A 121,412-nucleotide genomic window follows, 5' to 3' on the forward strand; every position below is an offset into this window, starting at 1 on the left:
TTGAATGTCATGGGGTAATGGTTAGATCCTCTCTTGTAGGAGATGAAAATGAAAATGAAATGAAAATCACTTATTGTCACGAGTAGGCTTCAATGAAGTTACTGTGAAAAGCCCCTAGTCGCCACATTCCGGCGCCTGTTCGGGGAGGCTGGTACGTCATTGCCTGGTACTTGTGTGGCGCGAATGTAACTTGCCACTTATCAGCCCAAGCCTGGATATTGTCCTGGTCTTGCTGCATTTGGACATGAACTGCAGTGCAGAGAGCTGATGATGTGGTGTGTAGAATCAGAGGAAGAGAGTTAAACGTTTGGTTAAAGCTGGTGCTGGTGGGCAGGGAGTGGGCCGAGTCGTTCTTTTCTATGTCAGGATCGGCAGCATTCTGGGTTTTGATTTCAGAACTGATTCATTGGTACAAAGACTCTCTAAAATGCAGAAGGAGGCCATTGGGTCCATCACGTCTGCACTGACCCTTCATGAAAACACCGTACCTAGGGTCAATACCCCACTTTATCCCTGTAACCCCACCGAACCTTTGGACACAAGGGACAATTTAACATGGCCAATCCACCTAACCTGCACATCTTTGGACACTAAGGGACAATTTATCTTGTCCAATCCACCTAACCTGCACATCTTTGGACACTAAGGGACAATTTAACATGGTCAATCCACCTAACCTGTACATCTTTGGACATTAAGGGACAATTTAACATGGCCAATCCACCTAACCTGCACATCTTTGGACACTAAGGGACAATTTATCACGGCCAATCCACCTAACCTGTACATCTTTGGACACTAAGGGACAATTTAGCATGGCCAATCCACCTAACCTGCACATCTTTGGACACTAAGGGACAATTTAGCATGGCCAATCCACCTAACCTGCACATCTTTGTACACTAAGGGGCAATTTATCATGGCCAATCCACCTAACCTGCACATCTTTGGACACTAAGGGACAATTTATCTTGTCCAATCCACCTAACCTGCACATCTTTGGACACTAAGGGACAATTTATCATGACCAATCCACCTAACCGGCAGATCTTTGGACAGTGGGATGAAACCGGAGCAGCTGGAGGAAAAGCACGCAGACACGGGGAGAAGGTGCAAACTCTACACAGTTACCTGTAGTCGGAATCAAACCCGGCTCCCTGGCGCTGTGAGACATCACAATCGGGGTACCTGCACCACATGGACTGCAGCAATTCGAGAAGGCATCTTACCACTACCTTCTGAAGGGGCAATTAGGGATGGGCAATAAATACTGGGCCTAGCCAGCGACGCCCACATCCAGTGAAATAATTTTTTATAAGTCTAGACAATTTGGCACTGACGTGGAGGGTTGTTTGCCTTTGTCACATATAGTCTGGGCATTTGATAAGCGATACCCATTCTGCTGTGTAAGCTGGGGGCAAAAAGGAGTTTTCAATGCGACGTGGGTGCGATGGTGCCCAGCACTTCGAGATAACCAGTTAGGTGGTACACCTGGATGGCTCTATCTCATGGCCACCCTGTGGTTTGGAGAATTGCGTCAATCGTTTAGCTCTCCTGAAAGCAGTGCCGTCGCTATATGAAGAACAATTAGCTGTGTGGCACAGCGGATGATAACCCACGGAACCGATGGCACAACTGGTTAAATCGGTTCATGACTTTCCCAGTCAAAGGTTGAGTTGATCTTGGTCAAGGGTTTTCAACGCCAAGATTCATGCCGATATTTTCATTGGTCCTATAATTGCCCCTGGAGAAGGTGGTGGTGAGCTGCCTTCTTGAACCGCAGCATTCCCTGTAGGGTAGGTACACCCACAGTGCTGTTAGGGAGGGAGTTCCAGGATGTTGCCCCAGCGACAGTGAAGGAACGGCCGATATATTTCCCAGTCAGGATGGTGAGTGACTTGGAGGGGAACCTCCAGGTGGTGGGGTTCCCAGGTATCTGCTGCCCTTGTCCTTCTAGATGGTAGAGGTTGTGGGTTTGGAAGGTGCTGCCTAAGGAGTTTGGTGCAGTGGATATGAAATGGTACACACTGCGAGTGAATAGAACTAGAATGAGTCAGTGAGGAGACTGTGGCTTTAGAATGGGTGTCTCGGAGTGTGAGGTGTTAAGCTCTGATAGTAACTCAAAAATAAGAAGTAGGAAGCAAGTCTTGACTTCCTCGACTCCAAGTTTATTGTTTTCAGTAATCATTTCTCCAACAACTCCACAGTGTCACCTGTATCCCGTTTATATATTGGTGCAGTCTATTAAACAATAAGTGTGATCTATTACACAATTAAAACCTGACTTCTGACTTCAGTACGAGGGAACATTAACTCTTTCTAACATGGGGTAAGAATGGGTTCGCCAAGAGAGAGTGAAATTCAAGACTCCTTGGTGTTCTGTGGTCCCGATTCTATAAATGGTTTGGTGATGGTTTTGTTGGTTGGTGTTTGGTGTTAAATTGTAAATCTGTTTCATTGGCTCGCTCACATCCATTGCAATTGAGAGCTTTGCCCTTTGGCAGGGCCTGGAGGTGCTACTGTTTGACCAAGATGTTAATAGGAACTGGTCTTGTCCAACATAAAGATGTTAAAGAAAGGGCAGGATTCTTGATGTTTGTTCGGTTTTTTTTAAAATGGTCTTAACCGACGTGCTTTTGGTCACATTCTAGCCTCGAGTCTTCACAAGAAATGTCAGGAAAAACTCAGGATTTTTATTGTCTGAAAAGGAACTAGGAATGGAATATATTCTCTGACGCTCTGATGGCTGAAACCCTTTTGATTGGCTCTCTGGCTTTGAGAGTCCATCCACTGTCCTTCATCGAAGAGAGAACCTGGTCTCCGAGCTAATTAGGGGAGCGCCACAGTGGAGATTCTAACGAGTGACTGTTCTAGGGGGGTCCTGGAACACTGAAGGAGGCCATTCAGCCCACAGTGTCTGTTCTGGCTCTCTGACAGAACTATCCAATCAGCCCCACTCCCCATATCCCTGTAAAAGCTCTCCCCTTCCAGTGCTTATCCAATTCCCTGTCAAAATGTATCATTCCATGTGCTTCTACCACCCTTTCAAACAATGACTCGCTGTTTTAATGCAAAAAAAAAATCTCCTTATCTCTCCTGCCGGTTCTGTTGCCAATCACCTTAAATCTGTGCCATCTGATTACTGACCCCGCTGCCACACGACTTTCTCCTGAGCACCTCCTGATTTGGAACACCTTGATTTAAATCTCTCCCTCGCCCTTCTCTGCTCCGAGGAGAACAATCCCAGCTTCTCCCAGTCTCTCCGCAAGAACTTCAGTCCCTCAACCCTGGCGCCATTCTAATCAACCTCCCTCGGCGCCCTCTCCAAGGCCGTGACATCCTTCCTCGAGTGTGGTGTCCAGAGTTGGACATCACAGCAGGGATTGTCCGGCTCTGCCACTAGCATCGTCGCCGGCAGGGCAGGAACATTTGAAGAGCTGACAATGTCACTCTTCCACCGCCTCTGCAATAGGCGGCCGCTTTCAAAGGAGAGGGTGGCGTCATGGTAACATGGCTTGATTAGTTACCCAGAAGCCCAAGCTGAGGCTCTGGGGACATGGCTTCAAATCCCACCATGGAAAGTGGTGGAATTAAAATCCAATGAATAAATCTGGAATACAAAGCTACATTGATGGCAACCATGACAACTATCATCGATTGTTGTAAAAAAAACCATCTGGTTCACTAATGTCCTTTAGGGAAGGAAATCTGCCGCCCTTACCCGGTCCGGCTGACATGTGACTTCAGACCCACAGCAATATGGTTGAATCTTAAAATGCCCTCTGAAATGGCCGAGCCAGACACTCAGTTGAAGGGCAATTAGGAATGGGCAACAAATGTTGGCCCACATTACTTGAAAGAATTTGTTTCTTTTAAAGTGTCAAATCCCAGGTCGTGCACAGCTATTGGGCTCTGTGGTGAGCTATTCAGTGATGTTTGGGGCTGGTTTAGCTCACTGAGCTAAATCGCTGGCTTTTAAAGCAGGCCAGCAGCACGGTTCGATTCCCGTACCAGCCTCCCCGGACAGGCGCCGGAATGTGGCAACTAGAGGCTTTTCACAGTAACTTCATTGAAGCCTACTCGTGACAATAAGCGATTTTCATTCTCATTTCATGTTTCTGTTGAAGTTAAATTGTTGGAGAAAAGGGTTATTCAGACATAGTGGGGCCATTGACATTTTGGCTATTTTTCTGCAGCGTGAGACTGCTATGACCCTCTGATCACCTACCTGCCTAATTCTGCAAAGGTCAGTCTTGGCCTTTGAGGGTTGCACTCTAGAATCAGCTCCTGCCTCCTGGCGGTCTCTGGCACCACTATTTGGGCACAGGGATCGTCGCCGACCCAAATAGGGCCTCCATAAGGCATAGGAGCAGATTTGGGCCACTCGGCCCATCGAGTCTGCTCCGCCATTCAATCATGGCTGATATTTTTCTCATCCCTATTCTCCTGCCCTCTCCCCATAATCCCCGATCCCCTTATTAATCAAGAACCTATCTATCTCTGTCTCAAAGACACTCAGTGATTTGGCCTCCACAGCCTTCTGCGGCAAAGAGTTCCACAGATTCACCACCCTCTGGCTGAAGAAATTCCTCCTCATCTCAGTTTTAAAGGATTGTCCCTTTAGTCTGAGATGGTGTCCTCTGGTTCTAGTTTCTCCTACAAGTGGAAACATCCTCTCCACGTCCACTCTATCCAGGCCTCGCAGTATCTTGTAAGTTTCAATAAGATCCCCCCCTCATCCTTCTAAACTCCGAGTACAGACCCAGAGTCCTCAACCGTTCCTCATACAAGTTCCTGATTCCAGGGATCATTCTTGTGAACCTCCTCTGGACCCTTTCCAAGGCCAGCACATCCTTCCTTAGATACGGAGCCCAAAACTGCTCACAATACTCCAAATGGGGTCTGACCAGAGCCTTATACAGCCTCAGAAGTACATCCCTGATCTTGTATTCTCCACATTTTAATGCAGCATTGTTTCCTGGGACACAGTTCATTCCACGGAGCCGCCATGACTGGGTCCCGGCTGAGGGTTTGTCCTCCTGGCCTGACTCAGACATCCCGAGTGCCCCAGTCAAAATCCGAGCACACCCCTGGACAAGCTCTTAAATTAGCTTCTTAACAAATCTTAATTATCCATCAGCGCTAATGGGAGAGCAGGGACCGGGCGGCCTTGGTGTGTGCATCCCACATCAAGTAGCACTTTAATGAATCTCTCCACCAACATTGACAAATTCAACCGATTCACTAATGTCTTTTTGTGAAGGGCACTGCCATCCTTGTCATATGTGTCTCTTGGGTGGCACGGGGTGCACAGTGGTTAGCACTGTTGCTTCACAGTCTCAGGTTCGATTCCCGGCTTGGGTCACTATCTGTGCGGAGTCTGCACGTTCTCCCCGTGTCTGCGTGGGTTTCCTACGGGTGCTCCGGTTTCCTCCCACAAGTCACACTGGGCTAAATCGCTGGCTTTGAAAGCAGACCAAGGCAGGCCAGCAGCACGGTTCAATTCCCGTACCAGCCTCCCCAGACAGGCGCCGGAATGTGGCGACTAGGGGCTTTTCACAGTAACTTCATTGAAGCCTACTCGTGACAAGAAGCGATTTTCATTTTTGTTTAAGTCCCGAAAGACGCGCTTGTTGGATGAATTGGACATTCTGAATTCTCCCTCTGTGACCCGAACAGGCGTCGGAATGTGGGGACTAGGGGCTTTTCACAGTAACTTCATTGCAGTGTTAATGCAAGCCTACTTGTGACAATAAAGATTATTTATTTATTATTTGACCCAGAGCCATGTGGTTGACTCTTAACTGCCCTCAGGAGGGGCCAGTACAATGGGCAATAAATATTGGCTTTTCCAGTGATGCCAACATCAACATGAATACGTTGAGGGCTCTCTGAGCTGGGTGTTTCCCCATGGGAAGAGTGCGCAGATTTCTCGTTCAAATGTCCAAAGTGGTGGGGGTGAGGGTGGAGCCATGCCCGATAGTGGCGGTCTTCGGGGTTTCAGACCAGCCAGATCTATTCCTGGGGAGGAGGGCGGACGCCCTTGCCTTTGCCTCCCTGATCGCCCGCTGTAGAATCCTGTTTGGCTGGCGGTCAGCAGCACTGCCCAGAGCTGCAGACTGGCTGTCCGACCTCTCGGAATCTCTCCAAATGGAGAAAATCAAATTCGCCATCCGAGGGTCAGACGACGGCTTCTACAGAACGTGGGAGCCATTCATGCAACTGTTCCGGGGCCTGTTTGTGGCCAACGTACAAGAGGAAGAATAGTCGGGTGGCCAAGAATCAGGGGAAAATGGACGGGAATCGGGGGAAGGTAGCCGGAGCGGTTAAAGGGGGCGGCCACAGTTGTTATTATGAAGATGCTTACCTGTAAATATACATGTTAATTTTTGCGTGTTTTTTTTTCTTTTTTTTTTCTCTAATAATTTGTAATTTGTTGGATATAAAATATGAAAACTCAATAAAAAACATTTTATAAAAAAAGATTTCTCGCTCAATTGATTGGCAGGCACTCATTGATATCCGCTCGGAAAGATAGGCAGGTGGCACTGAAGGAGCTGCCACTCCTTTGGTGTCCGAGGCTGGTAGCTCAGGGAAAGCACTTTGCCTTGCTTCGTGGTTTCGGTCAAATTGGAAGGGTGGCACAGCCAATCGAAACGTTCGCGCTCACTAATCTGGCTTGACACCTCCTGGGGTGGCATGGCGGAGCTGAGGAAGATCCCATGCAGGAATCTCAGGAGAGAGGCTGCATTTGGCAATACTCTGCCACAGCGCAGTTTGGTTCCAGTATGCCCTGGCACCGTGCCACCCATACCTAACACGTCTGCTGTGCTTTTCAATGATTTATTCATGTAGCTATTTTGCCACAGGCTGTGCAAGTGTCAAGGTTAAACTCAGAGAGGCCGAGCCAACATGTTTGACTGCAATCTTCAGATTGTGCAGTCGCTCAGTCCCTCCCCCGCCCAAAACCCCACCCGGAGTCAGGCCGTTATCTGACTAACTTTGCTGGCAACTTTCACTGTACCTCAGCTGCTATTTTTGTCCAAATAAAATCAAGTTAAATTTAATAGCTAAAGATTTGATTCATCCTGCCCTCCCCACACACTGCCCTCCCCATCTCTCAGATCTCACAGAATGTTTGCTTACATCCATTCTAGGGAACAGGCTGTTTCGGAGAATTCGGAGTTGCAACAGGCTCCTTTCACCATGTCGCTGAAGCAAGAAAAGACGGAGCTACCAGGTAAAAATTATCGTTACATCCTGAATTGATGAGATCCAACAATCTGTACCAAGTGCTCACATCAGTCTTTCTTCCTCCCTCACCAGTCTCTTTCAATTTCTCTCTCTCTGTTGTTTTGTCTCTGCTTCTGTTTCTTGTCCTCTCTGTTTCTCACTGCCTGCTGTCTCTCCTCCTCTATCTCTTTCCATCGCTTCTTCTCTTTGGCTCTGTTTTCTCCTCGCTCTTCCTCCCTCTCACTTCTTCTGTCTTCCACATCGCTGTTGTGGGATTTGAACTCATGTTCTCAGGAGCTTGAATTGAGGGGCTTGCTTTAGCAGTAATGCTATAAATCTAGGTAATACTAACTCTGGGGTGTCTCTTCCTGACTTGATGTTGAGTGATCGCTTAGATTTATTTCCGGGTTGTGTTTTGATTTGGTTGCAGGTTGTGTTTTGATCTGGCTGAGGGTCGTGTTTTGATTTGGCTCCGGGCTGTGTTTTGATCTGGATCCGGGCTGTGTTTTGATCTGGCTCCGGGTCATGTTTTGATCTGGCTCCGGATCGTGTTTTGATCTGGCTCCGGGTCCTGTTTTGATCTGGCTCCGGATCGTGTTTTGATCTGGCTCCGGGTCCTGTTTTGATCTGGCTCCGGATCCTGTTTTGATCTGGCTCCGGGTCCTGTTTTGATCTGGCTCCGGGTCCTGTTTTGATCTGGCTCCGGATCCTGTTTTGATCTGGCTCCGGGTCCTGTTTTGATCTGGCTCCGGGTCCTGTTTTGATCTGGCTCCGGGTCCTGTTTTGATCTGGCTCCGGGTCCTGTTTTGATCTGGCTCCGGGTCCTGTTTTGATCTGGCTCCGGATCCTGTTTTGATCTGGCTCCGGGTCGTGTTTTGATCTGGCTCCGGGTCGTGTTTTGATCTGGCTCCGGGTTGTATTTTGATCTGGCTCCGGGTTGTGTTTTGATTTGGTTGCAGGTTGTGTTTTGATCTGGCTTAGGGTCGTGTTTTGATTTGGCTCCGGGCTGTGTTTTGATCTGGATCCGGGCTGTGTTTTGATCTGGCTCCGGGTCATGTTTTGATCTGGCTCCGGGTCGTGTTTTGATTTGGTTCCGGGTCGTGTTTTGATCTGGCTCCGGGTCGGGTCTTGATCTGGCTCCGGGTTGTGTTTTGATCTGGCTCCGGGTCGTGTTTTGATTTGGCTCCGGGTCGTGTTTTGATCTGGCTCCGGGTCGTGTTTTGATCTGGCTCCGGGTTGTGTTTTGATTTGGCTCCGGGTCGTGTTTTGATCTGGCTCCGGGTTGTGTTTTGATTTGGCTCCGGGTCGTGTTTTGATCTGGCTCCGGGTCGTGTTTTGATTTGGCTCCAGGTTATTTTTTGAACTGGCTCTGGGTTGTGTCTGGATTTGGCTCTGGGTTGTGTCTGGATTTGGCTCTGGGTCGTGTTTTGATCTGGCTCCGGGTTGTGTCTGGATTTGGCTCTGGGTTGTGTCTGGATTTGGCTCTGGGTCGTGTTTTGATCTGGCTCCGGGCCGTGTCTGGATTTGGCTCCGGATTGTGTTTTAACCTGGTTCCGGGTGCTGTCTGGATTTGGCTTCTGGTTGTGTCTTTAAGGTGGTTGATGGGGTGTCAAAGCAGGTTCCTGGATGGTGTCGAGCTTCTTGAATGTTGTTAGAGCTGCACTCATCCAGGCAAGAGGGGAGTCTTCCATTACACTTGTGCCTTGTAGATGGTGGACAGGCTTTGGGAGAGTCAGGAGGTGAGTTACTCTCCGCAGGATTCCCAGCCTCTGACCTGCCCTGGTAGCCACAGTATTAATGTGGCTGGGTCCAGTTCAGTTTCTGATCAATAGTAACCACCAGATGTTGAGTGTGGGGGATTCAGCGATGGTAATGCCATTGAATGTCAAGGGGAGATAGTTAGATTCTCTCATTGGAGATGGTCATTGCCTGGGGCTTGTGTGGCCCGAATGTAACTTGCCACTTGACAGCCCAGCCTGGATATTGTCCAGGTCTTGCTGCATTTGGACATGGGCTGCCTCATTATCTGAGGAGTCGTGAATGGTGCTGAACATTGTGCCGTCATCAGCAAACATCCCCACTTCTGACCTTATGATGGAAGGGAGGTCATTGATGAAGCAGCTGAAGATGGTTGGGCCGAGGACACTACCCTGAGGAACTCCTGCAGTGATGTCCTGGAGCTGAGATGATTGACCTCCAACCACCACAACCACCTTCCTTTGTGCCGGGTATGACTCCAACCAGGGGAGAGTTTTGCCTCAAGTCCATTCTGGAGAAGGTTTATGTGATCTGTGCGACGATTAAACAATCTTTCTGTCCCATAGTTTTATCTATTCTCGTTCTTCTGAAGAGAACAGTGCCAGTAAATGTCCACTGTCGCAAGAGGACACAGCTGGCGAAGTACGATGGTCATGTTGCCAGACAGGCTCGTGGAAATGGCAGAAAATCAACTATATTTTCATGACACACAAAATCAGATGGCCATGAAGAGTTGAAAATAACTTTTCTGACTCACCGATATCTGGGTGTGTTTCTGAGAAGTTCGGAGGACCTGTCTTGGTTTTGTCTGCCATTTAACCTGCAGTTTGTGGTGTGACTGACGACGGTTTGCCAGTTCATCCACATTTACCTCATGTTCATTTTGGACGTTGGAATCTACGATCGATAGTGTTGATTGTTTGCCTCCTCGACTTTTGTGCAGTAACATTTCTTCTCTTTATTTAAAACCACGGAATTCCCTTAGTGATTTTGCATTTTGTCTACTTTAACCAAAAAAAGCTGACTGATCTGGCTGCCGGTCGTGTTTAGATCGTAACAAATTTACGGATCCAATCCAGGACCAAAACCAGTACAGAAGGAGGCCATCTGGCCCACTCCCCCACCCTCTCCCTCAACCCCACCCTCTCCCTCAACCCCACCCTCAACCCCACCCTCTCCCTCAACCCCACCCTCAACCCCACCCTCTCCCTCAACCCCACCCTCTCCCTCAATCCCACCCTCTCCCTCAACCCCACCCGCAACCCCACCCTCTCCCTCAACCCCACCCTCAACCCCACCCTCTCCCTCAACCCCACCCTCAACCCCACCCTCTCCCTCAACCCCACCCTCTCCCTCAACCCCACCCTCTCCCTCAACCCCACCTAACCTGCACATCTTCAGGCACTAAGAGGCAATTTAACATGGCCAGTGCACGTAACCTGTACATCTTTGGACACTAAGGGACAATTTAACATGGCCAGTGCACCTAACCTGCACATCTTTGGACACTAAGGGACAATTTAGCATGGCCAATCCACCTAACCTGTACATCTTTGGACACTAAGGGACAATTTAACACGGCCAATCCACCTAACCTGTACATCTTTGGACACTAAGGGACAATCTAACACGGCCAATCCACCTACCTGTACATCTTTGGACACTAAGGGACAATCTAACACGGCCAATCCACCTACCTGTACATCTTTGGACACTAAGGGACAATTTAACATGGCCAATCCACCTAACCTGCACATCTTTGGACACTAAGGGACAATTTAACATGGCCAATCCACCTAACCTGTACATCTTTGGACACTAGGGGACAATTTAGCATGGCCAATCCTCCTAACCTGTACATCTTTGGACACTAAGGGACAATTTAACATGGCCAATCCACCTAACCTGCACATCTTTGGACACTAAGGGACAATTTAACACGGCCAATCCACCTAACCTGTACATCTTTGGACACTAAGGGGCAATTTAACACGGCCAATCCACCTAACCTGCACATCTTTGGACACTAAGGGGCAATTTAACATGGCCAATCCACCTAATCTGTCTCAACGTACCAAGATGTGATTTGAACTCACATTCTCTAGATTATGTGTCCTAGATTCTGGATTACTGGTCCAGTAACATTGCCACTATATTACTATACTGTTACAATCCCTGGTCAAACTGCACTCGTGTCGCCCCCCCCCACCCCCCAAAAAAAACTGCTTTTGTGTAGCCATGTGATCTAAGATACAGGGTAAAGGCTCCCAATGTCGCGTTGAATTTAATTTAAGGGTGGCACAGTGGTTAGCACTGCTGCCTCACTGCTCCACGACACCCGTACAATTCCAGCTTATGGTGACTGAGTGGAGTTGGCATATTCTCCCCGTGTCTGCGTGGGTTTCCTCCGGGTGCTCCAGTTTCCTCCCACACTCCAAAGATGCGGTTACAGGGTTTCAGGGATAGGGAGTGGGCCTCGGTATGAAGGGTTGATGCAGACTCGATGAGCTGAATGGCCGTGTTCTGCACTCTCGGGATTCTATGAATTCTAGGTGAGGGCTTTCACTGGAAATTTCAGTCTTCTCATTTGTAATTCCTTAGATATCAAAGCAGTCTGCGCCTGTATGCAATGAAACCTGGACAATATCCAGGCTTGGATTGAAAACTGGTGAGTCACATTCACGCCCTGCAAGTGCAAGGAACCATCATCTCCAATGAGGCAGAGTATAGCACTTGCTATTGTCGTCCCCACCACCAACATCTCAGGGGGAGGGGGGTCGACCAGAACATTAACTGGTTAGTGTGGTGTGACTCAGGACCTCCACGCTGGCCTGCCATCGCTGCTGTATTTGCTGCGGAGGAGGATACTGGGCTGAGAAGGTGCACGATTCACTGGCCTCTTTTTTCATCGGCCCTCTTCTTGGTCAGCTTGTCCCTCCCAAATGCCCTTCCAAACAATCATCCTGCAGAGGTCACAAACCGCCAGCAACCGCCTCGCAATTCACATCTCAATGAAGCCAATGAGGTTGTGGGCCAGTGGCCATTTCACCATCCAGAAAGTCTTTGGGTAAACAGCCATCATCCACTTGATGAATGTCCCCAAGCCAACGCTGGTGTCATTGGCTTTGCAATGAGTGCATTCTGATGGAATTAGCTCTCACCCGAACTTGGACCTCACAGCTGCAGCTTTTGTGAAGTGTGCGTTGGTTTCAGCGTCAAGTGACAGATTGCTGGTAATTGTGCAGTCGAGATATGTGAAGCTATCAACAACCTCCAGTGTCACATTGCCAAAGCTGATAGATGGCGTTCCGGCAGCCTCCTGGGCCATGGCATTTCACTTCCTGATGCTGATGGTCAAACCAAACTCTTTCCAGGTGTGAGTGAGTCCGGCGATTTGTCACCGATGGAGTTCTTCAGTGTGGAATGGGAGTGCGGATTTGTTAGTGTGGAGCAACTCTCTGATCAGGACTTGGTGAAGCTTTGTTTCAGATTTCAGGTGAGGCTCAGCATTCTGCCAGCTCCGGCATCTAGGTAGACACCCTCTGTCGATGACCTGGCAGCAACGACAATATTGCCAAAGAGTTTCAGAGCTATAAGACAACCCTGTTTCACCCCACCTGCAGATGTCAAAAGCTTCCGATGTTGCTCCATCATCGCTGACCTAGCCCATCATGTTTTCATGGAAAGAGGAGGTCACATCGAGCAGCTCCAGAGGTTAATCCGTTTTCTCCAGCAGCTTAAACAGCTCACACGCTCAAATACCTTGGAGAGATTGATGGAGGCAATACGCATTGGCCTCCTCAGTTGCAGCATCTGCGAGAGGAATGTTGTGACCAAGGGAAAGCATGTGCTCCCGTTCTGAAGCTACACTTGGATTCATCCAGTTCTTACAAGAGCCACAGGGGCACATACTTTGCCCATGATGCTCAGCAGGGCGATGCCTCGATCGTTGTTGCAATCACTGCGGGCGCCCTTGTTCTTATTACAGTCACAATCTGTGCACCACGCATATCATGGGACACTGCCCTCCCTCCCTCCCTCTCTCCCTCTCTCCAGCCCAGACAGGTGCTGCAGGAGAGCAGGTTCCCCGCGCTGGACGGTTTACTGGGGTAGAGCATCAGAACCTGGAGTTTTGCCCAAGATGCGCGAGTCAACAGCTTTGCAAATTTCTTCCACTGTGGGTTCCATATCCAGCTCTTCCATAACAGATAGGCTTCCTCTAGTGTCTGGAGGTTGGTTTAGCACAGTGGGCTAAACAGCTGGCTTGTAATGCAGAGCAATGCCAGCAGCGTGAGTTCAATTCCCGTACCAGCCTCCCTGAACAGGTGCTGGAATGTGGCGACTAGGGGCTTCTCACGGTCACTTCATTGAAGCCTACTCGTGACAATAAGTGATTATTATTATTATTAGAGTTCCTCAATGACCGTGTTCTCCCTAAATTGCAACTCAAGATAGCATTCCACCCATTACTCAAACTGTTTATTGTTGGTGATGACCTCCCCTGCCTTTGTTATCACTGAACTGGTGTCTTTGCGAATACACCGTTACATTTTTGATCCTTTAATACATGCCCCAAGCAAGGGTTGTAACCCTAGTGCACACCAAAGAATGATCTGTATCACAGTCAGCTCTGTGGTAACTGTTTGTGTTGAGAATGCTGTTAAGGGAGTCCCATCTCGTGATGATAAAGTCCGTTTGGTGCCAATGCCCTGATCATAGATGTCTTCAGGACATCCATGATCACTGTGCCACCCTTAAATTAAATTCAACGCGACATTGGGAGCCTTTACCCTGTATCTTAGATCACATGGCTACACAAAAGCAGTTTTGGGGGGGGGGGGGGGGGGGGGCGACACGAGTGCAGTTTGACCAGGGATTGTAACAGTATAGTAATATAGTGGCAATGTTACTGGACCAGTAATCCAGATATACAGGTTAGGTGGATTGGCCATGTTAAATTGCCCCTTAGTGTCCAAAGATGTGCAGGTTAGGTGGATTGGCCATGTTAAATTGCCCCTTAGTGTCCAAAGATGTGCAGGTTAGGTGGATTGGCCATGCTAAATTGCCCCTTAGTGTCCAAAGATGTGCAGGTTAGGTGGATTGGCCATGTTAAATTGTCCCTTAGTGTCCAAAGATGTGCAGGTTAGGTGGATTGGCCATGCTAAATTGCCCCTTAGTGTCCAAAGATGTGCAGGTTAGGTGGATTGGCCATGTTAAATTGTCCCTTAGTGTCCAAAGATGTACAGGTTAGGTGGATTGGCCATGTTAAATTGTCCCTTAGTGTCCAAAGATGTACAGGTTAGGTGGATTGGCCATGTTAAATTGTCCCTTAGTGTCCAAAGATGTACAGGTTAGGTGGATTGGCCATGATAAATTGTCCCTTAGTGTCCAAAGATGTGCAGGTTAGGTGGATTGGCCATGTTAAATTGTCCCTTAGTGTCCAAAGATGTACAGGTTAGGTGGATTGGCCATGCTAAATTGTCCCTTAGTGTCCCAAGATGTGCAGGTTAGGTGGATTGGCCATGTTAAATTGTCCCTTAGTGTCCAAAGATGTACAGGTTAGGTGGATTGGCCATGCTAAATTGTCCCTTAGTGTCCCAAGATGTGCAGGTTAGGTGGATTGGCCATGTTAAATTGTCCCTTAGTGTCCAAAGATGTACAGGTTAAGTGGATTGGCCATGCTAAATTGTCCCTTAGTGTCCCAAGATGTGCAGGCTAGGTGGATTGGCCATGCTAAATTGTCCCATAGTGTCCAAAGATGTGTAGGTTAGGTGGATTGGCCATGCTAAATTGTCCCTTAGTGTCCAAAGATGTACAGGTTAGGTGGATTGGCCATGTTAAATTGCCCTTAGTGTCCAAAGATGTACAGGTTAGGTGGATTGGCCATGCTAAATTGTCCCTTAGTGTCCAAAGATGTGCAGGTTAGGTGGATTGGCCATGTTAAATTGCCCCTTAGTGTCCAAAGAAATGAAAAAATGAAAATTGCATATTGTCAAGAGTAGGCTTCAATGAAGTTATTGTGAAAAGCCCCTAGTCGCCACATTCCGGCGCCTGTTCGGGAAGGCTGGTACGGGATTCTGTATTATCCAGTAAAATTACTTGAAACAAAATGATGAGTTGTGATCAGCTCATGATTTAACCCCATCCTTTCAACTGTTGTTTACCAGGATCTTGTCCATTCTAAAGCTGGAGTTTAAATAATTATCACTGTTATGTCCAAAAAACAGGTTTAATGGTTAATAATGATTACTGAGTATACTTTCTATAATTAATCTCAATCCTTAATAAACTAATTTATGTAAAACTACTCTCGTGGCATCCTAGCTATTCAGTTTTAAGAGTTCTCATCTCTGGACACCCCCTTCAACACCGTAACGCAAGCTCAGGGGAGACAGAGCAGAAAACAAAACTAACTTCAAGTGGAATTTTCAAGCTTGGATTGACTCCTCGTTAGGCCTAAAGCAGCCTGACCACCACAACCTCATCCTCCACCACCTCTGTTCTCCACGGCCCCTCTCAATCTTGGGCTGTCCGAAAGTCAGGGTCCCCTCTCGACCTCCCTGGTTGAGTGCAGAGGGATGCAAAGCACTATGTTTGGTACGGGCTGGGAACTGCTGGATATCAGTCCGCCCACTTTCAGGACCCAGTCCAGATTTGATCTGAGTTTACTCCCTTAGCCTTTAACTTTCCCAAGATATATACAAGGCAGCGAAGATATTTATCCATAGCTGGAAGGTTACTTCATGAGCGTCAGGGTGTGTGCACACACTAATGAGCGTGAACGCTGTATGTCTGGAGGTCAAACCTCCTCCAGTTTCCACTGAAACTACAGCCTTGAGCTGCAGGGACGCAGTTTCCATGTGTCACCACAAGGAGGCACAACTAAGGACATGCTGATGGAGAGGCTGTGTATTGACACTTACACGTTTAATTGTCTTTTTCACAGCGCTGCTAACAAGCGGTGAAAATGAGAGATGAGAGGCAAAAAAACACGCAAAAGCATGGGAACACTCTTATCATCCCAGATGCCCAGAGGCTGCTTTCCCCTTTGAGGGGGAGAGCTGACTGGTGGTGATTTAACCTGAGGATCACCACACTTCAGGCGAGGGGGAGAGCTGACTGGTGGTGATTTAACCTGAGGATCACCACACTTCAGGCGAGGGTCAAGGTTGAGCCTACATGGATAGCCTCAGCCCGTGTGGGGAATTGAACCCACGCTGTTGGCCTCGCTCCGCATCACAAACCAGCTGTCCATCCAACTGAGCTAAACCAGCCCCCATAGGCCAGCCATCTAAATACTGTGGCTACAAGAGCAGGTCAGAGGCTGGGGTGAGTAACTCACCTCCTGACACCCCCCCCCCCCCCCCCCCCCCCCCCACCACCACCACCACCACCACCACCACACACACAAAGCCTGTCCACCATCTACAAGGCACAAGTCAGGAGTGTGATGGAATACTCCCCACTTGCCTGGATGAGTGCAGCTCCAACAACACTCAAGAAGCTCCACACCATCCAGGACAAAGCAGCCCCGCTTGATTGGCTCCCCATCCACAAACATTCACTCCCTCCACCACCGCTGAACAGTGGCAGCCGTGTGTACCATCCACAAGATGCACTGCAGTAACTCACCAAGGCTCCTTAGGCAGCACCTTCCAAACCCACAACCGCTACCATCTAGAAGGACAAGAGCAGCAGATACCTGGGAACCCCACCACCTGGAGGTTCCCCTCCAAGTCGCTCACCATCCTGACTTGGAAATATATCGGCCGTTCCTTCACTGTCGCTGGGGCAACATCCTGGAACTCCCTCCCTAACAGCACTGTGGGTGTACCTACACCACATGGGCTGCAGCGGCTCAAGAAGGCAGCTCACCATCACCTTCTGATCAACAACCAGGGATGGGCAATAAATGCTGGCCCAGCAATGGCAAGCCAATATTTAAAAAAAGAATGAGAGAAATAAATTGGCTAGCTTGAGCTCCAAGCTTTGATTGCCATTTTGGAGCTGAGTGGACTTTGATCAGGCTGAACACAAGACCAAAGATTAATTGTGTCTGGCCCGTCCACCTCCCATTCATTAAGCCAGAAAATAAATTCACCCGACTAGGGAGGAAACCTGGCAAAAGCCAATCTTGGAACATCTCGATATGCCTGGCTTTTCATGTCTGTTGTTCATTGATTGTTTCCATGTAACTGTTGGGACGATGGCCAAGTTGAAAGATAGCCCTGGGCATGTAAAGGGAGCCTGACCTAATCGCCTCATTACCCTGCCTCTCTGTCCCGCAAGTTTCTAGGTTGCCATCTTTCTTCCCATGTTGATGTTGTGAGGTTTTACTCTTTCCGAGCCTGCCACCATCTTTCCTTCACTCTTTTCCATTTCCCTCTCTCAGTGGTGGAAATTGGGAGGCCCCGGGCCTACTGGGAGTAAGGCCCAGAAAACGGTGAGGATTGACTTCTGAGCAGTTCTTACTGTAGTTATGTCTGTGTTTCCCAAGGGGGCACTAATGTGAGTCAGCTGGTAACACACGCAAAGGGTTAACAGCAGAGGCAGACATAATACGAGGTAAAATTGTCCCTTAGTGTCCAAAGATGTACAGGTTAGGGGGATTGGCCATGTTAAATTGTCCCTTAGTGTCCAAAGATATGCAGGTTAGGTGGATTGGCCATGTTAAATTGTCCCTTAGTGCCCAAAGATGTACAGGTTAGGTGGATTGGCCATGTTAAATTGTCCCTTAGAGTCCAAAGATGTACAGGTTAGGTGGATTGGCCATGCTAAATTGTCCCTTAGTGTCCAAAGATGTGCAGGTTAGGTGGATTGGCCGTGCTAAATTGTCCCTTAGTGTCCAAAGATGTACAGGTTAGGTGGATTGGCCATGTTAAATTGTCCCTTAGTGTCCAAAGATGTGCAGGTTAGGTGGATTGGCCCTGTTAAATTGTCCCTTAGTGTCCAAAGATGTGCAGGTTAGGTGGATTGGCTGTGCTAAACTGTCCCTTAGTGCCCAAAGATGTACAGGTTAGGTGGATTGGCGATGCTAAACTGTCCCTTAGTGCCCAAAGATGTAGAGGTTAGATGGATTGGCCATGATAAATTGCCCCTTAGTGTCCAAAGACGTACAGGTTAGGTGGATTGGCCGTGCTAAATTGTCCCTTAGTGTCCAAAGATGTGCAGGTTAGGTGGATTGGCCATGTTAAATTGTCCCTTAGTGTCCAAAGATGTACAGGTTAGGTGGATTGGCCGTGATAAATTGTCCCTCAGTGTCCAAAGATGTGCAGGTTAGGTGGATTGGCCATGTTAAATTGTCCCTTAGTGTCCAAAGATGTACAGGTTAGGTGGATTGGCCATGATAAATTGTCCCTCAGTGTCCAAAGATGTGCAGGTTAGGTGGATTGGCCATGTTAAATTGTCCCTTAGCGTCTAAAGATGTGCAGGTTAGGTGGATTGGCCATGTTAAATTGCCCCTCAGTGTCCAAAGATGTACAGGTTAGGTGGATTGGCCATGTTAAATTGTCCCTTAGTGTCCAAAGATGTACAGGTTAGGTGGATTGGCCATGTTAAATTGTCCCTTAGTGTCCAAAGATGTACAGGTTAGGTGGATTGGCTATGATAAATTGTCCCTTAGTGTCCAAAGATGTACAGGTTAGGTGGATTGGCTATGATAAATTGTCCCTTAGTGTCCAAAGATGTACAGGCTAGGTGGATTGGCCATGATAAATTGTCCCTTACTGCCCAAAGATGTGCAGGTTAGGTGGATTGGCCATGCTAAATTGTCCCTTAGCGTCCAAAGATGTACAGGTTAAGTGGATTTCTATGCTAAATTGTCCCTCAGTGTCCAAAGATGTGCAAGTTAGGTGGGGTTACAGGGATCGGGCGGGGGAGTGGGCCTAGGTAGGGGGCTCTATCAGAGGGTCGGTACAGACTCAATGGGCCGAATGATCTCTTTCTGCACAGTAGGAATTCTATGGATCTTCTCTGGACAGTTTGGAGGAGTAATGACACTAATATGAGGGAAGAAAAGTCACCAGAGAGGCAGAACGAGAAAGAGGAATGGAAGGAGAGAGTCAGTGGTTGAGGATTGAAAGTGAGAAAGGGTTTACTGCACAGATGATAAACGTTTATTTCTAGCTGCTAGCGGTGTGAAGAATTCCATTGTACATGTGCAGAGTGGGAGGGGGAGAGCGGGAAAGAGTCAAGTCCTGGTGGACTTGGATTTTCCGAAAGATTTAAGATTTGGGAGGACTTTCAGTGATGCAGGAGATGTCAACTTAATCAAGTTAAAAAGGAATCAAAGATGGGTTATCTCTGCCCCATCTCCATGGGAGGGTGGTGTTGAGGAAATGTCTCAAAGTTCTTCACGCAATCATTGGAGGGAGGCCTGAGATTGTCTCATTAAGATGCACAGCACCTCATGGGCTGCTTGTCTGAGGAGATATAATGTGCAACAGGAAAGGTGGGTAATCAAATTGACCATATTTCACTAATTTACCACAGACTGTCTCAAATAAATAACCAAAAGCAGAATTATTGAAGTCAAGGTTTCTTGTCTGAAGACAGTTTGGATCACATGATGAAAACTTCGATTGCCCACCCAGAATGATGTAAAGTTAAAAGCCATTTCTACACAACAGAGAGGGATGATGGTCATTCACACCTACTTGTGGTTAGATTGGTTTCTCTAAAGCTCTCATTGTTAACTTTTGAGCTCAGGCAGTAAGTGTAGGAGCCCACAGGTTGAGTTTGGGGCCAGAAGCCTATTCAAAAGCTCTTTTCATGACTTTTGGGGATCAGAAAGCACATGCACAGAACTTCCCAAAAAATAATTTCCCATGACAGAGCAGAATGTACATGGGACTCGAGAAGATGAAATGGGTGGGTTTACACTAATTATAACATCTATTGTGGGAAGGAAATGTTTGCCATTTGTGTAAGAGATGCAGTTAATACTTTAATTCATTTTGGCAAATATAACAGACGGGGTAAGGCTGTGTATAAATGTAATATAGCGTGTGTTCAAATGGCAAACATAAAATGGGCATTGAGATTGTGGATGTGGAATGGTGACACTGATAGCCAGCGACAAGAGCCGGGATTCTCCCCTACCCGGCGGGGCGGAGGGTCCCGGCGTGTTGGAGTGTTGTGAACCACTCAGGCGTCGGGCCTCCCCAAAGGTGTGGAATTCTCTGCACCTTTAGGGGCTAGGCCCGCGCCGGAGTAGCTCCCGCTCCGCCGACTGGCGCCAACGGCCTTTGGCGCCACGCCAACTGGCGCCAGGGCTGGCCGAAAGGCCTTCGCCGGTCGTCGTGAGTCCGCGCATGCGCCGGAGCGTCAGCGGCCGCTGATGTCACCACAGGCGCATGCGCGATGGAGGGGGTCTCTTCCGCCTCCGCCATGGTGGAGGCCGTGGCAGCGGCGGACGAAAAAGAGTGCCCCCATGGCACAGGCCTGCCCGCCAATCGGTGGGCCCTGATCGCGGGCCAGGCCACCATGGGGGCAGCCCCCGGGGTCCGATCGCCCTGCGCCCCCCCAGGACCCCGGGGCCCGCCCGCGCCGCCTGCTCCCGCCGGTCAGGTAGGTGGTTCAATCCACGCCGATGGGAGAGGCCTGTCAGCAGCGGGACTTCGGCCCATCGCGGGCCGGAGAATAGCCGCGGGGGCCCGCCAACCGGCGCGGCGTAATTCCCGCCCCCGCCGAATCTCAGTTTGCGGAGAATTCAGGACACGGCGGGAGCTGGATTTACGAAGGCCCCGGGCGATTCCCCGACCCTATGGGGAGTCGGAGAATTCCACCCAAGCTCTTTATCCTGCTTTGAGGTTGGGGGTTTGGCTGCTGCAGGTGAGATAACTCATGCAACAGTCTCCTCAGTAAAACAAAGGCAGCACAAGTATTACTCCTCGCTAAATTGAGTGAAGGAATTGCACCCTGAAGTCACTCTTTGGACATCATAATCTAATCGAGCAGAGTCAGTGTGGCTTCAAGAAAGGGAAATTGTGCCTGGCTAATTTATTGGAGTTTTTTGAGGAAGTCTCAATCAGAGTGGATAGAGGGGAACCAGTAGATGTGATGTATTTTGACTTCCAAAAGGCATTCAACAAGGTACCTCGCTGTTGTAATCTGCCCAGATCCTATTCGGTGGGGACAATTGGTTACCCCCGGAATCTTGGGGAATATGACCTCCCCCGATCAGGGGGCGGGGCAATCATTCACCTTTCAGCTGCATAGATAGAGCTGGCCAGTATGATACCGGCTAGAGAGAGAACCAGTTGTGGACTCACTGTGTAAATATTGTTGCAAATAAAAGTTGCTTTCTGTTTGACTCAATAAACCCGTGTTGGACTCTTCGTGGTCCTCACAACGGGTTAAGAGCCCATGGACGTAGTATATTGGAACGGTTAGAGAATTAGCTAATGGGCAGGAACCAGTGAGTGGGGATAAGGGGTTTTCAGGTTGGTGACCTGTAACCAGGGGGTTCCCATGGGGATCAATGCTGGGACCGCAACTGTTCACAATATATATTCATGACTTGGAGGAAGGAAGTGAATGTGCTGTCGCCAAATTTGCAGATGACACAAATAATATGTGAAGAGATATTGTTCGGTTACGTGAGTGGGCAAAAAGGTTGGCAAATGAGTATAATGAGGGAAAATGTGAAGCTGTTCCGTTTGGAAGGGAGAACAAAAGAAGAAAGTATTATTATTTAAATGGAGAAAAACTGCACAAAGCTGCAACACAAAGGGACTTGGGGGTACTTGTGCACGAAACACAGGAAGCTCGCACACAGATCTAGCAGGTAATCAGGAAGGCTAATGGAATGTTGACCCTGATTTCAAGGGGGTGGAGTATAAGAGTCGGGATGTCTTGCAGCAACTGTGCAAGGTACGGGTGAGACCATATCTGGAGCAGTGGGAGCAGTTTTGCTCCCCTTATTTAAAGAAATATAATAATAATAATAATCGATTATTGTCACGAGTAGGCTTCAATGAAGTTACTGTGAAAAGCCCCTAGTCGCCGCATTCCGGCGCCTGTTTGGGGAGGCTGTTACGGGAATTGAACCCGCGCTGCTGGCCTTGTTCTGCATTACAAGCCAGCTGTTTAGCCCACAGGGCTAAACCAGCCCCAATTATATTATTTAATTGAAGGCGGTTCAGAGAAGGTTGACTGGGATGATTCCCGGTACGGAGGGAGTGAGTTCTGAGCAAAGGTTAAACAGACTGGGACGCCACTCATTGCGATTTAGAAGAATGAGAGCTGGTCACATTGAAACATGTCGGATTCTGAAGGGGCTGACTGGGTAAACGCTGAGAGGACGTTTCCCCTCGTGGGAGACTCCAGGACCAGAGAGCACAGTCTCAGAATAAAGAGCCAATTTCAGACTGAGATGAGGAGGAATTGCTTCTCGGAGGGTTGTGAATCTTTGGAACTCCTTGTCACAGAGAGTAGTGGGGACAGAGTCCTTGTGTATATTTAAGGCTGAGCGAGATTCCCGATCAGTAAGCGAATCAAGGGTTACGGGGAAATGGCAGGAAAGTGGGCGTGAGGAATGTCGGATCCGCCATGATCCTGTTAAATGGCAGAGCAGGCTCGAGGGGCTGAACGGCCTCCCGGTCTTCTGCTGTTCCTATTTCTGATGGTCTAATAGAACTAGGCCATTCGGCCCCTCGAGCATGCTCACCCATTCAGGAAGATCATGTCTGATCTGTTTGTGTTGAGTTCCACATTTCCCATCGACCCCCAATAACGCAGATTACCTCACCTCAGAAGAACCTATCTACCTCCACATTACAAATATTCAGTGACCCCCCTACCTCCACCACCTTCCAAAGTCGCACAGCCCTCTGGGAGAAAAGATTTCCCTCACCTCTGCCCTGAAAGGGCGTCTCCTCATTTTAAAACAGTGCCCCCTGGTTCTGGAGTCACAAGAGGAAACATCCTTTCCACATCCTCCTTGTCAACACCATTCAGTATTTAAAATACTTCAATCAAATCACCCCCGCACTCGGTAATCTCTCACTGCAAGGGGAGGTCTGGCCCGCGGAGCTGCACAAAACAGGTTTTCGGCCTTGGCCATGTGTTCCCCATTCAGGCCCCTTATTCAAAGCGAGTCACATTGAATCGCCGTGTGTTTCTCGACACTGTGAGTGCCGTGAAGCACGCGGCTAAACTCACTTACTCAGGGAATCTCGCGCCCTATACTCCATCTGCCAGATTTTTGCCACTCACTCACTCAACCAGTCGATATCCACCTGTCACCTCATAACTTCACAACACACTTTCCTACCTATCTGTGTTGACCTCAAATTTAGCTACCGTGCCTTCGCTCCCGTCATCTCAGTCATTGACGTAAATTGTAAATCTCCCATTGGGAGATTTCGGCCGACGTTCCAAAATTACGTTGAGAAATCAGGACAGTTCCCTGAAAATGTTACCCCCTTAAACATTAACGCCTCACTGTCTGTTTCTTTTCCATTCATTTCAGAAATCTCCGGGCCTGTGCAAGACTATGATATGATGACCTTCAACCAGGAAAAGAAAGATTCAACTGGTAAATATGGTCTTTTTCACTTACTCAAATTGGAGTGGCTGCTGTGAGGCCAGAATCCCTCCATTCTTAACTGATCAAACTGGTGTGAACAGGTGGCTTTACCGCCACATCCCAAATAACCTTTGAACTCAGTGTCTCATTCGGCCATTCCAGAGGGCAATTAAGAGTCACCACATTGCTGTGGGTCTGGAGTCACATGTAGGCCAGACCGGGTAAGGACGGCAGATTTCCTTCCCTAAAGGATATTAGTGACCAGAGGGGTTTTTACAACAATGGTTTCATGGTCATCATTAGACTTTTAATTCTAATCGAATTCAAAATTGACCATCTGCATGGGTGGGATTCGAAGCCAGGTCCCCAGAGCAGGACCCTGGGTCTCTAGATTGCTAGCCCAATGACGATACCACTGCACCACTGCCTCCCTTATTCTTGTTCTCCTGAAGAGAACAATGTTGATAAATGTCCATTGTCACAAGTGTCAAACACAAGGAGAACAAACGGCTTCCCAAGCGAGGCCTCAACTGAGCGTGGACCAGGCGTAACGGCACCTGGGGGGTTTTTCCAGGCCATCGGATCAGTGGATAGGGCAGGGTGGCACCCAGACTCTTCCTCTGGTACCCGGGCACCTTGGCAGGGGAACTTCCAGGGTGCCTGGGTCGCAGTGCCAGGGTGCCATGCCTATGAAAGGGGGGATGAGTGAGGTACGAAGGATGGGGAAGCGACGAGCAGGAAAGAAGGGGCCTCATAAAGGTTGGGGGTGAAAGGTGGGGATAAGGTGGGGTCGTGAATTGGGGCCCTCAGCGACCCCAGAGCGGGGTGTCCTCCCTTGGGGGCAGTGGGGTAATGCCCATGTGTGTGGAGGTGATATTGTCTGTGGGTGAGAGGCGTGGGGGGCCCGCAAGCTTACTTAAAGATCTGGGCACTCTTTGAAACTGGTGCCCAATCTCTGAGGAGCCGGTCTTGCCAGTGAGTTCAACTCCCAGGTGATGAAAACATTTCTAAGTGTGGGTAGCCCGGGGAGTAACCCCACCCCCAAGGCCCCAAAAAATGGCTCCATAGGGAGCGTGTTTAGCCGCGTGGTTCCCAGCGCCCATAGCACCGAGAAACACGTTATCTAACGTCACTCGTGTTAGATAGGGGCCTCAGTAGGGAATGTGCGGCCGAGGCTACACTTCACCCTGATTTGTACACTGAGGTGTTCCGCTCGCCAGAACTACTCAATGTAGCGAGTGATCGCGATGCCATTTTAAATTAGAGCCCCCCCCCGACGTGACCCCCAACTAACTATGAGGGGTCGCCGGGCCCCCTGCAGCCCCCCAACACTTGCACAGGGCGCCCCCGGCCTGATCGCCACCACGTGAAAAATGCCAGCTTGGCACCTTGGCAGTGCTCCTGGCAGCACCACCCGGGCACCTTGGCAATGCCAGGCCTGCACCCAGGTGGCACAGCCAGGCTGACACTGATGAGGTGCCCAGGTGGCACCAGCAGTGGCAGACCGCCACCCTGGCCAAAGGGCATGCAGGTGGGGGCCTCTAATTGCCTTGGAGACCCCCAACGAGGGCCGTTCCGTCTGGTCCCTATTTGTGGTGGCCAGTGCTGAACGGCAATCGCCAAAGGTCTCTGAGGCGAGGGGGTAGATCCCAACACCTCAGGTACATCCGGAATCTGCACATTAAAGTGAAACCAGCTGCCTCGCTCTAATGTGCAGATTTGCCAAAACGTACATTGCAACGTCTTGCGAGATTGCGTTAGATCTCGCGTTGCGAGCCGGGTAGATCCCAGGAATGGGGTCTCCCGCTCAACCTTTGCCCATATCCCGTATATAAAGTTCTTGCTGCCTCTGTGGATGAGGGCAAAAACTGCAGTGGATGGATAAATGGCCAGAGCACCATTATCCAGGAATCCATCAAAGGCGGGGAGTGAAAAGAAATGTGGGAATGATTGGGGATCTTTCCCCACAGGATGTTGGCATCACTGGCTAGGCTCGTCTCTAATTGCCCCTTGAGAAGCTGGTTGTGAGCTGCCTTCTTGAACCGCTGCAGTCCCTGAGGTGTAGGTACACCCACAGTGCTGTTAGGGAGGGAGTTCCTGGATTTGTACCCAGCAACAGTGAAGGAACGGCCGATATATTTCCAAGTCAGGATGGTCGGTGACTTGGAGGGGAACCTCCAGGTGGTGGGGTTCCCAGGTATCTGCTGCCCTTGTCCTTCTAGATGGTAGTGGTCGTGGGTTTGGAAGGTGCTGCCTAAGGAACCTTGGTGAGTTCCTGCGGTGCATCTTGTACATGGCGCACATGGCAGACAACGAGGGAGTGAATATGTAATCTTCACCAAGATCAGCAGAGTCAGCACACACCAGATCAAACACTTTTGACCAACAATCAGACTGGAACATACTGTAACCATTACTCTATGATCCAAACATCTATCCCTCCCCCTCCCTCCGTAACTTGCTGAGTGACAGACTCAACGCAAAATGATTTCCAAATATCTGTGACTTACAGTCGAAAAAGACCTGCTCTAAAGAAAGTTTGGAAGTTCCCAGTGCTTGGTGGGGTCTGTTTCCAATAATTCATTGTTGAGGTAACTGAGGATTTTTAACTCTTGTGCATAACCAGGGGCTGGTTTAGCTCACTCAGCTAAATCGCTGGCTTTTAAAGCAGACCAAGCAGGCCAGCAGCACGGTTCGATTCCCGTACCAGCCTCCCCGGACAGGCGCCGGAATGTGGCGACTAGGGGCTTTTCACAGTAACTTCATTGAAGCCTACTCGTGACAATAAGTGATTTTCATTTCATAAGGTCAGCATTGGGCACAAGCTATTTGTGTCTCCCTTTCTGGGTGTGTATAGGGAAAAAAAAACCTTAGTCTGTGCCAGCAAATGGCGTTCTCCACCATTTGTCAGCCAGGCAATGGGCGAGAGGCCACTACCAAAGGACAGGAGTGAAGTTATCAAGCGTTTGTAAATTTGAAAAGAAACCTGAGCCCTTGACCCTCTGTCCCTGACAAATAGCCCACAGGAGACACACACAGGAAGAATTTGCACTCTTCCTGGGAAGCTGTGCATCCCTGTGGAATGCAAACCCCAGTCAGAGTTAATGCCTTTCATGGGTGGATAAAATGGAAGATAAAATACATGTGTGTTATGCATGACTCTGTTATGCATGACACATGTGTCAGCACTGCTGCCTCACGGCGCCGAGGTCCCAGATTTGATCCCGGCTCTGGGTCACTGTCCGTGTGGAGTTTGCACATTCACCCCGTGTTTGCCTGTGTGTAAGACTGTTTGTGTGTGAGTGTGTGGTTGAATGCGTGTAAGACTGTTTGTGTGTGAGTGTGTGGTTCAATGCGTGTAAGACTGTTTGTGTGTGAGTGTGTGGTTGAATGCGTGTAAGACTGTTTGTGTGTGAGTGTGTGGTTGAATGCGTGTAAGACTGTTTGTGTGTGAGTGTGTGGTTCAATGCGTGTAAGACTGTTTGTGTGTGAGTGTGTGGTTGAATGCGTGTAAGACTGTTTGTGTGTGAGTGTGTGGTTGAATGCGTGTAAGACTGTTTGTGTGTGAGTGTGTGGTTGAATGCGTGTAAGACTGTGTGTGTGTGTGTGGCTGAATGTGTGGGTGTGTGTAAGACTGTATGTGTATGTGTAAGACTGTGTGTAAGACTGTCTGTGTGTGAGTGTATGGATATGTGTGTGTAAGACTGTGTGTGAGTATGGATGTGTGTGTGTAAGACTGTCTGTGTGAGTGTGTGGCTGAATGTGTGTGGGTATGTGGGTGTGTAAGACTGCGTGCAGGTGAGTGTGTGGTTGAATGTCTGAGTGTGTGTAAGACTGTGTGTGTGTGGCTAAATGAGTGTGAGTGTGTGTGTGTGTGTAAAACTGTCTGCATCTCTGTGCATGTGGGGTTGAGTGTGTGTGGCTGAATGTGTGTGAGTGGAAGACTGCATGTGTGTGAGTGTGCAGTTGAGTGAGCAGTTGAGTGTGCGTGTATGTGGCTGAATGTGTATGAATGTGTGTGAGTGTGTAAGATTGTTTTTGGGTGAGTCTGTGCGGGAGAGTGGAAGTGAGTCTCTGGGTGAGGCTGTGTCTGTGAATCTCTTTGTCTGACAGTGTGTGTGTGTGTCTGAGAGTGTGTGTGTGAGAGAGAGTGATTGCTTTGTTGTTGAGTTCTGGTGCCAACCATAACCCAATCTACGCAGAGCAGAGATAGCTGTTCTGTTCCTTGTATTGTTCTCCAAGATAGCCAAAGTTGTAGTGTTGACAAAGAACATAAAGCTATATGTTTAAATAAAAACTAGTTTATTTTAAACTACTTAAATTGGTTTGCACACTCTACTGAGTAACAGTTAACAAAATAATAGTATTGAATCTATGATACAGTAATTAATTGTCTCTCTAATATATAACCTACACTCTAACTCAACTTCACACTATCCTTCTACATCAACTTCTCCAACAGCTTCTCCCAGAATGCCTAGAGACAGCCTTTTATAATACAACTCAGTGATCCCATCTAGTGTTGATATATGATGAACATCATCTTATTAACCTTTTACTCTTCTGAGATTAAACATATCATTACACCCCCCTTTTTCTTTTAGATGTTTTGTACAGTACAAAAGGAAAATATGAGTTACATTATTACATGGTACATTGATATGTATACCAAAAGTTAACAAGTGAATTAAAATTCGTTAAACAGTTCATTTGCTTCGCTTTATAACTTCAGTCTGTCGGGTTTCTTTCTGATTCCGGATGATCTCCTCAATCCAGTCAGCGGAGTGGTAGATGTGTTTAACGGCTGTAGTAGTACAAAATAAATGATCAAACTGAAGACTTGGGGATAACGTACGAGCAGATTGAACTTTCAGAAGAGCACGTTGATTTCTTCTAAGAACAGAACCGTCAGTCTCTTGAACAATGTATAAATAAGGTGCTGCTTAACGTATGACCTTAGCTAGATAAGACCATCCTTCAGTGGGAATCTGAATTCTCACTGGATAATCTGGATCAAACGGTTCCATCGGTTTCACATGTTCACTGTAGTATTTCTCCTGAAGATGCTTTTGATGGTGCATTTTCTTTATGACTGGCTGAAGATCTGGATCCGGTAGTCGGAGACTTGAAAGAGTTGTACGCAACGATCTGTTCATTAACAACTGAACAGGAGATAAACCAGTTGAGAGAGGCGGAGCTCTGTAATTCAATAAAGCTAAGAACATATCTGAGTCAGGGTCAAGAGCTCCCTTGAAAAGTTGTTTTACAATGTGAACACCTTTTTCAACCTTGCCATTAGATTGCGGATAAAGAGGACTAGACGTGAAATGAGTGAAATTGTAGCTACGAGCAAATTCTGTCCAATCATTGCTATCAAAGCAAGGTCCATTGTCTGTCATGACTCTGCAAAGTATCTCACCTCGTGCAAATATTTCTTCAGTCGCTTTAATCACGGATCGAAGTAGTATCAGACAATTTCATCACTTCTAGGCAGTTTGAAGAATAGTTGATGATCAAGACATAAGCACGACCATGAAAATGAAAAAGATCAGTACCAACTTTTGACCATGGAGGTCATGAGACGTGAGTTTTTCTTTACTCTGAGTCGATTGATTTCGCTGGCACGTCTCACATTCTAGACCAAAATTGGCTATATCATTATTGATTCCTGGCCAATAAACTCCCTGTCTCACTCGGCATTTGCACTTATCTATTCCAAAATGACCTTCATGAACCTCCTGGAGTATCTTAGTGTCTTCGGAATAACAAGACGATCGAGATGAAGTAGAAAACCAAATACAACAGTGAGGTTAGATTGAATATTTCTGAATTTCAAGCAGTGTCCAATCGGCCAACCATTTTTCTTATGGCTGTTGACTCCTAACATCTCATCTTTTTCTGTCTCCTCTCTGGTCAACTTGAGTTTTTCATCAGAAACAGGAAGAGTTTCAGCTGGACGTTGCTCTTGAGCTTCAATTAGTTGGACTATCTCAGGTTGTTGTTCATCTGTGTCTGTAGCACGAGACAATGCATCGGCAATTGTAAGATCTTTACTGGGAGTGTAGACCAGTTGAAAGTCATCCCTTCTTAGTTTCATGATTATTCATTGCAGTCTTGGAATCATATCATTCAAATCTTCCTGAATGATGTGAACTAATGGTCGGTGATCTGTTTCGACCGTGAACATTCGAAGCCCATAGACGTAGTCATGGAATCTTTGTGAGCAAGCCTAAACAGTCTTTCTCGATTTGAGCGTAATGTTGCTCTGTAGAGGTCATAGATCTCGATGCATATGTAATTGGCGTCCAGAAAATATCATCATTCCTTTGAAGGAGGACTGCCCCAATTCCATTTTGACTCGCATCTGTGGAAATCTTGTGTCCCGACCAGGGTCAAAGAAGGAAAGGACAGGTGCGGTAGTCAATGCTGACTTGAGGTCTAGCCATTCCTTTCTGGTGCTCTGCAGTCCACGAGAATAATGTGTTCTACTTGAGGTTACGCAAGGCTGTTGTTCGTGAAGCTAGAACAAAGAACAAAGAAAAGTACAGCACAGGAACAGGCCCTTCGGCCCTCCAAGCCTGCGCTGATCCAGATCCTTTATCTAAACCTGTCGCCTATTTTCCAAGGATCTACTTCCCTCTGTTCCCGCCCGTTCATATATCTGTCCAGATGTATCTTAAATGATGCTATCGTGCCCACCTCTACCACCTCTGCTGGCAAAGCGTTCCAGGCACCCACCACCCTCTGCGTAAAAAACCTTCCACGCACATCCAAAGATGTGCAGGTTAGGTGGATTGGCCATGATAAATTGCCCTTAGTGTCCAAAATTGCCCTTAGTGTTGGGTGGGGTTACTGGGTTATGGGGATAGGGTGGATGTGTTGACTTTGGGTGGGGTGCTCGTTCCAGGGGCCGGTGCAGACTCGATGGGCCGAATGGCCTCCTTCTGACCTGTAACTTCTATAATCTCCCTTAAACTTTCCCCCTCCCACCTTGAAATCGTGACCCCTTGTAATTGACACCCCGACTCTTGGAAAAAGCTTGTTGCTATCCACCCTGTCCATACCTCTCATAATTTTGTAGACTAGGTCGGGGATAAATTTTCCTCGGAAATTTACTACACCTAGGAATTTCAAAACTGCTTTTTTGTCTTCCAGGACTGTTATCTTCTGAACGGCAGCAATCTTATCATTGTCTGGTTGTACACCATGTTCTGAGATTTGATCACCCAGAGATTTTAACGTTGACATACCAAAGTTGCACTTCGATCGATTTAGCTTCAATCCGAATTTGTGTATTCTCTGCATCACTTGCAGGAGTCGTGCATTGTGTTCTTCACACGTAGATGACCATATTATAATGTCATCAACATACAGTCCATCGATGCCTTCTGTCATCTGTTCCATGGCATGATGGAATATCTCAGATGCTGAGATTATGCCAAATGGCATTCGGTTCAAACAGTAACAACCAAACGGTGTGTTGAATGTACACAGTTTTTTGCTTGTGTCATCCAGTTGCATTTGCCAAAAACCTCCGGAAGCATCTCGTTGAGAAAATATCTTGTGTTATGGGCCAGGGTTTAGAGAACCCCAAAGTGTATCATGGAGTTCACCTGACCCACAACTTTTAATGGATTGTGGTTATGGGGAACACACCGCCCACTCTACAGGTGTGGTACAGCAGAAATGGAAAAGTATTTTTTTAAAGCAAAACAATGTTTATTCTATGAACTCAAGTTAACCTTTTTAAAACATATAGTGAACATCTTAGCAACCATTAATTAAAATACAACCCCCAAAGAATACAACACTAAGTAATCCTTTAAGCTTTCCTTTTAACATCCATACGACTTAAACACCTTTTACCAGAAGCACATCAGGTTAAAGTCACCACTGTTGTTAGTTTTAAATCACCAGGATCTATTTACAGTCTTTAGATTACAGAGAGACTCTAATAGACCTTCTGGCTGTGACTGCAGCTATCCAGCTCTGGAAAAGAAACTAAAACACACCCTGCAGCAAACAGCCTAAAACGAAAGTACAAAGTTGACAGACAGCCCAGCTCCACCCACTCTCTGACATCACTGCAGTAATAAACACCCATTTCTTAAAGGTACTCTCACTACAGATATGTATATACACACCCATTTATAAACACCCATTTCATAAAGGTACTCACACATGACACTTGGCATGAGCCATCTCACTCGTTATTTCTTCACGTTTCGGTATTGGATAGTGTTCACGACTGATGTTCATATTCAGATCCTTCAAATCAATCCAAATTCTTCGGTCACCATTGGGTTTCTTAATGCACACCATCGAGCTGGCCCAATCTGTCGGTTCTGTGATCTTGGAGATGATTCCAAGGTGCTGCATACGTTCCAGTTCTTACTTGAGATGGTCACGTAATGGAGCAGGAACTCTTCTTGGAGGATGTACCACTGGTTTAGCATTAACTTTCAGTTGAACCTTGTAATGAAAAGGAAGAGTACCGATACCTTCAAATACCTGAGGAAATTTAGTGAGAATGCTTTCAATATCTCCCTGCACAGGTGGAAGAGGTTTGTCTGTGCTGTAGATTTGTTTCACAAGGTGTAAATCCTGACAGGCTAGGGCACCTGGTAGTGATGATCGTTTGGCTTTAACAATCTCGAACCGCAAGGATATCACAGTATCGCTGTTTGTACTATTGTAGTCACGTAACTGGCAGTCAGTTTTCTGAATCTTAGGACTATGACAAAAGTTGCGATAAATCATGAGTATTTATTAAATTTGCAGATGTTCCAGTGTCCAACTTGAACACAATCTCAGAACCATTGACTTGTAATGAAGTGTTCCATTCAGATTCTGTGTTAATTGATTGTATGGGGTGCAGTATCTGTGGATAGGAGGTGTTCTTCACAGTTGTGTTTTGACTTCTCAACAATTCCCACAAAGAAAGAATTTTCAAGACTATAAGCATCTATATCATCATTAGGGTTATCCATTTTGGAGGTGTCTGCACTTGTATTAACACTCTGTACATTCATGTGTTGCTTCATTAAGGTTGACGTTTTAAAGTGTGCCCCTTTTAGTGCAGTTCTGCATTGAACAGAAAAGTGATTCAGTTTGCATTTGGAGCAACTTTTTCCAAATGCTGGGCATTTTGTATGTGGGTGGGCGTGTCCACCTTGCTTTTGTTGCTTTCGTCATGCAACAAATTTGGTTGCGCGCATGCGCAGAACGGTCTCCATCCAAATCGAGTAGTTTGTTGAAGTGCGCATGTGCAGATCGACTATGCGCATTATGGCTGCCGTCCGAAACGCGCCTTTTTCTCCACTGCACCACAGATCCAACGCAGTCGGCCATGAAGTGCGTTTTCACGCTCTTTTCCTGAACCAAAATTTCAAAATGCTGAGTTTTGGAAATGAAATGAAATGAAAATTAAAATCGCTTATTATCACGAGTAGGCTTCAATGAAGTTACTGTGAAAAGCCCCTAGTCGCCACATTCCAGCGCCTGTCCGGGGAGGCTGGTACGGGAATCGAACCGTGCTGCTGGCCTGCTTGGTCTGCTTTAAAAGCCAGCGATTTAGCCGAGTGAGCTAAAACTCGGATGTTTTGTTCGCTCGACTCATTGCAATAGCATCTTCTAATTTTAATTCTTTCGGCCTTAATAAACGTTCTCTGAGTTTCTCTTCTTTGATGCCCAAACGATTTGATCTCTGATCATTGAGTCTGACAATATTGAGAAGTTACAAGTTTGTGACTTTCGTCTTAAATCTGTAATGAAGCAATCTACGGATTCTCCATCTTTTTGAACTCTCGTTTTAAAGATAAACCGTTCATGCGTTTCATTAATTTGAACTTTACAATGAAGATCACATTTTTCAATAACGATATCACATTCTTTTTATCATCTTCCGTGGAGACTTGGAAAGAGTTATATCATTCAATAGCCTGCGGTCCAGCCATTGTTAAAAATAACATGGGTGTTTCCTGTTATCACGAGCATTATCTAAATCTGAGGCAGAGAGGTATAGTTGAAATTGCTGCTGAAATATTTTCCAATTTACATCAATTTTACCAGAAGTCCGGAACTGTCGCAGAGTTTGCAGTTTCTCCATTAGTCTGGCCTTGTCTGTGTGTTGAAGTAGCTGGTCTGGAATCAGTCTTGCCATCGGATTCTGAGAACGCGCTGGTTTCCTTTCTTCTTCGATTCGAACTATTTTCTAACTAAATTACTTGAGTAATTTCCTGGTACCATGTTATGACTGTCCACTACTGGTAAGCATGTTCTGTTCCTTGTATTGTTCGCCAAGATAGCAAAAGTCGGAATGTTTGACAAAGAACATAAAGCTATATGTTCAAATCAAAACTAGTTTATTTTACACTACTTAAATTGGTTCACACACTCTACTGAGTAACAGTTAACAAAATAATAGTATTGAATCTATGATACAGTAATTAATTGTCTCTCTAATATATAACCTACACTCTAACTCAATTTCACACTATCCTTCTACATCAACGTTTCCAACAACTTCTCTAACAGCTTCTCCCAGAATGCTTAGTGACGCAGCCTTTTATAAGACTACTCCGTGATGCCATCTAGTGTTGATATACATGAACATCATCTTATTACCCCTTTACTCTCCTGAGATTATACATATCATTACAAGAGCTGAACTTTATGACGTATCAGTTGTACTGAAAATTGGCTGCAGGGTGCAGTTTACCGGCCGTGCCTGCCGGAATTGGAACTAGACAGAGCCGGTAGATCCCGGGCGGGGCCTCTCCCGAGATTCCCGATGGTCGTTGCGCCTTGCGCAATCTGGCGAAATGTTGCGATCTGGATCCCAGCACAGTGGGCGGGACCCAGACCTGCAGAGTTATGTGGGTATTCCGATCACACGGCAGCCGGAAACAGCTCCTGGGATCTATCGGCCCACACCGAGGAGACCCCAGCGGGCGCCATTCAGCACTGGTCCCCACAACCGGGGACGAGGCGGAACGAGACTTGGTGGCGGAGGGTGGGGGGGCTCCCAGGCAATCAGAGGCACCCAGGTGGCTGGCATTTGGGCTGGGTGGCACCCTGGCACTGCTGATGCCACCCGGTGCCAGTGCCAAGATGCCTGTATGGCATTTTGTCTGGCCAGAGATCGGGTCCAGGGGTGCCCTGCCCATGTGACGTGGGGTGCAGCGGGCTTAAGGACTCTGCCACCTGTCAATAGGTGCGTTGGAGCATTGGGGGGAGGGGGGGAGTTGCTGTGGGGGAGGGGTAGCATCAGGGGGTTGAGGGATTGGGCCGCCATTTCTCCCCAGTGCAGGATATGACGTTAAATGTGACCTTGGGGAGCGTTCCCCTCCAGGGCCCGATAACACAGCGGTGGGAACAACCTGTCTAATCCCGCCCAGAACGGACTGGGTCAGATTGTGTCGTGCCCACAGAGTTCCCACCACGTCACCTAGCTGGCTTCTCGGGTATGAAGTGTCCCAGGGGAAGGAGTCACAGAGGAGGGGTCGAGTAACAGGGGAGGGGTCATGACGATGAGTCACAGGAGGTAGGGTCTCCGGGGGTGGAATCACAGCGGGAGTGGTCATGGGCGGGAACCAAAGGGGGGAGCAGTCATGGGACAGTCCAAGGGAGACCGGTCAGAGGGGTGGATTGAGGAAGACATTTTAACCTGCCTCTTTACCTGTATTGTGATATACTTTGAAACTAATTTCAGACAAACCTCCCAAAATGATTGACACGAGTTGTAGCAGGATCAATTCAACTGGATCATTATTGCCCTTGGAAATGTTGTTCGATACCAGTGAGGAGGAAAAGATTCCCATCCCCCACAGCAACTCGGTGAGTGTCCACTTCAGCGCTGTCTGATCCGGGAACTCGACAGGTTCAGGCAACAGTAATTAGCCCCGGTCCAACATTTCACAGCGGTACCGTACACTGGCCTTGGCAACTAACCCCATTCACTGTGACAGACCATACCATAACTGGATGAGGATTCAGGGTAGACAGATGTTAATGAGCGACACTGTCAGCAACGCACAGCATTGTGAATAAAGCATTCTACTTCCCAACAGCTAGAACATAGAACATAGAACAGTACAGCACAGAACAGGCCCTTCGGCCCTCAATGTTGTGCCGAGCAATGATCACCCTACTCAAACCCACGTATCCAACCTATACCTGTAACCCAACAACCCCCCCCCCCCCCTAACCTTACTTTTTAGGACACTACGGGCAATTTAGCATGGCCAATCCACCTAACCCCCACATCTTTGGACTGTGGGAGGAAACCGGAGCACCCGGAGGAAACCCACGCACACACGGGGAGGACGTGCAGACTCCGCACAGACAGTGACCCAGCCGGGAATCGAACCTGGGACCCTGGAGCTGTGAAACATTTATGCTAACCACTATGCTACCGTGCTGCCCTTGACAGCTTGCTCTGTAATGTAAAGGGAACATTAATGGCTAATTAAGGGGGCAGCATGGTGGCACAGTGGTTAGCACTGCTGCCTCACGGCGCCGAGGCCCCAGGTTCGATCCTGGCTCTGGGTCACTGTCCGTGTGGAGTTTGCACATTCTCCCCGTGTTTGCGTGGGTTTCGCCCCCACAACCCAAAGATGTGCAGGGTAGGTGGAATGACCACGCTAAATTGCCCCTTAATTGGAAAATAAAAGAATTAGGTACTCTACATTTTTTTTTTAAATGAATGCCTAATTTTACATAGAATTTACAGTGCAGAAGGAGGCCACCCGGCCCATCGAGTCTGCACTGGCTCTTGGAAAGAGCACCCTACCCAAGGTCAACAGCTCCACCCTATCCCCATAATCCAGTAACCCCACCCAACACTAAGGACAATTTTGGACACTAAGGGCAATTTAGCATGGCCAATCCACCTAACCTGCACATCTTTGGACTGTGGGAGGAAACCGGAGCACCCGGAGGAAACCCACCCACACACGGGGAGGATGTGCAGACTCCGCACAGACAGTGACCCAAGCCGGGAATCGAACCTGGGACGCTGGAGCTGTGAAGCGATTGTGCTATCCACAATGCTACTTATGCTAATTGATAAAGTGGGAGACAGTCACTCTCATTCTTACATCCTTTCGTAACGTCGCTCAGGGACTAATGAAGACCTCCCTCCCACCAAGCCCCTATTCCCCCCTCCCCTGTCATCCCCAACCCACTGACCAACATCACCTGGTTATCCATGATTGTGTGACTCTCGATGACTGGCGTCACATTCATGCCACCTCCAGAGCCCTCGGTCAGAAGTGGCACAAAATGAAAGGCTTTGGCACTCGGGTGATTCACGCTTCTGAAAATAACCTGTTCCCCTCCAGAATGCGGGCTTCAATTCAACCCAGAAGCACAAAAGGAAAGTCTCCCCTGTTAAGAAATGATTCAGAGCCGATGAGTTTGAAGCAAACATCCCCAGTACTTTGGGGACTACACAACAGAATGGCATTTTATTTATAATTAAATTCTTTTTTTCTTCATACAACTTCAGAGTACCCAATTCATTCATTTTTTTCCAATTAAGGGGAAATTTAGCGTGGCCAATCCACCTACCCTGCACATTTTTGGGTTGTGGGGGTGAAACCCACGCAGACACGGGGAGAATGTGCAAACTCCACACGGACAGTGACCCTGGGCCGGGATCGAACCTGGGACCTCGGCGCCGTGAGGCTGCAGTGCTAACCACTGCGCCACCGTGCTGCCCTTATTTATAATGAAATTCTTAACGCACCACATGAAGAGGAAGAGTTGATAAACAGACATATGTTATACCGATACAAGACTTTCTTAAAATGTATTTTTGGGACATCTAACCCCGTGCTGTACCTGTCTTGGGAGTGTTTGATGGGGATAGTATAGAGGGAGCTTTACTCTGTATCTAACCCCGTGCTGTACCTGTCCTGGGAGTGTTTGATGGGGATAGTATAGAGGGAGCTTTACTCTGTATCTAACCCCGTGCTGTACCTGTCCTGGGAGTGTTTGATGGGGATAGTGTAGAGGGAGCTTTACTCTGTATCTAACCCCGTGCTGTACCTGTGCTGGGAGTGTTTGATGGGGACAGTGTAGAGGGAGCTTTACTCTGTATCTAACCCCGTGCTGTACCTGTCCTGGGAGTGTTTGATGGGGATAGTATAGAGGGAGCTTTACTCTGTATCTAACCCCGTGCTGTACCTGTCCTGGGAGTGTTTGATGGGGATAGTATAGAGGGAGCTTTACTCTGTATCTAACCCCGTGCTGTACCTGTCCTGGGAGTGTTTGATGGGGATAGTGTAGAGGGAGCTTTACTCTGTATCTAACCCCGTGCTGTACCTGTGCTGGGAGTGTTTGATGGGGACAGTGTAGAGGGAGCTTTACTCTGTATCTAACCCCATGCTGTACCTGTCCTGGGAGTGTTTGATGGGAACAGTGTAGAGGGAGCTTTACTCTGTATCTAACCCCGTGCTGTACCTGTCCTGGGAGTGTTTGATGGGGACAGTGTAGAGGGAGCTTTACTCTGTATCTAACCCCGTGCTGTACCTGACCTGGGAGTGTTTGATGGGGACAGTGTAGAGGGAGCTTTACTCTGTATCTAACCCCGCGCTGTACCTGTCCTGGGAGTGTTTGATGGGGACAGTGTAGAGGGAGCTTTACTCTGTATCTAACCCTCTGCTGTACCTGTCCTGGGAGTGTTTGATGGGGACATTGTAGAGGGAGCTTTACTCTGTATCTAACCCTGTGCTGTACCTGTCCTGGGAGTGTTTGATGGGGACAGTGTAGAGGGAGCTTTACTCTGTATCTGACCCCGTGCTGTACCTGTCCTGGGAGTGTTTGATGGGGACAGTATAGAGGGAGCTTTACTCTATATCTAACCCCGTGCTGTACCTGTCCTGGGAGTGTTTGATGGGGACAGTATAGAGGGAGCTTTACTCTATATCTAACCCCGTGCTGTACCTGTCCTGGGAGTGTTTGATGTGGACAGTGTAGAGGGAGCGTTACTCTGTATCTAACCCCGTGCTGTACCTGCCCTGGGAGTGTTTGATGGGGACAGTGTAGAGGGAGCTTTACTCTGTATCTAACCCTGTGCTGTACCTGTCCTGTGAGTGTTTGATGGGGACAGTGTAGAGGGAGCTTTACTCTGTATCCAACCCTGTGCTGTACCTGTCCTGGGAGTGTTTGATGGGTACAGTGCAGAGGGAGCTTTACTCTGTATCTAACCCCGTGCAGTACCTGTCCTGGGAGTGTTTGATGGGGACAGTGTAGAGGGAGCTTTACTCTGTATCTAACCCCGTGCTGTACCTGTCCTGGGAGTGTTTGATGGGGACAGTGTAGAGGGAGCTTTACTCTGTATCTAACCCCGTGCTGTACATGTCCTGGGAGTGTTTGATAGGGACAGTGTAGAAGGAGCTTTACTCTGTATCTAACCCCGTGCTGTACCTGTCCTGGGAGTGTTTGATGGGGACAGTGTAGAGGGAGCTTTACTCTGTATCTAACCCCGTGCTGTACCTGTCCTGGGAGTGTTTAATGGGGACAGTGTAGAGGGAGCTTTACTCTGTATCTAACCCCGTGCTGTACCTGTCCTGGGAGTGTTTGATGGGGACAGTGCAGAGGGAGCTTTACTCTGTATCTAACCCCGTGCAGTACCTGTCCTGGGAGTGTTTGATGGGGACAGTGGAGAGGGAGCTTTACTCTGTATCTAACCCCGTGCTGTACCTGTCCTGGGAGTGTTTGATGGGGACAGTGTCGAGGGAGCTTTACTCTGTATCTAACCCCGTGCTGTACCTGTCCTGGGAGTGTTTGATGGGGACAGTGTAGAGGGAGCTTTACTCTGTATCTAACCCCGTGCTGTACCTGTCCTGGGAGTGTTTGATGGGGACAGTGCAGAGGGAGCTTTACTCTGTATCTAACCCCGTGCTGTACCTGTCCTGGGAGTGTTTGATGGGGACAGTGTAGAGGGAGCTTTACTCTGTATCTAACCCCGTGCTGTACCTGTCCTGGGAGTGTTTGATTGGGACAGTGTAGAGGGAGCTTTACTCTGTATCTAACCCCGTGCTGTACCTGTCCTGGGAGTGTTTGATGGGGACAGTGTAGAGGGAGCTTTACTCTGTATCTAACCCCGTGCTGTACCTGTCCTGGGAGTGTTTGATGGGGACAGTGTAGTGATTTGGGAAATATAAACAAGGTTAGATACCCAGAGCTCCCGTGCCTAAGTGACTGCTCTTTCTTTTTATCTGTAGACTCGGTTTAGCTTCCGGAAGCTCTGGGCATTTACAGGACCTGGGTTTCTTATGAGTATCGCATATCTGGACCCAGGAAATATTGAATCTGACCTGCAGTCCGGAGCTGTGGCAGGATTTAAGGTACATCCTTCACTCTTGGGGGAAAAACTCCCCATTGTGTCAATGTTTTTGATTTATTGTTATAACCGGACAGGAGGCCCAAGTATCTGCAACCTCAGAGTCCTTGTTGCCTTGCTTGAGTATGATTTACCTAAAGCACCCTTTTCCTCTGAGTGCTGGAACATGAATATCCCAGCCCGGGCCTGGTGAGGGAGACCCTTCGGGGAGGAGGAGGTGTAAATTGTGTGGAGAACAAATCAAAACTTTTCTCCAGTCATTGCTCACGAGTGGTCGCTTGCCTGAGATTTTACACTTGTATAAAACTCTGCGCACTAAATGGTCTGATCTTCAGTTTCTATACTGATGAGCTGAGCATGAACTCACAGCCGGATGTTGAGCAAACCTTTGCAGCAAGTTAGAGGTGAACAGATCCCTTTACCGAAATCGGTTGAAATACTTATACCTCCAGAGCACATTTAGGCACAGCTTTTGTTTTTCGAGGTTTTGTGACAGTATTCGAAGAAATTTGGCTTGCCTGTGATCTCCATTCTTTCTTCAGATCCTTTGGGTTTTACTGTTGGCCACCATTCTGGGCCTTGTGTTACAGCGACTGTCGGCCAGATTAGGAGTAGTAAGTGGCATGCAACTGGCTGAGGTCTGTCGCAGGAAATATCCCAAGGTATGTACCAGAGTCTCAACTTTCACGATCAAATCATTTTGCGGACATAGCTCAAAGAGTTCATAGAATTTTACAGCACAGAAAGAGGTCCTTCAGCCATTGTGTCTGGGTTGGCCATCAAGCATCTATCTATTCTAATCCCATTTCCCAGTACTTGCTCCGTAGCCTTATGAGCTGGGGTGTTTCAAATGCTCATTTAAATACTTCTTAAATGTTGTGAGGGTTCCCGCCTCCACCACCCTTTCAGGCAGCGAGTTCCAGATTCCCACCACCCTCTGGGTGAAAAGGTTTTTCCTCACGTCCCCTCTAAACCTCCTGCCCCTTAAATAAGAACTAGGAGCAGGAGTAGGCCATCTGGCCCCTCGAGCCTGCTCCGCCATTCAATGAGATCATGGCTGATCTTTTGTGGACTCAGCTCCACTTTCCGGCCCGAACACCATAACCCTTAATCCCTTTATTCTTCAAAAAACTATCTATCTTTACCTTAAAAACATGTAATGAAGGAGCCTCAACTGCTTCACTGGGCAAGGAATTCCATAGATTCACAACCCTTTGGGTGAAGAAGTTCCTCCTAAACTCAGTCCTAAATCTACTTCCCCTTATTTTGAGGCTATGTCCCCTAGTTCTGCTTTCACCCACCAGTGGAAACAACCTGCTCGCATCTATTCCCTTCATAATTTTATATGTTTCTATAAGATCCCCCGCATCCTTCTAAATTCCAACGAGTACAGTCCCAGTCTACTCAACCTCTCCTCGTAATCCAACCCCCTCAACTCATGGATTAACCTAGTGAATCTCCTCTGCACACCCTCCAGTGCCAGTACGTCCTTTCTCAGGTAAGGAGATCAAAACTGATCACAATACTCCAGGTGTGACCTCACTAACACCTTATACAATTGCAGCATAACCTCCCTCATCTTAAACTCCATCCCTCTAGCAATGAAGGACAAAATTCTATTTGCCTTCTTAATCACCTGTTGCACTTGTAAACCAACTTTTTGCGACTCATGCACTAGCACACCCAAGTCTCTCTGAACAGCAGCATGTTTTAATATTTTATTATTTAAATAATAATCCTGTTTGCTGTTATTCCTACCAAAATGGATAACCTCACATTTGTCAACATTGTATTCCATATGCCAGATCCTAGCCCATTCACTTAAACTATCCAAATCCCTCTGCAGACTTCCAGTATCCTCTGCACTTTTTGCTTTACCACTCATCTTAGTGTCGTCGGCAAACTTGGACACATTGCCCTTGGTCCCCAACTCCAAATCATCTATGTAAATTGTGAACAATTGTGGGACCAACACTGATCCCTGAGGGACACCACTAGCTACTAATTACCAACCAGAAAAACACCCATTAATCCCCACTCTTTGCTTTCTATTAATTAATCAATCCTCGATCCATGCAACTACTTTACCCTTAATGCCATGCATCATTATCTCATGCAGCAACCTTTTGTGTGGCAATTGTCAAAAGCTTTCTGGAAATCCAGATACACTGTATACCACATCCATTGGCTCCCCGTTGTCTACCGTACTGGTAATGTCCTCAAAAAATTCCACTAAATTAGTTAGGCACGACCTGCCCTTTATGAACCCATGCTGCGTCTGTCCAATGGGACAATTTCTATCCAGATGCCTCGCTATTTTTTCCTTGATGATAGATTCCAGCATCTTCCCTACTACCGAAGTTAAGCTAACTGGCCTATAATTATCCGCTCTCTGCCTACCTCCTTTTTTAAACAGTGGTGTCATGTTTGCTAATTTCCAATCCACCGGGACCACCCCAGAGTCTAGTGAATTTTTTTCCCAATCCTCTCATCTCCCACTAATCTTTGCCACTTTGTATGCTTTTTCCTTCAATTTGATACTCTCCCATATTTCCTTCGATATCCACAGTCGATTTTCCCTCTTTCTGTTGGTATAAAGCTTTGCTGAGCACTGTGAAAAACTGCTTGGAAGGTTCTCCACTGTTCCTCGACTGTTTCACCATAAAGTCTTTGCTCCCAGTCTACCTTACTCTACTCTTCTCTCATCCCATTATAATCTTCTTATGTTTAAGCACAAAACGCTAGTGTTTGATTTTACCTTCTCACCCTCCATCTGTATTTTAAATGCCACCATATTGTGATCGCTCCTTCTGAGAGGATCCCTAACTCTGAGATCATTAATCAATTCTGTCTCATTACACAGGACAAGATCTAGGACCGCTTGTTCCCTCATAGGTTCCATTACATACGGTTCTCGGAAACTATTCCGGATACATTCTCTAAACTCCTCCTCAAGGTTGCCTTGACCGACCTGGTTAAACCAATCGACATGTAGATTAAAGTCCCCCATGATAACTGCTGTAAATCAAACCACCTATTTAGCGGCGTCAACTAGTTGTGATGGTTGACGCTGGCCAGCACGGAGGTAGGGGTCGGCGTGGGGCGGCCACTGGAGAATGGGATGTACGGGTGGTGGCGGGGGGAGGGGATGTCGCAGGAGCCATTGAAGTGTGTGTGCCGGGGGAAGGGCTGGGGGGGAGGGATTGGGGGTGGGAGGGGTTGGGGGTGAGAGGGCTGATGGGGAGGGGCTGGGGGGCGGGGGGTGGAGGGAGGGGCTGTGGGGGAGGGGTTGGGGGTGGGAGGGGCTGGGGGAGGGGTTGGGGGGGTGGTAGGGGCTGGGGGAGGGGTTGGGGGGTGGTAGGGGCTGGGGGGGCTGTTGGGAGGGGCTGGGGAAGAGGAGGGGGGAGAGGCTGGAGGGAGGGGAGGGGGAGTTGGGGAGGGTGCGTGCCAGGGCAGGGAGGGCAAGTGATGGAAAGGGCGCGTGTCGGGGAGGGGGGGGGGGGGGGGGGGGGGGGGGGGGGGTTGAAAACTAAACATTCAATTGGAGGATTACAAAGGGGAATGAATGACATTCAGTGAATTTACAGGCACTGAGGGGGGTGCCCTGCAGTCCATTGAACCACTGCTAGATTTTCAACTCGCTGTCTCCGCTAACCCCATTTCCCTTCACTCCTTTTATGTTCTCCATTTCAAATCCTTGTTGTGTGATTCCTCTTCTAAATAGTGTTTCAGTCTCTGCCTCAGCATCTTCTGGTGTAAAAATATCTCTGACCTCTTCCCTTCATTTTCCAAATCCTCAGTCTGGGCCCTCTTGTCCCCGGCTCGCCGCCCATTAGACACACTTTCACTTTGAACCCTTTCAAAACACATCCCAATGTTTAAAACTTCAATTCGATCGCACTTTTTGCCAGTGAAAGCCCCAAGGAGTCGATCAAGGAGCTTTTTTTTTTGGAAATTACAATAGACTTATGACGGGGTGTCAAAGGAAAATACTATTTCTCGGGGTGGACAGTCAGTAACAAGGGTTAGAGTTGACCCGAATACAGGATCTACAACATAGAAACAGGCCATTCAGCCCATCTAGTCCATGCTGGTGTTTATGCTCCACTGGAGCCTCCTCCCATCTTTCCTCATCTAAATCTCCGTGTACCCCTCTATTCCCTTCCCCCTCATATCCTTGTCTAGTTTCCCCTTCAATCCATCAACACTATCCACTTCCACCACTCCCTCTGGGAGTGAGACCCACATTCTCCCCACTCTCTGGGTGAAGACGTTTCTCCTGAATTCCCGATTGGATTTGGATGTATATCAAGGCAATACATGCCTTGATCAATGGGTCATTTCAAAACGGAGGTTCATTGATTTCTGCTTTTATTACAACAGGGCGAGGTCCCAGTGTACTGAGGCAGACAGTCTGCTGGGCACTCGGTAGCCCCGTGGCTACCTCCACACTGTTTCTGGGGGGGGGTAAGCCTGATTCCGACAAGCATCCACCACCCCGGGGTGAAGATCGGCACATCGATAGAGTAGAATAGTCATAAACAATCGTGCAACCATTTAAGAAATAATCAGATGTTACAAAAGAGTGTCCGGAACCTTTTGAATGGATATATTTAGATGGGCTGAATGGCCTTATCTTAGGTACCCTTTGATACATGAGAATGCCATTACTGTGATTTCCTCCGGTTATAAATCAGACCAAATGACAGCATTAATTTCCCGGTCAGCTCATGACTTTGTGCGTTGATGATGTTTCAGGGCCCTCGAATTGCTCTGTGGCTGATGGTGGAACTGGCAATCATTGGCTCAGACATGCAGGAAGTGATCGGATCGGCTATAGCTATTAACCTGCTGTCTGCTGGAAGGTAAAGTACCATCGCTTTGCATTCCCTGGCAAAGTGTTTTATTCCTGATTATCACATTCTGGATGTCTGATTTCACCATTCCCGATACATACACTCACCCTGGACTTCCTAAAGGCCCAGGAAGTATTGGCAGTGGATTCCCACCAGGGGTCGTCCTGTTCCTCTCCTGTAAATCCATACAGTCATAATTAATAGTTCCCATGGTCTCCAGGATTGTACCCCGGATGTTCCCCAGAGATCTGCATGCAAGGACTGCAGGGAAATTGCCCAGGAAATTCAAACTTTCGATGGGCACCTGGAACCACCTGGTACTCCGATTTAAATTGGAGACTCGGATGATTCCAATTCACTCAGCAGAATAATTAAGCAGTAAAATTTAGAATATATTCACCCCCAATCCATGCCGACTTACCTAACACACTTACCTTTTTTCTGGATTCCCAAAGTGGCTGGGACCTTTAAACTTACCCGGTATAATGCACAGAAACTTCTAGCACAGAAGAACATAAGAAATAGGAGCAGGAGTAGGCCATCTGGCCCCTCGAGCCTGCTCCGCCATTCAATGAGATCATGGCTGATCTTTTGTGGACTCAGCTCCACTTTCCGGCCCGAACACCATAACCCTTAATCCCTTTATTCTTCAAAAAACTATCTATCTTTACCTTAAAAACATGTAATGAAGGAGCCTCAACTGCTTCACTGGGCAAGGAATTCCATAGATTCACAACCCTTTGGGTGAAGAAGTTCCTCCTAAACTCAGTCCTAAATCTACTTCCCCTTATTTTGAGGCTATGCCCCCTAGTTCTGCTGTCACCCGCCAGTGGAAACAACCTGCCCGCATCTATCCTATCTATTCCCTTCATAATTTTAAATGTTTCTATAAGATCCCCCCTCATCCTTCTAAATTCCAACGAGTACAGTCCCAGTCTACTCAACCTCTCCTCATAATCCAACCCCTTCAGCTCTGGGATTAACCTAGTGAATCTCCTCTGCACACCCTCCAGCGCCAGTACGTCCTTTCTCAAGTAAGGAGACCAAAACTGAACACAATACTCCAGGTGTGGCCGCACTAACACCTTATACAATTGCAACATAACCTCCCTAGTCTTAAACTCCATCCCTCTAGCAATGAAGGACAAAATTCCATTTGCCTTCTTAATCACCTGTTGCACTTGTAAACCAACCTTCTGTGACTCATGAACTAGCACACCCAAGTCTCTCTGAACAGCGGCATGTTTTAATATTTTATCGTTTAAATAATAATCCCGTTTGCTGTTATTCCTACCAAAATGGATAACCTCACATTTGTCAACATTGTATTCCATCTGCCAGACCCGAGCCCATTCACTTAACCTATCCAAATCCCTCTGCAGACTTCCAGTATCCTCTGCACTTTTCGCTTTACCACTCATCTTAGTGTCATCTGCAAACTTGGACACATTGCCCTTGGTCCCCAACTCCAAATCATCAATGTAAATTGTGAACAATTGTGGGCCCAACACGGATCCCTGAGGGACACCACTAGCTACTGATTGCCAACCAGAGAAACACCCATTTATCCCAACTCTTTGCTTTCTATTAATTAACCAATCCTCTATCCATGCTACTACTTTACCCTTAATGCCATGCATCTTTATCTTATGCAGCAACCTTTTGTGTGGCACCTTGTCAAAGGCTTTCTGGAAATCCAGATATACCACATCCATCGGCTCCCCGTTATCTACTGCACTGGTAATGTCCTCAAAAAATTCCACTAAATTAGTTAGGCACGACCTGCCTTTTACGAACCCATGCTGCGTCTGCCCAATGGGACAATTTCTATCCAGATGCCTCGCAATTTCTTCCTTGATGATAGATTCCAGCATCTTCCCTATTACCGAAGTTAAACTCACTGGCCTATAATTTCCTGCTTTCTGCCTACCTCCTTTTTTAAACAGTGGTGTCACGTTTGCTAATTTCCAATCCACCGGGACCACCCCAGAGTCTAGTGAATTTCGGTAAATTATCACTAGTGCATCTGCAATTTCCCTAGCCATCTCTTTTAGCACTCTGGGATGCATTCCATCAGGGCCAGGAGACTTGTCTACCTTTAGCCCCATTAGCTTGCCCATCACTCCCTCCTTAGTGATAACAATCGTCTCAAGGTCCTCACCTGTCATAGCCTCATTTCTATCAGTCACTGGCATGTTATTTGTGTCTTCCACTGTGAAGACCGACCCAAAAACCTGTTCAGTTCCTCAGCCATTTCCTCATTTCCCATTATTAAAACTCCCTTCTCATCCTCTAAAGGACCAATATTTACCTTAGCCACTCTTTTTTGTCTTATATATTTGTAAAACCTTTTACTGTCTGTTTTTATATTCTGAGCAAGTTTACTCTCATACTCTATCTTACTCTTCTTTATAGCTTTTTTAGTAGCTTTCTGTTGCCCCCTAAAGATTTCCCAGTCCTCTAATCTCCCAGCAATCTTTGCCACTTTATATGCTTTTTCCTTCAATTTGATACTCTCCCTTATTTCCTTAGATATCCACGGTCGATTTTCCCTCTTTCTTCCGTCCTTCAGGAGGCCATTCAGCCCATTGTGTCCACACCGGCCCACCAGTAGCCATCCAGCCTAATCCCATTTCCCAGTTCTTGGTCCGTAGCCTTGTAGGTTATGGTACACGTCCGTATCCAAGTATTGTTTCAATGTGATGAGGGTTTCTGCCTCGATCACCCTTTCAGGTTCTGAGTTCCGGATCCCCACCTCTTTCCAAGTGAAAAAAACCCTTCAAATTCCAAAGAACAAAGAGAACAAAGAAAAGTACAGCACAGGAACAGGCCCTTTGGCCCTCCAAGCCCCTGCCGACCATGCTGCCCGTCTAAACTAAAATCTTCTGCACTTCCTGGGTCCATATCCCTCTATTCCCATCCTATTCATGTATTTGTCAAGATGCCCCTGAAATGTCACTATCGTCCCTGCTTCCACCCCCTCCTCCGGCAGCGAGTTCCAGGCACCCACTACCCTCTGTGTAAATAACCTGCCTCGTACATCTCCTCTAAACCTTGCCCCTCGCACCTTAAACCTATGCCCCCTAGTAATTGACCCCTCTCACCCTCAATCTATGTCCCCTGGTTATGGGCCCCTCAGCCAAAGTGAATAACTCCTTCCTGCCCACTCTATCCAGACCCTTCATCATTTTATACACTTCAGTGAGGTCTCCCCTCAGCTCCCTCTGTTCCAAAACAAACAGCCTCAGCCTATCCAATCCTTCCTCACAATTCAAATTCTCCAGACCAGGCAGCACCCTGGTGAATCTCCTCTGCAACCTCTCCACTATAACCACATCATTCCTATAGTGCAGTGACCAGAACTGTACACAGTACTCCAGTTGGTGTTTATACAGTTCCAGCATTACCTTCCAGTTCTTCTATTCAATATCTCGGCTGATAAAGGCAAGTATCCGGTCTACCTTCATAACCACCTTATCCACCTGTCCAGAATCATGAGTAACCTGTGTGTGGAGACAGATCCATTAACCATTTTCCTACCCAGGGATCTGTGGACATACACTCCAAGATACCTCCGTTCCTCTACACTTCTCACTATCCTTCCATTTTTTGTGGATTCCCAGTTCCTTGATAACATTCCCCAAATACATGACCTCACATTTCTCCGGATTACATAGAACAAAGAACATAGAACAGTACAGCACAGAACAGGCCCTTCGGCCCTCGATGTTGTGCCGAGCCATGATCACCCTACTCAAACCCACGTATCCACCCTATACCCGTAACCCAATAACCCCCCCCCCCCCTTAACCTTACTTTTTAGGACACTACGGGCAATTTATCATGGCCAATTCACCTAACCCTCACATCTTTGGACTGTGGGAGGAAACCGGAGCACCCGGAGGAAGCCCACGCACACACGGGGAGGACGTGCAGACTCCGCACAGACAGTGACCCAGCCGGGAATCGAACCTGGGACCCTGGAGCTGTGAAGCATTTATGCTAACCACCATGCTACCGTGCTGCCCGAACTCTATTTGCTCCTATTCCACCCACCTGACCAGTCCTTTGATATCTGCCTGCAGTCTGCAGCTTTCCTCCTCATTACCAACCACACGGATAATTATTGTATCATCTGTAAACCTCTTAACCATATCCTCTACATTCAAGACCAAATTATTGACATAGACTGTAAAGTTCTTGTCAGATGGCCTGATTTATACAAGAACACTTGTAGCTAAATCTATAAACGATTTATTAACATTAAATTTGGGTCAAATATATACAAAACAACAGATGAATAATAGTATGATCACGCACAAGTAACCTCTCTCTCAGCTCCCTAAGTCAGTCTGAGGTCAGCTGACTCTAACATTCACTTATATACTAATGAGACTCCTAGTGGTCAGTCGGTGAATTACAACACAACCATGATATTTTGATTTGATTTATTATTGTCACATGTATAGGTATACAGTGAAAAGTATTGTTTCTCGCACGCTGTGCAAACAAAGCATACCGTACATAGGGAAAGAAGGAGAGACTGCAGAATATAATGTTACAGTTATAGCAAGGTGTAGAGAAAAGATCAACTTAATACGAGGTAGGTCCATTCAAAAGTCTGATGGCAGTAGGGAAGAAGCTGTTCTTGAGTCGGTTGGTATGTGACCTCAAACTTTGGTATCTTTTTCCTGACGGAAGAAGGTGGAAGAGAGTATGTCCGGGGTGCGTGGGGTCCTTAATTATGCTGCCTGCCTTTCTGAGGCAGCGGGAATTATAGACAGAGTCAATGGATGGGAGGCTGGTTTGTGTGATGGACTGGGCTACATTCACAACCCCAATATCACTATATCACTACAGAGACCACAAAAAGCCAGGGATCTCATACTGAGCCCCGTGGAATCCCTTTGGAAACAGCCGTCCAGTCACACAAACACCCATCCACCTTTCCCCTTTTACTTCCTGTCTCGGAGTCATGTCTGGATCCATTTTTCCCTTGGATCCCATAGGTTTTTAACTTTGTCATACATGCCTTGCTGAAATCCATGTAGAATACATCAATCGCTGACCCTCATCGGCCCTCCTTATTACATCCTCAGAAAATCCAGTATTAGACCCTCCCCCATAGAGATTCTCCCAGTATTGGACCCTCTCCCATAGAGATTCTCCCAGTATTGGACCCTCCCCCATAGAGATTCTCCCAGTATTGGACCCTCCCCATAGAGATTCTCCCAGTATTGGACCCTCTCCCATAGAGATTCTCCCAGTATTGGACCCTCCCCCATAGAGATTCTCCTAGTATTGGACCCTCCCCCATAGAGATTCTCCCAGTATTGGACCCTCTCCCATAGAGATTCTCCCAGTATTGGACCCTCCCCCATAGAGATTCTCCCAGTATTGGACCCTCCCCCATAGAGATTCTCCCAGTGTTGGACCCTCTCCCATAGAGATTCTCCCAGTATTGGACCCTCTCCCATAGAGATTCTCCCTGTATTAGACCCTCTCCCATAGAGATTCTCCCAGTATTGGACCCTCCCCCATAGAGATTCTCCCAGTATTGGACCCTCTCCCATAGAGATTCTCCCAGTATTGGACCCTCCCCCATAGAGATTCTCCCAGTATTGGACCCTCCCCCATAGAGATTCTCCCAGTATTGGACCCTCTCCCATAGAGATTCTCCCAGTATTGGACCCTCTCCCATAGAGATTCTCCCTGTATTAGACCCTCTCCCATAGAGATTCTCCCAGTATTGGACCCTCTCCCATAGAGATTCTCCCAGTATTGGACCCTCCCCATAGAGATTCTCCCAGTATTGGACCCTCTCCCATAGAGATTCTCCCAGTATTGGACCCTCTCCCATAGAGATTCTCCCAGTATTGGACCCTCTCCCATAGAGATTCTCCCAGTATTGGACCCTCCCCCATAGAGATTCTCCCAGTATTGGACCCTCCCCAATAGAGATTCTCCCAGTATTGGACCCTCTCCCATAGAGATTCTCCCAGTATTGGACCCTCCCCCATTGAGATTCTCCCAGTATTGAACCCTCCCCAATAGAGATTCTCCCAGTATTGGACCCTCCCCCATAGAGATTCTCCCAGTATTGGACCCTCCCTCATAGAGATTCTCCCAGTATTGGACCCTCCCCCATAGAGATTCTCCCAGTATTGGACCCTCTCCCATACAGATTCTCCCAGTATTGGACCCTCCCCCATTGAGATTCTCCCTGTATTGGACCCTCCCCCATAGAGATTCTCCCAGTATTAGACCCTCTCCCATAGAGATTCTCCCAGTTTTGGACCGTCCCCCATAGAGATTCTCCCAGTATTAGACCCTCTCCCATAGAGATTCTCCCAGTATTGGACCCTCCCCCATAGAGATTCTCCCAGTATTGGACCCTCCCCCATAGAGATTCTCCCAGTATTGGACCCTCCCCCATAGAGATTCTCCCAGTATTAGACCCTCCCCCATAGAGATTCTCCCAGTATTAGACCCTCTCCCATAGAGAATCTCCCAGTATTGGACCCTCTCTCATACAGATTGTCCCTGTATTGGACTCTCTCCCATAGAGATTCTCCCAGTATTAGACCCTCTCCCATAGAGATTCTCCCAGTATTAGATCCCCCCCATAGAGATTCTCCCAGTATTGGACCCTCCCCCATAGAGATTCTCCCAGTATTGGACACTCCCCCATAGAGATTCTCCCAGTATTAGACCCTCCCCCATAGAGATTCTCCCAGTATTGGACCCTCCCCCATAGAGATTCTCCCAGTATTAGACCCTCCCCCATAGAGATTCTCCCAGTATTGGAACCTCTCCCATAGAGATTCTCCCAGTATTGGACCCTCTCCCATAGAGATTCTCCCAGTATTGGACCCTCTCCCATAGAGATTCTCCCAGTATTGGACCCTCCCCCATAGAGATTCTCCCAGTATTGGACCCTCCCCCATAGAGATTCTCCCAGTATTGGACCCTCTCCCATAGAGATTCTCCCAGTATTGGACCCTCCCCCATAGAGATTCTCCCAGTATTGGACCCTCCCCCATAGAGATTCTCCCAGTATTGGACCCTCCCCCATAGAGATTCTCCCAGTATTGGACCCTCCCCCATAGAGATTCTCCCAGTATTGGACCCCCTCCCCCATAGAGATTCTCCCAGTATTGGACCCCCTCCCATAGAGATTCTCCCAGTATTTGACCCTCTCCCATAGAGATTCTCCCAGTATTTGACTCTCTCCCATAGAGATTCTCCCAGTATTGGACCCCCTCCCATAGAGATTCTCCCAGTATTTGAACACCCTCCTCTGTAATCAGGTGTAATTTACACAACGCAATGGTCCAACCGCAATTCAGGGGTTGCGTGCAAGTTTTATTTAAAAGGGACATTAAAGTGGCTCTGACTGTGCAGCCTAGATTCATCAGGCTGATGCCATGGGCTGGAAACCATAGATCTAAAGAGAGAACTGAGATTCTGAGCTCAATTCTCTTCCGATTAACACGTCTGGAGGGGAAAGTTAACAAAAATGTGTCAGTAATTCAGAGGAGAATCCGGGCCGGTTACAGGCAGTGGAGCATTGAAAACCCTGGACGAAATTCATGCACGTTTTCTTAAAGTAGTGAAGGATTTTGATCAAGTGAATTTTTGCTCTGGTTGGAGTGTAAGTGCGGAAGCGTCAATGAAAATGGAGTTTGCAGAAATTCCTTTGCACAGAGGATTGGTGCAACATTTCCTCGTTTACATTTCTAAAGTACTTCATTGGCTGGAAACACTTGGCGCCATCTTGAGATTCATGTAAATGCAAGTCTTTCTGCCTGTATGGAATGTTTTACCGTCAAGAACGCAAGGGACAATTGTATTTTTCTTGAGGAGAATTATTTGACGATGCGGACGAAATAGCCTTTGATCCGAGAACGAGTCAGAATAGAACAATGTGCCAACTGGTCTCCTTGTGAACTCTAAATGTATGTGGTTCGATAGTGCAGTGGCTTGAGCTATTTATACGTAGCATCAGATTTGAACAATCACTGGGTTAACCATGCTCAGATGACTGCTACCTTGGTAAGTGTGGTGAATGTGATTCACACCGGATTATAACCTGTAAATAGATGTGCCTATATTGTAAGTGCAGTTGCACTACCTGACCACCAGGGGGAGTAGCTCTGGGAATGCTCGAGAATTGTACTGGGCTTCTCCCTTGGTTCCGCCCAGGACTCCTCCCCCTGGAGCTACTGTATAAAGATCAGTGCCACATGGTCAGCCGGCCAGTTCACCGAAAGTTCCGGCTAACCGGCTGGCTCTGTTGTCAGTATATTAAAACCGCTATACTAATCCTACAAGCACGTGTCCGTAGAATTGTTGGTTCCAACAGTAAGTAGCTTTTCCCAGATGGTCTTGCAACTTCAAGAGTCGAGGCTAGCGCCCCTGTGGTGCAGTATGCAACCTAAGAGGGCTAAAACGTTCCTCTAACCACCTTTCCTTTATTGTTTAGGATTCCCCTGTGGGGCGGAGTATTAATAACTATCGTAGACACGTTTTTCTTCCTCTTCTTGGATAAGTACGGTAAGTTTGACGGAACTTGAAAACCTTTGCCAACCAATAATTCTCCGTGTGAGCTGAAACTGTCACCGACAATTTTTCCACCTAATTATTTTGAATGAATCAGTTTTTGATTATCTTAATCCATCCAATCCCCCACCTTTGTTATGAGAGTGTCGAGTCTTGGTTTTGCTCGGGTATAACTCCTCTGACCAACCAGCAACTCAGCTATATGGCCATCCTCACTTGAACCGGGGAGATGGTGGCTCGTGGCAAGGTCACTGGACTCGTAATCCAGAGGCTCAGGCTAATTCTCTGAGGACATGGGTTCAAATCCCACCACGGCACCTGGCGGAATTTAAAATTAATAAGACATCTGGAATTAGCTGGAGTCAGTAACGGTGACCATGACAACTAACTAATGGTGACCATGACCATGGCAACTATCATCTACTGTCCTTAGCTTACCCCAGATTGGCAGCAGATGTTTTTAAAATTCTTTTATCGTTGAAGGGACGTGAGTATCGCTGGCTGGGCTGGCATTTGTTGCCCATCCTTAATTGTTAGACCATTTCAGAGGGGCATTGAAGAGTCAACCACATTGCTGTGGGTCTGGAGTCACATGTAGGCCAGACCGGGTAAGGACGGCAGATTTCCTTCTCTAAAGGACATTAGTGAACCAGATGGGTTTTTCATAGAATTTACAGTGCAGAAGGAGGCCACTCGGCCCATCGAGTCTGCATCGGCTCTTGGAAAGAGCACCCTACCCGAGGTCAACACTTCCACCCTATCCCCATAACCGAATAACCCCACCCAACACTAAGGGCAATTTTGGACACTAAGGGACAATTTATCATGGCCAATCCACCTAACCCGCACATCTTTGGACTGTGGGAGGAAACCGGAGCACCCGGAGGAAACCCACACACACACGGGGAGGACGTGCAGACTCCGCACAGACAGTGACCCAAGCCGGAATCGAACCTGGGACCCTGGAGCTGTGAAGCAATTGCGCTATCCACAATGCTACCGTGCTGCCCTTTTTACGACAATGAAAATGAAAATGAAATGAAAATCGCTTATTGTCACGAGTAGGTTTCAATGAAGTTACTGTTAAAAGCCCCTAGTCGCCACATTCCGGCGCCTGTCCGGGGAGGCTGGTACGGGAATCGAACCGTGCTGCTGGCCTGCTTGGTCTGCTTTAAAAGCCAGCGATTTAGCCTGGTGAGCTAAACCAGCCCATGGTTTCATGGTCATCATCACACTCTTAATTCCAGATTTTTTTCAAAACATTTATTTCACATTTCACCATCTGCCATGGTGGGATTTGAACCCATTACCAGGTAAACCAGGTCCCAAGAGCATTACCCTGGTGTCTGGATTAGTAGTCCTGTCCGAGTGCTTGAATCAGGAAAAGTTTCTTAAATTTAAAGTACCCAATTATTTTTTTTTCCAATTAAGGGCCAATTTAGCGTGGCCAATTCACCTACCCTGCACATGTGAGGGCGTGACCCATGGAGACACGGGGAGAATGTGCAAACTCCACACGGACAGGGACCCAGAGCCGGGATCGAACCCGGGTCCTCAGCGCCGTGGGAATCAGTGAGAGAGTTCAATGAAGAATACCAACTTCAGTACACAGTGAAATACAGTGTATTGGAGGGGAAAGGTGTCTTCGCGACCAAAGTACAAGTGAGAGAAACAGACAGAGACAGAGGGAGAGAACGAGAGCCTTCGGCCTCAGATTTGGGATGCATGCAACCTACGTAGCTGAAAATTGGCCGTAACCAACTTTTCCCCCATTAACCATTAACCTTGTGTCGATCATGATTTGATTGACGGTGTAAGGTATATTGTCCTGACCGCGTGTAACACCAACTCCCTTTCTCTTCAGGTCTGAGAAAGCTGGAAGCTTTGTTCGCATTCTTTATCGCAGTGATGGCCATCACTTTTGGATATGAGGTACAAGTGGATAAATTTGAAATGAAATGAAAAAATGAAAATCGCTTATTGTCACGAGTAGGCTTCAAATGAAGTTACTGTGAAAAGCCCCTAGTCGCCACATTCCGGCGCCTGTTCGGGGAGGCTGGTACGGGAATTGAACCGTGCTGCTGGCCTGTCTTGGTCTGCTTTCAAAGCCAGCTCTTTAGCCCTGTGCTAAACCAGCCCCTGTGTGATGTTTTAAACTGCGGTATTCTTAGGTCACTGTGTTACTTCGATCGGACATTGATTTCCGGCGTTTTTTTTTATTCTTTTCATGATATTTCGGCACCTTATTGGATTGTATCTGTTTGATTCATGCGGCACTGGTGCAATATTTTTTAAATATGTCTATTAAAAGTTTTCCATAATACATAAAATCATACAACACAATTAACCAGAGTTACACAATAAAAGAACGAGATTTAAAAGCAAACGTACGTATTAACGTGACTCCAAAAAAACTAAACTAAACCCCCTCAGAACTGACGGTGACTAGCTCCTTAAAGAAGGAAATGTATGGCTGCCATCTTCGGTAGAAACCTTCGACCAACCCTCTAATGGTGTACTTAACCTTCTCCAAATGTATAAAAAAACATGAGGGGCGAAGTTCACCCCTACCCGGCGGGGGGGCGGGGGGGGGGGGGGGGGGGGGGGTGTCCCGGCGTAGCGGAGTGGCGCCAACCACTCCGGCGTCAGGCCTCCTCAAAGGTGCGGAACTCTCCGCACCTTTAGGGGCTAGGCCCGCGCCAGAGTGGCTCCCGCTCCGCCGACTGGCACCAACGGCCTTTGATGCCCGCCGCCCTGCGTCGAGGCTGGCCGAAAGGCCTTCGCCGGTTCGCGCATGCGCCGGAGCGTCAGCAGCCACTGACATCACCATCGGTGCATGCGCGGTGGAGGGGGTCTGTTCCGCCTCCCCCATGGTGGAGGCCGTGGTGGGGGCAGAAGAAAAAGAGTGCCCCCACGGCACAGGCCCGCCCGCCATTCGGTGGGCCCCGATCGCGGGCCAAACCACCGTGGGGGCACCCCCCCGGGGTCCGATCGCCCCGCGCCCCCCCCCCCCCAGGACCCCAGGGCCCGCTCGTGCCGCCAATCCCACCGCCACCAGAGGTGGTTTAAACCACATCGGCGGGAGATGCCTGACAGCGGCGGGACTTCGGCCCATCGCGGGCCGGAGAATCACCGCGGGGGGCCCGCCGACCGCGGGGCGCGATTCCCACCCCCGCTGATTCCTGAGTGGCGGATAATTCCGGCCACGGCAGGGGCGGGATTTACGTCGGCCCCGGGCGATTCCCCGACCCTGCAGGGGGGGTCGGAGAATTCCGTCCCTGGTCACCCAACCAAGTCGAGGAACTGGGCAGAGTAGGAGATTTCCATCCAAGCACACCCAGCTCTGGACTATTAACGAGGCGAAGGTGAGGACGTCTGCCTTCTCCCCTGATTGAAGCACCGACGAGTCTGATACTCCAAATATGGCCACCAGCGGACATGGATCCAAATCAACATCGAGTATCTCGGGCATGGTGTAGAAGAAGGAGACCCAGAAGCTTACCATTGTGGGACAAGGGCAGAACATATGAGTGTGGTTAGCTGGTCCCTGGGAACAACGCTCACACTTGTCCTCCATCCCAGAGAAACATTCACTCATCCCCGCTTTAGTCACTTTACCATCCCGGATTCATCCCACTACATTTAACAGAGGGCCTCAGCGCTATAGTGAGCGGTTCTATTGCCAAAACATACGAGCGGAGGCAGTGGGCATTCCTGTCTCATGCCCCCATTCAACGGGAATTAACGAGAGTTCAGGGCATTCTTACAGTAGGGGCACTGTACAGTAGTCAAATCCAGGAGATAAACTTGTGGCCAAATCCAGGGTCAGCTATTTCCTCCAAGAGAGATTACCCAACAGGTACAGCCACCAGGCCCACCCAAGGTGGCCACCAAACCGAATCACAAATAAACAAAGAAAAATCTGCAGGTACCGTCAACAAACTACACCCCCCCACCCCCCCCCCCATGTCCTCGCCCTCACATACTACCACACCCAAGTACGTGCACAAATAGAAGCAAGGCAAATTCAAACAAATAAAATCTACTTTTAATCAACCGAAACAAAATACGAACTCAAAGCTCATTATCTAAAAAGCTATTATAATGAGCTGCAGTCAATCCTTCAACACCATTCCCGTTATTAACTCTTTTGTTAGCAGGGAGGCTCCCAACTAGAGTGAAGAAAAATGGTTACAGACGACCAAATATTAAAACTCCATAAATCAGTGCATTCCAACAGGGAGGTATAGATTTTCAGAACAATCAGAATAGATCCCCACATAAAACTAAACCCCAAACCTGAGCCCAAACTATAAAAATTCATCCACCAAAGAACAGGAAAATACAAAAATAAATATGGAGCCCCAACAATTCAACATACCCGTCCCCATCACCTAAAAGACTCAATCAAAATTCCCCTCAGCTCGTGTTTCTTAACAAAGGAGTCCGCCTCTCCCCGCTCATCAAATAAATAGTCTTTTCCCTGGAAAGTCACTCTTAGCCGGGTACACCACACCAGACCGGTCTCCACTTTTGTACAGGGCGGCCTTGGCTTTGTTGAACGCAGCCCTCTTCTTTGCCAGTCCTGCTCACACGTCTTGGTAAAACCTGACAGCTTGGCCTTCCCATCTCAGTACCCGCTCTATCTCTTTGAAGCTATGGAACTTCACTCTTACCGCACGCGGTGGGCCCTCAGGACAGGGCCTCTGCCGGAGTGTAAGGTGGACTCGGTCCAATACAGGACGAGACATGAATCTACCATCCCCCACCATCTTGCCAAATATCTCTGCAAAGTACTCCGTGGGCGTTGGACGTTCCATCCCATCTGGCAGCCTCATAATTCGAACGCTTTGCCTCCTGGACCGATTCTCTAAATCATTTACCTTGGCCTTCAGCGATTAATTTGCTTCAGCCACCAGAGACATCTCCGCTTCCAGTGAGGCAGTCTGATCACCGCGTCTCAAAAGGGCCTCCTCCGTGTCTTTTATCGTAGCTCTATGGGCTTTCACGGTTTTAGAACATAGAACATAGAACACTACAGCGCAGTACGGGCCCTTCGGCCCTCGATGTTGCGCCGACCTGTGAAACCATCTGAAGCCTATCTGACCTACACTATTCCATTTTCATCCATATGTCTATACAGTGACCACTTAAATGCCCTTAAAGTTGGCGAGTCTACTACTATTGCAGGCAGGGCGTTCCACACCCCTACTACTCTCTGAGTAAAGAAACTGCCTCTGACATCTGTCCTATATATCTCACCCCTCAATTTAAAGCTATGTCCCCTCGTGTTGGTCATCACCATCCGAGGAAAAAGACTCTCACTGTCCACCCTATCTAACCCTCTGACTATCTTATATGTCTCTATTAAGTCACCTCTCAGCCTTCTCCTCTCTAACGAAAACAACCTCAATTCCCTGAGCCTTTCCTCGTAAGACCTTCCCTCCATACCAGGCAACATCCTAGTAAATCTCCTCTGAACCCTTTCCAAAGCTTCCACATCCTTCCTATAATGTGGTGACCAGAACTGCACGCAGTACTCCAGGTGTGGCCGCACCAGAGTTATGTACAGCTGCAGCATGACCTTGTGGTTCCGAAACTCAATCCCCCTGCTTATAAAGGCTAGCACACCATATGCCTTCTTAACAGCCCTATTAACCTGGGTGGCAACTTTCAGGGATTTATGTACCTGGATGCCGAGATCTCTCTGTTCATCTACACTACCAAGAATCTTGCCATTAGCCCAGTACTCTGCATTCCTGTTACTCCTTCCAAAGTGAACCACCTCACACTTTTCCGCATTAAACTCCATCTGCCACCTCTCAGCCCAGCTCTGCAGCTTATCTATGTCCCTCTGTATCCTATAACATCCTTCAGCACTATCCACAACTCCACCGACCTTCGTGTCATCTGCAAATTTACTAACCCATCCTTCTACACCCTCTTCCAGGTCATTTATAAAAATTACAAACAGCAGTGGCCCCAAAACAGATCCTTGCGGTACACCACTAGTAACTGAACTCCAGGATGAACATTTGCCATCAACCACCACCCTCTGTCTTCTTTCAGCTAGCCAATTACTGATCCAAACCGCTAAATCACCTTCAATTCCATACTTCCTTATTTTCTGCAATAGCCTACCGTGGGGAACCTTATCAAACGCCTTACTGAAATCCATATACACCACATCAACAGCTTTACCCTGATCCACCTGTTTGGTCACCTTCTCAAAAAACTCAATAAGGTTTGTGAGACATGACCTACCCTTCACAAAACCGTGTTGAGTATCGCTAATCAACTTGTTCTTTTCAAGATGATTATAAACCCTATCTCTTATAACCTTTTCCAACATTTTTACCCACAACCGAAGTAAGGCTCACAGGTCTATAATTACCAGGGTTGTCTTTACTCCCCTTCTTGAACAAGGGGACAACATTTGCTATCCTCCAGTCTTCCGGCACTATTCCTGTCGGTCTTCTCCACACCTGCTCAGATGGGCCCAAGGAAATTGATGAACACTGGCAGGTTGTGTCGGAGGACCTCCGGAAATCGATGGAGGCCCCCTCCGGAGGTCCTCTGACACAATCTGCCAGTGTTTATCAATTTCCTTCACCAAGGTACCCGAAAACACCTCACCCGTTAGTGCAGTGGGCAGAGCCCGCCACCGCCAATTTATCTGCTGGCGAACTCTGAGAGCCTCCGATTCCGTGGACGAACCGCTTCTGTCCACATTCTTTCCCCTGACCTTTCTGGGGCATTTCACCAATGTAGGATCCATATCCCATTAATTCTGGGGGTTTTCAAAAGCAAATACCCCCTGAAACTAAGAGAAAAGGGCAGACAGTGCAGTGCTCTATCAGGAGCCACCTCGTACACGTCTCCCCCCTACGTAACACCACCAGAGGTCCCTGTGCAGTATTTTGTTTGCAAGTATAATAGACAAGGCCCTGGAGACAGCGTCTGTCACACACGAGCACGTCTGCCCAGTTCCATGCTTGAGGTTAAGATGTTTGCAATGAATCCAATGACATGATTTTTGTTGCACGCTGTGTGTTCAGTAAGCCTCACAATGAGGCTCTGAATTCTGTATCGTTGAACATTCAGTGCTTGTTGATAAGTTACAACCATGAGGTTCTGAGTTTTTCCATTCGCTGTCACCATGTTATATGTTCAGTACGTCACAGGTTCTGAGTCTTGTATAGCTGAACATCAACAACAATGCATAACTATATGCAGGGTCTAGCCCGTGCTTTGAGCTAACTCCATGCTTGCTTCTACACAGGTCTCTGTCCGGTCCACAACTGACCCTTGCCTAAAGTCATGTGTCTCTTTACACCACACGATGAGCAGCACTGATTCCAGTCCCACATTAACACTTGCTGTGCCAGTGATGTTGGAGGAACATAATCTTGAAGCTCCAATTGAAATATGAATGATTTGAAACCAAGATAAGACAGGAATTTCATCAATCATGCCATTAAATTGCTTTGGGACCTCCATCAGCTTCGGCTAGTAAAAATATAGTTATGTAACTGGATAATCCAGTCTGAATCACCAAGTCACAGTCAACACAATTCGCTCCTTGTTAAACGTCTGTCTCTGAGCACTATAATGGATTTGGAAATGTTTTACCTCTACCATCTAGAAGCAGCAGATACCTGGGAACCCCACCAGCTGGAGGTTCCCCTCCGAGTCACTCACCACCCTGACTTGGAAATGTATCGGCCGTTCCTTCACTGTCGCTGGGGCAACATCCTGGAACTCCCTCCCTAACAGCACTGTGGGTGTACCTACACCACACTGACTGCAGCGGTTCAAGAAGGCAGCTCACTACCACCTTCTCAATGGGCAATTAGGGAATAGCAATAAATGTTATCCTAGCCAGCGATGCCCACAAGCTGAGAACGATTTTTTTTCAATGGTTACCCAGTTAGATTTGCCCACATGCTTTGCAGATTTGTGTCTCAGCATGTACAGGTTTGCCATATCCTTACTCAATTAACAGACTCTGTTCCTCTGCCCCACAGTATGTGACTGTAAAACCAAACCAGCGACAGCTGCTGAAGGGAATGTTTGTACCCACTTGTGAGGGCTGTGGAAGCAGGCAGCTACAGCAGGCAGTTGGCACTGTCGGAGCGGTAATCATGCCCCACAATATCTATCTGTACTCCGCCTTGGTCAGGGTGAGTGTTCCAACTGCAGTAAGTGAGCAAGGAGCAGTATTTGAAACTGGGCAAATCGCTAGCCACTACAGACACGTGCTTACATTGTGAACGAGTTTGAGAATGACATATTCCAGGATACTTGATGCTTTGAAAAGACAAAAAATATGGGATTTAAGTGGGGCAGTAGTGAGGGAAAAATCTTGGCCTAGAAAAGCATGAAGTAGAATTCTGTGCAATGAGACAGAGCCAATTCGTACTCTCATAGTCAGGGATCCTCTGGGAAAGAGTGATCATAATCTGTAAAATTTCACCTTGAGTTTGAGAGTGACATACTTGAGTCTGAAACTAGCATATTGAGCTGAAATAAAGCCAATTGCATAGGTATGAGGGGCGAGTCCAAAGACGTGCAGGTTAGGTGGATTGGCCATGATAAATTGCCCTTAGTGACCAAAAAAAGGTAAGGAGGGGTTATTGGGTTACGGGGATAGGTGGAAGTGTGGGCTTAAGTGGGTCAGTGTTGACTCGATGGGCCGAATAGCCTCCTTCTGCAATTTATGTTCTATGTGTTGGTGAAGGAAATAAAATTAAACGGTATGCTGGGAGATGAGCAACAGCAAACATTTCAAGAACTATTTGATTTTCTGAAAAAAGAACATGCTGCTGAAGCTTTTCATCTTGCACTCATCAGAACAGACACAAGGGGCGAAATTCTCCGACCCCCAGCAGGGTCGGAGAATCGCCTGGGGCCGCCGAAAATCTCGCCCCCGCCGTGGCAGAGATTCTCCGCTACCCGGGAAGTGGCGGCGGCAGGAATCTCGCCACTCCAATCGGGCTGAAGTCCCGCCGCTGGGAGGCCTCTCCTGCCGCCGAGGTTTGAACCACCTCTGGAACGGCGGGATCAGCGGTGCGAGCGGGCCCCAGGGTCCCCGGGGGGGTGCCCCCACGGTGGCCTGGCCCGCGATCGGGGCCCCCCGCTCAGACTCCGGGCCAGTGCCCTGGCTGCACTATTTTCCTCCGCGGCCGCCACGGCCTCCGCCATGGCGGAAGCGGAAGAGAACCCCACATCGCGCATGCGCCGGCAGTGACGTCAGCGCTCACTGCCGGCGCATGTGCCGACCGGCGAAAGCCTTTCGGCCAGCCCCACTGCCGGGGACGCCGGTTTTTTGCGCCAGTCTTCTGGTGCCAACCGCTCCGGCGCGGGGCTGGCCCCCAAGGTGCGGAGAATTCCCCACCTTTGGGGAGGCCCGACCCCTGAGTGGTTGGCGTCACTCCCCTACTCCGGGACCCTCCGTCACGCCGGGTAGGGGAGAATGCCGCCCAAGAATACCAAATTTCAAGGGGGAAAACAATTTATGCTGCTTAGAAAAGGCTGATTGGTTGGCAAGGTGGCGCTGATTGGTCGGGACATTAAGAAATCAACCAGGGAGCTATTGTCTGTTTATTCAAAAAGGTGCAATGTCTGGACATATTCCTTATGCCTACATGCAGATTCCTGTATATGAATATATGTCACTTCTAGCAAGCAGAAGTGAGCTACATTGCAAACCCAACAAATGAAACAACAGGCGAGATTCTCCGACCCTCCGCCAGGCCGGAGAATCGCCGGGGGGGGGGCCGTGTGAATCCCGCCCCGACGCCGGCTGCCGCCTTCTCTGGCGCCGGTTTTTCGTCGTCGGCGGGAATCGCGCCACGTCGGTCGGGGGCCATTGGCAGTGGCCCCCGCCCCCCCCCCCCCCCCCCCCGGCGGTTCTCCGGCCTGCGCTGGCCCGAGCGGCCGCCCATTTTCGGCCGGTGGGGGGGGATCTGGCCCCTGGGATGTATCCCCACGGTGGCCTGGCCCGCGATTGGGCCCACCAATCCATGGGGGGGGCCTGTGCCTTGGGGGCACTCTTTACCTCCACGCCGGCTGCTGTGAACCTCCGCCTCAATAGCATGTCTTTTCTCAGCAACACTGAAGTTCTGTACTACAGAAAGGCAGGCGTATTGGCCTTCGCCTCCCTGGTGGCCTGGAGACAGATTTTGCTGGGATGGAGGGACGCGGAGCCTCCAAAGTCGGGGATATCGGTCAATGACATGGCGAGGTTTCTCAGGCTAGAGAAGATTAAGCCCGCCTTAAGGGGTCCAATACAGGGTTTCGCTCGGAGGTGGCAGCCGTTCATCGACTTCTTCAAGGAAAACTGACCATTATCAGAAGGGTGGAATGGCGGTTGGGGGGGGGGGAGGGGGGGGGGTGCGGAGGCATGGAAGTGAAGAATAAGGGCAGGGAATCTAATATATGGGTAGCTAGGAGTTAGGGCGGGGGGAAGTTGGGTATGTTACTGTGAGATTTCTGTGTGTGTCGGACCGCTCTGCTATTTAGAATGTTAATATGTCAAAATGTTAAAATTATAAATGCCTCAATAAAATGTTTCCGAAAAAAAAAAGTTCTGCACTACAAAGAAATATGTCGCGATTCTCAATGAATATACATCGTGAAATGAAACTCAGTGGGAGAAAGGACCGATCCATGGTTGAAAGGATTAAGGATCATATTATAGTAAAATAAGAGACCTTTAATATTATCAAGAAGAGCAGGAAATTTGAGGAGAGTGAAATACTGGCAAAGGATGACCAAGGAATTAATGAAGAGGGAGGAATTAGATTATGAGAATACACTAGCCAAATACATAAAGACAGATGGAATGAGTTTCGGTCAGTATGCACAGAAGAGGAGGGTAGCTGAAATGAACATGGGTCCCTTAGAGACGGAGACATGAGAAATTGTCATGCGGAGTAAGGAAATGGTAGAGATGTTTTCTGTCTGTTTCTGTAGGAGACATTATTTTAAAAGAATCCAAAAAACCCAATAAAAAACATTTAAAAAAATAAATACCAGAGGGAGCGGAGAAACAAGATTGTGATGAGGAACCACTGAATCATAGGTTCCTCCAAAATGGCTCATTTATGCTTCCTCAAAGTGACATGCATTCATACACAGGGACCCATTTGCATCAAACAAAAGGAACATGTTCAAAAAGTAAGTTCCTCCAACATGGCTCATTTATGCTTACTCGAAGTGACATGCATTCATACACAGGGACCTGTTCTCTGCAAACAAAAGGAACATGTTCAAGCCTTGCACCTTTTCTTTGAATTACTCGGAAGCATGGGGAACCTATAGTTCCTCATGGCTTTCCCTACGGCAACGCCTCGGCCAGTCAGCGTCAGCTTGCCAACCACTGGAATAAAACTGTTGCGATGGTTTTCAATTTGACATTCTTGTGTTTATGCCGATGAGTGCAAGTTGAAAAACTTTGGCAGCATGTCTCTCTTTTCGACAATAATCATAGAATTATGGAATGGCTACAGTATTTAAGGTTCGCGACCTTCCTGGGTGGGAAACTTGTGATGTCACTGGCTGGGGGAGGGGAGGGGAGAATTGCGCCCTGATATCGCGCTGGCAACCTTCTCAGTTTGCCTCTTCTGGGATTTTGCACCCACCTTCGCCACTTTAATTGGACAAAAAATAATTGGGCACTCTAAATTTTTTTTTTAAACCTCCCAAACAAAGCCAGATGAAGTTGCAATTCATTCTCCCTTGCTTTCTGCTGTGCACCTAATGGCCATAGTGATGCTGACCAAACGGGCAGCATTGCACTTCAAGGCCGGTCACTTGATGAGGCACTGTGTGAGGTTATTGACTGAGCTTGTGACACAATGTGGAGTGAGGGGTGTTTGGGAGGGGCGGGGGGGGGGGGGGGGGGGGCGTAGGTGGCAAGATGGGGGGAGGGATTGAAATTGAGGGATTGACTAATGCTAACGTCTTCTCTTTCTCAGTCCAGGGATGTGAATCGAGCCAATAAGAAAGAAGTGAGGCAGGCGAATCGGTATTTCTTCATTGAAGCCTGCCTGGCTTTGTTGCTGTCTTTCCTCATCAACGTCTTTGTGGTCTCTGTGTTTGCAGAAGCTTTTTATAATAAGACCAACGAACAAGTGGTGAGTGTGTGAATTGCGCTTTCACGTATCTGATCGTCAGTCCAGAAGTAAAACACTCGAACACGTCAGTAACGAATATTCGTTTATTTACGGCCGGGACAAATCTCTAAGCAGTCGGGTAACTACCTTCGAGAAGTGCCAAAGTCCAAAATATGGACTGTCTCTTTATACAATCACAGCTTAGAGGTGGTCCCTTTAAATTCCTAGATACACCTATGATTTGGCAAGGATCCAGAACATGTACATATATGGAATTATTCTTCGAGGTCGGGAGGTTATTTTTGACATAATCATTAGCACAAGTCACTATTAATATTAATACAAAGGTTTTTGTATCCCATGGCCATCTGGCTTATCTCATTCCAAGGCCCCTCCTTTAACATTTCAATGTTTATTTGTTCCAACTGGTCAAACGAGCTTAATTATGTTATTTCTGCAATAAAGTAACGGTTCCCATTCATTCCATTCTTTGCCTTTTTGACCTCTCTGCTTTTACAGATACGGTCAGAACATTAATTAGTACCAATGCCACACTCCCTATATTCCATCCCATAACCTTCTGACATCTTTGCTTTTACAGATACGGTCAGAACACACTCCCTTTATTTCCTCCCTTGACCTGTTGACATCTCTTTCACAGAGCTTTTCAGAACTGTTATATTAACCCTATCAGCGAAGTTCCAAATGAAATCCACTTCTACAAGTGTGCATTGCTTTCCATCAGAAACGTGGATGCTTACGGCTCCTAATTGTTTGGCAACCCTTCCAGGTCGCCAACAAATGAGGTTGTGTGGAAATGTGCCAGGAGTGTCCATGATATCGACAGGAACCTTGGTATGTTGGGCCCTAGGTATTCACGGTCAGTTTCTGCAGGGCTTCCTTTGAGGCAGAGCCCCACATCCCCCCTGACAACACCACATGCTTCGGAGGGAGCTGAGGGGTGCTCCCCGGGCCACGTCTTTCCACAACTGGGACACACCAACAAACGTGTGTGAGTCCCGGTCTGAAAGGATATCAAAGTCAGCACACACGACTCTGCGAAAGGACGTGCTCCCCACTGGACGAGACATTGGAAATGGGAGGAAGAGCGAGGGAACGAAATAGGATGGGGACTCTGGAGCGAAGCACTGAGCAGGGCTAACTCCACCTCCTCCTGCGCAAGGCTCAGCCTAATGCAGCTCAAAGTGATGCACAGAGCGCACCTGACCAGAACCCGAATGAGCAGGTTCTTCCCGGAGGGGGAGGATAAATGTGAACGGTGCCAGAGGGGCCCGGCCAACCACATCCACATGTTCTGGGCTTGTCCCAAGCTTGCTGGGTTCTGGACAGCCTTCTCCGAGGCAATGCCCAAGGTTGTGGGGGTGAGGGTGAAGCCATGCCCAATAGTGGCAATCTTCGGGGTATCGGAGCAGTCGGAGCTACACATGGGGAAGGGGGCCGATGCCCTTGCTTTCGCTTCCCTAATCACATGCCGGAGAATTCTGCTCGGCTGCCGATCGGCAGCACCGCCCAAAGCTGCAGACTGGCTCGCTGACCTGGCGGACTTTCTCCACCTGGAGAAGATTAAGTTCAGCATCAGAGGGTCAGAGGAGGGCTTCCGCAAAGCGTGGAGGCCACTCATCAGCCTGTTCCAGGACCTGTTCCAGGCCAACAGCCAATAGAGCAGGGGGAGGACTGGGGCGAGGGAACACACAAGAGCAAATAGGACCACAGGGGTCAGAGGGAAGGGAGGGGAGGCCAGAGAAAAAAAGAAGGGGGAGACTGGGAAACGGTCAATACAGAGGCCGGGGGGCCTAGAACAAGGCAACTTGAAAATAACTTCCCAAAGGAATGCCAAAAACAGGATAGGGGGAGGGGAGAAGAAAAGGGGGGAGGGGGGGAAGAGTATTTAAGGACTGATGCAGGCAGTTTGACAACTGCTAATAGTGATATTGTCAATGGAAATGAGGAAATGGCGGATATGCTGAGTAATTGCTTTGTGTGAACATTTACGGTAGAGGAAGAGGTCAGCACGCTGGTAATCCCCAAGAAAGCTCTTTTACAATCAGGGACAGGAACTCAACACAATTAAGCAAATCAGTAACGATGAAACTAATAATGCTAAAGAATGATAAAGCCCCCTCAGGGTCAGATTGCGTCCATACCAGGCATTTTGAAGGAAGTAGATGGGAATGTTGCACACACCATAACCTTCCAATGTTCTCTTGAGTCGAACTGTTACTTTTGGAACATTGCCCACGTCATTGCACTGTTTATGAAAATTGAGAGGTAATGTCTCACAACGATCTGTGTTGGAGCCTTAACTATTATCAACTTGGATGATGGTATTGTAAACCACATCTCCATTGACACAAAGCTAGGCGGGAGAGATGGAAGGATAGAATTAGAAAGAGGTATTGATAGATGAAGTGAATAGGCAAAACTGGTAAATGGGTTTCGATGTAGGAAGGTGATAGAATCATAATGGGCAGCACGGTAGCATTGTGGTTAGCACAGTTGCTTCACAGCTCCAGGGTCCCAGGTTCGCTTCCGGCTTGGATCACTGTCTGTGCGGAGTCTGCACATCCTTCCCGTGTGTGCGTGGGTTTCCTCCGGGTGCTCCGCTTTCCTCCCACAGTCCAAAGATGTGCAGGCTAGGGTGGATTGGCCATGATAAATTGCCCTTAGTGTCCAAAATTGCCCTTAGTGTTGGGTGGGGTGACTGGGTTATGGGGATAGGGTGGAGGTGTTGACCTTGGGTAGGGTGCCCTTTCCAAGAGCCGGTGCAGACTCAATGGGCCGAATGGCCTCCTTCTGCACTGTAAATTCTATGATAATCTATGATTATAAGAGGTCATCGACTTTGGACCTAAAAATATAGAACAGGGGACTTATTAATTGGTGAAAAGCTAGAAACAGCAGAGGGACAAGGAGATTTGAAGGTCCAAGTACAGTGAACATTAAAATGTCGCTGTCATGTACAGAGAGTAATCAAAACGTTTAATGGAATGCTGGCCTTTATATCTGGAGACGAGAACTTTTTTTTATTCGTTCATGGGATTGGGCGTCGCTGGCTGGGTCAGCATTTGTTGTCCATTTCTGAATGCATTGAAGAGGCAACCACATTGCTGTGGGTCTGGAGGCCCATGTAGGCCAGATCGGGTAAGGACGGCAGATTTCCTTCCCTAAAGGACATTAGTGAGCCAGATGGATTTTTACAACAATGGTTTCATGGTCGCCTTTAGACTTTTAATTCCAGAATTTGTATTGAATTGAAATGTCACCATCTACAGTGATGGGATTTGTACCCGGGTCCGCAGAGCATTACCCAGGGTCTCTGGATTACTACTCAAAGAGGTAGAATTCGTGCTTCAACTATGCAAAGCCACGCCTGGAGTACAGTGCGCGTTCTGAGCACCACGCCTCAGATATATTCAGCGCCGGCCCTAGGGTTGCTGGCGCCCCGGGCAAACTGAACTTCAGCGCCCTTTGGGGGCCGGGAGGGGGGCGAGGCGGGGGGGGGGGGCGAGGCGGGGGGGCCGGGGCGGGGCCGAGGCGGGGGGTGCCGGGGCGGGGGGGGGGGGGCCGAGGCGGGGGGGGCGGGGCCGAGGCGGGGGGGCGAACGGAGGGGCGGCCGGAGGGGGGGGCCGGAGGGGGTGAGGGGGGGCGGAGCCGGAGGGGGGGGGCGGACGGACGGAGGGGGCCGCCCTGGGGAGGGCGGCCACCGCGCATGCGCTGGTTGGCACCGGCCCAACTGCGCATGCGCGGGACCCGAGTCTCTGGCGCCCCCTAACACATGGCGCCCCGGCACCTTGGGCCGGCCCTGGATATATTGACCTTGGACACAGTTTGACCAGAATGATACCCGGACTCCAAAGGTTAAATTCGGAGGAGAGATTACACAAACTATGATTGTATTGTCTGGAATTTCAACGGTTAAAGGATGATTTAATGAAAGTTTTCAAGATGTTCAAGGGAGTGGACGGGATAGATCGGGAAAAACTGTTAGGAATCCGAGGACTTGGGAGGAATTGTCAAAACGTTCGAGCCAAATTATTCAGGAGTGAAATTGGGAAAGTTTCCTCAGGAAAAAGGGTGGTGAAAGTTTGGAATACAAGCGGCTTCCAATGTGTTGCAGGAACGTGCTGTGCAAAGAGGATACGTGCTATAGCCTGGGAATGTATCTGACACCATCTTTTCTTTTACAGCACGAAGTGTGTGTGAACAGCAGTAGTCCACAATCCAGTCTCTTTCCAGTCGACAACAGCACTCTCACTGTTGATATTTATAAAGGGGTAGGTGCATGGATCTTTACTTGTGTGAGAGTCTTTATGGGTTTGTATGGCTTGTAACAGGTCCTTGACTGGTCTATTATTAGAGACATGTCAACAGGGGGCTGGATTCTCTGCAGCCCTGCGCTAAAATCGTATTTGGCGTGGGGGCGGAGAATCGAAGTTCCCGACCGAATCGGGTCCGATGCCGTTCTGGCGATTCTCCGGGCCCCGGAGAATCACTCGCCTGTGAATTACGCTGTGCGTTTGGGGGGCCGTTGCCAGAGGCCGTCCCAGGGATACTCTGCTCCTGACAGGCCGAGTTCCCAACGGCGTGGAACTAATGTGATATGACCGGTGGAAACTCTCACCCGGCAGCTGCGGTCTCAGTCCACAGCCGCCCTAGTGGGGGGCGGGGGGATCCAACACTGGTGGGGGGGGGGGCCACATGGGCGGCCAGGGCAGCGATCGGGCCAGTCCGATGCAGCGGCGCACAGCCGATCGGGGGGGGGGGGCTACATTGTCCGTGATGGTCCGATTGCGCCAAGCCGCTCGGCGCAGCCATTGGAGGCCGCCGCTGTGCGCTTGCGTGGACTCGGAACCGGAAGTGCGGGAGCCCGTATCGCCAGCCAAAGCTGCGTGAAGCTCCCTGGGTCCCTAATAACCCCCTGCAGGTAAGTGAATCGCCTTTTATTTTTTGCAGGAAACTGGGGAGTGAAACGCCAGCGTTTTCCCGCCGGCGTGGGGACATAGCCCCATTTTGGGAAAATCCAGCCCCCCCGTCTCTAGAAAATCATAATATGATTACAGGCCATGAATACAATACTGTTACACAGTGTCATTTTGAGTACAGAGTGTTCTTTCTCCTATGTAATTGTTTTACTGGCATTTGTTGCGGGTTCTGAGTATATGTAAGCTTTGGGCAAGCTTCTGCAGTATGCAAGAGAGTGCTTTGCAAGCAAAAACTGTTTTACTTCTGCTCCTGTTTTCATAGTTATTACTGTTGCAGTTAAACTTCGTTATTGATTCATATAAAGAAGTTCCTTCTTTTCAACAACGCATTCAACTACCTTCTTACTGGTCTCAAGTTATGCGCTCGCTATTGGACTTTGTTCCCATTTAGTTGAATCGCACCCTGTGTATATCAAACTCCGCAAGGGCACATAGAGATGGACAATCAATGCTAGCCATGCTACCTCCCAAGAATTAATTTCAGAAAAATGCACACCACCCTAATCAACGCTCTCCATTACTTCATTGAAGAACAGTAAGAAGTCTCACAACACCAGGTTAAAGTCCAACAGGTTTATTTGAAATCACAAGCGCTCGGAGCGCTGCTCCTTCCTCAGGTGAAGTGGAGGCAGGTTCACAATCACATCTTATATAGGAAGAGACACAATGGCAAAATAATTACAGATTGAAATGTGAAGAATGGTTGGAATGTGAGTCATAGAATCATAGAATTTACAGTGCAGGAGGCCATTCAGCCCATCGAGTCTGCACCGGCTCTTGGAAAGAGCACCCTACCCAAGGTCAACACTTCCACCCTATCCCCTTAACCCAGTAACCCCACCCAACACTAAGGGCAATTTTGGAAACGAAGGGCAATTTAGCATGGCCAATCCACCTAACCTGCACATCTTTGGACTGTGGGAGGAAACCGGAGCACCCGGAGGAAACCCACGCGCACATAGGGAGGATGTGCAGACTCCGCACAGACAGTGACCCAAGCCGGAATCGAACCTGGGACCCTGGAGCTGTGAAGCTCTTTACAGGTAAACACGTCTTTACAGGAACAGACAGTGTGAGTGGAGTGAGGGATAATCCCAGGTAATCGACGTGTGAATTGTCTCATGCTGGGACAGTCAGTAGGATTCTGCAAACCCGGGCAGTATGGTGGGGGGTGAATGTAATGTGACCTGAACCCGAGATCCCGGTTGAGGCCGTCCTCATGCATGTGGAACTTGGCTACCAGTTTCTGCTCGGCGATTCTGCATTGTCGCGTGTCTTGAAAGCCGCTTTGGAGAACGCTTACCCGGAGATCAGAGGCTGAATGCCCTTGACTGCTTAAGTGTTCCCCGACTGGAAGGGAACATTCCTGCCTGGCGATTGTTGTGTGGTGTCTGTTCGTCCGTTGTCGCAGCGTCTGCCTGTTCATTGTTTTAAGATTAGTTTTGTACATTCTGCATTCAGCTTGGTGTGGTGAATGTATAGTATGTATAATTCACACTGTGCATCACTGTGTCCCTGTGGGCTCCATCTGTGAACCGTTGCGCGGCTCTGCCCACAGGGGAGATGAGGAGCATGTACAGGGCTCCGTCCATGGCTCCTCCCACTACCGGAAGTATAAAGTGCTGCGGTCTTGTGAGCCTGCCCTCAGATCTTCTGGTCGCAGGCACGCTCAGTTGTAAGTCGATTAAAGCCACAGTTTACTTCTACTCGTGTCTTGAGTGAATTGATGGTCACATCACTTGGTTCTCTTTGTTAGAGGAACTCTGGAACATGGTTGTGAAGTAGACGCTGAGACCAGGGTACTCTGGTGGAGACTATCACTCACCAAGGAGCTTATTTCTCAATTCTAACGTCTCCCAGTGCTTACTGACTCTTTATATACACATCCAAGTATCAGGAACAAATCAATAGCCACACCATTTCACCTTATTACCTTAGAACTACTGGGTATTTAATATCAATCAACAGGACCTATTAAATACTAACGCTCTGCTATAATGGGACCATGCAATTATCATAAACCTCATTTTTTGTTTAATTTCAATCTCTATATTTTTAATCATACAGGGAGTTCTAGCTATGGATATCCTTCCTGCCCCCCTTGTGTGAATGGATCTACTCTGTACCTGAATCATCTCCTCTTTTAGGCATCAAAAATGACTAATTTGCTGTTTTACTTGCCAATCTTTCATTCATATACACCTGGGCCAGATCCATTTTGACTCACCGGAGTTAGCTCTCCTCCAGTTAAGCATTTTTAGATTTGATTGTACCTTGATATTTAACATAACTATTCCTAGCCTAATGATGTTATGATCACTATTACCCAAATTCTCTTGCAATGAATAACACTCCCCTTTCCCCACTTCATTCCCAGTACTAGATCCAGCACTGTTTCCTTCCCCATTGGGCTGGAAGCAGGTTGATTAAGAAACTTCTCTTGTGCACATTTTAGGTAATATTTCCCTCTTTGTCCTGAACACTGGTGCTATTTCAATCTATATTAGGAAAATTAAAGTATCTCATTATCATTGTTCTGTAGTTCTTGAATCTTTGCCTGAAAACATGCTCCTGTTCAGTATTTGCACTTTACAAGCATGGATCTGAATCGGTGTAGATAGATAAATAAATAAAATTAATGGGATCTTCCCAGCTCCCCCAACAAGAACTCCCAGGGTGCATGCTACTGAAATGACTGTGATGGTGACCTTCTTAAACCATTGGAACAGTTTGATACAATGGAATGACTTGCTAGGCCATTTCAGCAGCAGTGAAGAGTAAACAGTATTGTTGTGTTAAGGTGCTGGAGTCCCAGAAATTCTTGCCAGCTTTTTGTTTCAAGCTTGTTTAAACTCAATACACATTCTCAAGCCATCATGGCGGAACTGAAACACACATTATCTGGCCTATAGGTCCAGTAACACAGCTGATAAATTACCCACTTAACTCCTGAACGCAATGCGATTTCAATAAGTGACAGTTTGGCTACATTCACTTCCGATAACTCTTTTGTTGTCTTTCTCTCAGGGCGTTGTGCTGGGCTGTTACTTTGGTACTCCCGCTCTCTACATCTGGGCAATTGGCATTCTGGCTGCAGGTCAGAGTTCAACCATGTCAGGGACGTACACAGGACAGTTTGTCATGGAGGTAAACTTTGATTTTGATTTCTAAAATAAAAATGGGTCAGAATACTGAACCGTATGGTGTATAATTCCGGCTGAAATTGTATGGGGTGCTATGTCCAGTTCAGTTTCAGTCCCACCTTGAGCACTGTGTCCAGTTCAGTTTCACACCCACCTTGAGCACTGTGTCCAGTTCAGTTTACATCCACCTTGAGCACTGTGTCCAGTTCAGTTTCTGTCCCACCTTGAGCACTGTGTCCAGTTCAGTTTCAGTCCCACCTTGAGCACTGTGTCCAGTTCAGTTTCACACCCACCTTGAGCACTGTGTCCAGTTCAGTTTCAGTCCCACCTTGAGCACTGTGTCCAGTTCAGTTTCAGTCCCACCTTGAGCACTGTGTCCAGTTCAGTTTCAGTCCCACCTTGAGCACTGTGTCCAGTTCAGTTTCAGTCCCACCTTGAGTACTGTGTCCAGTTCAGTTTCAGTCCCACCTTGAGCACTGTGTCCAGTTCAGTTTCAGTCCCACCTTGAGCACTGTGTCCAGTTCAGTTTCACACCCACCTTGAGCACTGTGTCCAGTTCAGTTTCAGTCCCACCTTGAGCACTGTGTCCAGTTCAGTTTCAGTCCCACCTTGAGCACTGTGTCCAGTTCAGTTTCAGTCCCACCTTGAGCACTGTGTCCCGTTCAGTTTCAGTCCCACCTTGAGCACTGTGTCCAGTTCAGTTTCACACCCACCTTGAGCACTGTGTCCAGTTCAGTTTCAGTCCCACCTTGAGCACTGTGTCCAGTTCAGTTTCAGTCCCACCTTGAGCACTGTGTCCAGTTCAGTTTCAGTCCCACCTTGAGCATTGTGTCCAGTTCAGTTTCACATCCACCTTGAGCACTGTGTCCAGTTCAGTTTCACACCCACCTTGAGCACTGTGTCCAGTTCAGTTTCAGTCCCACCTTGAGCACTGTGTCCAGTTCAGTTTCAGTCCCACCTTGAACACTGTGTCCAGTTCAGTTTCACACCCACCTTGAGCACTGTGTCCAGTTCAGTTTCAGTCCCACCTTGAGCACTGTGTCCAGTTCAGTTTCAGACCCACCTTGAGCACTGTGTCCAGTTCAGTTTCAGTCCCACCTTGAGCACTGTGTCCAGTTCAGTTTCAGTCCCACCTTGAGCACTGTGTCCAGTTCAGTTTCAGTCCCACCTTGAGCACTGTGTCCAGTTCAGTTTCAGTCCCACCTTGAGCACTGTGTCCAGTTCAGTTTCAGTCCCACCTTGAGCACTGTGTCCAGTTCAGTTTCAGTCCCACCTTGGGCACTGTGTCCAGTTCAGTTTCAGTCCCACCTTGAGCACTGTGTCCAGTTCAGTTTCAGTCCCACCTTGAGCACTGTGTCCAGTTCAGTTTCAGTCCCACCTTGAGCACTGTGTCCAGTTCAGTTTCATACCCACCTTGAGCACTGTGTCCAGTTCAGTTTCAGTCCCACCTTGAGCATTGTGTCCAGTTCAGTTTCACATCCACCTTGAGCACTGTGTCCAGTTCAGTTTCACACCCACCTTGAGCACTGTGTCCAGTTCAGTTTCAGTCCCACCTTGAGCATTGTGTCCAGTTCAGTTTCACATCCACCTTGAGCACTGTGTCCAGTTCAGTTTCACACCCACCTTGAGCACTGTGTCCAGTTCAGTTTCAGTCCCACCTTGAGCATTGTGTCCAGTTCAGTTTCACATCCACCTTGAGCACTGTGTCCAGTTCAGTTTCAGTCCCACCTTGAGCATTGTGTCCAGTTCAGTTTCACATCCACCTTGAGCACTGTGTCCAGTTCAGTTTCAGTCCCACCTTGAGCACTGTGTCCAGTTCAGTTTCAGTCCCACCTTGAGCACTGTGTCCAGTTCAGTTTCAGTCCCACCTTGAGCACTGTGTCCAGTTCAGTTTCAGTCCCACCTTGAGCACTGTGTCCAGTTCAGTTTCACACCCACCTTGAGCACTGTGTCCAGTTCAGTTTCACATCCACCTTGAGCACTGTGTCCAGTTCAGTTTTAGTCCCACCTTGAGTACTGTGTCCAGTTCAGTTTCAGTCCCACCTTGAGTACTGTGTCCAGTTCAGTTTCACACCCACCTTGAGCACTCTGTCCAGTTCAGTTTCACACCCACTTTGAGCACTGTGTCCAGTTCAGTTTCAGTCCCACCTTGAGCACTGTGTCCAGTTCAGTTTCACACCCACCTTGAGCACTGTGTCCAGTTCAGTTTCACACCCACCTTCAGTACTGTGTCCAGTTCAGTTTCAGACCCACCTTGAGCACTGTGTCCAGTTCAGTTTCACACCCACCTTGAGCACTGTGTCCAGTTCAGTTTCAGTCCCACCTTGATCACTGTGTCCAGTTCAGTTTCAGTCCCACCTTGAGCACTGTGTCCAGTTCAGTTTCACACCCACCTTGAGCATTGTGTCCAGTTCAGTTTCAGTCCCACCTTGAGCACTGTGTCCAGTTCAGTTTCAGACCCACCTTGAGCACTGTGTCCAGTTCCGTTTCACACCCACCTTGAGCACTGTGTCCAGTTCAGTTTCACACCCACCTTGAGCACTGTGTCCAGTTCAGTTTCAGTCCCACCTTGAGCACTGTGTCCAGTTCAGTTTCACATCCACCTTGAGCACTGTGTCCAGTTCAGTTTCAGATCCACCTTGAGCACTGTGTCCAGTTCAGTTTCAGTCCCACCTTGAGCATTGTGTCCAGTTCAGTTTCACATCCACCTTGAGCACTGTGTCCAGTTCAGTTTCACACCCACCTTGAGCACTGTGTCCAGTTCAGTTTCAGTCCCACCTTGAGCATTGTGTCCAGTTCAGTTTCACATCCACCTTGAGCACTGTGTCCAGTTCAGTTTCAGTCCCACCTTGAGCATTGTGTCCAGTTCAGTTTCACACCCACCTTCAGTACTGTGTCCAGTTCAGTTTCAGACCCACCTTGAGCACTGTGTCCAGTTCAGTTTCACACCCACCTTGAGCACTGTGTCCAGTTCAGTTTCAGTCCCACCTTGATCACTGTGTCCAGTTCAGTTTCAGTCCCACCTTGAGCACTGTGTCCAGTTCAGTTTCACACCCACCTTGAGCATTGTGTCCAGTTCAGTTTCAGTCCCACCTTGAGCACTGTGTCCAGTTCAGTTTCAGTCCCACCTTGAGCACTGTGTCCAGTTCAGTTTCACACCCACCTTGAGCATTGTGTCCAGTTCAGTTTCAGTCCCACCTTGAGCACTGTGTCCAGTTCAGTTTCAGTCCCACCTTGAGCACTGTGTCCAGTTCAGTTTCAGTCCCACCTTGAGCACTGTGTCCAGTTCAGTTTCAGTCCCACCTTGGGCACTGTGTCCAGTTCAGTTTCAGTCCCACCTTGAGCACTGTGTCCAGTTCAGTTTCAGTCCCACCTTGAGCACTGTGTCCAGTTCAGTTTCAGTCCCACCTTGAGCACTGTGTCCAGTTCAGTTTCATACCCACCTTGAGCACTGTGTCCAGTTCAGTTTCAGTCCCACCTTGAGCATTGTGTCCAGTTCAGTTTCACATCCACCTTGAGCACTGTGTCCAGTTCAGTTTCACACCCACCTTGAGCACTGTGTCCAGTTCAGTTTCAGTCCCACCTTGAGCATTGTGTCCAGTTCAGTTTCACATCCACCTTGAGCACTGTGTCCAGTTCAGTTTCACACCCACCTTGAGCACTGTGTCCAGTTCAGTTTCAGTCCCACCTTGAGCATTGTGTCCAGTTCAGTTTCACATCCACCTTGAGCACTGTGTCCAGTTCAGTTTCAGTCCCACCTTGAGCATTGTGTCCAGTTCAGTTTCACATCCACTTTGAGCACTGTGTCCAGTTCAGTTTCAGTCCCACCTTGAGCACTGTGTCCAGTTCAGTTTCAGTCCCACCTTGAGCACTGTGTCCAGTTCAGTTTCAGTCCCACCTTGAGCACTGTGTCCAGTTCAGTTTCAGTCCCACCTTGAGCACTGTGTCCAGTTCAGTTTCACACCCACCTTGAGCACTGTGTCCAGTTCAGTTTCACATCCACCTTGAGCACTGTGTCCAGTTCAGTTTTAGTCCCACCTTGAGTACTGTGTCCAGTTCAGTTTCAGTCCCACCTTGAGTACTGTGTCCAGTTCAGTTTCACACCCACCTTGAGCACTCTGTCCAGTTCAGTTTCACACCCACTTTGAGCACTGTGTCCAGTTCAGTTTCAGTCCCACCTTGAGCACTGTGTCCAGTTCAGTTTCACACCCACCTTGAGCACTGTGTCCAGTTCAGTTTCACACCCACCTTCAGTACTGTGTCCAGTTCAGTTTCAGACCCACCTTGAGCACTGTGTCCAGTTCAGTTTCACACCCACCTTGAGCACTGTGTCCAGTTCAGTTTCAGTCCCACCTTGATCACTGTGTCCAGTTCAGTTTCAGTCCCACCTTGAGCACTGTGTCCAGTTCAGTTTCACACCCACCTTGAGCATTGTGTCCAGTTCAGTTTCAGTCCCACCTTGAGCACTGTGTCCAGTTCAGTTTCAGACCCACCTTGAGCACTGTGTCCAGTTCCGTTTCACACCCACCTTGAGCACTGTGTCCAGTTCAGTTTCACACCCACCTTGAGCACTGTGTCCAGTTCAGTTTCAGTCCCACCTTGAGCACTGTGTCCAGTTCAGTTTCACATCCACCTTGAGCACTGTGTCCAGTTCAGTTTCAGATCCACCTTGAGCACTGTGTCCAGTTCAGTTTCAGTCCCACCTTCAGTACTGTGTCCAGTTCAGTTTCAGACCCACCTTGAGCACTGTGTCCAGTTCAGTTTCAGTCCCACCTTGAGCACTGTGTCCAGTTCAGTTTCAGTCCCACCTTGAGCACTGTGTCCAGTTCAGTTTCAGTCCCACCTTGAGCACTGTGTCCAGTTCAGTTTCAGTCCCACCTTGAGCACTGTGTCCAGTTCAGTTTCAGTCCCACCTTGAGCACTGTGTCCAGTTCAGTTTCAGTCCCACCTTGAGCACTGTGTCCAGTTCAGTTTCAGTCCCACCTTGAGCACTGTGTCCAGTTCAGTTTCAGTCCCACCTTGAGCATTGTGTCCAGTTCAGTTTCACATCCACCTTGAGCACTGTGTCCAGTTCAGTTTCAGTCCCACCTTGAGCATTGTGTCCAGTTCAGTTTCACATCCACCTTGAGCACTGTGTCCAGTTCAGTTTCAGTCCCACCTTGAGCACTGTGTCCAGTTCAGTTTCAGTCCCACCTTGAGCACTGTGTCCAGTTCAGTTTCAGTCCCACCTTGAGCACTGTGTCCAGTTCAGTTTCAGTCCCACCTTGAGCACTGTGTCCAGTTCAGTTTCACACCCACCTTGAGCACTGTGTCCAGTTCAGTTTCACATCCACCTTGAGCACTGTGTCCAGTTCAGTTTTAGTCCCACCTTGAGTACTGTGTCCAGTTCAGTTTCAGTCCCACCTTGAGTACTGTGTCCAGTTCAGTTTCACACCCACCTTGAGCACTCTGTCCAGTTCAGTTTCACACCCACTTTGAGCACTGTGTCCAGTTCAGTTTCAGTCCCACCTTGAGCACTGTGTCCAGTTCAGTTTCACACCCACCTTGAGCACTGTGTCCAGTTCAGTTTCACACCCACCTTCAGTACTGTGTCCAGTTCAGTTTCAGACCCACCTTGAGCACTGTGTCCAGTTCAGTTTCACACCCACCTTGAGCACTGTGTCCAGTTCAGTTTCAGTCCCACCTTGATCACTGTGTCCAGTTCAGTTTCAGTCCCACCTTGAGCACTGTGTCCAGTTCAGTTTCACACCCACCTTGAGCATTGTGTCCAGTTCAGTTTCAGTCCCACCTTGAGCACTGTGTCCAGTTCAGTTTCAGACCCACCTTGAGCACTGTGTCCAGTTCCGTTTCACACCCACCTTGAGCACTGTGTCCAGTTCAGTTTCACACCCACCTTGAGCAGTGTCCAGTTCAGTTTCACACCCACCTTGAGCATTGTGTCCAGTTCAGTTTCACACCCACCTTGAGCACTGTGTCCAGTTCAGTTTCACACCCACCTTGAGCACTGTGTCCAGTTCAGTTTCAGTCCCACCTTGAGCACTGTGTCCAGTTCAGTTTCACATCCACCTTGAGCACTGTGTCCAGTTCAGTTTCAGATCCACCTTGAGCACTGTGTCCAGTTCAGTTTCAGTCCCACCTTCAGTACTGTGTCCAGTTCAGTTTCAGACCCACCTTGAGCACTGTGTCCAGTTCAGTTTCAGTCCCACCTTGAGCACTGTGTCCAGTTCAGTTTCAGTCCCACCTTGAGCACTGTGTCCAGTTCAGTTTCAGTCCCACCTTGAGCACTGTGTCCAGTTCAGTTTCAGTCCCACCTTGAGCACTGTGTCCAGTTCAGTTTCAGTCCCACCTTGAGCACTGTGTCCAGTTCAGTTTCAGTCCCACCTTGAGCACTGTGTCCAGTTCAGTTTCAGTCCCACCTTGAGCACTGTGTCCAGTTCAGTTTCAGTCCCACCTTGAGCACTGTGTCCAGTTCAGTTTCAGTCCCACCTTGAGCATTGTGTCCAGTTCAGTTTCACATCCACCTTGAGCACTGTGTCCAGTTCAGTTTCAGTCCCACCTTGAGCATTGTGTCCAGTTCAGTTTCACATCCACCTTGAGCACTGTGTCCAGTTCAGTTTCAGTCCCACGTTGAGCACTGTGTCCAGTTCAGTTTCACACCCACCTTGAGCACTGTGTCCAGTTCAGTTTCAGTCCCACCTTGAGCACTGTGTCCAGTTCAGTTTCAGTCCCACCTTGAGCACTGTGTCCAGTTCAGTTTCAGTCCCACCTTGATCACTGTGTCCAGTTCAGTTTCAGTCCCACCTTGAGCACTGTGTCCAGTTCAGTTTCAGTCCCACCTTGAGCACTGTGTCCAGTTCAGTTTCAGTCCCACCTTGAGCACTGTGTCCAGTTCAGTTTCAGTCCCACCTTGAGCACTGTGTCCAGTTCAGTTTCAGTCCCACCTTGAGCACTGTGTCCAGTTCAGTTTCACACCCACCTTGAGCACTGTGTCCAGTTCAGTTTCAGTCCCACCTTGAGCACTGTGTCCAATTCAGTTTCACATCCACCTTGAGCACTGTGTCCAGTTCAGTTTCAGTCCCACCTTGAGCACTGTGTCCAATTCAGTTTCAGACCCACCTTGAGCATTGTTTCCAATTCAGTTTCAGACCCACCTTGAGCATTGTGTCCAGTTCAGTTTCAGACCCACCTTGAGCACTGTGTCCAGTTCAGTTTCAGTCCCACCTTGAGCACTGTGTCCAGTTCAGTTTCAGTCCCACCTTGAGCACTGTGTCCAGTTCAGTTTCACATCCACCTTGAGCACTGTGTCCAGTTCAGTTTCACACCCACCTTGAGCACTGTGTCCAGTTCAGTTTCAGTCCCACCTTGAGCACTGTGTCCAGTTCAGTTTCAGTCCCACCTTGAGCACTGTGTCCAGTTCAGTTTCACACCCACCTTGAGCACTGTGTCCAGTTCAGTTTCAGTCCCACCTTGAGCACTGTGTCCAGTTCAGTTTCAGTCCCACCTTGAGCACTGTGTCCAGTTCAGTTTCACACCCACCTTGAGCACTGTGTCCAGTTCAGTTTCAGTCCCACCTTGAGCACTGTGTCCAGTTCAGTTTCAGTCCCACCTTGAGCACTGTGTCCAGTTCAGTTTCACACCCACCTTGAGCACTGTGTCCAGTTCAGTTTCACACCCACCTTGAGCACTGTGTCCAGTTCAGTTTCACACCCACCTTGAGCACTGTGTCCAGTTCAGTTTCACACCCACCTTGAGTACTGTGTCCAGTTCAGTTTCAGTCCCACCTTGAGCACTGTGTCCAGTTCAGTTTCAGTCCCACCTTGAGCACTGTGTCCAGTTCAGTTTCAGTCCCACCTTGAGCACTGTGTCCAGTTCAGTTTCAGACCCACCTTGAGCACTGTGTCCAGTTCAGTTTCACACCCACCTTGAGCACTGTGTCCAGTTCAGTTTCACACCCACCTTGAGCACTGTGTCCAGTTCAGTTCCACCTTGAGCACTGTGTCCAGTTCAGTTTCAGTCCCACCTTGAGCACGGTGTCCAGTTCAGTTTCACACCCACCTTGAGCACTGTGTCCAGTTCAGTTTCAGATCCACCTTGAGTACTGTGTCCAGTTCAGTTTCAGTCCCACCTTGAGCACTGTGTCCAGTTCAGTTTCACACCCACCTTGAGCACTGTGTCCAGTTCAGTTCCACCTTGAGCACTGTGTCCAGTTCAGTTTCACACCCACCTTGAGTACTGTGTCCAGTTCAGTTTCAGTCCCACCTTGAGCACTGTGTCCAGTTCAGTTTCAGTCCCACCTTCAGCACTGTGTCCAGTTCAGTTTCACACCCAACTTGAGCACGGTGTCCAGTTCAGTTTCAGATCCACCTTGAGCACTGTGTCCAGTTCAGTTTCAGTCCCACCTTGAGCACTGTGTCCAGTTCAGTTTCAGTCCCACCTTGAGCACTGTGTCCAGTTCAGTTTCACATCCACCTTGAGCACTGTGTCCAGTTCAGTTTCACATCCACCTTGAGCACTGTGTCCAGTTCAGTTTCAGTCCCACCTTGAGCACTGTGTCCAGTTCAGTTTCACATCCACCTTGAGCACTGTGTCCAGTTCAGTTTCACACCCACCTTGAGCACTGTGTCCAGTTCAGTTTCAGTCCCACCTTGAGCACTGTGTCCAGTTCAGTTTCACATCCACCTTGAGCACTGTGTCCAGTTCAGTTTCAGTCCCACCTTGAGCACTGTGTCCAGTTCAGTTTCAGTCCCACCTTGAGCACTGTGTCCAGTTCAGTTTCACATCCACCTTGAGCACTGTGTCCAGTTCAGTTTCACACCCACCTTGAGCACTGTGTCCAGTTCAGTTTCAGTCCCACCTTGAGCACTGTGTCCAGTTCAGTTTCACATCCACCTTGAGCACTGTGTCCAGTTCAGTTTCAGTCCCACCTTGAGCACTGTGTCCAGTTCAGTTTCAGTCCCACCTTGAGCACTGTGTCCAGTTCAGTTTCAGTCCCACCTTGAGCACTGTGTCCAGTTCAGTTTCAGTCCCACCTTGAGCATTGTGTCCAGTTCAGTTTCAGTCCCACCTTGAGCACTGTGTCCAGTTCAGTTTCAGTCCAGGCTGGGCCAGCATTTGTTGGCCATCCCCTAATCACCCTTGAACTGAGTGTCTCTCTCGGCCATTTCAAAACAGCTAAGAGTCAGCCACATTGCTGTGGGTCTGGAGTCACATGTCGGCTAGACCGGGTAAGGACGGCAGATTTCTAACTCCAAGGACATTAGTGAACCAGATGGGTTTTGATAACAATCGATGAGAGTCGTCATGGCCACCGCTGAGACTAGCTTTATATTCCAGATTTTATTTTATTAATTGAATTTGAATTCGACCAGCTGCCAAGGTGGGATTTGAACTCATGTCCCCAGAGTATTAGCCTCAGCTTCTAGATTACTACTCCAGTGACATTACCAATGTTCATACATGTCCCCCTTACCTGACGGGAGAATTGACCCTTATTATGTGTATTTATGATGTGTAAATTCACAAATATAGCAGGGAAATTACCACCTAAAAATGAAAGACAAGTCAACAATTCTGGCAAGTCCCATCACAAAGTGAATTTGTCTTTTCTTTCTCTAATGTTTACCTATTTGCGTCTTATTATGTTATTATTTAACATATAGATTGGGCAAATCAAATTAGCCACACTACCGTAGACGAGGAATTCTTGGAGTGAATACGGGATGGTTTTCTGGACCAATATGTTGAGGAACCAACTGGAGAATAGGCCATCCTAGACTGGGTACTGGGTAATGAGAACGGAATCATTGGCAATCTAGTTGTGTGCGAGCCTTGGGGATGAGCGACCATAATATGCTAGAATTCTTCATCACGATCGAGAGTGATGTAGTCGATTCTGAGACTAGGGTCCTGAATCTAAATAAAGGGAACTACGATGGTATGAAGCGTGAGTTGGCTATGATGGATTGGGGAACGTTACTTAAAGGGATGACAGTGGATAGGCTATGGCAAACATTCAAAGAGCGCATGGGGGAACTACAGCAACTGTTCATTCCTGTTTGGCACAAAAACAAAATGGGAGAGGAGGCCAGTCCATGGTTTACAAGGGAAATTAGAGATAGTATTAGATCCAAGGAAGAGGCGTGAAATTTGGCCAGAAAAAACAGCAGATCTGAGGATTGGGAACAGTTTAGTATTCAGAAAAGGAGGAAAAGGGGAATTATTAAGAAGGGGAAAATAGAGTACATGAGTGAGCTTGCAGGGAACATAAAAACTGACTAAAATTTTCTCCAGGTACATGAAGAGCAATATGTTGGTGAAGGCAAATGTAGGTCCCTTACAGTCAGAAACAGGGGAATTTATAACGGGGAATAAAGAAATGGCTGAGCAACTAAATACATATTGTGTTCAGTTCTCAGAAAGGAAGACACAAATAACTGTACCAGAAATATTGGGGAACACATGGTTTAGTGAGAGGGAGGAACTGGACGGGATCAGTATTAGTAGTGAAATTATGTTGGGGAAATTGATGGGATTGAAGGCTGATAAATCCCCAGGGCCTGGTGACCTACATTCCAGAGTGCTTCAGGAAGTGGCTCTGGAAATAGTGGATACATTGGTGGTCATCATCCAGGATTCTATAGACTCTGGAACAGTTCCTGCAGATTGGAGGGTGGCTAATGTAACTCCACTATTCAAAACGGGAGGTAGAGAGAAAGCAGGGAATTATAGACCAGTAAGCCTGACGTCGGTAATGGGTAAAATGCTGGAATCCATTAAAGATTTTACAGCAGAGCACTTGGGAAACAGTGGGAGGATCAGACAGCCAGCATGGATTTATGAAAGGGAAATCCTGCTTTCTAAATCTACTGGAATTTTCGAGGATGTAACTAGTAGAGTTGATGAGGAGGAGCCAGTGGATGTGGTTTATTTGGACTTTCAGAAGGCTTTCAACAAAGTCCCACATGAGAGATTAGTGTATAGAATTAAAGCGCATGGGATTGGGGGGAATGTATTGAGATGGATAGAAAACTGGTTGGTAGGTAGGAATAAATGCGTCTTTTTCCATATGGCAGGCAGTGACTAGTGGGGTACCACAGGGATCAGTGCTGGGACCCCAGCTATTCACAAAGCATATTAATGATTTAGATGAGGGAACTAAATGTAATATCTCCAAATTTGCAGATGACACAAAGTTGGGTGAGAGGGTGAGCTGTGAGGAGGATGCAGAGATCCTTCAGTGTGATTTGGACAAGTTGAGTCAGTGGGCATGGCAGATACATTATAATTTGGATCAATGTGAAGTTATCTACTTTGGTAGCAAAAACGGGAAGGGAGATTACTACCTGAATGGCTGTAAATTGTGAGAGGGGAGTGTGTAGCGGGACCTGGGTGTCCTTATGCACCATTAGAACATAGGACATAGAACATTACAGCGCAGTACAGGCCCTTCGGCCCTCGATGTTGCGCCGACCTGTGAAACCACTCTAATGCCCATTCGCTGAAGATGCAGCAGTAGTATTTCCCCACTGCTTCACTGGTACTGCACTGGCCAGCTCTATTTTTGTAGGTGACTCTGCTGATTATATCCCCCCCCCCCCTCATTGGGGTCTCTCATACTCACTAAGAGTTGGGGCATAGTCCCCAGCCAATAGTATTCAGGCAGATAATAACAGAAACCTATAAAATTCTAACAGGACTGGACAGGGTAGATGCAGGAAGGTAGTTCCCGATGTCCAGAACCAGGGGTCACAGTCTGAGGATACGGGGTAGACCATTTAGGACGGGGATGAGGAGAAATTTCTTCTCCCAGAGAGTGGTCGGCCTGTGGAATTCATTACCACAGGAAGTAGTTGAGGCCAAAACATTATGTTTTCAAGAAGCCGTTAGAGATAGCACTTGGGGTGAGGGGATCAAAGGATATGGGGGGAAATGGGATTAGACTATTGAGTTGGATGATCAACCAAGGTCATAATGAATGGCGGAGCAGGCTGGCAGGGCCGAATGGCCTCCTGCTGCTCCTATTTTCTAAGTTTCTATGTTTCTACTTATCACCATTTTCTTGTCTTTGTTGCTCCAAAAACACACCTCATCCTTTGGGGGTACTGGAGACATTTGGTGTCACTTTATCTCCACATAAAGGAGAGGCCCTCACTGTCTGCCGTCTGTCTGTCATTTTCTTCTAACTCCTCCTCCTGCACCCATGTCTCACACCAGCACAAGGCTGGCACTCCACTGTTAATTCTGAAAGAGTGCTCGACTGTCAGACATTTGGATCATTGGACCCCGTCTGCTCTCTCTGGTGAATGTAGAAGATCCCACCGCGCTAGCACTGTCTTGGGGCAGAGCAGGGGAGTCTTCCTGGTGTCCTGGAGAATATTTATCCCTCATTCAATATCACAAAATCAGGTTATCTGCTTTATCACTGTTTTGGAGCTTATTGGCTGCTGCGTCTCTGACACGACGACGGTAATTACACTTCCAGAGCCACTGATTCAGGGATTTGGAACACCATAAAACCATAGAATCCCGACAGTGCAGAAGGAGGTCATTCAGCCCATTGAGTTTGCTCCGACCCTCCAAAAGAACACCCTATCTCAGTTCACTCCCTCGCCCTGTCCCCATAACCCCACCTAACCTATACATCTTTGGACACTCAGGGACAATTTATCATGCCCAATCCACCTAACCTATACATCTTTGGACACTAAGGGACAATTTATCATGCCCAATCCATCTAACCTACACATCTTTGGACACTAAGGGACAATTTATCATGCCCAATCCACCTAACCTATACATCTTTGGACACCAAGGGACAATTTATCACGGCCAATCCACCTAACCTGCACATCTTTGGACACTAAGGGACAATTTAACATGGCCAATCCACCTAACCTGCACATCTTTGGACACTAAGGGACAATTTAACACGGCCAATCCACCTAACCTGCACATCTTTGGACACTAAGGGGCAATTTAACATGGCCAATCCACCTAACCTGCACATCTTTGGACACTAAGGGACAATTTAACATGGCCAATCCACCTAACCTGCACATCTTTGGACACTAAGGGGCAATTTAACATGGCCAATCCACCTAACCTGTACATATTTGGACACTAAGGGACAATTTAACATGGCCAATCCACCTAACCTACACATCTTTGGACACTAAGGGACAATTTATCATGGCCAATCCACCTAACCTGTACATCTTTGGACACTAACGGACAATTTAGCATGGCCAATCCACCTAACCTGCACATCTTTGGACACTAACGGACAATTTAGCATGGCCAATCCACTGAACCTGCACATCTTTGGACACTAACGGACAATTTAACATGGCCAATCCACCTAACCTGTACATCTTTGGACACTTAGGGACAATTTAACATGGCCAATCCACTGAACCTGCACATCTTTGGACACTAAGGGACAATTTATCATGGCCAATCCACCTAACCTGTACATCTTTGGACACTAAGGGACAATTTATCATGGCCAATCCACCTGACCTGTACATCTTTGGACTGTGGGAGGAAACCAGAGCTCCCAGAGGAAACCCATGCAGACACGGGGAGAACATGCAATCTCCACAGTCACCCGAGGCCGGAATTGAACCCGTGTCCCTGGCGCCGGAATGTGGCGACTAGGGGCTTTTCACAGTAACTTCATTTGAAGCCTACTTGTGACAAGTGATTTTCATTCATTTCATTTCATTCATTTCATTTAATTTCATTAATCACTGCGCCATCGTGCCACCTGTCATGTGAGAGTACCTTTAAGAAATGGGTGTTTATTAAATAGCTGTAGTGGATGTACCTTTAAGAAATTGGTGTTTATTAAACAGCTGCAGTGATGTCAGAGTGTGGGTGGAGCTGGGCTGGCTGTCTTTCACTTTCGCTTTGAACAAAAGCTGGTGTGTGTCTGTGGATTTTTAGTTTTGGGAGCTGGATAGCTGCAGGAAAAGCAAGCAGCTGTGTAAGGATCTCTCTCTGCAATCTAAAGACTGTCTCCAGATCATTTGGGTGATTTCAAAGTGATAACTGCTCTCAGTAGAGAATTGAAACCTAATCTCTGTATTAAAAAGGGTATTTTGTCTTATGGATGTTGTGAGGAAAGATTAAGGGTTACTTATAGAGTACTGTATTGTTTTGGGGGATTTATCGCTGTTGATAGTTGTTAAGATGTGTACTGTGGGTTTATAAAGTGTTAACTGGTTTCATAAATAAACATGGTTTTAATTTAAAAGTACTTTAGATCTCTGTTGCAACACACCTGTACAGTGTGCTCCCTGTACCACAATCTATTAAAAGTTGTGTATCAGGTGAACTCCATGATACACTTTGGGGTTCTCTAAACCCTGGCCCATAACACACCCCTAATGTCACACCTACACCTCAGGGACTGTAACGGTTCAAGAAAGCAGCTCCCCACCACCAAGGGGCAATTAGCGATGGGCAACAAATGCTGGTCCGAGCCACATGAAAGAATTTTTTAAAAACCCTTTTTAAAAAATCCCTCTCCACAATTCTTCCAAAATAAATTAGCTCCGGAAAGTGAGTCAGCACCTTTTTTATTGGCCTGCCTGAGGCTTTCCAGCAGGCAATCCAACTCGAGAAGTGTTAATCGTTTGCCTGTTTCTTTTTTTCCAGGGTTTCTTGAACCTCAAGTGGTCCCGTTTTACCCGTGTGGTGTTCACGCGGTCAATTGCGATCACCCCCACCTTGTTGGTGGCTGTTTTCCAGAGTGTGGACACGTTGACAGGGATGAATGACTTGCTGAATGTTCTGATGAGCTTGCAGGTGAGGAGATTTTGCGACGGGGGCTGCACCTCCTGACCTGTCGGAGCGAAGTTGTTCGGACATTTGACCCCTGCTCACACTGGGGGAGGTATCTCTGTGCAGACAGACAGGTCATTTTGACCATCACCCAGAGTAGCCCAGTCATAGCTCTCGGCTGCTGGGGGACGTGCCTGAGTGCCGATGAGTGACTGACCTGAAAACAAAATTGAATGACTGTTCGGTCAGCACTTGTGAGGTAATTTTCTGTTTATAGGCTGGAGGTGTGGAAGGTTGCCACCGGCAACGTATATCAGCATATAGAAGTCAGCACATCCATGATATGCTGCCGGTGAGTGACATTCCTCACTTGGAGCAGGCAAAGTGAAAATTATTTGTTCACCTCACATGCAGTCAGTGCACAGTTACCCAGAAGTCTACACGGCACAATAAGGGAGATACTTCAAAGTGACAGGTCTCTACGCTACCATATGTCATATTTTAAAAGACCAGACAAGTTTACAAGCGTATTTCGTGAAGCTTAGTTTGCTCGATGTGAAGAGATTTTTAAAAAATCATTTCAATAGGTAGCAGGGTACGTATAGAACTCAATACGTGAATAAAGAGAATTATTCACATATAAAATGGGCAGGCATATTTAAATGAAGGAGGAATTACATTGTGACGTCAAACTCTCTTTTTTCTGCCATTGCTGTCTAAATTATCCTCGTCGCCAATCACGTCCCTCTGGCCTAGCCACCCAACATTGCCAGGTGATGAGGAGCGAGGCCAGCAGCGTGGGTTCAATTCCCCGTACTGGCGGAGACTATTCATGAACTTCCCAGCCTTGCCCCTCGCCTGAGGTGTAATGACCCTCAGGTTAAACCACCACCAGTCAGCTCTCCCCCCTCAAAGGGGAAAGCAGCCTATGGTCAGCTGGGACTGTGGGGACTTTACTTTTACAGAATGGGGGCAAGCATGGATTTAAACGACATCGCAGCCACCTTACAAGAAGTCACAGATGCTTATTTCTCGGTGGCTATGGTGCATTTTGGTTTTCCTTCCTTGGGTGCCTGCTGTTTCAATGCTGTGGAAGTGTTTTCAGGAACTTTTACTGTTCCCTCCTCTTCTTGGCCTCCTGCACTTTGATGAGGCGTTGTTCACTTGTAGCAGGCTTGAGAGAGTCTTCAGCCCGTTTATTGAGAATTATTTACAAAGACCTCCGGCTGCTGTATCGAAGTGCATCGGTCCCCTAACCAACGTTGGAAATTGATCCTCGGACATTACTTCACTGTCCTCTGTTGTTACCTTGTTGAACTCCTGCACAAGTCTTAAACACGCTGAGCTGCAAAATTGGCTGATTTCTGTAGGATATGAAGGGTTTCACTCATTTCTTTCTCTTCATGCTTAAGGGTGCTGGTGAACTGACCCTTGAGGGCAGCACGGTAGCATTGTGGATAGCACAATCGCTTCACAGCTCCAGGGTCCCAGGTTCGATTCCCGGCTGGGTCACTGTCTGTGCAGAGTCTGCACATCCTCCCCGTGTGTGCGTGGGTTTCCTCCGGGTGCTCCGGTTTCCTCCCACAGTCCAAAGATGTGCAGGTTAGGTGGATTGGCCATGATAAATTGCCCTTAGTGTCCAAAATTGCCCTTAATGTTGGGTGGGGTTACTGGGTTACGGGGATAGGGTGGAGGTGTTGACCTTGGGTAGGGTGCTCTTTCCAAGAGCCGGTGCAGACTCGATGGGCTGAATGGCCTCCTTCTGCATTGTAAAAATTCTATGATTCACTTTGAGAAGGGTCTCCAGGCCCTTGTAACTTTACCTCAGATGGCTGGATTTTTGGCTTCTGTAAACCATTTTGGAAACCATTCCAATCCATGTGTTAAGCCAGAGATTCCTGCTTTAAATTTAAATAAACGGAAGTTTAAATTCCGTCCTGTAGTCTTGAACTTCCAACGACGTGTTCATCAGCTTCCTCGATCTTCGAGGAAACCATTAGGTTGGAAAGGACCAACAAATTTCTTGGGCCCCAAACTGGTTCGGAATATGTTCTAGCTTTGAACACTGAACACTGTTTTGATTTGCAAAACCAGTCCTGCCATGGAGAAAGCATTTCAGCTCCCCCTGCTGGGCAGTCTTTGCAGCACATCTGAAGCACTTGAACACCGATGGACTTGCCCTCCCTCCTCCTTCAGTAGCTTTGGTGGGTCTCCTCGTTGGCTTTTCGATGGCTGGGGCTCCTGACCTTGGGCCTACGTACTGGACTGACCCCTCCTGAGCCTTGACGTCGCCCTGAATTACACCCCGATTTGTGGCACTGCAAATCCGCTTGCCTCGTAATCTGTCGAGCCTTCCCGAAGGTCAGATTCGATTTGCATTGCAAAAATTCCAACAACACACCGTCAAGCATGCCAACAATGATGCAATGGTCAGTGTGGGGTTTGCACATTCTCCCCGTGTTTGCGTGGGTTTCACCCCCACAACCCAAAAATGTGCAAGGTAGGTGGATTGGCCACGCTAAATTGCCCCTTAATTGGAAAAAATTAATTGGGTACTCTAAATTTATTTTTTTTAAATGATGCAATTGCAAATTAACTTGTGTTCTAAGACTCGGTAACCAAGCAGCCGATATAAATAATTAATGAAAGAATCAATGGATTCCCCTAGCCTTTGGCTCTGCTAATTGAATTTTCTGAGTGGAGTCAGGGAAGGCAGACAGACATTTTGAAAAGCTTTAGAGAGGCGGTTTTGGGAGAAAGCTGTGGAGAGAGGCAGCTAGTGGAGAAACTTTGGGGAGAGGAGTTGAATTCTGATTTGCCTGATGCTGAGTCCACCATTCACCCACAGTATGAGAGATTGAGATCATAGAATCATCGAATTTACAGTGCAGAAGGAGGCCATTTGGCCCATCGAGTCTGCACCGGCCCTTGGAAAGAGCACCCTACCCAAGCCGACACCTCCACCCTATCCCCGTAACCCAGTAACCCCACCTAACCTAAGGGCAATTTAGCAGGGCCAATCCACCTAACCTGCACGTCTTTGGACTGTTTCTTTTCTTGCTGTTTAACGGGAAATTAAGTAGTTGTGGTTAAGGAGTAAATTGTAAGCTGTTCTTTTAGGGTGTGAAGTTACAAAGTTGAATTGTTTTAAAATAAATTTAGAGTACCCAATTCTTTTTTTTCAATTTAGTGTGGCCAATCCACCTACCCTGCACATCTTTGGGGGGGGGGGGCACGCAAGGGAATGTGCAAACTCCACACGGACAGTTACCTGGGGCCAGGATCGAACCCGGGTCCTGGGCGCCATGAGGCAGCAATGCTAACTACTGCACCACCGTGCTGCCCCCGAAAAAGTTTTATATTGTAGGTGTGATAAAGTTTTTGTTTCAAGCAATCAGTCCTGGAGTGAATATTTCTTTTCACACAGTCTTTCAAATAAACTAAAATATTGTTTTTTTTTGCCCAGTATCCTAGCCACTGTTGGCGTCTGGTCTGGGATTGTAATAGCAACTAGGCCTATAGCCTCTCCTCCAGCCAGAGATTGTGAAACCACTGTCATTTAGAAAGCTCCAGGTTACTGCAGGCTGTGACATCAGTAATATGAGACACCCAGTTGCTAAAGTACACCCATTCCTTTCGGGCAAGGCACTGACGTCACCGACAAGCAGCAGGACTTTCCAAAATACGATTAATCGATCCCACTCCCGGTGCCAAGAAGGGAATCCACTCACCCCATAATGCTGAGCAGCAGTTTGGAGACGGCACACTCTTCGATTCAGAGTTCAACATCAGGTGGATCTGGAAGGTCAAGGCAACACTATACAGCTCGTGAGTTCTCAGGTACTTTCCCGGGACCCCAGCTTACTAGGTATGGTGAGAAAATACTCGCTTACTAAGAGGCCTGACCATAAGGCCCCGGATACTGAAGACTTCCCCGGATCAGGAAGGAATCACACAGAGGGTCGATGTTGAGGGGAAAGTAGTGTCAGCTACTGGACCGATTCATGTCAGCCTAAGGCAAGAACTCATCTAATGGGCGCCACTGCTGCCCACTGCATGGCCAACCCTCGACACAGCTTCCTCCCAAGAAGGAAGCATAGACAAACTGCTCATCGCCCCACACACATCCTGCCCACGCCATTTCATCAGAGCCACATCCAATCCCTGCCAAGAATAATGTCTGCTCGCCTGGCAAACTCAGGGCAGCCATTTGTTTTATTTATAGCCTCGATCATGTGCGCCTACTTCTCACTACTGTTCCTCCTCTTGAAATGAAAATGGCTTATTGTCACGAGTAGGCTTCAAATGAAGTTACTGTGAAAAGCCCCTAGTCGCCACATTCCGGCACCTGTTCGGGGAGGCTGGCACGGGAATTGAACCGTGCTGCTGGCCTGCCTTGGTCTGCTTTCAAAGCCAGCGGTTTAGCCCTGTGCTAAACCAGCCTCTTGGTGCTAATGTTAGGTGCTTGAACCACGAATACTAGTCCACTGCATCTTCTAGGTGTTAGCTAAGTGGAAGGGGCATGAGGAGGCTGGATGTTGGGTATCAGGAGCAGCCTCCTGCACTGAGGCGGTTCTAAGAGTCACAGCACCACCCGCCAATGTGGAAAATTGCCCAGTTATGTCCTGCCCACAAAAAGCAGGACAAATCCAATCTGGCCAACCCCATCAGTCTACTCTCAAACATTATCAAAGTGTTGGAAGGGGTCATCGACGGTGCTATCACATAGCATTTACTCAGCAATAACCTGCTCATAGACGCTCATCCAAAAGTCTGTTTAAAAGCACGCAAAATAAATCACCAGTCAGAGATTCATGTCTACTCTGCAATTGCGCCATTATTGTCACAAAAACATCAACAGTCTCAGTGATGATCTTCTCTTCCCCTTTTAAAATAATTTTATCGAAAAATAACATCCTGCGGCTTGTACGTTTCTCATCATCAGAGGCAAGTGTGTCTTTTGTGAATGTTAGTGCCTCTGCTTTCACCGAGCTTTCATCATTTCAAGCTTCCATGACAAACCTTTTAGCTGAGGCTAACAATTGTGCGGCATTCAATAAAGTTGTCGCAAAATTTTGCAGCAATTTGCTGAGGGTATTAAGTCTTTAAAGCAAACAGTTCCACAAAAGAGTAAAAACTGCAATTGTATACTTTTCATACTTCTCTGCTGAGGATTTTGCTTCAACCTTCACATGCGTTTTTTGTGATCTGTCTAATAAGGGTTCCTTTACATCAGCAAAGTTCATTTTCAAAGTCAAAACAGCATCTGCATGAGCAGTCCACCTGGTGTCACAAATTCTTTTGACCATCAAATGTTTTCCATTTGCCTATTCCAAGCTTAATTGCAACATATTCCACTGATGCGTGGAAACTGAAAACAAGGCAAACACGTTTTGAATAAAGTCATTAAAATGTGCAGCTCCCTCACAGGATTCAGCTGCAGGATTGCAGATTAAATTCAAGGATGACTGGAAAATGGGATTAATAATGCACGGTGGCTTGCATTATTCAGTCTTGCTTGTAAATCTGAAAATCTTCCTGTCATACTTGCGGTATTATCAAAGCTCTGCCCGTGAAACTTTTTGATATCCAAACCTAAATTTGCAAAGGTTTCCAAAACAGCTGTCTCCAGACACTTGGAAGTGTGGGATTGTTGCTGGACAAAACAAATTGCTCGAGAACTCCACCATCGCTGGTCACATACCTTCAATGTTTTTTTTTAATAAACAATTTTATTGAGGTATTTTTGGCATTGTAAACAGTTACAGTGTACAGTAATGTGCAAATAAGAAGTCGATGAATGGTTTCCACCTTCGGGCGAACCCTAATACAGATCCTCTGAAGGCGAACTAAATTTTTCCCAGCCCTAAAAAGCTCGCCATGTGCGAGAGCCATGCTTCGGTCTTTGGGGGCTTTGAGTCCCTCCATGCCAGCAGTATACGTCGCCAGGCTACCAGGGAAGCAGAAGCCAAGACGTCGGCCTCCCTCTCCTCCTGGACCCCCGGGTCTTCCGAGACCCCAAAAATTGCCACCACTGGACTCATCACCACCCTAGTTTTCAGTACCTGGGACATGACGTCCGCAAATCCCTCCCAGTATCTCCTAAGTTTTGGACATGCCCAGAACATGTGAACGTGGTTCGCTGGCCCTCCCACACACCTAGCGCACTTGTCCTCCACCCCAAAAAATTTACTCATCCGGGTCACCGTCATGTGGGCCCGGTGGACGACCTTGAACTGAATCAGGCTGAGCCTAGCACATGTTGCAGTTCAATTTACCCTACTCAGGGCTTCCGCCCAAACCCCCTCCTCTATCTCCTCGCCGAGCTCCTCCTCCCACTTGAGCTTCAGTTTCTCTGTCTGGGACTCCTCCCCTTTCATAAGTTCTCGGTAAATACCCGAGACTTTCTCCTCTACTACCTCTCCTCTCGACACTTTCCCCTCTCCTACCTCTCCCCTAGATACTACTCTGTCCTGGATCCCATTTGGTGGGAGGTGTGGGAAGGATGGGACCTGTCTACGTATGAAGTCACTCACTTGCAAGTACCGAAAGTCATTCCCTCTTGCTAGTCAGAATTTCTCCTCCAAGCCCCTCTTGCTCGAGAAGCTCCCCCTCAAGAACATATCGCCCATCCTTCCCACCCCCGCCCGCCGCCACGTTCGGAATCCACCATCCATACTCCCAGGGGCGAATCGGTGGTTGTCGCATATTGGAGACCAGACCGATGCTCCCACCTCCCCGACATGCCTCCTCCACTGGCCCAAGATCTGCAGGGCTGCCACCATTACCGGGTTGGTGGAGTACCTGGCCGGCGGGAGCGGTAGGGGGGCCGTGACCAGGGCTGCCAAACTGGTGCCCCTGCACGAAGCCGCCTCCACTCGCCCCCAAATAGACCCCGTACCCACCATCCAACTCCTTACCATGGCTATGTTGGCCACCTAGTAGTAGTTACTGAGGTTCGGCAGCGCCAGCCCCCCCCCCCCCCCCCCCCCCGCCTCTCGCTACGGTTCCTCTCAAGCATCGCTTTCTTCACCCACGGGGACTTCCCCGCCCAGGCAAAGCCCATATTAATCTTGTTGACCCTTTTGAAGAAGGACGGCGGGATGAAAATCGGGAGGCACTGAAAAATAAACAGGAATTTTGGGAGGATTGTCATCTTTACCATCTGCACCCTCCCCGCCAGTGACAGCGAGAGTGCATCCCAACTCCTAAACTCGCTCTTCATTTGTTCCACCACTCTAGTCAAATTTAGCTTGTGCAGCCTGCCCCAGTCTCGTGCCACCTGTATCCCTAAGTATCGGAAACTTTCTCCAACCATCCTAAATGGCAGCCCCTTCAACCTGTTCTCCTGGCCCCTCGCCTGCACTACAAACATCTCACTCTTAGCCATGTTCAGTTTGTACCCTGAAAACCTGCCAAATTCCCTCAATATTCCGAGTATACTGTCCATCCCGGCCAGCGGGTCCGATACATACAGGAGCAGGTCGTCCGCGTACAGCGATACCCTGTGCGCCACCCTTCCCTTAATCATTCCCTTCCACCCCCTCGCAGCTCTCAGGGCAATCGCCAGTGGCTCTATGGCCAGTGCAAACAGCAATGGGGAGAGTGGGCATCCCTGTCTGGTCCCCCGGTGTAGTCTAAAGTACTCTGATGATGTCCTATTCATCCTCACGCTAGCTTTTGGGGCCTGGTACAATAGCCTAACCCAGTCAACAAAGCCCTCCCCGACCCCAAACCGTCCGAGTACCTCCCACAGATAGTCCCACTCCACCCGGTCAAAGGCCTTCTCGGCATCCATTGCCACCACTGCCTCTACCTCTCTGCCCTCCGGGGGCATCATGATCATATTAAGTAGTCTTCTCAAGTTGGCCACCAGCTGCCTGCCTTTCACCACCCCTGTTTGGTCTTCCCCAATCATCTCTGGGACACAGTCCTCAATTCTGAGCGCCAAGACCTTAGCCAGGAGCTGACGTTGATCAGGGAGATTGGTCTGTATGACCCACACGCTTCCGGGTCTTTATCCCGTTTTAATATCAGCAAAATGGTAGCCTGTGACATCGCCAGGGGTAACTTGCTATCACTTGCGGGGAGAATGTAGACGGTAAAGATGACAATCCTCCCAAGATTCCAGTTTATTGTTCAGTGCCTCCCGATTTTCATCCCGCGGTCCTTCTTCAAAAGGGTCAACAAGATTATTATGGGCTTTGTCTCTTTGTCTGGGCGGGGAAGTCCCCGCGGGTGAAGAAAGCGAAATGGTAGCCTGTGACATGCCTCTGTCCCCCGCCTCGTTAAATACCTGAGTCAGCACCGGCCCCACTATCTCCGAGAACTTTCTATAGAACTCCACTGGGTATCCATCCGGCCCCGGGGATTTACCCGACTGCATGGCCTTCAAGCCCCCCAGTACTTCCTCAGCTCTAATCGGGGCCCCCAGTCCGTCTACCAGCCCCCTACCCATTTTTGGGAAGCTCAGTCCGTCTAAGAAACGCTTCATCTCCTCCGGCTCCCCAGGGGGTTCCGAGGTATAGAGCTTGTTGTAAAACCTTGTTCAGTCCTGATGGGTCATCCACTCTGTTCCCCATACCATCCACTACCCTGTCTATTTCTCTGGCCGCCTCCTTCCTCCTGAGTTGCTGCGCAAGCATTCTACCAGCTTTCTCCCCATGCTCATAGACCACACCCTTTGCCTCCCTGAGTTGGTCCACTGCTTTGCTCATGGACAACACTCCCAGCTCGGCCTGCTGTCTCCGTCTATCTCTAAGTAGGTCCTCCCTCGGGGTCTCTGCGTATTCCCTATCTGTCCGGTGGTTCTCCTTGACCAGTCTGTCCATTTCCGCTCTGTCCGTTCTATCTCTGTGGGTCCGGATTGAAATCAGCACCCCCCCGTACCACCACCTTCAGCGCCTCCCACAGGGTCGCTGCTGAGACTTCCTCTGTGTCATTAACCTGCAGGTAGTCCTGCATGCACTTTCGCAGTCTCTCGCACACCCCCTCCTCCGCTAGCAACCCTACGTCTAACCTCCATTGTGGGCGCTGGTAGCTCCCTTTGCAAACCTGCAGATCAACCCAGTGTGGGGCATGATCCGAGATGGTGATCGCCGAGTACGGCGTGTTTTTTACTCCGCCTACACGGTCCCTGCTCACGATGAAAAAATCGATTCTAGAGTATACTTTATGAACATGCGAGTAGAACGAATATTCCCTTCCCGTCAGCCGTCTGGCTCTCCATGGATCTACCCCCCCCCCCCCCCCCCCCCCCCAATCTGCTCCATGAACCCCCTCAGTTCCCTTGCCATCGCTGGGAGCCTACCCGTTCTGGAGCATGACCTGTCTAGTCCGGGGTCAAGGACCGTGTTGAAGTCACCACCCATGATCAACTTGCGTGAATCTAAGTCTGGGATTTTCCCCAGCACCCTTTTAATGAAGTCAGCGTCGTCCCAATTTGGAGCATATACATTCACCAGGACTACCCTCACCCCCTCAAGCATACCCCGGACCATAAGAAATCTACCCCCTCTGTCTGCAATTGTGCCCTCCGCCTCAAATTGAACCCGTTTATTAATCATGATTGCCACCCCCCTGGACTTGGAGTCCAAGCCCGAATGGAAGACCTGGCTGACCCAGCCCTTCCTTAGCCTAGTCTGGTCAGTCACTTTCAGATGTGTCACCTGCAGCATGATTACGCCCGCCTTTAGAGCCCGCAAATGCGCGAACACACGTGCCCTCTTGACTGGGTCCGTTTAGTCCTCTGACATTCCAGGTGATCAGCCTGGTTGGAGGGCACCTGCCCCACCCCTTTCCAGTCAACCATCCCCCTTCTTGTGCTCGCCCCCAGCCCATGTGCCGTGCCCCTCCCAGTTCGCCTCCTGGAAGTTCCCACCCCGACCTCCGCTCTGTTACCTACTTTAGATCCCTCCCATGCCAGCAAAATAACTTTCCCCCCCTCCCCCCCAGCAACAACACCCCTCTGTAACCCGACCCCTGCCATATACTGGCTGTATGCATCCCCCCTCCCCCCCCACCTGACTCCCTTGACTAGCTTCCCGCTAGCCCGGTGACTCATCCCTCCGGCGCCCACTACATACCTTCAATGTTAACTGATCCACATGACTCACCCCTGGTATTGAATCAACTATTATGGAACAGTATCTTTTACTTCATTAGTGAATTGGTCCACTCTGCCATTATAGTGGTGAAGTCATCGTAGGTTCCCTGTGTTAACAGGTCGGTCTTCCCTGAGCCACAATATTGATAGCTTTTCAAATGCTCTTGGAGAAGCTCGCCAAATTCACTGAGATATTCAAGGCATCTAAATTAGCTCTTCGAGTTGACAATGATGACTCATCTCATCCTCTCACACGAAGTCCCAAAGAAGACAGCAGTGTAACTGTGGCAACACCACGTCTCAGCACTTTCCTCCAGTAAGAACATTCCTTTACTGAGCCGATGATACAGAATCAATTCTTCCAGATAATTTACATCCTTGAACAAACGCACACATCGGTTTAAGATGAGCTTCGTCCGTTCATCCTCAGCAACATCTCTTCCAACGTTTCTCCAGTTAGAGTATCGACAAATGCTTAACTAGGGTCAGGGAATAATTTGCAAACATGACAGTTGACTGCCTGAGAGGTTTCCAAACAGAATCAACCAATTTCTAATTTCCGTCATCCAATTTCTCTTCACCCTCAGAAAATGGCACTTACGAAGATTTCTAACATGCTTTCGGCATGACTTTTGTAACTTGTTTTTAAAGTTTTAAGGTAAAGATAGATCGTTTTTTGAAGAATAAAGGGATTAAGGGTTATGGTGTTCGGGCCGGAAAGTGGAGCTGAGTCCACAAAAGATCAGCCATGATCTAATTGAATGGCGGAGCAGGCTCGAGGGGCCAGATGGCCGACTCCTGCTCCTAGTTCTTATGTTCTTCCAACCTCAAACTATTGTCCCAAAATTTCCATGTTTTCTGAATGATTTAGTACAAAATAGTCATTCATACCCAGTGGAACAGATCTTGGCCATAAAGCAACGTCTTCAGGGAAGGTTTCTTGCCTCATTTCAACAGAAGAAACATCTTGGAGTTGCATTCCTATTTCAGATTCCACTTCTTGTTCCACCACTCCCCCATTCCATCACAGTTTCCCTCCCACCCCTCCTCGAACCCTCACACGCTCCCATTCTCACAATCCTCCCGAACCTCGCTCGCCTGGAGTTTTCAAGGCTGCAACCTCCCTCGCCGTCTCCACATGCTAGGAAGGCTTGATGTGGCGCCTCGCTGTTCCTGGCCCTGACTGGGTCGAGTCACCCCTCGCCTGCTTCCATCGCTGCTCGACTAGCTGCTGCCTGGCTCGGCTCACCTTGGCTGATGGTTTCCGCCCAGCGCCTTGTGCCTCCCCTTGCTGTTCCTTGGGGACCCAGCCCTGGGTCGCGAAACGTGCGTCTTTTCTCGCAAACGTGACACACAGGATCTTCTGCCTCTGCCTCTCTCCCTCGTTGCCTAGTCGCTTCTCGTTCCTCGCGCGCGTACCTCAACGTTTGGACCAGTCTATTTTCTCAATCTAAGCGCCTGATGTCGCTCTGTGTCGCCTGCTGGTAGGAACCCATCAGCAAATGCAGAGCTATCAGACTCTGATTAATATCCACAGACACCCGGCCGGTGCAGGCTCCCGCCATTGGCCGGGGCCTTGTGCCTCAGCGTGGTGTGTTTCACTGTAAATCTGCCTCTGCTAGTACTGGACATCGAACAGGCAGCTTGACAAATCAGAGACCGGTGGAGGGGTCAAGAGAGGTCGCTGTCAGACGGAGCTTCAAGTCATTGCCTTATGTGTGGAGCCAGAGGCTGTACTTTCGGATAATGTTGCCATGGGGCAGCATGTAAATGAGGAATAGTCGGGGGGTCAAAGATGGGTAACAGTGTGGGACTGGGAAGAGGAGCCATTATAGGTGATTGTTTAGCCATGAATCAATAGATAAGTGTGGAACCAAGCAAATAACGTTTTTGTCATGTTGATTGAGGGATAGTGATTAGCCCAGGACATTGGGAAGTACACCAGGGTGAGACGCTGGAGGAGGCCATTCGGCCCCGCACGCCTGCTCCGCCGATCGATAAGATCACGGCTGGCCCGTCTGTGACCGCAACTCCACGTTCCTGTCTGCGGCTCTCCCCCCCTTGCCGATCTAAAATCTGTCTAACTCGACCACAAACATATTCGGTAACCCAGTTCGTCTGCTCTCTGGGGGAGGGAATTCCATAGACGAATGACCCTCGGAGAGGAGACAAATTCTCCTCACCTCCACCTGAAACTGTGTCCCCCAGTTGTAGACTGCCCCACACGAGGAAACATCCTCTCAGCATCTATCCTGTTGAAGCCCCCTCAGAATCTGATCTCTTTCAATAAGATCACGGGGCGGTACGGTGGCACAGTGGTCAGCACAGTTGCTTCACAGCCCCAGGGTGCCAGGTTCGTTTCCCGGCTTGGGTCACTGTCTGTGCAGATTCTGCACGTTCTCCCCGTGTCTGTGTGGGTTTCCTCCGGGTGCTCCGGTTTCCTCCCACAGTCCAAAGATGTGCAGATGGATTGGCCATGATAAATTGTCCCTTAGTGTCCAAAGATGCGCAGGTTAGGTGGATTGGCCATGATAAATTGTCCCTTAGTGTCCAAAGATGTACAGGTTAGGTGGATTGGCCATGATAAATTGTCCCTTAGTGTCCAAAGATGTGCAGGTTAGATGGATTGGCCATGATAAATTGTCCCTTAGTGTCCAAAGATGTGCAGGTTAGGTGGATTGGCCATGCTAAATTGTCCCTTAGTGTCCAATGATGTGCAGGTTAGGTGGATTGGCCATGCTAAATTGTCCCTTAGTGTCCAAAGATGTACAGGTTAGGTGGATTGGCCATGCTAAATTGTCCCTTAGTGTCCAAAGATGTACAGGTTAGGTGGATTGGCCATGCTAAATTGTCCCTTAGTGTCCAAAGATGTACAGGTTAGGTGGATTGGCCATGTTAAATTGCCCTTAGTGTCCAAAGATGTGCAGGTTAGGTGGATTGGCCGTGTTAAATTATCCCTTAGTGTCCAATGATGTGCAGGTTAGGTGGATTGGCCATGCTAAATTGTCCCTTAGTGTCCAAAGATGTACAGGTTAGGTGGATTGGCCATGCTAAATTGTCCCTTAGTGTCCAAAGATGTACAGGTTAGGTGGATTGGCCATGTTAAATTGTCCCTTAGTGTCCAAAGATGTACAGGTTAGGTGGATTGGCCATGCTAAATTGTCCCTTAGTGTCCAAAGATGTACAGGTTAGGTGGATTGTCCATGATAAATTGTCCCTTAGTGTCCAAAGATGTGCAGGTTAGGTGGATTGGCCATGTTAAATTGTCCCTTAGTGTCCAAAGATGTTCAGGTTAGGTGGATTGGCCATGTTAAATTGTCCCTTAGTGTCCAAAGATGTACAGTTTAGGTGGATTGGCCATGTTAAATTGTCCCTTAGTGTCCAAAGATGTGCAGGTTAGGTGGATTGGCCATGTTAAATTGTCCCTTAGTGTCCAAAGATGTTCAGGTTAGGTGGATTGGCCATGTTAAATTGTCCCTTAGTGTCCAAAGATGTACAGTTTAGGTGGATTGGCCATGTTAAATTGTCCCTTAGTGTCCAAAGATGTGCAGGTTAGGTGGATTGGCCATGCTAAATTGTCCCTTAGTGTCCAAAGATGTTCAGGTTAGGTGGATTGGCCATGTTAAATTGTCCCTTAGTGTCCAAAGATGTGCAGGTTAGGTGGATTGGCCATGTTAAATTGTCCCTTAGTGTCCAAAGATGTGCAGGTTAGGAGAATTGGCCATGCTAAATTGTCCCTTAGTGTCCAAAGATGTGCAGGTTAGGTGGATTGGCCATGCTAAAAACCCACCTAACCTGCACATCTTTGGACTGTGGGAGGCACCTGGAGGAAACACACGGGGAGAACGTGCAAACTCCATACAGACAGTGACCCGAGGCCGGAATTGAACCCGGGACCCTGGCGCTGTGAGGCAGCAGTGCAAACCACTGTGCCACCTTGCCACCCTTTTGCGTCATCTCAAATCGAACGTGGTTATTCTGTTGCCAATCTGAAACCTGTTGACCGAATACTTTAGCAACCTCTACTTGCACGCAGTCACTGGACTGGCTGATCATGTCACACCAAATTGTTGCCTGTTCAATCCCTGACCTCTTTGAGTGAAATAATGCTTCACACAATGCTGCTGGTAAGGTTGTCCATCACATGACTTTACTTGCCCTCCAGCCATTAGTCGGCCAACATTGTCCATCCTTGTGACCCAATGACCTTCCTACGCCGATTGGAAAGCAAAAAGACTCATTACCCAATCAGATGATGCTTGACCGTCAGGAAAACAACCTCCCCAGCCCCTGACCGCATTTTCAATATTTTTATGTCTGATAAAGATTAATGGTCAAAGAAAATTACCAAAAAAAAAAAAATCTTTTTTAATGTGTCGATAGTATTTCTCCAGGGCTGCACACAGCAGTGTCCGAGAGATTGACCTTCAATTACTGGAGAAACATAGAATCATGCAGTACAGAAGAGGCCCTTCGGCCCATCGAACCTGCACCGACGAAAGAAACCGACTCTAAATCTACACTAAACCTACTTTCCAGCACTTGGCCCATTGGCTTGAATGTTACAACATTTCAAGTGTTCATCCAAGTACTTTTTAAAGATTATGGGCAGCACGGTGGCACAGTGGTTAGCACTGCTGCCTCACGGCGCCGAGGACCCGGGTTCGATCCCGGCTCTGGGTCACTGTCTGTGTGGAGTTTGCACATTCTCCCCGTGTCTGCGTGGGTCTCACCCCCACACAACCCAACGATGTGCTGGTTAGGTGGATTGGCCATGCTAAACTTTGGCCACGCTAAACTTTGGCCACGCTAAATTGCCCTTAATTGGAAAAAAATGAATTGGGTACTCTAAATTTATTTTTGTTAATATTGTGAGGTTTCGGGGCAGCAGGGTAGCATGGTGGTTAGCATAAATGCTTCACAGCTCCAGGGTCCCAGGTTCGATTCCCGGCTGGGTCACTGTCTGTGTGGAGTCTGCACGTCCCCCCCTGTGTGCGTGGGTTTCCTCCGGGTGCTCCGGTTTCCTCCCACAGTCCAAAGATGTGCGGGTTAGGTGGATTGGCTATGCTAAATTGCCCGTAGTGTCCTAATAAAAGTAAAGTTAAGGGTGGGGTTGTTGGGTTATGGGTATAGGGTGGTTACGTGGGTTTGAGTGGGGTGATCATTGCTCGGCACAACATCGAGGGCCGAAGGGCCTGTTCTGTGCTGTACTGTTCTATGTTCTATGTTCTATGTTTCCTGCCTCGACCACCCCCCAAGGCCGTGCGTTCCAACTCCCATCACCCTCTGGGTGAATACCCTTTCCTCAAATCCCCTCTAAACCTGCTGCCCCTCACCTATAAATGATGCCCCCTCCATATTGATCCTTCAACTGAGGGGAACAGCTGCTTCCTATCCCCACCCTGTCCACATCCCTCATAATCTTATTCACCTCAATCAGATCCACCCTCAGTCTTCTCTGGCCAATCCCAGAGGGTTGGTGATCCTAGCTGCTGGACTGTGATTGGGTACTATTTAATTGAATCACTGCATGTTAGATGACTTAGCTGTAAAGTTAGGCGTTGCAATAAAGGCCTTTGACAGAAACAGAAATCCCAGTCCATTGTTTCCCACACTAACGGGCGTCACATCAGTGAGAGGTTCCGTTTCTGTCACGGATTTATCTTCAACTAAATTCTGTCTAGTTAGTTTTTTCATTCTCCTGTTACATGTTTCTCTGCTCCTGTCCTTAGTGCAACCCGGGGTGAAATAATCAAGACTCAAGTAAGAACCAAAGACATTTACTCCCTCGGTGTACTAACGCTGTGAAACAAACTCCCGGCAAAATAATCAAGGCTGATTAAACTCATTTCTTCCAAGGAGTCTGGTTGGGAGTGACGTTAATGGTGCAAGAAGAGAGCCTGATTGACATGATCAAATACTGCACTGGGCAGATGGACTGCTGCTGCGATTAGCAGGGTAGAGTCCGTGATGGTGGAGGCTGTGGGAAGAGATTGATTTGGCGGGTAGAGTTCATCAGAGAGGAGAGATTGTACGGCTGATTGGGGGCATTCAAAAGATGGGGAAATGTTCATTATAGGGTCGAGTGAATCTGGATTGCATTGAGAGTGGGTTAATCAGGGTCGAGTGAATCTGGATTGTGTGAGAGTGGGTTAATCAGGGTTGAGTGAATCTGGATTGTGTGAGAGTGGGTTAATCAGGGTCGAGTGAATCTGGATTGTGTGAGAGTGGGTTAATCAGGGTCGAGTGAATCTGGATTGTGTGAGAGTGGGTTAATTAGGGTCGAGTGAATCTGGATTGCATTGAGAGTGGGTTAATCAGGGTCGAGTGAATCTGGATTGTGTGAGAGTGGGTTAATCAGGGTTGAGTGAATCTGGATTGTGTGAGAGTGGGTTAATCAGGGTCGAGTGAATCTGGATTGTGTGAGAGTGGGTTAATCAGGGTCGAGTGAATCTGGATTGTCTGAGAGTGGGTTAATCAGGGTCGAGTGAATCTGGATTGTGTGAGAGTGGGTTAATCAGGGTCGAGTGAATATGGATTGTATGAGAGTGGGTTAATTAGGGTCGAGTGAATCTGGATTGTGTGAGAGTGGGTTAATCAGGGTTGAGTGAATCTGGATTGTGTGAGAGTGGGTTAATCAGGGTCGAGTGAATCTGGATTGCATTGAGAGTGAGTTAATCAGGGTCGAGTGAATCTGGATTGTGTGAGAGTGGGTTAATCAGGGTTGAGTGAATCTGGATTGTGTGAGAGTGGGTTAATCAGGGTCGAGTGAATCTGGATTGTGTGAGAGTGGGTTAATCAGGGTCGAGTGAATCTGGATTGTCTGAGAGTGGGTTAATCAGGGTCGAGTGAATATGGATTGTGTGAGAGTGGGTTAATCAGGGTCGAGTGAATCTGGATTGTGTGAGAGTGGGTTAATCAGGGTCGAGTGAATCTGGATTGCATTGAGAGTGGGTTAATTAGGGTCGAGTGAATCTGGATTGTGTGAGAGTGGGTTAATCAGGGTCGAGTGAATCTGGATTGTGTGAGAGTGGGTTAATCAGGGTCGAGTGAATCTGGATTGTGTGAGAGTGGGTTAATCAGGGTCGAGTGAATCTGGATTGTGTGAGAGTGGGTTAATCAGGGTCGAGTGAATCTGGATTGTGTGAGAGTGGGTTAATTAGGGTCGAGTGAATCTGGATTGTGTGAGAGTGGGTTAATCAGGGTCGAGTGAATCTGGATTGTGTGAGAGTGGGTTAATTAGGGTCGAGTGAATCTGGATTGCATTGAGAGTGGGTTAATTAGGGTCGAGTGAATCTGGATTGCATTGAGAGTGGGTTAATTAGGGTCGAGTGAATCTGGATTGTGTGAGAGTGGGTTAATCAGGGTCGAGTGAATCTGGATTGCATTGAGAGTGGGTTAATTAGGGTCGAGTGAATCTGGATTGTGTGAGAGTGGGTTAATCAGGGTCGAGTGAATCTGGATTGTATGAGAGTGGGTTAATTAGGGTCGAGTGAATCTGGATTGCATTGAGAGTAGGTTAATTAGGGTCGAGTGAATCTGGATTGTGTGAGAGTGGGTTAATTAGGGTCGAGTGAATCTGGATTGTGTGAGAGTGGGTTAATCAGGGTCGAGTGAATCTGGATTGTATGAGAGTGGGTTAATTAGGGTCGAGTGAATATGGATTGTATGAGAGTGGGTTAATCAGGGTCGAGTGAATCTGGATTGTCTGAGAGTGGGTTAATCAGGGTCGAGTGAATCTGGATTGTATGAGAGTGGGTTAATCAGGGTCGAGTGAATCTGGATTGTATGAGAGTGGGTTAATTAGGGTCGAGTGAATCTGGATTGTGTGAGAGTGGGTTAATTAGGGTCGAGTGAATCTGGATTTTGTGAGAGTGGGTTAATCAGGGTCGAGTGAATCTGGATTGTGTGAGAGTGGGTTAATCAGGGTCGAGTGAATCTGGATTGTGTGAGAGTGGGTTAATGAGGGTCGAGTGAATCTGGATTGTGTGAGAGTGGGTTAATCAGGGTCGAGTGAATCTGGATTGTGTGAGAGTGGGTTAATGAGGGTCGAGTGAATCTGGATTGCATTGAGAGTGGGTTAATCAGGGTCGAGTGAATCTGGATTGTGTGAGAGTGGGTTAATTAGGGTCGAGTGAATCTGGATTGTATGAGAGTGGGTTAATCAGGGTCGAGTGAATCTGGATTGTGTGAGAGTGGGTTAATCAGGGTCGAGTGAATCTGGATTGCATTGAGAGTGGGTTAATCAGGGTCGAGTGAATCTGGATTGTGTGAGAGTGGGTTAATCAGGGTCGAGTGAATCTGGATTGTGTGAGAGTGGGTTAATTAGGGTCGAGTGAATCTGGATTGTGTGAGAGTGGGTTAATCAGGGTCGAGTGAATCTGGATTGTGTGAGAGTGGGTTAATTAGGGTCGAGTGAATCTGGATTGTGTGAGAGTGGGTTAATCAGGGTCGAGTGAATCTGGATTGTATTGAGAGTGGGTTAATCAGGGTCGAGTGAATCTGGATTGCATTGAGAGTGGGTTAATTAGGGTCGAGTGAATCTGGATTGTGTGAGAGTGGGTTAATTAGGGTCGAGTGAATCTGGATTGCATTGAGAGTGGGTTAATTAGGGTCGAGTGAATCTGGATTGTGTGAGAGTGCGTTAATTAGGGTCGAGTGAATCTGGATTGTGTGAGAGTGGGTTAATCAGGGTCGAGTGAATCTGGATTGCATTGAGAGTGGGTTAATCAGGGTCGAGTGAATATGGATTGTGTGAGAGTGGGTTAATCAGGGTCGAGTGAATCTGGATTGTATGAGAGTGGGTTAATTAGGGTCGAGTGAATATGGATTGTATGAGAGTGGGTTAATCAGGGTCGAGTGAATCTGGATTGTCTGAGAGTGGGTTAATCAGGGTCGAGTGAATCTGGATTGTATGAGAGTGGGTTAATCAGGGTCGAGTGAATATGGATTGTATGAGAGTGGGTTAATTAGGGTCGAGTGAATCTGGATTGTGTGAGAGTGGGTTAATTAGGGTCGAGTGAATCTGGATTTTGTGAGAGTGGGTTAATCAGGGTCCAGTGAATCTGGATTGCATTGAGAGTGGGTTAATTAGCGTTGAGTGAATCTGGATTGTGTGAGAGTGGGTTAATTAGGGTCGAGTGAATCTGGATTGTGTGAGAGTGGGTTAATCAGGGTCGAGTGAATCTGGATTGTGTGAGAGTGGGTTAATCAGGGTCGAGTGAATATGGATTGTGTGAGAGTGGGTTAATCAGGGTCGAGTGAATCTGGATTGTGTGAGAGTGGGTTAATCAGGGTCGAGTGAATCTGGATTGCATTGAGAGTGGGTTAATCAGGGTCGAGTGAATATGGATTGTGTGAGAGTGGGTTAATCAGGGTCGAGTGAATATGGATTGTGTGAGAGTGGGTTAATCAGGGTCGAGTGAATCTGGATTGCATTGAGAGTGGGTTAATCAGGGTCGAGTGAATCTGGATTGTATGAGAGTGGGTTAATCAGGGTCGAGTGAATCTGGATTGTGTGAGAGTGGGTTAATCAGGGTCGAGTGAATCTGGATTGTGTGAGAGTGGGTTAATCAGGGTCGAGTGAATCTGGATTGCATTGAGAGTGGGTTAATTAGGGTCGAGTGAATCTGGATTGTGTGAGAGTGGGTTAATTAGGGTCGAGTGAATCTGGATTGTGTGAGAGTGGGTTAATCAGGGTCGAGTGAATCTGGATTGTATGAGAGTGGGTTAATCAGGGTCGAGTGAATCTGGATTGTGTGAGAGTGGGTTAATCAGGGTCGAGTGAATATGGATTGTGTGAGAGTGGGTTAATCAGGGTCGAGTGAATCTGGATTGCATTGAGAGTGGGTTAATTAGGGTCGAGTGAATCTAAATTGTGTGAGAGTGGGTTAATTAGGGTCGAGTGAATCTGGATTGTGTGAGAGTGGGTTAATCAGGGTCGAGTGAATCTGGATTGCATTGAGAGTGGGTTAATCAGGGTCGAGTGAATATGGATTGTGTGAGAGTGGGTTAATCAGGGTTGAGTGAATCTGGATTGTGTGAGAGTGGGTTAATTAGGGTCGAGTCAATCTGGATTGCATTGAGAGTGGGTTAATCAGGGTTGAGTGAATCTGGATTGTGTGAGAGTGGGTTAATCAGGGTCGAGTGAATATGGATTGTGTGAGAGTGGGTTAATCAGGGACGAGTGAATCTGGATTGTGTGAGAGTGGGTTAATCAGGGTCGAGTGAATCTGGATTGTGTGAGAGTGGGTTAATCAGGGTCGAGTGAATCTGGATTGCATTGAGAGTGGGTTAATCAGGGTCGAGTGAATCTGGATTGTGTGAGAGTGGGTTAATTAGGGTCGATTGAATCTGGATTGCATTGAGAGTGGGTTAATCAGGGTCGAGTGAATCTGGATTGTGTGAGAGTGGGTTAATTAGGGTCGAGTGAATCTGGATTGTATGAGAGTGGGTTAATCAGGGTCGAGTGAATCTGGATTGTGTGAGAGTGGGTTAATCAGGGTCGAGTGAATCTGGATTGCATTGAGAGTGGGTTAATCAGGGTCGAGTGAATCTGGATTGCATTGAGAGTGGGTTAATTAGGGTCGAGTGAATATGGATTGTGTGAGAGTGGGTTAATCAGGGACGAGTGAATCTGGATTGTGTGAGAGTGGGTTAATCAGGGTCGAGTGAATCTGGATTGTGTGAGAGTGGGTTAATCAGGGTCGAGTGAATCTGGATTGTGTGAGAGTGGGTTAATCAGGGTCGAGTGAATCTGGATTGCATTGAGAGTAGGTTAATCAGGGTCGAGTGAATCTGGATTGTGTGAGAGTGGGTTAATCAGGGTCGAGTGAATATGGATTGTGTGAGAGTGGGTTAATCAGGGTCGAGTGAATATGGATTGCATTGAGAGTGGGTTAATCAGGGTCGAGTGAATCTGGATTGTGTGAGAGTGGGTTAATTACGGTCGAGTGAATCTGGATTGTATGAGAGTGGGTTAATCAGGGTCGAGTGAATATGGATTGTGTGAGAGTGGGTTAATTAGGGTCGAGTGAATCTGGATTGTATGAGAGTGGGTTAATTAGGGTCGAGTGAATCTGGATTGTGTGAGAGTGGGTTAATCAGGGTCGAGTGAATATGGATTGCATTGAGAGTGGGTTAATTAGGGTCGAGTGAATCTGGATTGTATGAGAGTGGGTTAATTAGGGTCGAGTGAATCTGGATTGTGTGAGAGTGGGTTAATCAGGGTCGAGTGAATATGGATTGCATTGAGAGTGGGTTAATTAGGGTCGAGTGAATCTGGATTGTGTGAGAGTGGGTTAATTAGGGTCGAGTGAATCTGGATTGTGTGAGAGTGGGTTAATCAGGGTCGAGTGAATCTGGATTGTGTGAGAGTGGGTTAATCAGGGTCGAGTGAATATGGATTGTGTGAGAGTGGGTTAATCAGGGTCGAGTGAATCTGGATTGTGTGAGAGTGGGTTAATCAGGGTCGAGTGAATCTGGATTGCATTGAGAGTGGGTTAATCAGGGTCGAGTGAATATGGATTGTGTGAGAGTGGGTTAATCAGGGTCGAGTGAATATGGATTGTGTGAGAGTGGGTTAATCAGGGTCGAGTGAATCTGGATTGCATTGAGAGTGGGTTAATCAGGGTCGAGTGAATCTGGATTGTATGAGAGTGGGTTAATCAGGGTCGAGTGAATCTGGATTGTGTGAGAGTGGGTTAATCAGGGTCGAGTGAATCTGGATTGTGTGAGAGTGGGTTAATCAGGGTCGAGTGAATCTGGATTGCATTGAGAGTGGGTTAATTAGGGTCGAGTGAATCTGGATTGTGTGAGAGTGGGTTAATCAGGGTCGAGTGAATATGGATTGTGTGAGAGTGGGTTAATCAGGGTCGAGTGAATCTGGATTGCATTGAGAGTGGGTTAATTAGGGTCGAGTGAATCTGGATTGTGTGAGAGTAGCTTAATTAGGGTCGAGTGAATCTGGATTGTGTGAGAGTGGGTTAATCAGGGTCGAGTGAATCTGGATTGTGTGAGAGTGGGTTAATCAGGGTCGAGTGAATCTGGATTGCATTGAGAGTGGGTTAATCAGGGTCGAGTGAATATGGATTGTGTGAGAGTGGGTTAATCAGGGTTGAGTGAATCTGGATTGTGTGAGAGTGGGTTAATTAGGGTCGAGTGAATCTGGATTGCATTGAGAGTGGGTTAATCAGGGTCGAGTGAATCTGGATTGTGTGAGAGTGGGTTAATTAGGGTCGAGTGAATCTGGATTGTATGAGAGTGGGTTAATCAGGGTCGAGTGAATATGGATTGTGTGAGAGTGGGTTAATCAGGGACGAGTGAATCTGGATTGTGTGAGAGTGGGTTAATCAGGGTCGAGTGAATCTGGATTGTGTGAGAGTGGGTTAATCAGGGTCGAGTGAATCTGGATTGCATTGAGAGTGGGTTAATCAGGGTCGAGTGAATCTGGATTGTGTGAGAGTGGGTTAATTAGGGTCGAGTGAATCTGGATTGTGTGAGAGTGGGTTAATCAGGGTCGAGTGAATCTGGATTGTGTGAGAGTGGGTTAATCAGGGTCGAGTGAATCTGGATTGCATTGAGAGTGGGTTAATCAGGGTCGAGTGAATATGGATTGTGTGAGAGTGGGTTAATCAGGGTCGAGTGAATATGGATTGTGTGAGACTGGGTTAATTAGGGTCGAGTGAATCTGGATTGTGTGAGAGTGGGTTAGTTAGGGTCGAGTGAATATGGATTGTGTGAGAGTGGGTTAATCAGGGTCGAGTGAATATGGATTGTGTGAGAGTGGGTTAATCAGGGTCGAGTGAATCTGGATTGTGTGAGAGTGGGTTAATTAGGGTCGAGTGAATCTGGATTGTATGAGAGTGGGTTAATCAGGGTCGAGTGATTCTGGATTGTATGAGAATGGGTTAATTAGGGTCGAGTGAATCTGGATTGTGTGAGAGTGGGTTAATCAGGGTCGAGTAAATCTGGATTGTGTGAGTGTGGGTTAATCAGGGTGGAGTGAATCTGGATTGTGTGAGAGTGGGTTAATCAGGGTCGAGTGAATCTGGATTATGTGAGAGTGGGTTAATCAGGGTCGAGTGAATCTGGATTGTGTGAGAGTGGGTTAATTAGGGTCGAGTGAATCTGGATTGTGTGAGAGTGGGTTAATCATGGTCGAGTGAATCTGGATTGGTGGAGAGTGGGTTAATCAGGGTCGAGTGAATCTGGATTGCATTGAGAGTGGGTTAATCAGGGTCGAGTGAATATGGATTGCATTGAGAGTGGGTTAATCAGGGTCGAGTGAATCTGGATTGCATTGAGAGTGGGTTAATCAGGGTCGAGTGAATCTGGATTGTGTGAGAGTGGGTTAATCAGGGTCGAGTGAATATGGATTGTGTGAGAGTGGGTTAATTAGGGTCGAGTGAATCTGGATTGTGTGAGAGTGGGTTAATTAGGGTCGAGTGAATCTGGATTGTGTGAGAGTGGGTTAATCAGGGTCGAGTGAATATGGATTGTGTGAGAGTGGGTTAATCAGGGTCGAGTGAATATGGATTGCGTTGAGAGTGGGTTAATCAGGGTCGAGTGAATCTGGATTGTGTGAGAGGGTTACCTGGCCAGGCCCCGCGGGGGGGGGGCAGATTCCATTATGGTGTGACTATGCATTGCCCCCCAAAAAAGGTCAAACGTGCCTTTACATCGCGTTTGTCTCATCCACCAGACGTCTCAATGGGTTGTCCAGCCAGTGAAGTATCTTGTGAACTGTCGTCACTGTTGGTGTGTAGGAAATGCAGCAGTCAATATATGCACAGGAAGATCTCACAAATAACATCGTGATAGTTACCAGAGAATCTATTTTTGTGTTTTTGATTGAGGGATAAATCCTGGCCAGGACATTTGAAAAAGGTTTTCTTTGAAACAGTGCCCGGGAACTCTTACATCCGCCGAGAGGCAGCTAGGGCCTTGGTTTGATGAGTCATCCAAAAGCCCTCACCTCCACCCGAGCCTGTGTCAGGGCCAGTGTCTCACTGCTGCTTCCACACACGACGTGAGTGCAAATGGATGAATCTGTTGATTCAGATGAATCCGTTGCCAATGTAGCAATGAATATTTGTGGTTTCCCTGCATCAGTCAGTGTGCACGGTACAGGAGATCAGTCTGTGGTTGTGTGTTTGTTACGGTTGTATCTGTATAATTCTGGTTTATTCACGGTGGCACTGCCCTCCAGAGCCAGCTCTAACAGATGACCTTTCAACTCTGCAGCTGCCATTTGCATTGATCCCGATATTGACGTTTACAAGTATGAGCTCAGTCATGCACGACTTCGCCAATGGCCTGTAAGTAACCTGCTTCCCCTGCTCACACTCACTCTCTCTCGAGCCTCACACATGGCGAAAGGCCTCATTGGTGAGGGACTGGATGTTGATCGCCCAGGGACCAACGAAGGAGGGAAATAGGGAAACAAACAACTGTGGGATAAGTTATAGATTAGCTGTGACAAAACCAAAGGCTGACACAGTCCCAGCACTGCCCATATTCTATCAAGGTGCAACAGCAAAGAAAATATACTCAGTGCCTGCAAACAACATTGCAAACCTGGGCAGTGTGCTGCTTCCAGGCTGGGAAGCAATGGGATGGATTGGCAAGATTGGATTTTCCAATTTAGGTGCTGTCATGTGGGAGATCTGCGTAGCATTTCAGAGGTGTGGTATGCCCCTGTATAAATGTAAGTTCTGTCCAAATTCCCGTGGACGGGCTTGCAGAAGATGGGATGGAAGCTCTGGCTGTTAGTAGGTCCTGTGGTTCTTCTGATCAGTCATTTAAATCGATGAAAATCAGGCTGCAATTCGATATTTGCCGTTATTTACTCTGTCGCATAAGCTGCCGACTCGGTGAAAAAATGTTTTGTCGAGCGAGAGAATCTTCTCCTTCCTGGAGTGCAATTGTCAGCACAAAAGCGTAGAATGGGACGCATTGCACAAAACGCGCAGAAACCCACGGCTGAATGCGGAATATGTGGGGGTACACAGATAGAATTTAGCCCCAGCTGCTGCCTAGCACTTTGCATGAATAAATCCGCCATGTGGCTGATGTGACCATCAATTCACAAGACACGTGGTTGGAAGTGAACAGTGGTTTTAATAGTCTTACAACAGAGCCTGCCTGCGACGAGATGAACTGGCAGGCCGGCTCACGACTGCAAAGCTTTATCCTTCCGGTTAGTGGGAGGAGCCATGGGCGGAGCCAAGGGTGGAGCCCAGTACAAACTCCTCATCTCCCCCTATGGGCAGAGCCGCGCAACTGCTCGTATACCGAGCTTACCGAGACACAACACATACAATATAACACAGTGTGAATTACTAGATTGTGATTCATCACAGTGGCACATTTTACATCAATGGAAAGGATTTTAATCATGCCGTGAGTGCAACCTCACCTGAAAGCAACGGGTCAGCCTGCCTCGAGGCGCCAACACTTGGGATTGCAGAGCAAACATGGGGTAACACGAGCAGGCAAAATGGTCTCGATGCTTTTCAATGTTAGCTGGAAGCACACAGCGCTGTCTGTATGTTCCGAAGGCCAAGATGGATGGGATACCAACAGGCTTTTGGGTGGATCTCAGTCCTCAGTCAGAAACCTTTTTGTCTTGGTCACAAGTGACAAGTGTGTTCAGGTCTGGTCACATGGAGAAAAGGCTTCACCTTGCCGAGGACAGTAGATGTGATGGTGGGCAGAGGTTTTTCGATTTTTCTTTCTGAGCGTTGTCTTTGGGAGTGAAAGCGGAGGGCTGCGTCGGGTTTTTATGAGAAAGAAAAATGGAAAGGGAGGGTCCCACGACGCCATGCTGGCAGTCCCGAATTAGCCCCCCCCCCCAGCAACCTCAACTCCTGACAGATCAAGGGTGCCCAGATCAAGAATAAAACTATAAAAAGGAACTCCTCAATGGACACGGGGGCCCCCCGCTCCATCCCTCCTTGGACACAGGACCACCCTCCCCTGAGGGAAAGACCCCCCTCCCTCACCCCAGGGAGCATTGAGCCCCCCACCCCTCCAGACATGGGACCTCTCCCAACTTAAACCCTCCCCCCCCCCCCCCCCCCCCACCCCCGCCTGGGCACTGCCCTGGCATCACCCTCTTCCCCCTTGGGAACTGTACTTAGCTGTGAGCAGCGCCCCCACCCCGCCCCCCAGACGGGTTCTCTTCACCAGGTCCCCTGGTGTACACCCCGCCAACGTCACACATCATGCCAACTGAGACAGAAATCCCAATGCTGGGGGTTGCCAGCAAAGGACACATGAAGGGTGGCACAGTGGTTAGCACTGCTGCTTCACAGCGCCCAGGTCCCAGGTTCGATTCCGGCCTTGGGTCACTGTCTGTGCGGAGTCTGCACATCCTCCCCGTGTGTGCGTGGGTTTCCTCCGGGTGCTCTGGTTCCTCCCACAGTCCAAAGATGTGTAGGTTAGGTGGATTGGCCATGCTAAATTGTCCCTTAGTGCCCAAAGATGTGCAGGTTAGGTGGATTGGCAATGTTAAATTGTCCCTTAGTGTCCAAAGATGTGCAGGTTAGGTGGATTGGCCATGCTAAATTGTCCCTTAGTGTCCAAAGATGTACAGGTTAGGTGGATTGGCCATGTTAAATTGTCCCTTAGTGTCCAAAGATGTGCAGATTAGGTGGATTGGCCATGTTAAATTGCCCCTTAGTGTCCAAAGATGTGCAGGTTAGGTGGATTGGCCATGTTAAATTGTCCCTTAGTGTCCAAAGATGTACAGGTTAGGTGGATTGGCCATGCTAAATTGCCCCTTAGTGTCCAAAGATGTGCAGGTTAGGTGGATTGGCCATGATAAATTGCCCCTTAGTGTCCAAAGATGTACAGGTTAGGTGGATTGGCCATAATAAATTGTCCCTTAGTGTCCAAAGATGCGCAGGTTAGGTGGATTGGCCATGTTAAATTGTCCCTTAGTGTCCAAAGATGTACAGGTTAGGTGGATTGGCCATGCTAAATTGTCCCTTAGTGTCCAAAGATGTACAGGTTAGGTGAATTGGCCATGATAAATTGCCCCTTAGTGTCCAAAAGGTTAGGTGGGGTTACTGGGATTGAGTGAAGGCGTGGGCGTAAGTAGGGTGCTTTTTCCAAGGGCCGGTGCAGACGCGATGGGCCAAACGACCTCCTTCTGCACTGTAGGGATTCCATGATTCTAAATGTATCATAATGGAGCCCCCACCATTGGTGGGGGAGGTGGATTATATCAACGGGGAATCCAGCCGGCCTAAAAACCGTTTGGGACTCTTGTTAGATTTGCCGCTCCCTCCGGCGTTCCTGCCCTCTGAAAACGGGGTGGAAAATTCCCCCCCCCCCCCCCACCGCCCCGCTGTGTCTGCGTCGGTGCCAAGAGAACTCCGTGATTTCATAGCAGAAAACTAATACTCTCTCTATTCTTTTCATTTCCCTCTAGAGTATGGAAGATTATTGGTGGATGCATCATTCTGCTTATCTGCTGTATTAACGTATACTTTGTGATTGATTACATTTGGAGTTTGCAGATGATGGTGTTCTATATTGTGGCAGCTATCGTGGCAATCGCTTACCTGTCTTTCATATCATACTTGGTAAGTTCTAGAACATTCGTTCCTTAAACCCATCCCACTTCAAACGTTGATAACCACATTCGAAGCAGGAACAAGTCCAGTTACTATGAAAAGTCCAGTTTTAATAATAATCACTTATTGTCACGAGTGGGCTTCAATGAAGTTACTGTGAAAAGCCCCTAGTTGCCACCTTCCGGCGCCTGTTCGGGGAGGCTGGTACGGGAATTGAACCCACGCTGCTGGTCTTGTTCTGCATTACAAGCCAGCTGTTTATCCCACTGTGCTAAACCATCTGGGATTACATATCAACAAGAAGATTCAAACAAGATGATTTATGTCAATTGATAATTTGTTTGAATAATGCTGGGCGGGATTCATGTAATGTGTGTGGGGCTGGGATGAGTGAGTGTGGGGAGTGTAATGTGTGTGTGCGGCTGGGATGAGTGTGTGTGGGGAGTGTAATGTGTGTGTGCGGCTGGGATGAGTGTGTGTGGGGAGTGTAATGTGTGTGTGAGGCTGTGATGAGTGTGTGTGGGGGGTGTAATGTGTGTGTGCGGCTGGGATGAGTGTGTGTGGGGAGTGTAATGTGTGTGTGAGGCTGTGATGAGTGTGTGTGGGGAGTGTAATGTGTGTGGGGCTGGGATGAGTGTGTGTGGGGAGTGTAATGTGTGTGCGGCTAGGATCAGTGTGTGTGGGGAGTGTAATGTGTGTGTGTGGCTGGGATGAGTGTGTGTGGGGAGTGTAATGTGTGTGTGGGGCTGGGATGAGTGTGTGTGGGGAGTGTAATGTGTGTGTGAGGCTGTGATGAGTGTGTGTGGGGAGTGTAATGTGTGTGTGTGGCTGGGATGAGTGTGTGCGGGGAGTGTAATGTGTGTGTGCGGCTGGGATGAGTGTGTGTGGGGAGTGTAATGTATGTGTGTGGCTGGGATGAGTGTGGGGAGTGTAATGTGTGTGTGTGGCTGGGATGAGTGTGGGGAGTGTAATGTATGTGTGTGGCTGGGATGAGTGTGGGGAGTGTAATGTGTGTGTGAGGCTGGGATGAGTGTGGGGAGTGTAATGTGTATGTGGGGATGGGATGAGTGTATGCGGGGAGTGTAATGTGTATGTGCGGCTGGGATGAGTGTGTGTGGGGAGTGTAATATGTGTGTGAGGCTGGGATGAGTGTGTGTGGGGAGTGTAATGTGTGTGTGCGGCTGGGATGAGTGTGTGTGGGGAGTGTAATGTGTGTGTGTGGCTGGGATGAGTGTGTGTGGGGAGTGTAATGTGTGTGTGAGGCTGGGATGAGTGTGTGTGGGGAGTGTAATGTGTGTGTGTGGCTGGGATGAGTGTGTGTGGGGAGTGTAATGTGTGTGTGGGGAGTGTAATGTGTGTGTGGCTGGGATGAGTGTGTGTGGGGAGTGTAATGTGTGTGTGGCTGGGATGAGTGTGTGTGGGGAGTGTAATGTGTGTGAGGCTGGGATGAGTGTGTGTGGGGAGTGTAATGTGTGTGAGGGGCTGGGATGAGTGTGTGTGGGGAGTGTAATGTGTGTGGGGCTGGGATGAGTGTGTGTGGGGAGTGTAATGTGTCTGTGTGGCTGGGAAGGGTGTGTGTGGGAAGTGTAATGTGTGTGTGTGGCTGGGATGAGTGTGTGTGGGGAGTGTAATGTGTGTGAGCGGCTGGGATGAGTGTGTGTGGGGAGTGTAATGTGTGTGTGAGGCTGGGATGTGTGTGTGTGGGGAGTGTAATGTGTGTGTGTGGCTGGGATGAGTGTGTGTGGGGAGTGTAATGTGTGTGTGGGGCTGGGATGAGTGTGTGTGCGGAGTGTAATGTGTGTGTGAGGCTGGGATGAGTGTGTGTGGGGAGTGTAATGTGTGTGTGCGGCTGGGATGAGTGTGTGTGGGGAGTGTAATGTGTGTGCGGCTGGGATGAGTGTGTGTGGGGAGTGTAATGCGTGTGTGAGGCTGTGATGAGTGTGTGTGGGGAGTGTAATGTGTGTGTGGGGCTGGGATGAGTGTGTGTGGGGAGTGTGATGTGTGTGTGGGGCTGGGATGAGTGTGTGTGGGGAGTGTAATGTGTGTGGGGCTGGGATGAGTGTGTGTGGGGAGTGTAATGTGTGTGCGGCTAGGATCAGTGTGTGTGGGGAGTGTAATGTGTGTGTGTGGCTGGGATGAGTGTGTGTGGGGAGTGTAATGTGTGTGTGGGGCTGGGATGAGTGTGTGTGGGGAGTGTAATGTGTGTGTGTGGCTGGGATGAGTGTGTGCGGGGAGTGTAATGTGTGTGTGCGGCTGGGATGAGTGGGTGTGGGGAGTTTAATGTATGTGTGTGGCTGGGATGAGTGTGAGGAGTGTAATGTATGTGTGTGGCTGGGATGAGTGTGGGGAGTGTAATGTGTGTGTGAGGCTGGGATGAGTGTGGGGAGTGTAATGTGTGTGTGCGGCTGGGATGAGTGTGTGTGGGGAGTGTAATGTGTGTGTGGGGCTGGGATGAGTGTGTGTGGGGAGTGTAATGTGTATGTGGGGATGGGATGAGTGTATGCGGGGAGTGTAATGTGTATGTGCGGCTGGGATGAGTGTGTGTGGGGAGTGTAATGTGTGTCTGAGGCTGGGATGAGTGTGTGTGGGGAGTGTAATGTGTGTGTGCGGCTGGGATGAGTGTGTGTGGGGAGTGTAATGTGTGTGTGTGGCTGGGATGAGTGTGTGTGGGGAGTGTAATGTGTGTGTGAGGCTGGGATGAGTGTGTCTGGGATGTGTGTGTGTGGGGAGTGTAATGTTTGTGTGTGGCTGGGATGAGTGTGTGTGGGGAGTGTAATGTGTGTGTGGCGCTGGGATGAGTGTGTGTGGGGAGTGTAATGTGTGTGTGAGGCTGGGATGAGTGTGTGTGGGGAGTGTAATGTGTGTGTGCGGCTGGGATGAGTGTGTGTGGGGATTGTAATGTGTGTGCGGCTGGGATGAGTGTGTGTGGGGAGTGTAATGTGTGTGTGGGGCTGGGATGAGTGTGTGTGGGGAGTGTGATGTGTGTGTGGGGCTGGGATGAGTGTGTGTGGGGAGTGTAATGTGTGTGTGGGGCTGGGATGAGTGTGTGTGGGGAGTGTAATGTGTGTGTGCGGCTGGGATGAGTGTGTGTGGGGAGTGTAATGTATGTGTGTGGCTGGGATGAGTGTGGGGAGTGTAATGTGTGTGTGTGGCTGGGATGAGTGTGGGGAGTGTAATGTATGTGTGTGGCTGGGATGAGTGTGGGGAGTGTAATGTGTGTGTGAGGCTGGGATGAGTGTGTGTGGGGAGTGTAATGTGTGTGTGTGGCTGGGATGAGTGTGTGTGGGGAGTGTAATGTGTGTGTGAGGCTGGGATGAGTGTGTGTGGGGAGTGTAATGTGTGTGTGAGGCTGGGATGAGTGTGTGTGGGGAGTGTAATGTGTGTGTGAGGCTGGGATGAGTGTGTGTGGGGAGTGTAATGTGTGTGTGGCTGGGATGAGTGTGTGTGGGGAGTGTAATGTGTGTGTGAGGCTGGGATGAGTGTGTGTGGGGAGTGTAATGTGTGTGTGGCTGGGATGAGTGTGTGTGGGGAGTGTAATGTGTGTGTGGCTGGAATGAGTGTGTGTGGGGAGTGTAATGTGTGTGTGAGGCTGGGATGAGTGTGTGTGGGGAGTGTAATGTGTGTGTGGCTGGGATGAGTGTGTGGGGAGTGTAATGTGTGTGTGAGGCTGGGATGAGTTTGTGTGAGGAGTGTAATGTGTGTGTGCGGCTGGGATGAGTGTGTGTGGGGAGTGTAATGTGTGTGTGGGGCTGGGATGAGTGTGTGTGGGGAGTGTAATGTGTGTGTGTGGCTTGGATGAGTGTGTGTGGGGAGTGTAATGTGTGTGTGTGGCTGGGATGAGTGTGTGTGGGGAGTGTAATGTGTGTGTGAGCCTGGGATAAGTGTGTTTGGGGAGTGTAATGTGTATGCGGCTGGGATGAGTGTGTGGGGAGTGTAATGTGTGTGGGGCTGGGATGAGTGTGTGTGGGGAGTGTAATGTGTGTGTGGGGCTGGGATGAGTGTGTGTGGGGAGTGTAACGTGTGTGTGTGGCTGGGATGAGTGTGTGTGGGGAGTGTAATGTGTGTGTGGGTCTGGGAAGAGTGTGTGTGGGGAGTGTAATGTGTGTGTGCGGCTGTGATGAGTGTGTGTGGGGAGTGTAATGTGTGTGTGGGGCTGGGATGAGTGTGTGTGGGGAGTGTAATGTGTGTGTGAGGCTGGGATGAGTGTGTGTGGGGAGTGTAATGTGTGTGTGAGGCTGGGATGAGTGTGTGTGGGGAGTGTAATCTGTGTGTGTGTCTGGGATGAGTGTGTGTGGGGAGTATAATGTGTGTGTGCGGCTGGGATGAGTGTGTGTGGGGAGTGTAATGTGTGTGTGTGGCTGGGATGTGTGTGTGTGTGGGGAGTGCAATGTGTGTGTGGGGCTGGGATGAGTGTGTGTGGGGAGTGTAATGTGTGTGGGGCTGGGATGAGTGTGTGTGGGGAGTGTAATGTGTGTGCGCGGCTGGGATGAGTGTGTGTGGGGAGTGTAATGTGGGTGTGGGGCTGGGATGAGTGTGTGTGGGGAGTGTAATGTGTGTGCGGCTGGGATGAGTGTGTGTGGGGAGTGTAATGTGTGTGTGGGGCTGGGATGAGTGTGTGTGGGGAGTGTAATGTGTGTGTGTGGGGCTGGGATGAGTGTGTGTGGGGAGTGTAATGTGTGTGTGAGGCTGGGATGAGTGTGTGTGGGGAGTGTAATGTGTGTGTGCGGCTGGGATGAGTGTGTGTGCGGAGTGTAATGTGTGTGTGTGGCTGGGATGAGTGTGTGTGGGGAGTGTAATGTGTGTGGGGCTGGGATGAGTGTGTGTGGAGAGTGCAATGTGTGTGTGAGGCTGGGATGAGTGTGTGTGAGGAGTGTAATGTGTGTGTGCGGCTGGGATGAGTGTGTGTGGGGAGTGTAATGTGTGTGTGAGGCTGGGATGAGTGTGTGTGGGGAGTGTAATGTGTGTGTGTGGCTGGGATGTGTGTGTGTGGGGAGTGTAATGTGTGTGTGCGGCTGGGGTGAGTGTGTGTGGGGAGTGTAATGTGTGTGTGAGGCTGGGATGAGTGTGTGTGGGGAGTGTAATGTGTGTGTGAGGCTGGGATGAGTGTGTGTGGGGAGTGTAATGTGTGTGTGCGGCTCGGATGAGTGTGTGTGGGGAGTGTAATGTGTGTGCGGTTGGGATGAGTGTGAGTGGGGAGTGTAATGTGTGTGTGGGGCTGGGATGAGTGTGTGTGGGGAGTGTAATGTGTGTGAGGCTGGGGTGAGTGTGTGTGGGGAGTGTAATGTGTGTGTGCGGCTCGGATGAGTGTGTGTGGGGAGTGTAATGTGTGTGCGGTTGGGATGAGTGTGAGTGGGGAGTGTAATGTGTGTGTGGGGCTGGGATGTGT

The 121,412-nt window shown here is 48.4% G+C and overlaps 1 protein-coding gene across 1 annotated transcript; it reads left to right on the top strand.

Annotated features, from left to right (window-relative positions):
• Nucleotides 1–7,049: 7,049 nt before the first annotated feature.
• On the top strand, nucleotides 7,050–112,766 carry LOC119958197 (natural resistance-associated macrophage protein 2-like). Its single transcript, XM_038786573.1, has 14 exons — nucleotides 7,050–7,240; nucleotides 23,465–23,530; nucleotides 35,235–35,359; nucleotides 39,754–39,876; nucleotides 40,415–40,534; nucleotides 44,631–44,737; nucleotides 53,214–53,284; nucleotides 55,155–55,222; nucleotides 61,318–61,473; nucleotides 65,272–65,430; nucleotides 69,618–69,704; nucleotides 73,440–73,559; nucleotides 88,214–88,363; nucleotides 112,689–112,766. Exons 1-14 carry the CDS (start codon nucleotides 7,135–7,137, stop codon nucleotides 112,764–112,766), a joined length of 1,536 nt encoding a protein of 511 aa, XP_038642501.1. The 5' UTR covers nucleotides 7,050–7,134.
• The last annotated feature ends 8,646 nt before the right edge of the window (nucleotides 112,767–121,412 follow it).

Source organism: Scyliorhinus canicula, chromosome 28, assembly GCF_902713615.1.
Source record: "Scyliorhinus canicula chromosome 28, sScyCan1.1, whole genome shotgun sequence".
Taxonomy (NCBI): domain Eukaryota; kingdom Metazoa; phylum Chordata; class Chondrichthyes; order Carcharhiniformes; family Scyliorhinidae; genus Scyliorhinus; species Scyliorhinus canicula.

Bases quoted from the DNA above. Each gene is read 5' to 3' on its own strand.
- LOC119958197 (XM_038786573.1), top strand. From the start codon at position 7,135: ATGTTTGCTTACATCCATTCTAGGGAACAGGCTGTTTCGGAGAATTCG. The intron at 7,241-23,464 runs GTAAAAATTATC...CATTCATTTCAG, and splicing joins AGAAAAGACGGAGCTACCAG to AAATCTCCGGGCCTGTGCAA. The intron at 55,223-61,317 runs GTACAAGTGGAT...TCTGCCCCACAG, and splicing joins CCATCACTTTTGGATATGAG to TATGTGACTGTAAAACCAAA.